General features: G+C 40.4%; 8 protein-coding genes across 15 annotated transcripts in view; 6 read left to right on the forward strand and 2 right to left on the reverse strand.

Moving 5' to 3' along the window:
- The first annotated feature begins 6,439 nt into the window (after window positions 1-6,439).
- LOC120554303 (cyclic nucleotide-gated channel cone photoreceptor subunit alpha-like) lies at window positions 6,440-19,268 on the forward strand. Of its 2 annotated transcripts, none has more exons than XM_039793119.1 (8): window positions 6,440-6,710; window positions 12,471-12,524; window positions 12,723-12,821; window positions 14,378-14,434; window positions 16,600-16,701; window positions 16,868-16,969; window positions 17,050-17,156; window positions 17,264-19,268. In XM_039793119.1, the coding sequence occupies exons 2-8, from the start codon at window positions 12,475-12,477 to the stop codon at window positions 18,619-18,621; spliced, it is 1,875 nt and encodes a 624-aa protein (XP_039649053.1). In that variant the 5' UTR covers window positions 6,440-6,710; window positions 12,471-12,474; the 3' UTR covers window positions 18,622-19,268. The 2 variants fall into 2 exon arrangements, with proteins under 2 accessions (XP_039649053.1, XP_039649052.1); XM_039793118.1 differs by lacking the exon at window positions 6,440-6,710 and adding an exon at window positions 7,426-7,907.
- A 1,121-nt stretch (window positions 19,269-20,389) lies between these two features.
- On the reverse strand, window positions 20,390-44,560 carry LOC120554302 (ubiquitin-protein ligase E3A-like). The gene is made up of 11 exons (XM_039793117.1): window positions 44,251-44,560; window positions 43,565-43,609; window positions 40,993-41,297; window positions 39,558-40,810; window positions 38,623-38,767; window positions 37,334-37,539; window positions 36,974-37,138; window positions 31,917-32,072; window positions 31,745-31,818; window positions 29,295-29,438; window positions 20,390-24,830 (listed from the first exon to the last, which is right to left on the reverse strand). The coding sequence occupies exons 1-11, from the start codon at window positions 44,325-44,327 to the stop codon at window positions 24,710-24,712; spliced, it is 2,691 nt and encodes an 896-aa protein (XP_039649051.1). The 5' UTR covers window positions 44,328-44,560; the 3' UTR covers window positions 20,390-24,709.
- Window positions 44,561-45,775: 1,215 nt separating this feature from the next.
- On the forward strand, window positions 45,776-61,393 carry ddx4 (DEAD (Asp-Glu-Ala-Asp) box polypeptide 4). Of its 2 annotated transcripts, XM_039793641.1 has the most exons (23): window positions 45,776-45,898; window positions 47,748-47,778; window positions 47,902-47,953; window positions 49,790-49,837; window positions 49,914-49,964; window positions 50,327-50,347; window positions 51,755-51,808; window positions 52,718-52,762; window positions 52,872-52,898; window positions 53,618-53,674; window positions 54,575-54,610; window positions 54,701-54,736; window positions 54,834-54,878; window positions 54,984-55,126; window positions 57,241-57,393; window positions 57,468-57,622; window positions 58,010-58,139; window positions 58,246-58,412; window positions 58,507-58,652; window positions 60,036-60,135; window positions 60,212-60,482; window positions 60,712-60,819; window positions 60,966-61,393. In XM_039793641.1, the coding sequence occupies exons 2-23, from the start codon at window positions 47,758-47,760 to the stop codon at window positions 61,041-61,043; spliced, it is 1,944 nt and encodes a 647-aa protein (XP_039649575.1). In that variant the 5' UTR covers window positions 45,776-45,898; window positions 47,748-47,757; the 3' UTR covers window positions 61,044-61,393. The 2 variants fall into 2 exon arrangements, with proteins under 2 accessions (XP_039649575.1, XP_039649576.1); XM_039793642.1 differs by lacking the exon at window positions 49,790-49,837.
- A 2,318-nt stretch (window positions 61,394-63,711) lies between these two features.
- Window positions 63,712-73,588, forward strand: ccdc14 (coiled-coil domain containing 14). Of its 2 annotated transcripts, none has more exons than XM_039793717.1 (11): window positions 63,712-63,893; window positions 65,524-65,579; window positions 66,486-66,561; window positions 67,332-67,404; window positions 68,233-68,313; window positions 69,872-70,420; window positions 71,156-71,288; window positions 71,785-71,870; window positions 71,973-72,116; window positions 72,648-72,750; window positions 72,878-73,588. In XM_039793717.1, exons 1-11 carry the CDS (start codon window positions 63,870-63,872, stop codon window positions 73,455-73,457), a joined length of 1,905 nt encoding a protein of 634 aa, XP_039649651.1. In that variant the 5' UTR covers window positions 63,712-63,869; the 3' UTR covers window positions 73,458-73,588. The 2 variants fall into 2 exon arrangements, with proteins under 2 accessions (XP_039649651.1, XP_039649650.1); XM_039793716.1 differs by having other exon boundaries at window positions 68,224-68,313; window positions 72,878-73,587.
- A 2,216-nt stretch (window positions 73,589-75,804) lies between these two features.
- On the reverse strand, window positions 75,805-89,549 carry LOC120554575 (ankyrin repeat domain-containing protein 10-like). Of its 4 annotated transcripts, none has more exons than XM_039793536.1 (6): window positions 89,324-89,549; window positions 87,930-88,082; window positions 85,352-85,443; window positions 78,946-79,178; window positions 76,724-76,804; window positions 75,805-76,583 (listed from the first exon to the last, which is right to left on the reverse strand). In XM_039793536.1, the coding sequence occupies exons 1-6, from the start codon at window positions 89,519-89,521 to the stop codon at window positions 76,186-76,188; spliced, it is 1,155 nt and encodes a 384-aa protein (XP_039649470.1). In that variant the 5' UTR covers window positions 89,522-89,549; the 3' UTR covers window positions 75,805-76,185. The 4 variants fall into 4 exon arrangements, with proteins under 4 accessions (XP_039649470.1, XP_039649468.1, XP_039649469.1 ...); XM_039793534.1 differs by having other exon boundaries at window positions 75,805-76,586; XM_039793535.1 differs by having other exon boundaries at window positions 76,724-76,807.
- A 157-nt stretch (window positions 89,550-89,706) lies between these two features.
- LOC120554576 (heat shock transcription factor 2 binding protein) lies at window positions 89,707-111,469 on the forward strand. 2 transcript variants are annotated; one of them, XM_039793537.1, is made up of 10 exons: window positions 89,707-89,796; window positions 90,016-90,141; window positions 100,783-100,918; window positions 102,332-102,435; window positions 102,719-102,868; window positions 103,055-103,199; window positions 104,710-104,821; window positions 106,797-106,900; window positions 109,807-110,006; window positions 111,121-111,469. In XM_039793537.1, exons 2-10 carry the CDS (start codon window positions 90,073-90,075, stop codon window positions 111,148-111,150), a joined length of 1,050 nt encoding a protein of 349 aa, XP_039649471.1. In that variant the 5' UTR covers window positions 89,707-89,796; window positions 90,016-90,072; the 3' UTR covers window positions 111,151-111,469. The 2 variants fall into 2 exon arrangements, with proteins under 2 accessions (XP_039649471.1, XP_039649472.1); XM_039793538.1 differs by having other exon boundaries at window positions 89,745-89,828.
- A 4,893-nt stretch (window positions 111,470-116,362) lies between these two features.
- On the forward strand, window positions 116,363-120,145 carry cryaa (crystallin, alpha A). Its single transcript, XM_039792595.1, has 3 exons — window positions 116,363-116,742; window positions 117,137-117,259; window positions 119,331-120,145. The coding sequence occupies exons 1-3, from the start codon at window positions 116,545-116,547 to the stop codon at window positions 119,538-119,540; spliced, it is 531 nt and encodes a 176-aa protein (XP_039648529.1). The 5' UTR covers window positions 116,363-116,544; the 3' UTR covers window positions 119,541-120,145.
- Window positions 120,146-125,791: 5,646 nt separating this feature from the next.
- LOC120554076 (diacylglycerol kinase zeta-like) overlaps window positions 125,792-143,700 on the forward strand; it is a 143,324-nt gene continuing 125,415 nt past the window's right edge. Inside the window, 2 exon segments of the mRNA XM_039792676.1 lie at window positions 125,792-126,221; window positions 126,625-126,737. Of these exon segments, the coding sequence (XP_039648610.1) occupies window positions 126,129-126,221; window positions 126,625-126,737 (206 nt within the window). The 5' untranslated portion in view covers window positions 125,792-126,128.

Here is a 143,700-nt window from a genome sequence, read left to right on the forward strand (position 1 = left end):
CGACCTCCATCTGTCATGAAATGAGCGGCATGGAGACCAGATTCAACAGATCTGATCCCTGCAGGCAAGACTCAGTGAGGCTGCAAACAGAGCAGTACACCATCATTCATTGCATATGTGACAAATGTCAAAGAGTTGATCTGTATTTTTTACATTTATTTCGGAAATAACATCACTTTATTACACTATTGATACTGGTCCCAATCACAACACACAAATTAACACAAGTTATTTTACTTTTCGCACAGAAAATCCACACAGTCTGTCCTCCTGACCCCTCAAAAATCTGTGACATATCTATGACATACCCTGGGACACTGCCAACAAATTAAAAAACTCACAATTAAAAGACAATTGTAAAGTACGACGTAGTGAAATTCAATCTCTGCATTTAACCCTAAGCCGCCAACCAAGCCACATATAGTGTCCGGGGAGCAACTTGGGGTTCAGTGTCTTGCTTAAAGTGATGGTTCGAAGTAATTTCACCCTAGGGTCCTTTGCACCATGACCTCGAGCCAAACACCCCCCCAGAAGCTTTTTTCACCTGGGTCGAACATTGGGAGAGTTAGCGTAGAGTAGCGTTAGCCGCTGAATAGCTTAATGCTTGTCGTGCCTTCATCTATAGGTCTATTAAAAAAAAAATCAACAAAAAATATTTTTAATTTAACTTATTTTTTAAAGTAAGTGCTGTAGTATAACTAGCAGGAGACAAGTAATAATTGAGGTAAGTTTGGAGACATTACCTTATTTAATCATTAAATTAATAAATATTTTTGTTGCATCTCTTTGTATTAGATTGTTTAAGTACTCTTACTACTCGCTAGTAACAGCAGCAGCAGCAGAAAGCAGAAGCCAGCAAACAAGTGTTATTTACAGTAAACTCGTGTACTTACAAATTTTACAATCCATCGTTTTATGAGAGCATAACCTATTTGTACTACTGTAGACGTTTGGTATCATTTCCGGCATTATTAGTGGGGTAATGTTCAGAGACACTTCGGATCCATTAGCCTCTGCGCTAAGCTATTCAGCTGATAACACTACGCTACGCTAACGCTCCCAATGTTCGACCCAGGTGAAAAAAGCTTCTGGGGGGGTGTTTGGCTCGAGATCATGGTGCAAAGGACCCTAGGGTGAAATTACTCCGAACCATCACTTTAAGGACACTTTGACATGTGGATGGAGGAGCCAGGGATCAAACCACTTGTGGTTGTGGGCCAACCAACTCTTCCTCTGAGTCACAGCTACAACGTGTCCAGTCCGGACCTCTTGGCATAATTATCCAACATGCTGGGTCAGGACCCCTTTGCATCACTTTTTAACACTCTGGGTATCCCTGTAGCGGCATTTTTCAACATGCTTAGTCAGGAGCCCTTTGCGTCATTACATATTGCGCGTGGCAGAGGACAGAAAAAACTGTGACGCAGTCGGAACGCAGCACAGACGCTCCCAGTGGAAAATAGGGGCCAGGGGGCACTGACCAAGCATCAGTTTGTGATGAGCTTGGAGTGAAAACAGCTTGGTGCCAGGGTTCCAATGCATTTTTTTATTTGTCAAGGGTGCGTGTTCAAGCTAAAGTGTTAAGTTGCTCTTTAAATACCACTGAAAACAGCATGATTGAAATTAAATGTAATTTGCATTGGCAGACCTATTTCCACAGTGTTATTGAGTAAGGTCTGGATACACCACACATACATTCTGGGATAGGAGAAAAAAACACTCTGGGTTGTTTGCATTTCTTCAAACCAATCACAATTGTGTAGGGAGGAGCTAAATTCCGGGCGCTGTGGCGGTGGCTCTGCAAAATGGTCTCTGGAAAGAACTTGTTTTGGTGGAACATTTGCACCCTGCCGCAAAAGAAAACACCCCATACAATATTAAATTAACTGTTAACTGTTTACACAATACAGTAATGTGAGCTATTTAAATTAGCTGGATACATGGTTAAACATAATTTGCTGTTATCAGTGTATCGTTGTGTGTACTTCGTCCATAGCAGTCCTCTCATATCGGTCCCAAAACGTCCCAGATGGATAGTAAATGCTGTAAACATGTAAATCGAAAGAACCAAGCAGGCCTGTCTTTTTGCACGATCCAAATTTACTTAAAAACTTGCCATTTTCAGCGTGTAGCGTGTAGTTCGAAGTTTGTTGTTTCCCAAACCGAACAGAGATTGAGAACGGCAACACACAGAGAGCGAAATGTGAGGGACATGTCAGGCAATTATCTTGGAAATCTACTTCCGTTGATCTAGAATAAATATATCTAACACTACAGATTTAAGATAAATTATATACATAACAACAGAAAATAACAGAAAAAAATTAAACAGAAAAAACCTAAAGAACATTCCAAAATTATTAACCATAGTTTACAATAACTGTAACACAATAATGTAGTTGTTCCCTGACTGGGCTGTAACACATTTCCGTTCGCCAGGGGCGCTGGCGTCCGCACCAGCCACTTCAACAGGTGTTTATCAGAGTGAATTGTGATCCATCGCTTCTTCTCTATCCCCTCAACAAGACGCATCAACAGATTAACTCTAATCTCATTTACAGCAGCTAATCTGACTCTACTGTATGGCTGCAGTCCAACCTCAGAAAACAGTGTACATACTGTATACAATGTATATGATTTGATAGAATAGGAGAGCGGTATGTATTTTATTGAAAATGTTTGCTAATGTGGCCGGGTTAGCTCAGTTGGTAGAGCAGGCACACATATATAGAGGTTCACTCCTCGACGCAGTGGCCGAGAGGTCGACTCCAACCTGTGGCCCTTTGCTGCATGTCGTTCCCCTTTCATGTCTTCATCTGTCCTGTGGAATTAAAGGCCTAAAATGCCCAAAAAAACAATCTTTAAAAAAAGAAAATATTTGATAACTTTATACTGTAGGTTGGACCAAAAGGTAGCATTCATGTTGCACTCATGGTACAACAATATTAATTTTCTGAAAGATGTTTAGGGAAAAACAATGCAATTTAACAATTTTACTTACTTATTCAATTGAATAAATTTAAATGAATTGGTTGACAAAAGAGTTTAAATCCGAGCACAGCAGCAAAAATGTAAAATGTCCACCGGAAACCAAAGAATTTAACATAATATATAAATGTATATCATATCAAAGAGGTTATAATAAGATAATAATCATTCTTTTCGCGCAACAGCCTCTAACAGCGTGGGTGCCATTTTGGACTGAATGCTGCCCTGATTAATATCAAAGTACTGTTAAAAGCATAAAGCATCAATTTACCTCTCAGTCATAACCAACCACAAGCAGCGTTCTTCTGCTCAAATTATCCAAGTAAGAATCCAGAGCTAGCATTTGGGTTTCCAAGCAATCCCGACAGGTAATTATGAACAAAAGATGAAATTGAAGACAGACTGAACTTGTCAAATTGGCTTGGCAGAAATTCTTACATGCTAGCTAATGACGAAGTATAAGAGCGCCAAATTTTGGGTAAGGAGATAGGGTAGGTTGGGGTGGTGGATGGATTAAACAAACAGAGGACTTTCACCTAGGAGACCGGGGTTCGTGTCCGTTTGACAATAAAACTATACGGTGAGGGGTTTTTAAACTTTACAGAACAGACAGACCTACGTCATGGTCTAGTAGACTAGACCTAGTCCTGGGTCTTCACCGAGGCCTCATCCCAGCTCGATGTGCCTGGAACACCTCCCTAGGGAGGCGCCCAGAGGGCTTCCTTACCAATGCCAAAATCCCCACAACTGGCTCCTTTCGATGCAAAGGAGCAGCGGCTCTACTCTGAGTTCCTTACAGATGAATGAGCTTCTCACCCTATCTCTAAGGGAGACACCAGCCACGCTCCTGAGAAAACCCATTTTGGCTGCTTTTCCTTCCAATTAAGCTCTCTTTTCGTCACAACGGTGTAGTAAAGTGAATGCAATACAGCCCCTGCATGACCATCTAGGGAAAAGGACACCTCACACGCCGGGAGACGGCCGCAGGGAACGCGCGACAATAACGGGACGGTTAATGGGGAAACAAAACCCCACACACGGGACGCGATCACCGGCCTCCGGTGTGAAAGTCCGGAATTGTTTGACCCACCCACCACCCCAACCAGCCTCCTTACGCGGATTTTCAGCATTTCATACTACTCACTACCGTAGTCGTGCTGTGACCACGACATGTGCTTCCCATTTAAATACATTAGTTTACATTTTCGTGCTGGCCACCACGAAAAAAACGACAAAAACGTTCCCGTTAAAACGAATTAATAGATTAAATAACGTGAGCATTTCACGAACTGCCGTGAGACTGGGTTGTATCAGGACCACATCAGCTACAAAAAGCAGCGGTGAGATCCCCAGCCCACCGAATTGCAATCCCTCTCTACCACAACTAAGCCTCGATATCCATGAATATCACAAACAGGATTGGTGACAAATTGCAGCCCTGGTGGAGGCCAACCCCCACATTACTGTTGAGAACCCTATATATATATATATATATATATAGGCTATACAGTATATATATATATATATATATATATATATATATATATATATATATATATATATATATATATATATATATATATATAATAAATCTGGACGTGTGTGTTTGTGTGTGTGTGTATGTATGTGGTCTGTCTTTGAAATATCTCATGAACCGTATATCCAATCTACTTCAATCTTAATCTTTTTTCCCGGGTACCCAATGAAGTTGGGGTTTGGATGTTGGAGCATTTGGAGCAATTTGGGCAGCATTGGATATTAAAAACTGTCGATAAAACTAAACGGCGGAACAATAAAGGTTGAGGAAAAAATGTACGTTAAAAAAAAAAAAAAAAAACTGCTAACTGTGGTTCACTTTTTGCTGCTTCCAACATTGCATGATTGCTGGATTTAGGCTACCAAGCAAACTTTTCTTCACTTTCCTGGAGCACAAGAAGATTGCTAACAGGAACATTGCAACTGTTGAAAAAGCTTTGAAAAAAAGCCGCTACCGTAAGCGATATTACGAATTCCACTATGGCCACGCCAAGACCCGCCTTTCAATAGCATTTATTGGCCATACACACACACATGCCGGCTTCGCGATTGACCCTCCGGAAACCACACTAGGGGGTGCCCTAGTGTTCTGGCGGTGAAATGCACCACGCTACAACGAAACAAGTTCAACCCCGACGCAGAACTCCGAAAGGGTCACGTAGGACGACGGTGTAGCTACGGCGTGGAGCTTACGCACAACCATAAAACAGCCTTTACAGTTGTCCAGCTAAATTTGAGATTGTCTCGGTCTGGTCCGGTTCTGGTTGTTGATTAACCCATGAGTCCATGAGATGAATGTCTGATTACTCTATTACATTTTAGATATTTTGTGATTAAATTCTGAATCTGCAACGTTCTCCTTCAGGTAAATGTAGTAGTACAATGTCTTCCTCTGATGTAGAATTACACTGTAAGTCAGTAATAGGCTATACAGTGGAGTTGCACATTAAGTGGTCCTTCTGGAAGAAATTTTGGGGTACAATTTGGTTCTGGAGAATTCTACAAGCAGCAATACCACAGGCCAAGCAATCAGCTCATTCCAAACAGGCACTGTACTAGTTGAGAAGAAAAATGAGAAGAAGTGATCTTGAAGAAGACCACTGCACCGACTGATGAACCATGTGATGTATTCTCTGCCTGTGGCCTGTCACACTGTGTTTGCACCTCTAACTGATCAGCTGCTCTCCCTTTCACAGCAGTTCCCAGCTGTTACACACAGAGCTCAGAGTCCAGGTGGCTGAGGGAAGCAGTAGCAGAGGCGAGATTAGCTAGGGCTGCAGGGGTTGTCCTGCTCCTCTCTGAGAGCTGGAGGTGGAGTCTGATGTCTCACTTTAGCTGTACACACACTAAGAGGATTTACTTAGACTGGAAGGGATATAAATAAGTAAGGTAGCTTCAACTCCAAATAGTCCCATTTATGTATCCAGTTATACTTGTAAAAACCAAACAAAAAAACATGCCCGTAAAATTATTCTTCTTCTAAGATAATGATATCATACAAAGAGGTCTCAAGAGGTATTAATACATGAGTGTCAAAAAAAAATGTCTGTCTTGAGTACTTTTGAATATTAAGGTAGGAGCAGTGAAATAAGCTCAGAAATCATATAGCAACATTTAAATTCCAACAAAGGAAAACTGTATTATTATTTACTATAATCCAAATCCAAAATCCAGGACAATCATTTTTGTATGATATTGATATAGTCTACCATATCACTAAACTCTATTTCTTTTTTCCTTTTTTTTTTTATAAAAGCTCTATTTCCAAGCCAAGTCACACTGGCTGATTCTCATGAACTGTAGTTTAAAGGCATAGAAAATGATTCCCTCCTCCTCCTCCTCCTCCTCCTCCTCCCCTCCTCCTCCTCCTCCTCCTCCTCCTCCTCCTCCTCCCTTCATTCTCTGAGGTGGTGCAGATTGGATAAACAGAAGGAACTCCTCAACAGCAGGGGGACAAGATCTTGTCCACAGAAAAGCACAAGTGTTGTTTGCTCCTTTGACTTGAGTTAGAAGACAGATATTAACTCCAGGATCTATATATATCTGAACTGAACTGAGCTCGCCTGTCAGTCTAATGTTCGATGTGAAAATGGAAGAACAAATAAGGAGCAATTTGGGATTCATGCAGAGCTCACCCCGACTTCTCCTCGCTGTCTGAACTGCTCATCATCATCACTCACATTCAGGTAAACTACATTTAAAAGTAAACAGTGATTGTTTTTATTGTTACAGTGTGATAACAAGAAAAAGTCCTGAGCTTAACAAGTTACATCGGGTTGAAAATCTAATTTTAGCTGATGTAATCTGGGAGAGAAGGATTTGAGTTAGCAGTGCTAAGAAACATGCTCAGCTAATGGGACTAAACACATACAGAAGCTGTTTTACTGTCTGTCACAAAATCAAAACCAGCATTTTCAGTACACTGGAGTAGTTACCTCTGAACCTCTGGTTACAAGCTGCAGGTCTTTATGTACATACATAGCCTACATACACTTAAATCACAAGCCATGTAGCTTCCTTAGACTTTACTGCAACTATAGTTATGTATCATCTTCCTACAGCAACTATTTCTTGTGTTCTTTAAGCTAATGTATACACACTGTGTCAACTTTATAAAGACATTTCTATGAACGTTTGACCAACAGGTTATGACTAATGTAAAGATACTGACACTAAGATAAAGAGCAAAAGGTGTTTTAATATACTTTACTAATTGAGTGGCTGTTGGGTAACGATGGCCACATTTAATAGGCCTACATCTACACTGTAACCTAGCATACAGGATCCTCTTTTTTCTTATATTTTCTTACTTTTTTGTGTAGCTTATAAATTAAATATTTGGATTACAGTTTTATAAAAATAATAATAATAATAATATTAAAATATTATAAAATATTTTCATCAAGATAAAATTACCTCCTTTTGTTCCCTCTGCTCCACTGCCGCCTTTTTGGGGGAACACATAAGAGGACATTCTATCTTAAACACCATCCATCAAACTTTGGAAACCAACAATCACAATAACGTGTCACACACACTGTATATACATAATAGTTATGTGGTATTGTCGTAAAAGTTGTAAGATGGATAGACATATGCTAGATTGGGAACAATTTAATTTCCTCCCAATTTAGAGCAACTAAATGTGATGTGTTGCCCACCCACATTTTTTTATGGAGTTTCTCCCACCATACTCCCCATTCCTAAATCCCATTGATTATTGATCCCATTGACTCTTTTCTGCATGGAGATGGAGGGTATATGATTACCGTCCTCACAACCAGTTGTTACGGTGACCGAGACGGTTCAACACAAATTCAAAAGCGACAACAGAAGTGAGCGTGTTGTTGACAAAAAGAGGAAAGTTCTTGTATGTTTGAGAAGTAAGTGAAACCTGGTTCCTTGCTTATTATGATAACTGTTGCTATGTGATTGTCACAAATAATCAATGCTGTTCAATATCTTTGTATTTTTATATGTATGTACTCTGCCATTTAGGCTACGAAGGACACGTGTGTGTGTGTGTGTGTGTGTGTGTGTGTGTGTGTGTGTGCCTATTCGTAGGGTAAGACTGAGGACATGCAACAAAACCATAAACTGTACAAATGGTAATATACGGTCTATGAACAAACCCTTTTGCATGGATTTACAGTTTTTGCCTATTGCTTACACACTTTTTGCAGTTGGTGGTTCGATCCCTGGCCCTGCAGTTCCATGCCGAAGTGTCCTTGGGCAAGACACTGAACCCCGAGTTGCCCCCGATGCTGCGCCATCGGAGTGTAAATGTGTGTGAATGTTTATCTGATGAGCAGGCCTCGGCCACAGTGTATGAATGTGTGTGAATGGTGAATGGTTCCTGTACTATGTTAAAGCGCTTTGAGTAGTCGTTAAGACTAGAAAAGCGCTATATAAAAACAGTCCATTTACATTTACACAAGCACCATTTGAATTACTCTTTCGTATCACCAGCAACACACACCATAAAACACTGCAGTCTTTATGTTTCTTTTTTTATTGTCATTTTCTCAGACTCAGTCTTCTGTAAAACTCAAAAGTAGAATTTCTGCAGTAATCAAACAAGACAAACATTCTTACAGAAATAAAGAAAAATAGAATCACAAATTATCACATTTAGCAACAAAACAAAAGTAAATTGCTATTGCTTTTGGGAGAAAAAAAACAGACTTGTTTTGTGTGTGTGTGTATGTGTGTGTGTGTGTGTGTGTGTGTGTGTGTGGGGGGCTGGGGGAGGGCGGCCTGGATCCCGCCTTCTGTTCGGATCTGGCCACAAGACCTTGTCAACATCACAGGAAATGTCTCTTCCACGTCCGACTCCTCTCTCTCTCTTTGTCCTCCTCTTACTCTGACTCTCACTGCCTCCATGCTTGTAGAGTTCTCTAAATGGCTTACCTGAAGCCTATTTGTAGTGCTAGGGCTCAGACCAATTGGTGTTCTGTGTTCTATGCAAGTGTTTTCAGGTGTGTATGTAAGTGCCTACAATTGCCAGATGAGTATTTTCCCAATGACAACAGGAGATTTCGTTTTTGAACAAAGTGTCTAATGTAAGAAAACGTGTGTAATGTTTTGCAATAAGTGTGTTAAAGAATCGCAAAGAAAGTGCAAAGTTGACAATGTGTTTAAGTTATGGTTACACTGTGTTTAAGGTATTCTACAAGAAGTTTAGGTTTTGAGGCTTTGGTCTAAGCATTCGTTTTCAGTGTGTAAGCAATGGGCAAAAACTGTAAATACAGTGTAGCCTAAACGCAAGAGTCCACAGTCTGAATTGTATTTATTTACTTATTTTATTTTCCAGTAGTAAGCACGAAGCAAGGTCATGGTTAAAATTCTGGGTTTATTTCATTCAGACCAACCGTGTATGACCGTGAACATAGACCGGGTATGTGTGTATGTATAAAATATTTTACGCCCCTAACACTGTAACAGGCACAAGTTACAAGCATGTGGGATATAATATTTGTGTGATTTAAACAGCTTTACTAAACATGACAAACTATAGACTTTAAGCGTAGCACTGGGCGCCGTTTAGATAACGTTAAAGCTGTAGCTTCGTAGCCTAAATGACAGAGTACATACAGTACATATGAAAATAAAAAAAATATTGAACATCATTGCTTATTTGTGACAATCACGTAGCGACAGTAATCAAAATTAGCCAGGAACCATGTTTCACTTCTCAATCATACAAGAACTTTCCTCCTCAACAACACACTCATTTCTGTTGTCGCTTATGTATTTGTGTTGTAGCTTTTGCGTTAGTGTTGTGGCTTTTGTGTTTGTGTTGTGGCTTTTGTGTTAGTGTTGTGGATTTTGTGTTTGTGTTGTGGCTTTTGTGTTTGTGTTGTAGCTTTTGCGTTAGTTTTTTAGCTTTTCTGTTTGTGTTGTAGCTTTTCTGTTTGTATTGTAGCTTTTCTGTTTGTGTTGAACTGTCTCGGCCACCGTAAGTTGTCCATACTGGGTGCAATGAATGCAACGCAGCCAGTGTTGGGGAGTAACGGAATACATGTAACGGCGTTACGTATTCAGAATACAAATTATGAGTAACTGTATTCCGTTACAGTTACAATTTAAATAGTTGGTATTTAGAATACAGTTACATTGTTGAAATCAATGGATTACATGACGATACTTCTCTGTTTCACGAGTTTATTCACTCTGAATAAATTAAGGCAACTTAATGCATTTTCCAGAAGCCCCGATATGAAATAGAAAAAAATAGCTATTTGCGTGATCAGTCACAATGGAGTCGGAACCGGCACGACAGAGCCAGGGCAGGAATAAGTTTCTATCTTGGAAATTCAAACAGCATTTCACATTAAAGAACGAACAGGGAGAATGAAATATAACTGTGCAGTGCAGCCTCTGCTTGCCAGCAACCAACCTCCTTTCAGCGTCCAAATTACTCCACCTCCAACCTGAAGAAGCATCTTAAAGTAAGCTATTTTTTAATAGCCCCAAGAGTAGTCGCGCCTCGTATGTTTTACTGGTCACCTTGCTATTTTAACATTGACGTGCGACTTTACATTCTCCTACGTGCTGATTTACTAGCTCCAGAGCCGTTTAAAGACTGACTAGCCCCGTTTGACATGCTAACTAACGTTAGCTAAAATTAGCTTGTGGTAGCTTAGACCGCAGTTAGATTTTTGTAGTATGCAGTTCGGGACTACCAATACAATAATCTATCTGCTTGTTCAGGTACACATTCAGCTAGTTGGAATAAAAAGAACACACCATTATAGGCCTGTTTAGTAAGATGGATGTGATAGCCGCATTCCTACATTTATAAAACGCAATTCAATGTGGAAGTAATCCTGAAGTAATCCAAGTATTCAGAATACGTTACTCAGATTGAGTAACGTAACGGAATACGTTACAAATTACATTTGTGGGCATGTATTCTGTATTCTGTAACGAAATACGTTTTGAAAGTATCCTTCCCAACACTGAACGCAGCACACACGCGCCCGGTTAGTGTCTTTTCCCAGTCATAGTACGTGTCCATATAGCTACGCGTTGTTTTCACGGATAGGATTGCCTCGCTTCCCAGCATTGCACGCTTAGTGGGCTTGCCACCAGTTTCTCATCGATGACCACTGACAAGCAAAGAAATCAGTCTACACCCTCCTACAACCGCAATGGCTGCAGCTGATTGGACGAACGCGTGACGTGGGGCTGGCTGCTCCCAGATTTCAAAACCGACCATAATGTCGGCTTGTTCGCAATACGATCTCTTATTTTACGAAAATAGTTCACCAAAACGCGTTTCTAAAAACATTTGAAGCGAGAAATGGGCTATGCAGTTGCTGAATCTGTCTAGACAAAGGTCAGTTTAAAAGATTTAATCTGCTTTTGAGCCGGCCGCTCCTCCTTGCATAAAGTTGGCATTCAACTTTATGCAAATGAGGAGCTGGTGACTCTACGCTACGCTTCTCCAAAGTCACAGCGACGCTACCAGAATGCATTGCATGGCTGCTCCCATAGAAATAATTAGGAAGCGCTGAAATGACGCTGACAATGGACACACACCATTGGTCAACCCAAAAAACCCAAAGGAACGCTGTCCAGTGCACCTCAACTTATTTGTCTCAGGGAGAGGGTATTAGTGGCTCAACATTAAAGTTCGTCTTAACCGCTGAAGTTTTCTCTGTCATTAAAGCCACCTATACATGTTTAGCAGTAAACACGCAACATATGGCACAGAGCATAGTGCAGAGACTTCAGAGGCAAAACACAGCCCAGATATACATCGATTTTGGCTACCTCCTTATCTCACTGGTTGCGCTTTGAAAGATCCGCACCAACAAGCGCAGCGCTTGGTGTCAATTTCGAGTGGTGCGCCACCTTCCGTTGTCTCCACAGCTCTCCCCACAGAATAACAATGGCACAGCCAGCCAAAACTATGTTCCTGCGGTTTTACCACTGATCATCTCTATGTGGCTTTAGAGCAGTGGTTTCCAGACTAGAGGGTGGCATCCCCAACACTCCTCTGCTGGAATAATATGTATATTGTTTTAGTAATTTGCTTAAACACAACTTAATCTGTGCAATACATGATGTGGGAATAACGCTACCTAAAACAGAAAGCTCTGCAACTATCTTTTGTCTCTAAGTCTCTATCGATCTAGGACTCATTTCGAGCCCTCTGAAAAAGGGCAACACTCTATTAAGCACCTTCATGTCTCACTATGTGCCTTTCAGGAAAAGTGCAAATGACTAGTAAAGCCTTCCAAAAAATGTTGACGTCTGTAGCATTTTAATAGACATTCAGTAGACAAAGACATTTTTCCTTCTAAATAATTAAACCATGGACCCAAACCTTCTGACTGGCACAGGTCAAACACACATTCCCATGCTAAACACCTGTGTTTTTTGTTGTGTTTGACCTTGTGACTGTGAGCTCATCAAACATTTCTGCTCCATGTCTCCAGGCTGATGGACACCCAGGATCAGACATCTTTAGTGGGGGCAGGACTGCTGTCCAGGTGAGTCTCTCTAATGAAGAGATAAAGTACATAGTGAACTAATATTAAATTGATACAACCTACCAACTCACATGTCCTTTATTTAAACAAATCCCTGATGCATGCTTTACAGATGTTATTATGCCCACCTTTTCCTACGATGTGTTTGTGTTTATGTGCTGATAAAAGAATGTAGGTGATTTATATCTCTTTCCCAAGGCTGACGCACATGATGCACTTTGGGAGGAGTAGAGTTGGGCCTGCAGAGTCCAGCCTCAGCAGCCAGAGGACAGAGAACAACATGAGGAGCAGGAGCAGGTGAGCTGTACCCTCAAGCACATCTCAGCCCAGGACCACACTGCTGGAGGATCTGACAAAGACTTTAGTGCCATCTTTCATTCCATACTCACACACAAAAGTCAGTCAGTATACAAAACACATTTATTTAAAAAAAATGTCCTGTCACAACTACAACCACTCCTGAACACTATTGACATCCTTGACCCCCTTTTCAATCAGGTTTTATACCCTCCACAACACTGAAACAGCTCTGTTAAAAGGGACAAATCTTTTACTCTCTGCTGACATTCTGGTTTTATTAGATCTTAGTGCAGCCTTAAATACTGTGGACCATGACATCCTTATGACATATCTTCAACAGTGGGTTGGCATTAAGGTTTAAATCATATCTTAGTTTTAAGACATTCTCATTTTCCTCCTAAACTGTCCATGACACATATGGTGTCCCTAAGGGTTCCATCCTGGGTCCACTTGTATTCCTGCCTGTACATGCTACCTCTTGGAAATCTTATTAGAAAATACATCTCCTGTCACTTCTATGCTGAGAATTCACACAGCTCTATCTCCCACTAAAAACTAGGGACTACCTACAGCCTGTCCTGGACTGTCTCAAAGATATTAAAGGTTGGATGGCAAATAACTCCCGTCAGCTAAACTATAAAAGAACTGAAGTAATAATCTTTGGTCCCGCTAAGTCCAGAAGTTATCTCACCAGTAAGCTAGGACACCTCACCCCATATGTAAAGTCTAAAGTCACATGCAAAAACCTTATTTGATTCTGAGCTCTGTCTTGTCAAATAAATCAGTTTGCTGATTGCATTCAAGTCTCCTAATGGTCAGGCACCATCTTATATTACAGATCTTATTCACCGGCACTCAGACCCGAGGTCTCTTAGATCTGACGACATATCTCTCCTGTATGTCCCAAGATCATGACTAAAACTAAAAGGTGACCAAGCCTTTCAGCTGCTGCTCCACAACTGTGGAACCAGCTGCCGTTCAATACCAGATGTGCTCCCTCCATTTTTGCTTTCAAATCTAGGCTAAAGACACATTTTTATTCATCAGCCTTTTTAGCACACCATTCCCTCAATCTGTTATCGTGTCTATAATTCAGTTTTTGTTGTGAATTGCTGATTGTTGTTTCTGTTGGTATGTTCTCTTTCTGTTTTCTTTTAATGTTTTTTTTTATACAGCACATTAGTGCTTTTTTCTGCAGCACTTTGTCAGCTTAAGCTTTGTTTAAATGCGCTTTGGAATTAAACCTTATTTTACTTTTTAGTGTGATGTGATTTTTCATAGCTTATTTAATTTGTTGAAAAAATATCAGGACATAATTTATGACTAGCAAGCAAAACATCAGAATATTGCCTGCCTGTGGGGCTCCATATGAGTGCAGTGGTAGTTTTATGTCAGTTTAGGTTCTCCAGCCCACTCTGGTGTGTTGCTTGTGTATTACCTTCATGATTGCTAGCAGATACTTTAGACTGATGTAAACCTTTTTTACATTCTTCTGAGTTGAGTTACTATATGTCTTGGTCGCAAATATATGCAATCATTTGTTTCTCTTCCAGTGATGGTCAGCTAGCCCTGGCTGCACAAAACATGAACAACTGCAACAACAATGATGGGTAAGATGATATATGAATCCTCTTACATGCCCTTAATCACACTAATTGATTGCATTTAAATTGAGATAGTGTACCATCTGCTGTAGTATATGTGTACACTATGTAAAGAGATTAGAGTCAATTCACTTATTTCAGATTAGAGCCAATTCAATTCCATGAAATGTGACTGTCACATCAAAGTGTTCTTTGATTGGAAAAATAAACAACAAAAGGAAAATAGTCCAGCCATGAGATTTTTAAACTTTGTTATGGACCAAAAAGGTAAAAGTTGGTAAAATGAAAATTGTAAAATTCAGTTAAATTTTAGTGTCAAATCATAACAGAAGTTATTTCAGGACTCTTTACAGATAGACTAGGTCTAGTCCACAATCTATAATTTACAGAAACCCAGCAACTCCACCCAAGAGCAAGCATTTAGTGCAACAGTAGTGAGGAAAAACTTCCTTTTAAGAGGCAGAAACCTCAGATAGAACCAGGCTCTTGGTAGGCTACCATCTGCCGCTGCCGGTTGGGACACAGAGACACTCATACAGATATATAGAAATATGATTCATAATCATTATAGCAGTTGGTACAATGAACAGTGGCAATTATAGTAACAATAAAGAAATAGAACCATGACTAGAAATAATAGTAGTAGCAGTGCAGGGCGTAGGATGGCGTCGAGCAGGACCACGGCAGCAGCTGCAAAAACTATTCAGGTGCAACCCCAAAGGGAATCTGTGAGGTGAGAAAGCATAAGGACTCTGGGCAAGAAGCTCCCTGGAGCTAAGTTAGTAATGGGACATGAATGCACACAAATGAGAAAAGGGAGGAGGAGAGAGGAGTTCAGTGTGTCATAAGAAGTCCTCCTGCAGTCTAAAACTATAGCAGTATAACTAAGAGCTGGTCCGAGGCAAACCTGGGCCTGCCCTAACTATAAGCTTTATCAAAGAGGAGCTTCATGTGGTTCATAGTGGTAACAGAATCAAGGTCAAAGGGTCCCAAAACAGTTAGGGTTCATGGTCAACAGAAAATGTCATGGCAATCTGTTTGGTAGTTGATTATTTCTCATTCTTGACCAAAGTGTCGGTCAGACTGACCTTGCCATCAGTGGGCCTGCAACTGTAATTTAAGGCAAGATTCAATCTTAAAAACTAACTTTAAAACCAGTGCATTTATATTCAAATGAAGTTACATTCTTATTCAGTTGTATCAATATGTCCATGACAATTTAAACTAAAGGAACACTCCACTAATTTTGAGCTCAGTTTACTAATAATTAAACAGTTGTATGTCTTCTGTGGCTCTGGAGAAAGCCCTTGGGGGAGGGGGTAGCTATGGCTCAGATGGTAAAGCGGTCATCTACCATTTGGAAGGTTGGTGGTTCAATCCCTGGCCCCTGCAGTCTACATGTCAAAGTGTCCTTTGGCAGTACACTCTGATGCTCTTGTTAAGTCCATAAGGGATTTTTCTGATTCACAGTGTTCTGTAAAAAAAAAAGGGATGACGGGGAACTGGCAAAACCATTACATGTACATAGTAGCGAGTACTGTCTTGTTCTTTTTTCTGATTGTATTCATTTAATTTCATTTGTTTTAAATTATATATTGCCTGTCATTTGAAAAAAAATAATTAGCAAACAACACTTTTATTAAACTGTATAAACTATGAGCCACTGGCTACTGATATAACTATTTCTAGGTAATGTTTCTTCACCAAAAGCTGTCCCTTTCCCCACACAACAAGCCCCTGCTGATCACACAGGTTATCTCAGTTAAAGTCAGACCAAAAAAATCCATTCGGCTACTTAATATGCACCTTTCCGTAATCAAAGACTTTCTCCATCACTCTTCAGTGAACTGCCTCCTACTCTGGGATCATTTTCTAGTTAAGTAGCCTAGTTATCATTGTGGATTTTTCCATGTTTTTAGGAGTCTGTTCACACTAATACATGTAAAAAAAATATAGCATTAATTTAGTAAGAAAGTGACAGGCATATTAGGTATAAATCAATTTTACTTTCTTTATTTGAAATTCTGGCCCTTGGAAAAATGTAGTTGATGACCCCTGGTCTACATTTCCATGACTGTACTGTGTCACAGCGCCCCCCTCAGGCTCTCTCACACTACTGAATGACAAGTTTCAAAATATTTACCTCACCTGCCTGTTTCTGACATTTACAGTAAAAAAGATGCCAAGAAAGAGGAACCTAAAAAGGATGATAAGAAAGATGACAAGAAAGATGACAAGAAAGATGACAAGAAAGATGCTAAAAAGGAAGAACCGTGAGTACCACATACAATTTTCTATGGCTGCAACTTTCTACTTGATTTATCATTTTTAAATAGATAGTATTAAGATACAATGTACCAACAACCTTTGTTAGTACCTTATTTTGCTGAGTATAAACTTGCTTTTTAACAAAACAAAAAAATCCCTTTTCTCATTCAGAAAGCAGGTGTGGATCATGGACCCTGCCACAGATACATACTATTACTGGCTGTGCACAATATCCATCCCAGTGTTCTACAACCTTATGTTCCTAGTGGCCAGGTCTGAATTCATGGCATTTAGGATTTCCTCTTTACCTTACTGTTTTTAGAGGTCTTTATCATGGTTTTGCTTCCCTTTAGGGCTTGTTTTAATGACCTGCAGTATACAAATACAACGCTGTGGATGGTTTTGGATTACTCTTCCGATGTCCTCTACTACATTGACACCTTTGTGAGAGCCAGGACAGGTCAGTGCCAGGAACTTGGCTGAATGTGTGAAGATTAAAGGAGCGTTGAGTATATGATCATTCTAATAATCTTACTAATTCTAATGTGTGTCTAAATGTGTCAACAGGTTATCTGGAGCAAGGTCTTCTTGTAAAGGATGAGAAGGTCCTGAAAGAAAAGTACATGAAGACACACCAGTTCAAATTTGACATTATATCAATTATTCCCACAGATTTTATATTTCTCATAATTGGAATTGACAACCCAGAGTGGCGATTCAACCGTCTCTTTAGGTTAGCCCGTCTTTTTGAGTTCTTTGACCGGACTGAAACTCGAACAAATTATCCCAACATCTTTCGAATTGCTAATCTTGTACTTTACATTATCATCATTATCCACTGGAATGGTTGCCTTTTCTTTGCCATCTCCAAGACGCTTGGCTTTGGCTCAGACACCTGGGTATATCCAGACCTAAAGACGCCTCAGTATTCTCGCCTGTCCAGGCAGTACATCTACTGCTTTTACTGGTCCACTCTTACTCTGACAACTATCGGTGAGACACCGCCCCCAGTCCGAGACATTGAATACTTTTTTGTGGTAGCTGACTTCCTCACTGGGGTTCTGATCTTTGCTACGATTGTAGGCAATGTTGGGGCCATGATTTCCAACATGAGTGTTGCACGTGTAGAGTTCCAGGCTAAGATTGACTCTATAAAGCAATACATGCAGTTTCGGAAGGTCACCAAAGACCTGGAGGTTAGGGTGGTAAAGTGGTTTGACTACCTGTGGACAGAGGAGAAAACCTGTGATGAGAAGCTGGTGCTGAAGAACCTGCCAGACAAGCTAAAGGCTGAGATAGCCATCAATGTACATCTGGAGACTCTAAGTAAAGTGCGCATCTTTCAAGACTGTGAAGCAGGTTTGCTTGTTGAGTTGGTCCTTAAACTTCAGCCTCAAGTTTTCAGTCCTGGTGACTACATCTGTAAGAAGGGGGACATTGGCAGGGAAATGTATATCATCAAAGGAGGTAAGCTGGCTGTGGTAGCAGATGATGGGGTTACCCAGTTTGTGGTCCTAAGTGATGGGGCATACTTTGGAGAAATTAGTATCCTCGGTATCAAGGGCAGTAAGGCAGGAAACCGAAGAACAGCCAACATCCGAAGTGTGGGCTACTCTGATCTGTTTGCACTGTCCAAAGATGATCTAATGGAGGCACTCACTGAGTATCCTGATGCTAAAAATATGCTGGAGGAGAAGGGAAGGGCCATCCTGATGAAAGATAATCTCATTGATGAGTCACTGGTCAATGCTACTGACGCCAAAGACTTGGAGGAAAAAGTCAACAAGATTGAAGCCAGTTTGGATGTCATGATGGTTAAATTTCAAAGGCTGACAAACCAGTATGAATCTTCCCAGCGTAAAATCAAGCAACGGCTCATTAATGTGTCGAACCAGGTCCGAACACTCAGAGTAGACAATGAGTAGATCTTGGCTTTGCACTACTACTGCCAGTCTTATGGAATGTTCAGGACATATGTTAAAGGTCATCTGTTCTGTAGGACTTTTTGTATACACCAAATGGCATATGATCAGCAGCTAAACAGTCAACATTCATTTTCCCCATATATGGTCAAATAGAAAGGTTGCCTTGAAAGTTTACCATCCTCATAAACACAGATATTCAGAGCTGGCTGGGTACCTCAATACTTAATAAGTATTAACTGAATTGTGTCCCTACTGAGTGTCAAAAAACTGAGTCCTGTTTACAACCTTTAAACAGGTTTTCTCTGATAATTTACTTGCTCTACTGGCTTGATTGGTTAAATTACAAAAAAGTTTTTTCAATGAGTAACAAAAGGCAACAAATAAGGTACCAATTTGGTCTCAGAACTAAAATTTGTCTTACTATTGCACCTGTCATTTCAATAATCCAATACATATTCGTAATACAACTGTCAATTTGCCTAGATCTTCAGTAAAATGCAGTTTCTCCCACACTGACCAAAATTTAACAGGTACGTGATTGAACAAAATACTATGCTTTTTCATTATCATTTGTGATATTTGCAGCATGATTTAGTGTCCTGGGTCTGTTTTTCAAAAACTGTTTCAAATAAACCGCTTTGAAGTCAGTCTGTGTCTATTTTCATCTGAAGCAGCAACAGACCAACAATGAGTCCATTTAGAAAGTAAATTTTTTTAACATTATGGGACTTTTACTATAGGAGAAGAGAAGTCTAATGTTATACAGTATGTGGCTGGTAAGTATGTCCATTTGTCTGAAACTCTGTTGGTCTAAACAATGCATCATTAAATCTTTGGAAGATTGCTAAATTCAAGGTTAATTCCTTTGTATGCTGCTTTTGTCTTAGAGTATACCTGTACTTAGAGGGTTTAATGGGCACACTCCCCACCTTCTTTGCTTTTTTATTTGTGTCGATAACAGCAGCCACCCTGGTCAGGAACCAAACTTTATTCACATCCAGTGGCATTTGAAAATGAAATGTAATGACTTTAGTAATCCCCTGACTTTTTATCTAGAGCCAGAAGCAGGTCACAAATTTTCACTTATCCAATGTTAATATCGCAAAATTTTTTGGATGGATTGGCACACAACTTCATACAGACTGTAATGAACTTGTGGTTCACAGAGCATAAATCCTACTGACTACAGTGATCCTTTACTTTTTTCTTACATTTCTCTAGCACCACCAGAAGGTCGACACTTTTGGTTCAGATTGAAATGTCTCAACTGGATGGACTGATATGAAATATGGTACACATATCCCCCCTCAGGATGAATTGTAATAAGTCAAGTGATCCCCTGACTTGTCATCTAGCACCATCACTAATTCAAAATTTGTTTATGTCCGAATACCTGCAAAAATAATAACATTCCCATTAGCTGCACTTTGTGTTTATTGCTAATTAGCAATATATGTTAACATTGCCTGCTACATATCAACATGTTGTTGTTAGCACATTGCTGGTCTCATGCTAGCATTTAGCCCAAAGCACCAATGTACAGCAGCTGGCTTGGCTTCAGACTCTAAAGGTTAGCTCCTTAGCAAGACATACATTTCATGTTTGTGATGTAAATATTTGAGTGTATTCAGTAGACAAGGTTTAATGACAGAAGTTATTCCGTACCTAAGCGACATTGACTGGGATTAACAATAAACAGCTAAACATGGCTAAGATTCATTGTCATGATACCAAAGGACTTGTGGACTCAAATCAGGATAAGGCAATACAAGTTGGAAAAAAGCTGTCATCTTTATTTAGCATGTTTTCACAGCACTGAATACTTGTTGCCTTTCATCAGTTTGTATCTTTTAGAATGGAACTGTTAAGTCAAACCAATGAATGAAAACTGCTTCCCTTTCCAAAATCAGGTTGACCTTTCACCTTTTACCTTTACAAGCCTTTAGAGCCCTTTCACATGTCCATGTAAGCATCTTCAGCATTACAAAACGGAGGTACAAAGTAACGTTAAACAGCTAAAACCAGACCTGGGCTCAAAACAGTTGTAAGTAATCCTTAACCTTTGTTTTAACATACACAGTTTCACATGATCGAGGTTACTGCAGTATAACAATGCCAGCTAAGTCGTTAATCGCACAAACATACAGTATACTGTTGTGACTTTCCAACCCAGTTCACGGTTTGTCCACATTTCCAGAGACTCCATGTACTGTCCAAAGTAACTTCAATAAAGGCTAAAAACAAGCAATGAAAAGTATTCTCCAACAACATTTTGCCCAGGTCCAATGAGAAAGTAAGAGCAATGGAACAGACGGAATGGCTCAGGGTTGTTGTGTACTGCTGTGGTCTCAGCACTGTGGTTTAGTGGTATGTTGTGGGCACCATCGCGCTCACAAATTGTGCAGTGTTTAAAGAAAAAAAAAGAAAAAAAGAAGACGGTCCTTTTAAAGACACATCACCAGCACAGCAGGAACCTCATAGTTAGACAGCGTGAGAAGTCACAGATTCAATCTCCAAAGACAATACATACCAACAACCACTACTGAATAGCCCAGGACAACACACAGAACACCACTCTGCTCTGAACAACTTGTCAATGACCATCAGCAACAAAGTTGTAGTCCTTTGAATATACCAAAACTGTTTTTTAAATGAAAGACATAATAATAATCTGGCTCAACAAAAAAATCTTTACTCTCCAATCAATAGTTTCCAGGAGCTTTCAACCACATCTCTTGGTTTTCATCAATGGATGTAGTTTGCTCAGTTGTTATCAAGCTGGCTAAGGTGTAGTGATGTGACCAGAGAAAATAACTTTGGTTGCATGATAACAGGTGGTCTTATATGGGCAGAGATGGTAAGCTCTGTCTCTGTTCAAATATGGTCTGTGGTGTCAGATGTGAATGTCTTTCTCCAGCTGTCCAGTGACTCCTGGTCCAAGACCTTGGACCTCTTCCCAGTGGATGCTGTGAATGGTTTTGGTCTGTTCGCAGACAGTTGATGTTGCCCGTTTCTGGTGTTCATTCAGTCTCTTAAAGGTCCTTGACATTAAAACCGAAATAGTTAGATAAAGATCATGGAGGACATTCACATTCTACACCAAAAACCATCTTGGAACAGAGACAGGGGTTACCATCTCCCTCCCATGTAAGACAACTTGGTATCCCGTAATTGAAGATCCATATGTAGGTCAAGTGATGTCCACCTGAGCCAGCTTCATTTACTGATGAGGACTATGAGATGTGGTTGAAAGGTTAGTAAGTGGACTTTAATATAAATGCTATACGATTTAATAGCAAATCTAAAGCTGGGGGGACACTGTTAAGACAGCTTTACAGCAGTCTGCAGGGCATATTTTTCCCAAATCATCTCAACCACTTATTTGGAAGTAAAACAAAAAGGTACATTTATTTTATAAAATTTTTAGTCATGTTTTAGTGTATACTTTACATTTTTGATTCCCATGTTCAAATGTATGCTATAGTTTGAGTTTTTAGGATGTATTTTTCACTCCATTACTTACATTCATTTCCACCCAATATGAAACTCTATAAGCAGACTCTTGAAATGTGCACGAGTTGTGTACTCTATCAAAATGAACATGAAATCTGTGTTGTCAGTCTTAATTAAAGTCTGGCTTGTGAATGATAAACTGCACTGCCCTAGAATGATTAACTTGAACAAAAAGTATTGCAGACTCGATGTTTACTCTTCTCAAAACTCTAATTGATCTTCATATTTTACTGGATGCACGGAATGGTAGAAATAATTTAAATGTCAAAGGTTTGCAAAAGGATTGGCTGTAATGTATGTGGGTATACATGTATAAACACCTTTAAAAAGGACATGCACAGTGACCTACCATACTTACCATAGTTACTGGGTGAGCAAAACGCAACAAACTGCTAAAATTTATATTTCAGGGGAGTCCATTTTATTTTCAAATAAGTGGTTTGATTTGGTTAAACTGTACCGTTTAAACCCGTTCGGGTGGCTGACGATGCTTTTCCCTTATGTACTCTATCGACAGTGTCAGTATAGTCTGTGTGCAAGAACACCATGCAGACATTACTCAAGTTCTTTACAGGTATTCAACTGGACAAAAACAGAACTATCAAACAATTGGCCTGATCTGTGGGAGGATGATTTCACAGTTGATATTCCAATTAATGTTGAACAGAAAAAAAGACCGTGGTTACAGCTGTTTTCACTCTCATTGAATGTGACAAATCCAAATATACGTAAATCTGATCACAGTGATGTGTCCACACAGTACAGTCTCCCCCAGAGTCAGAGAATATCAATGTCATCTCTGTGCATTCAGTACAGCAGTACATAGGTCCAGGACATGTTTATCCTAGCTTTGAACAAAGACTGGGAGCAGGGGATCACAGTTAGCCTAGCCTTGCTACATAATGTTATACTAAAAGATACAATGTGACAGCTATAGAATGTGGATTTTTGTTCTACAGAACTAGGTTAACTGTTTTTTGCCTGCTTACAATCTTTAAGATACGTTCAACTGGATGCAAACGAGATGACATTTAAATTCATCCCCTACTTAATGGTGGATAACATGCCGAACAAGCACATTTCACAAAATTTAATATTTTCTTTAAATGTTTTCCCATCTCTCATAAGCATATATCAGTGAGAGATCAGATCAAACCATACACTTACACTGATATTATTTTCCATTGTGGGTCTAACAGCAAAGGAAGGACTGATAGGAACATATCAGGGGCTTATCTGAGACTCAGTGGCTACAGGATTGACTGACCCTGGATTGCAGCTTTACACAACAATTAGTTTGTTCAGATTGTGCTTAGACTACTGACCTCACTTGCCCAGTGTCCGATCACAGTGCCATCCATCTGGCATGGCAATGTGAATACAAACACGTCGGCCTGTCAGGTCATTTGTCGTGTTGTCAGAAGATTCATGATGCATTAAAATGACAGTTGTAACCACAACCTTGAGACTAAGGCCAAATGGACTTAAGATCACAAGCTACCAAAGCTTTGCCAGTACACACTGTTTTCTTGACTCTACATGTGGAGTTCCAGATAAATTGAAGTTATATTGAACAGAGACTCTGCAGTGTGAGACTAGGTTGGCACAAGAAGAGTTCTATGCCTGGATCTGAGAACATCATCAGTGACCGGTCTACATGTGTACATCCTCCAAAACGTGCAGAATACGGTATCGTAGTTCCAACCGCACTGATGTATAAATACTGTTTTTATTTAGAATTGTCAACACAGGAAGACATGGAAATAAAATGCTTCAAACAATCATGGCAACCTGTAGCCAAAAAAACAAACATTCTGAAAATGTCTAAGTGCACTTACACAGCTCTGACAAGATTTTAGTCTAACCTGCGGTGTGTTCCCCCCCCCCAGGAAAAAAGGCCAAAAAATAAAAACAGCTATTTCATAATGTGCCATTTTGGACTAGATAGAATCAATAGCCGATGGCTGTGAGTGGAATGGTCAGCGAGAGCTCTTTCTTCTGTTGGGAATACAATATTTTGTAGTAAAGACTAGTCTAAAACTAGATTATCTCTGTCAATTGTCTATGAACAAGGTCAGGTCTACTTTAACACATTTTTTTTTTTTTCTTCAATGGGGTTGATATTGACTTGTTAATGCATCGTCCCAAATTTACAGTTTAATAATAACCCTTCCCCTTTCCCAAGTAAGGAAGCTATCACAACAGGCAGGCATGAAAAATAACCCATTTTAACCTTAAAATAAATAATAAGGAAATGATTCTCTCTGTACAAAGAAAAAAAAAAAAAAAAAAAAAGGGAGGCTGCTGCACATTCACATAATGTGGATGTGGGGGTGGGTATTTTGATCAGGAGGTCTCTGTGCTTACACTGACTGATGTGGGATGATGCAGGCACAGTAGAAGAACTACTGGAGCGCTCTATTGGAACCATTTCTCCTCTTTCATTATTGACTTGCTTTTCCTCAAAACATACTCTGGTCTGTCTTTTGTCACCTTTTGATAAAGGAAGGGCAGAGCAGGGTTTGATGGGCTTTCTGAGAAGGAGTCCGTTTTGCTGTGTGTTTGGAGCAGGGGCTCAGAGCATGCCAAACCCTTTGGCATAGGTGATGGCTTTCAGCAGTCTCTCCCTCAGCTTCTCCTTGCTACTGTACTCTGGCAGCAGCAGCACATTAAAGCAAGTGTGAGACGTCGGTAACCTGCCAAGACAAAACAACATTGTACAACATTTATAAAGCCGCGCGTATGCCTGGTTCCGTTTTATAAATCGTAATCATTGTGGAGCTAGGCGCACACACAAGCCTCATTTCCACTCCCGCAGTTCGCCATGAATGGATCGGTGAGGTTCTCCAACCGTGCCAGAGCTGCGGTCATTGCGCGTGACTATTGCGCATAGCCGTAGCTATTTATAGCAACCATACCACTAATTCATCATGTTTCTGCAAACCACCATCGCGGTAAGATCTTAACAATCATTATTATTAAAACGTCAGAAGGATGATCAATGATTCATTCATAGTAAATTGACAGTGATTTAATATATTTTGAAACTGACTTTACAAAGTGCTTCACAATTCAGGATCAAATTAAATGATCATTAACAGGGAGATAATGCTCAAATGTCAATAAAAAGAATTATGAAATTCATCACTCATAAATAATTTAAAATAATGTTTATAAATTTAGTGACAGAGTGACATTACACAGAACACTGTAGCTATAAATATCAATACAGTACATTATTTTGTTATTGATAGTTTTATCAGATGATAGTTATACTACATATTAAAACATAAAATCATCCTTAATACACCCATAAGTTAAAATTAATTATTTCTGTGGACCTAAAATCATTGTTTTATTTGTTGGCCTTTGTACCCTCAAACAATTGACAACACCCAAGGCCAAGTGGCCTTGCCCCTGAAATTGTGAAATTTGTCTGTACAGCAGGGCTACCAGATGATTTTCACCCAACTGGTTGTACACTTTGGTCTCATTTATACTTTATCAAAAAGTGTTGTACAGATGTTAGTAGCACCACTCTGTATGTGTGCCACAGCTCAGACTCAGACTGATTTCAAGACTTAGGCGTTAAAGCTAGAGTGCGTAGTTTCTGTCGCCCCATGAGGAATTCTAAGTAATGACAACAAAACTGTCGGCGCGTCCACATGATACAAGCCTTACGTAATCACGCACGTGCCCCCATCCCTCCTCCGCGCAGTTGCTAGTAGCCAAGGAGGAAAAAATAATAATAACAATGGACTAATTAATTAGCTTTGTAGCAACTCATTTGGCAATGGCTTGAATGTAACGGACATTTATTAATATCAAAAAGTTAAGCACTAAATAGGCCTGTCGCGATAGTCAATAAATCGAGTTATCGCATGATAAGAAAAAATGAGCTCGATAATTTTTCCGGCCGCGATAATTTCCGTTTGCATGCTTGTTTATTTTCCTCGTTTCTCCCTCTCTCTCTCTACCAAAGAGACTGGAGGACCACTCTCGGTTCCTTAGCGTAACGAGGAGTGAACCCTCTTGTCAGGCGCATGGTCTTTGTGTGGGCGGTAGGCTACTCCAGGCGGAGAGAGCGAGAGAGTTGGAGCAGGGTTTCCTGCAGCACTTTGCAGTTAAGGCGCCGTCAAAAAGAAAGTATATGAGCGATATCCACCGTGTTACTCGCGTCCCGTTTTCTCCGTTTCATTCCAAACCACACAGCTGACAACCTGCAGGTGGAGACTGTGGAGACGCGCTCGGACATACACCCGCTGTGGACTCTTCAGTCTCGCAAGCGGTTTCAGGAAAGTGGCTCCATGTGTCCGACAATGCACCGAACATTAACGGTACAAGCCTACAGCTGTCCGCGGACCGCGAGTTTGGAAAGTGTGTGTGTGTGTGTGTGGTGTGTGTGTGTGTGTGTGTGTGTGTGTGTCTGTGTGTGGCGGCCCCACGAAGCTCCGACCTGCAGAGGAGTAGAAGCCGCACCGTCGCCAAAATGAAGGCTGAAAAACAGAACTATTTTGGTACATTTACGCCGCGTGGCAGCTAGCCATACATTTAGATTTTATTTTTTTATTATATATTATTTAAATGTAATATTTAGTGTTAAATAATTGTAAAATGTAGTACAGAGTCTCTAGTCTGAGAACTTACGTGTCACAAACGGCAATTCCACAACTGTAGCCTACATCAGCGTGAAAGACGACATACCAAAGGAGATCAAAGACATATTGTGGATATTTAAAATGTCTTCCAGTTCCAGTGTTAAATATTCTTTAGAAATAAAAGTGTATTGATCTTTGAAAAGGTGTACCTGTAGTAGTAGTAGTAGTAGTAGTAGTAGTAGTAGTAGTAGTAGTAGTATTATTAGTATTAGGCCTATTATTTGGACATTATCATTATATTAGATGCAAATGGTCTCTCGATGACAATATTATCGTTTATCGCAATAATTTCTGGGACAATTTATCGTCCAGCAAAATTTGTTATCGTGACAGGCCTAGCACTAAAGCTAAAAGCCAGCACAGCATCCTCATTCAATTCAAAGTCAACACTGTGTTGGCACAGTGGAGTGATTCCACAGAGGTCCAGGAAAAAAGAAAAGCAGGATCATTTTCACAGCTTGCTGAGTACTATTTACCCGTTTCTTAAAAGGGATACTTCACCGATTTAGCATTCAGCTTTGTATCAGTAGAAACCCGATAGTATTTCTGAATGACCGTGCTTCCCTCCCTCATGTCCCCCTGAGACGAGAGATCTCTGCATTTGGGGCCTGGAAAAAATCTTCCGATGACGTAAAATGACGATTTTTGCGTCATCGGAAGATTTTTGGGCCAGAGGCAAAGGACTACAGCCAGTAGTAGGATCTACTTCCGTATGTTTTCAACACGCCGAAAGGGTTGGACTGCCGAGTCTGGCCGCGAGGTATTCGAATGAAACGACTGTCGACCATCTTGAATCTTCGCTAAACAGGCTTTCGGTTTTCAGCAGAAAACATTTACAACAATTATCTGCATTCAAATTACCGGACGTGTGTACCACCGGGATACATCGGTACAGATCGGAGAATATGGAAGGAACGTTATTACAGACGCAATACCGGCACACTACACTACACACTACTGAGACCTGCACGGAGACCAGCGGTGTTGCTCAATGCCGCTAGCCGGCTAGGGGACATCCTCATCGGCTAGGTGGAAAGCTAACGCTAGCTGTCCACCTGTCCCAGCCATCCTGCTTGCAAGTGTCTGCTCATTAAACAACAAGCTGGACTACATCCTCCTTCAACGAAAATCCCAACGTGAGTTCAGTGACTGCTGTGTTTTTGTTGTTGTGGAAACATGCCTGAACAACAGTGTACCGGAACCGGGACTATCCAGCTACCAGGCTGCTCTCGCCGGCCCGTGGAGGTGGGCTGTGTTAAACGGACTGGTGTAGAAATAAAATCCAACTAGCTACTGCTAACTGCTAACTGCTGGTGGAGCTTGTGACTGTTAAATGCCGACCATTCGACATTCCACGCTAATTCACGGCTGCGTTTATACTCTGTGTTTAGCTACACAAATGATAGTATGCGTTAGCTGAACTTTACGGATCCTGCTTGCAAGTGTCCGCTCATTTAGACCACAAACTGGACTACATCCAACTTCAACGACACTCCCAACGTGAGTTCAGAGACTGCCGTGTTTTTGTTGTGGTGGAAACCTGCCTGAATAGTGTACCGGACTGTCCAGCTACCAGGCCTGCTAGCCCTCCGAGCTAGAGATGCTCTGTCGCCAGGTAAAAGAGGTGGGCTGTGTTAACACCGAGTGGCGCAGAAATGTGGTGATTTGTATCCATTTAACTGCTAACTGCTGGTGGAGTTTGTGACTGTTAAATGCCGACCATTCTACATTACACACTAATTCACGGCTGTGTTTATGCTCAGTGTTTACAGCCCACCAAGCGCTAATGCTAGTATGCGTTAGCTGAACTTTACGGAGTCTATAAAGTGTGTGTACTAAATGTAGCCTGTTTCGTATGTCGTTTTTATATAATGTCGTTTTTATATATGTTAAATGTGTAACACCACTTGAGTCACGATGAAACGTTGTTTCGTGTATATGGTTGAAATGACATTAAAACACGCTTGAGTTGAGTTGAATGCCTCTGTCGGTTTGTCAAGCAGTAGGCGTGGCTTGGGAGTGGACTCAAAGCAACGAAGCAGGTGCATTCTGGGATTTGGTGTTTTTCATCCATATAAGACCAAAACACATTTTCTGGCTTTTCTCGGCCTAGAAGGCACCAATTTCAATTTTTTTTTCACATTTCTACTACATAAGTGACCCAATTTAAAGATATATTCAGCTTTCCAGCGGTGAAATATTCCTTTAAGTAAAGCATAGTGTAGCAAGCAGGTCAACCAGGTTTACTTGCTCACTCAAGCCTAATGAAGTGATTGACACATTCAAAGGGACATTACTATTTTAAAATCCCTGGAAGAGAGTGACGAGAAAATGACGCTGTTAGTTCAAAATTCAAATCAATCACTTTAAGGAGCAGAAAGTCATAAATCTTCAAGTAACAAAATGACTGTCTGCACAAACACTTTATAAAAACTGTGTGACATGACATGAGTACATCACAGGAAGAGCCAAAGAGCAGCATAATGGATAGAGGTGGTTCACCTGTCAGTGTCAGGGCCATTCTTGGCAATGATCATCTTCAGCTTGCCCAGCCCACCCACAGGTGCTCTGTCAGTGCCGGTGGTGAACTGCAGGAAGAAACGCTTCTGCTCCTCACCAAACGAATGCAACGTTTCCCAAAACTCCCTACAATGCAAACGAGCATCCCCGACAGTCAAAAAGAGTGCAGTGAAAACATTTAAAAATATAAGGATCCAATGGAATTAATAACAATCCTCATATCAAACAACAAAGACATGATGTTATGTGTTGTACATTTTAACTCCTATTAAAAGTTGACTTTTAAGTTTACTTAACTGTTGTCCAAACATCAACTAATAGAAAGGGTGATACCTCAAATTTGACAAATAAAAGCTGTAAACAAATGTCATTATTTCCACAATTATCCTGCACATCTCTGCAAGAAGCAGGGAACCTGTTTCCAGGTCAATAAGGTCTTGCACATTGGGTATGCATTTAAACCAGGGGTTGATGCATAGACTGTGTAAGTGAAGCCAAAATATCTCGAAGACCCCTAGTGGCTGGCTGCAGTATAGGTCATAAATCCCACCCCCCTCCATGTTAGTAGATGTGACATGGGCCAAACTTTCAAAAGATGGTTTCTGTTGTTTTAGGTAGTTCTTATCTCGCTGATGTATTTCCAAGTGTTCATTTCCCTGATAAGTTTGGGTTTTATTACTTACTTAATGCCATAATAGGGTGAAAAGTCTATCGGTCAAGTCGAACAGTTTACAGCCGTTTCCATCAGCCTTCAGGCTGAACAGGAAGTCACAGAAACACTCACATCCTGTTGGGTCCGATTCCGATTTAAAATTTTTTTTATCAGACCCATATATCAGCCTGTACACAGTCTCCAGTTGTTTTTATTATGACAGAGTAGCTGTCAAAATGCTCTACATGCGATCTGTTGCTGATGTTAATAACCGACAGACTGTAGATGATCTGTAATCTGAACTGAAAATGTAGTCTCTCTGACTTCTAAACATAAATATCAGCCACACAATATGTGTTCTGTACAGAATAAGCCTTTAAATTAGACAAATAGTAATTAAAATCCCTCCAATTCACATACCTGTCAAGTATCCCGTTTTGGCCGGGAAAGTCCCGTATTTTACCCTTCTTTCCCGCCGTCCTCCCGTAAAAAATAATAATAATACCCCGGGCCCGAGCGGAGTAAAAAAAAAAAGAAAAAAACATTCCCAATCTGAGCTCTGTCACTAGCCTTGCGATAACTGCCACCTGCAGTAGGCAGTAGCCTACTACAGGTACTGTAGGTGGCAGTTGTCGCGAGGTTAGTGTGTGAGGTCAGATGATGCGGGGGGGAAAAAAAAAAACAGAGACGGATGATGGCCGTTGCCGTAGACAGTCTATGTGCGCTGCCAAAACTTATGAAGGCTTTACTATGCATTTCCCATAGCAATGCAAGTTCAGAAAGGGTGTTTAGCATGGTACGAAAGATTGTTACAGAGAATAGGATGACGTTAGACAAGAGAACTGTCTACTCTCATGTAAAATTCACCACTCTGGCCCATCCCACAAATACACTCCTTCCAAAACAGTCTTAAAGAATGCAAAGTCAGCAACAAATTTGTACAATAACTCACTAAAAGAGTAAAGAAAAGTTATGTGAAATGAAAAGAAAAACTGTAAAAGAAAAGCAATATGAAATGAAAAGAATGTGTGGAATGAAAATAAAATGTAAATATAAAGACAAGCAATGTTATAAATTCTAAATGTTTTCAGCATTTTGCACCAAGTGGTGATTTTAGCTTTCTTGTACACCTGTCTTAAAATGTAAGGGATACTGGAGCTTGGTTGGGGTGGTGGGACTGCTCGCGGTGGGCGCCGGAAAATTTCCCTTATTTTCAAATCAAAAACTTGACAGGTATGAATTCAAAAACAATAAAAAGTTTTTATAAAACGTCATCATGTTGAGTCAATTCTGAACCAGTCAGCTGAGAGCCAGGGGTTTCCTATCATGGCCTGGGTCCGCCTGGGTCTTGCAGTTGGTTGAAAGGAGCTGCGCTGCCTACGTTTTAAACCTGTGGCCACCTTAATCTCGTTGCCCACGTGTGCATGACGTCAGAGCAAGTCGGAATCAAGTCGGATACAAATCTATCACACATGCATTAGGTGGCGATCGCCGGTGATCGACTGTCTACAGACCTGGCTCATCTCGATTGAGCCTATTGACCCACAATTGGTTGGGAGGTGTATGAGCAGGAATTCGCTCACGCAGCTACTCAGCAGATCACTGCTGCGCAAACTCCAAAATTACAAGATGGCAGCGCCTGTATCCAGGATATTTGGGCTTCACTTACAGTACAGTGGGAGGAAGTGGAGACACGTCGTCCATCTTTATCTTTACAGTCTATGATTTAAACCATATTCATAATTTTGGTGCACATGTACCAACAAACACATTTTCTTACTTGATGATTCGAGAATCTCTGTTGTAACCTCCATCATACTCTGTTGTTTCTTCAAGTGCTAGGAAGTCCAGGTTCTGCAGTATATGACAGAAATAGAAAAAATGGAAATTAAGCTTTTAAGCAAATTTAAATTACTTACTAAGCTACTCAAATGTCTGCTGACAAATCTCACCCTGCTTCCACAGATCAGGAGCTCGATTTCCTCTGGTCTGAACAGGTATTTGAGTGGAGACTCGTTGGTGACCATGTGGAAGCCTCTCCTGAAAGCTTTGAACTGCTTCTCCACACTTTTGTTCAGCATGTATTCTGCATACTGAGCCACAAACTCCTGCACAAACGCAAATCAACAGGAACAGTTACTTTTTGTCAAAAACCTGATGAGTACTTCTGGCTTTCAAGGGAACATTTTCCCACCTAGTTGTATCTAGCCTTCAGGGAAGTAACACCATGTTACCAGGCTCTACCAGTGTACTATAATGACCTCAAAAATGAGCCACGGACTTTCTAAAAGGTGCATCCACTACTAAAACATCTCTTGCCACACTCGTACAATGCAGGAGAATGGAATTAAATGTTTCTCAGCACTGAAACATCCAACAGCAAAACACCTTACCAGAAAAAAAATCCCTGTGACTGAGGGGAATATTATAACATGTCAAGTCTGTCAAGAAATAATTGATAATAAGCATTATTAGTCCTGACTGTATGTCATATGTCAGAAATAATGACAAGCAGCCAGAAACAGGAGGGAAATGTTGCATCTTGCATCGTAATACTACGAAGGACAGCTATTTTGTAGTAATTTTTGGCTGGGCCACAGAAAGAGCTCGGGGGCCAGCCCATATAAGGCTGCGTTCAGACCGGCAAACAGCGATTCAGTGATTTTCCGCGGGAGTGTTACTTAAATGACCCATTAGTCTGATGTCCTGTTGACTCAGTTTTCAACTGGCATTAACATCCGTACTGAGTGATTGGATCACAAGTGGACAGCTCTAAATACTGGTGAAAACTCTCAGGACGCAGTGAGGATGCATTGAGATCGGATAGCAAACACATTTGAAGGTGGTTTGAGCCGCACAATGTCCACAATCTAATAGCAGTGAGAACGGGAATGTGTCCTGTGTCCACATTAAAGACCACCTACTCAATTGTAAATGGAACTATGTGCTCATTCAAAGTAGCCTAAAGCTTCAGACACACTGACCAGACGGCCGACCCTCGGCAGAAAAGGCAGATGAACTGATCAGTCTCCCCAAGTTCAAAAAAAGAGCCTCGGAACACACCAAAGCGACGAGATGAAATACGTCTCCATAACAGCAGGCGGCGCAAATCTGTATCGTCGCCCCCAAAAATGAAAACCGGCAGATGATTGGACGAACGCGGGTCTAGTTTCTCCGGAAATTCAAAGACAGACTGTCATGGCAGCTTGTTCAGAATACAATCTCATATTGTACTAAAATAGTTCACCCAAACGTGTTTCTGAAAACATTTTAAGCGAGAAGGCCATGCAGTTGCTGAATCTGTCTTCATTTCAGATCAACAAAGGCCAGTTTAAAAGATTTGTCATATTTTGAGAGACTCTAGTCACGCTCATTCCGCTCCCCGTTTCCGGGTTAGCACTCTACCAATCAGATGGGTCATTTGAGTACGACTTCCGGCAGTGCCCTCCCCGCCGATTATACAGTACAGGCCAAAAGTTTGGACACACCTTCTCATTCAATGAGTTTCCTTTATTTTCATGACTATTTACGTTGTAGATTCTCACTGAAGGCATCAAAACTATGAATGAACACATGTGGAATTATGTACTTAACAAAAAAGTGTGAAATAACTGAAAACACGTCTTATATTTTAGATTCCTCAAAGTAGCCACCCTTTGCTTTTTTGATAGCACTGCAAACCCTTGGTATTCTCTCAATGAGCTTCATGAGGTAGTCACCGGAAATGGTTTTCTCTTCACAGGTGTGCCTTGTCAGGGTTAATTAGTGGAATTTGTACCCTTATTAATAGGGTTGGGACCATCAGTTGTGTTGTGCAGAAGTCAGGTTGATACACAGCCGACAGCCCTATTGGACAACGGTTAGAATTCATATTATGGCAAGAACCAATCAGTTAAGTAAAGAGAAACGAGAAGCCATCACTACTTTAACAAATGAAGGTCAGTCAGTCCGGAAAATTGCGAAAACTTTGAATGTGAAAGTGCGGTTGCAAAAACCATCAAGCGCTACAACGAAACTGGCTCACATGAGGACCGCCCCAGGAAAGGAAGACCAAGAGTCACCTCTGCTGCTGAGGATAAGTTCATCCGAGTCACCAGCCTCAGAAATCGCAAGTTAACAGCAGCTCAGATTAGAGACACATCAGCAGCATCAGACACATCTCTAGAACAACTGTTAAGAGGAGACTGCGCGAATCAGGCCTTCATGATCAAATAGATGCTAGGAAACCACTGCTAAGGGGAGGCAACAAGCAGAAGAGATTTGTTTGGGCCAAGAAACACAAGGAATGGACATTAGACCAGTGGAAATCTGTGCTTTGGTCTGATGAGTCCAAATTTGAGATCTTTGGTTCCAACCGCCATGTCTTTGTGCGTCACAGAAAAGGTGAATGGATGGATTCTACATGCCTGGTTCCCACCGTGAAGCATGGAGGAGGAGGTGTGATGGTGTGGGGGTGCTTTGCTGGTGACACTGTTGGGGGATTTATTCAAAATTGAAGACATACTGAACCAGCATGGCTACCACAGCATCCTGCAGCGACATGCCATCCCATCCGGTTTGCGTTTAGTTGGGCCATCATTTATTTTTCAACAGGACAATGACCCCAAACACACACTAGAATATAAGACATGTTTTCAGTTATTTCACACTTTTTTGTTAAGTACATAATTCCACAGGTGTTCATTCATAGTTTTGATGCCTTCAGTGAGAATCTACAATGTAAATAGTCATGAAAATAAAAGGAAACACATTGAATGAGAAGGTGTGTCCAAACTTTTGGCCTGTACTGTACATGTCAAATCGGCCAAAATGAAGGCAGACAGCCCCTCGGGCCGGACGACGGCACGGAACACACCGAACAGACTCGAGTCACTGACCTCGCCAGGCAGTCCAACAGCCGGTTATCGGCTCGGTGTGTCCGGGCCTTTATTCTCATGTCACATAAACCACTGAGAGTGAATTGTGTGTTTTGGATGTTATTATCATATACTGTTAGTGATGTGTCAGTGTTTTTGTTCCTGCATGCTGCCTGCTCCTATAACCCCGGCTGTCTTGAGCTCTCTGCAGCGCTGTTGCCTTGAAAATAACACTATTTTTAGTTTCATAAAACGTCCCCAAATTCACCAATATGTACGACATTACTACAAAACTTCCTGCTATTATGTTGTCTCCTTCGGTCATTTATTAGTCTCGCATTACCAGAGCTACACAGCGCTGTATGGAGTTGAGGGTGAAATGAGTGGTCAAAGCAGCGGCAGTGCATAACTCGTCGAGTTGGAGCATTCCCATTGGCTGTTGCTCTTTAAAAATTATTTGGCATGACAGTCAGCTGGTAACGTCTTTGGCTCCCCTACCGCTGTTCAAATCAGCTACTCCACCATGCTGCTGTTGTTGCTGCCACTGCCGTTTTAATGAAAAGGACTACCTGGGCTCAAATTTACAGGGAGAAAAAAAAAATAATGCTCGACTTTACTCCTGACTGGTGTGTGTATGTTGAGTTAAAACTTAGATGAGATCAACTCACTAAAATACCAGAAAGGAGAAGGCTATTTACTATGAAGAACGGAAAATCATCTTTAAAATAGAACCATCTGAAAGTAGTGTAAGGAAACGATGCCAGAGGGACTTCACTTTGAGTTTTAAACTTGGAGCACCACTTAAGAGAGTGGGCTGTCATCCGTTCTCTCGGCAAAGAAGTCTTCCTGTGGTGGGGAAGCGAAGGGCCCAAGCAAACGGCTGCTGCTGGCTGGCTAGTTAGCTAGCTGGCTGGCTGATTTCACCCACCATGCTTTCATGCTACACTGGTTACAGAAAATGAGCCAAACAAAGTTAACAGGGCTCCAGACTGCGACCAAATGGTCGCATTTTGCGACCAAAATTTTAGAATGTGCGACTAAATTTTACAGCCAGTCGCACATGTGCAACCAATAAATTTGCCCCCTTTTTTACACTTAAACGTGGAAATTTCGGTACCTGAGAGCGTGTAAGCACAAAGCTTATCTGTAATATCTGCATAGTGACAGAGAGCGGAGCTCCGTCGCTCAACACAACTACCGGCGTACAGAGGTGACGGACGCAGCGCTACGTCGGCTCTGCAGTTTTGTTGAAGTTACAGTTAGTCACGGAAATGCCGATGAAGTGGTTACAAGTGTGGTTATATTTTTTCATAACTTCACACAAACAGCATTTGCGCGATATTATTTTAATATCGAGTAGCGGTCGCGGGACTGTTGACGTTACACTTCCTGTGAGTCAAGCAGGCACAACGTTGGTTTATCTGCCCTGGGGACTGACTGACAGGCTGAAGGCAGCTTGAGTTCTACAGCACCTTTCGGCACAAGGCGAAGGCAATTTAAAGTGCTTTACCTGAAACATTAAAGAGCAATTAAAAGACGGTCATGATGAAAATAAAACAGGGGAAAAAAGAATAAAAATTTTTTTTTTTTTTTTTTTTTTTTTTTTTTTTTTTTTTTTTTTTTTTATATATTACAAAAAAAGTGTCATTAATTAATTGCACTCTTTCCATGCCTTCTTCCCGGTTTCCCTTCTTGTTAAAACTTTACAACTGCACAGCAGCCCCAAAATAAAATGTGAAACTAAATTTGAAACAGCACATTGTAATTTCTGCATCTATTATCAAAGTGTTTATTACTAATACAGTGGAAATTAGTATAAATGTGAATATTTGGTTAGCATGTTGATTTACGCTGTGTGCCCCTAAATTTTGTGGTTGCGCCCCTAAAATTTTCAGTTGGGGGCCACTGTGCTCCTAGTGAAAAAAGTTAGTCTGGAGCCCTGGTTAAAGTTAGAAGTTAGTAGTTCAGCTTTTGAATTCTTGCAGAACTCTCATATCTACTGTCATACAGTCCTGTGGTTGGTATGCTTTATTTTCACAACCCATACAAACCGCACCAGAGTTCATTTAGATGCAGACCAAGACCCTGCTTTAGCTCTCAAAAAAAGTTTTCAATACAGTTCGCAAATGCTTCATGTTTTCTGTTTGGCTCACCTTTCTGTTTTCATTTGTGACTGGAATCTTGTCCCCATTTTCCCTTAAATCATACATGAGTGGGTTCCCAAACAGGTCTGTCTGGGAAATCTGGAAAGTGATCATCATGTCCTCCTCCACGCTGCCCTCATACTCCAGCAGCTCCTTCAGACTCTGGTATAGAACCTTTACAACACAGTTCAGCACAGTCGGATATCATATAGCATTGCTTAACAAGTGACAAACATGGGTGTTCAAAAAAGTGAACTTCCAGCATGAAAACGGCATGGTGTTAAAAGTTTGTAGCTATGGATTTGCTCCATAGCTACATGAATTATACAGCTAAAGAGCAATAACAACATTTGGTGAGGTAGCTCTTACCGGGTTGGCATCAGCCAAGTCCCTGAAAGTTCCTTTCTTGCCCATCAGCTTCCTGTAGACCACCATAGGAAAGTGGACATCCAGAATACAGTTGTTATAGATGGCCAGACCAAGAACGATGCCAATCAGAGTGTACTGGCCCTCATTTTCGAGTGATGACGAGTTGAACCAAAACAGTTTGGTGCGCTCGTCGTATGTGAACATGCCTGCAGGAGGAAAAGATAACATGGAAAAAGTGTTAATACGTATATAAAAAATTAGGGCTGTCAATCGATTTAAATATTTTATTTTTTAAATGCAATTTAAGAAGGATTAACTATAGCCTACAATTATTTGCAATAGTAGCCTTATCTAGATGATGCCCTATTTAAAATCTTGTTTAAACCCAGGCCTATGGCATCTAAAAGTACAGTATCTATTTAATATTATATAGTAATATTTCACATCATTAATATAATTATATATATTAACCATACCATATATTTTTGAACACTAATATTTTATATATGACAAACAATAGTGCTGATGTAGATACACCAATATTCAATTATATCATTTTAATTACTTATTATCATTCAGGTCTATTTTTGTTCAATTGTATTTGTTTGTTTATCTATTTATCTTCATTATTATCATCGTCTCTGCCACAATTGTTATACCACTCTACTAAGGTTCACTAAACATGTACGCCTTGCTTTACACACTTTCCCTACACGGTGTCTGTCATGTCGACATTCAACATAACTGCTGTATATATTGTCTGTAATTATCTTTATGTCTATGTATGCTGATGATGATGATGCACAAGCTGATGTGTGGTGAGCGTCTGGCGTTGTAAGGCTGCCATGCATCACCCAGGTATGTGCTACACATTGGTGGTGGTAGAAAGTAGTCCCCCCCCCTCAAATGATCGGATTTGAAACCAAATCCTCTAAACGATTCCAATAAAAAAACGACTCTACTGGAATCGTAATTTTTGAAACGATTCCAAGTAGGAATCGGTTCTCGATGCCCAATCCTACCCCACCCGAAGCGCTTTGAGTGTCTATGATAAAGCACTATACTGTATAAATGTACTGAATTATTATTATTATTATTATTATTATTATTATTATTATTATGTGTATTGTTTACTCTATATGTCACCTTTTTATTGTACACTATCTTCACAAATAAAATAAAATAGAATAAAATACAGTACGTGCTGTTATTGTCTTTGAATTATCAAGTGTGTTTCCAACTCATACTATTAACTTTTCAACATATATAGTTGTTGTGCATTTTCTTACCAATATCTGGATTAAAGATCTCCTCCACCACCAGCTGGAAGAACTCTTTGGAAACGCCTCCTTCATCAACACCTTGCTCTCCTTCAAACTCCACATACAGCTGCTTCTTCAAGTCTGCAGGATTCTCCATTGCTATCATTTCAAGCTACAGAGACACAAGAGAAACAGATCAGTGCAATGTGTTTTGTACTAAACTAAATGTATTAGAAAGGGGCCTTGATTAGGGCTGGGTATCGTTCAGAATCTTTCGATCCGGTGCCAATTTCAATACCGCAGTTTCAATACCGATTCCTAACGATACTTTTTTCGATACCATGTTTTAAAATTCATTTCAACATCAACAAAAATACATTAAACACAAAGCTTTTATTTTCCAACTTAATTGTGAATGAAAACAGTTATCAAAATTAAAAAAATCTGGTAAAACTGCTCACTCAGAGTAACATTAATAAAGTGCCTTGCAAGCTCAGCCTGTCAGTCAGTCATCAGGGCAGAGAAACCACCGCTGTGGCTGCTTGTCTAAGAGGAAGTGTAACGGCAACAGCACCGCGACCGCTTTCGGCTCGCCATTAATATCAGATCGCAGCAAACGCTGTCTGCATGAAGTTTAAAAAAAAAAACTATAACCACACTTGAGACCAACCGTGACTCTCCGTGACTTCAACAAAACTGCAAACAGTTTACTCCGTCCGCACCTCTCCGTGTGTGCGTGTGTCGGTCGGAGCTCCGCTCTGTGTCAACATGCAGAGAGGAAAGATAAGCTTGCGCTTACGCGCTCAGATGCTTTTGGAACCGAAATTTGGCACCGAAAGATAAAGAATTTTTCGATACTCTTAGGATTGGAGTATTTTTTTCGATACCATAAAAGTATCGACGTTCGGTACCCAGCCCTAGCCTTGATATTAATTGGATGTATTGAACTGGCACACTCATACCCTGACCAGAGCGTCGTCAATGATGTGGTCTCGCCGCACTTTGAGCCTCAGGTAGGGATTGAGCTGCTGACCTTGCACCAAACTGTAGAGCACAGTTATACGCCGCTCACTGTACATGCGGATGCGGTTGTCGTAGTAAAGGCCCAGGTTCTTGGTGACGGGATTCAGGATGAAGGGGCAGGTCATAAAGGAGAACTTGTTTTCAGTTTCAACCTTAAAGAAAGTGTAGTCCTTGTCCATCTCCAGCACCTCGTTTAGAGGCTCATTGACAAACTCCTCAAAGACAATGAGTGGCCGTCTGCAATCGTTTGTGCGGATCCCTAACTCCGTCTCCACCGGGTCCACCCGAGGGCCCTTCTTGTTCCGCCGTTCCTCGCCCAGCAACTCCTGCAGGGTAAGTTCACTAGACTCTGGGATGGGCTCCTCGTCCTCATCCTCGTTGTGCTCTACATCTAGGTCGCCGCCCAGCACGTTTGCATAGTAGACGATCTTCAAGCACTTGGTGGCCGCCACTACTGCGTCATCATCGTTGACCAGGTTGCGGCTGTTGAACTCGTTACTGATCACCTTGTAGGTAATGAGCTGCTGGAAGGTCTCTACCATGCGCCGAATCTGCCCTGCGCTGTAGTGTGACCACAAGCTTGCCAACTTGGCCTGAGCTGCCAGTGGGAGTTTGCTCATGGCCTTGCAGAACTGCGGGAGGGCGATCTCCAGGTACTCTGGGCTGTGGAGGTTGCTGTTTTCCATCACTATAACAAACAGGTTCAGGTAGTTTGGGTCTCGTGAGTACACATTGTGGTATGTCAGATCACACTCTACGTTGGGTGAGAGGTAGACCAGCGCATTCAGGAAGGCGGCTTCTATCTTCTCATTGGAGAGCAGGCGCTCGTAGACCCGCCGCACTGCTTCAATGTCCACCGACACCTCATCAGGGGACAGCTTTTGGACATCATTTTCCCCTGAGGAGCCCTCTCCGAGCCTTGATGATGAAGAGGAGGCAGGGGAGTCCTCCTCCATAGCTGTAGCGGAACAGGCAGCAGCCTCCTTCTCATCCTCATCCTTGTCCTCATCCTTACCTTGGAGGGACTTGAGCTCCTCCTTAGTGTGAGATTTGGACCTCCGGAAGCTCTGCACCAGGCCCTCAGCACTGGAGAACACCCTACCTATTACCCTGATCAGAGGCGAGTAATCTTCTTTCTCTCCACAGATGTCCAAGATCTCATACACTTTCTCCTCTGTCAGGTAATTTACATCTATATACAGAATCAAACATCACATGGTTAAAAATTGTAGGAAAACAAAACTAACATTAAAAACTAACTACATTAACAGATTAAACTCTCCACTGTCATAAGCTGTATGAATGTAACAGCATATTCTGCTCTATTGTATTCAGCAACAGTGTGTAAATCCTGAATGTCTGGCATCAACTCACCTTTGAAATTGTCCCGTACAGAGTGGACATCTTTATGGTTCAACTTCCTGTTGCCGCAGTCTGAGTTGCTGTGAGCACTGCTCTCTAGGTAGTTTGAGGCAGTGCCTTTCTTTGAGGGGTGGGGGTCACATAGCTTAGCGTTGACCTTGTAGAGCTCCAAGGCTTTGACCGCCGCTGCGTTGTTATCCATGCGGTTGAAGCCGACTGATGAGGCACACCAGGAGTTGGAGCACGACTCATTCCCACAGCCCTCAGTTAACTGGTGGTAATAGCGCTCTATTAGATGTTTGGCAGCTGCTCGCTTCCTGCATTCAGAGGTAAGGCACAAAAGGTTATAAGTACTGGGTTGATCCACTTTTTTTAAATCATTAATAGCAGTTGGTACAATATGGGATGGATTGGTATAAAGAATTCTTCCCATGTTTAAACTTAGGAATCATTTGAGTTTTCATCTGACAACTCAAGACCGTTTTATGACTGCAGTTTTAGTTGTGAGAGTGCTAAAATACAGAGCCTTAATAAATATATCATTACATCCATTACATTTTGGTTACATTTTTTTTGAATGATGGACTTCCATACTTTCCCTTCTCTATTCTCTTCATATTATTAAAACGGCAAGTTCAATATGTTGAGCTTTTTTTTTTTTTCAACGCCGTTGACGCGAACATTATTTGAAAGTCAAAAACTCATAATTCCAGGTAATTTTAATTATTTTGTACTGTCGGGTAGCTTAAAAGTACCATAATAATTAGGGTTGGGCATCGAGAACCGATTCCTACTTGGAATCGTTTAAAAAATTAAGATTCCATCGGAATCGTTTCTTTATTGGAATCGTTTGGTTTCAAATCTGATCATGGGTTCCAAATTTAACATGCGCAAGTTTTGGTTTCTGTAGCGGCCAGGTGCTTGTTGTGTTGCAGCCATGGAGCACAGTAAGCGGCGCTCTAATGTGGCTTTATTTTACATTGAAAAACCACCATTGAGTCAAAATAAAACCTTCCTCTTATTTGTGAAATAAGCATGTGACCCGTTTCAACTCCACCCCTCAAAGAATTGGAATCGAGAACCGATAAGAACCAGAATCAAAAGGAAGAATTGGAATCAGAATTGTTAAAATCCAAACGATGCCCAACCCTAATAATAATAATAATAATAATAATAATAATAATAATAATAATAGATCATCATTTATTCAGTTTACATTATTTTAGTATTAATAATCTAATGGAAAGTAACTAGTAACTAATGTTGTCATATAATTGTAGTCGAGTAAAATGTACAATATTGGCTTCCAAAATTAGTTAAGTAGCATAAAAAAGTAAAGTACCTCAAAATTGTACTTAAGTACAGTAGTTTAGTAAATTTACTCAATAACTTTCCACCACTGTTGAAATGATATGGAAATGTGTGTTGTTGATTTTTTATTTGATAAACGTAGGGGTAGGCTTTAGGACACAATTTAGACATTATGAGGTTTAGAGTCTGGACCTTTGCTGGGAGGAAATTTTCAGCAACTGGACCTCTTAGACTATTAATTAAATACTCCTGTGATAGAGACTGGGAGCTTGATACCAGTGTCAATTTTGGAGTTAAATGAATCCAATATTGATATATCAGGTGGTATGAATTTATTAACATAAACACAAAGTTTCTCCAAACATTTTTGGTTTGGCGCTCTTAAATTTGAACATAAAAGTACATTCTTGACCTTGTCAGTAGTAGTTTGACAAAACAATTTCAACTCAAGGTCTACTTCAAGCACTAGCCTTGTACCGTTTTCTACCATATCTATCAGTCTTCTTCATTGCTGATGAAGACCATTTGTTTTTTAAACTGTACTGTGCACCTTAATAATAATTTAATTCAGACCATCTTCAAACTGTTTAACCCTTGTCGACCATGCATGGTTTTTTGGGTCAAAATTTAAAATTAATACTTTTTTCACTTTTCCTCAATGTTTTTGAAGTTTTGCCGGCTTTTTTTGGTACTTCTCGGTGTTTGTCACTTTTTCAGATGTCTGTCGATTCTTTCTGCGCTTTAAGTTTTTTTTTTTTTTTCAAATATTATAAAATTGAATAAAACACCCAAATTCAATTAAGTAGTCAACTGATCATATATTTTACTTGTAAAGACCGTTGTATGGAACCATCCACGTTATTTGTTTTGACAATTTGGTTGACAGAAACCCAAATTTCAGATATATAAACTTTTTGAAAATGGGTCAAATTTGACCTGAAGACAACAGGAGGTTTGAAATAAACAATGCTCAGTGCTACTTAATGCACACCACTGCAACAGGATCAACTTGTAATAATATATTATCAAAGACCTCTTTGATTTTAGCATGGTAGTGTCAGTTTGTTTCAAAGTTCTATCACTATGGTTCACGATGTACATATAAAATGGTTGTAACAAACAGTCAACAGGACTTTGACGGCAAGAAAAGAAAACAAGAAGTGAGAACAGACAAAAACAATAGTGGTCTGAGCTGCTGGTGTGGAGGGACGATCTTAAGTAAGCTCAAAGACACACGTATGTACTAGTGTAGTGTAAAATGAATTTCACTTACATTCGGCTTGCTTCTGGGTTTTCTATTTCAGGCTCCTCGTATTCTCTAATTAAACAACAGACAATAACGATCAGAACCACAGCAGAGGTCACGCTGCGTTGCATTTACATGAAAATTAAAACAATAATGTTGCCTCTCTGTTGGTTTCATTAGGGACTCCGGGGCAATTTTAGAACATTTTTCATTTAAAAATCGCGTGTGCCTTATTTACGATGAGAAATTACATTAGAGTCGGTGTCTTGTAGAACCAGGTTAGCCTAGGGCCACAGTCAGTGTATTTTGCTAAATGTGTAGCCATGGTTAAGAACCATACGCTGTTATTGATTGTCAAAATTAGCGTTTAACAAAATCATACATTGCAATCTTAGAGGAGCAATAGGGCTAACTTAAACAAGTAGGATAAATGACAGGGACCTGAACATCATAACGCTGCCTTAGCAAGCTAATCTAGCAAGAAATAGCTAGCCCGCCGGCCTTATTTCAACTATTATTCATGCAGATATAACATTTCCAAAGTAGTAACAAATTTCACTTTCTAATCAACCAATGTCTCCCATGAACTCTGCCTTATTATACTGATAAAACAGAGCTCTACAGAGCTAGTAGCAACATCTAGCTAGCTATCACTTCCAGTGCTTCTCTTAGCATCTCCAGCATCCCCGACTCTTTCCTGTTGGCGTCCCCACCTATATGGTCCTCCTGTGGGGCTAGTCTCGGCCTGTGGTGGCGCACACTCACAGTCCTCCTTCTCGTCGGAATTCATACGAGACTTTATCCTCAGTTGTTTGAGATTTTGTTGCTGTCTGTGAATGTATCAAGTCCTCCACAGGTTGACTACAACTTCAACAGCACGACGGTTTAAGTCTAAACAGGCAGCGACGAAGAATTTGTTATTCAAAACTTCATTCACGGCCTTTCTACAGCAGGCTCCTTCCTCTGCTTGAGGTTCACAGCCATCTTGACTTCACCATCAACCCACGTCCCACAATGCACTGCATTCAAGCTACAAGACCTACTGGAACGGATCATAATGCTAAATGGATCTGGACTCATCATATTCATTATGATACCGTGACTGAACTGAGCACTGGCTGATTTATGACAAATACATCTTTATATAGTATACAATGCTATACTATATACTTATAATATATAATATTTACTGTTTAACATAAGTGTATAATGCAGTGATGCAACAATACAATAAACTACATTTTCCATATTTCTTTTTCTTTTTTTTAAATTAACTGTCCATGAAAGCCTTTTGTTCTCTGTGAAGGTTAAATAGCCTACTCAAGGAGGTGTTGTGGCTTAGTTGGTTAAAGTGAATGTATAGCAAACAGGGATCCTGGGGTTCAAATCCCAGCAGCACATTGCTGTTGCAGAGATTACATCTGTTTGCATTTCATCCACGTACCCTGGTAGCAAATAAAAAAGGTAAAAAACATAAAAAAGGATAACTGTTTACCCTGGCATATGACATTTACACAAACACTACATTAACAACCAAGGCTTTAATAGTACATAAGCCCAGCATTGAAAATGTAACTTAAGTAAAATTATGATCAGGAAAATGTACAGTTAAAATACTCAATGCAGAAAAATCCCAACCCACTTGCAACCAAAATCCTCACATTTTAGAAACAGGAAACGATCAAAACAGTTCTTTCATCTCTTTCTCTTACCCATATGTTGTTGGGTAGTTTATAATAAAAGTATCCTATTTTATAAACTACATGGGTTTTGTGTGCAAAAATCTTAATTTGTAAAGTAAATAATAATGTAAGATGCCAGATTAATGTAGTGTAGTAAAAAGTACAATATTTCTCTTTGAAATGTAGTGGGGTAGAAAAAGTGGCATGAAAAGTAAAGACTCGAGTAAGTAGTCCTAGTGGTTTGGTTTTTCGGAGGAGAACGAGACTAAAGGAGGAAAACAAATTTTTCAAGGGAAATTAAAAACGGAAGACACTGTTAACAACTCAAAAGAGCGCAGTATGTTAAGGCAAAAACCCTTTCTCTATCCCATATGCAACAGATTAACCATTTTACCACCATAAAACGTATACCAAAAATGCAATCGTATTTTTTTAGCAGGCGCAAAGACATAGACACCTATCCATCTGACCACAGTTTATTATTATTATTAGTGATATCAAATAATCTTTAGTTGTATTTCAAATTAGTCGAGTTGGGCGGGAAAGCAGCGGAACTGGCAACCTTAGCTAGGTCGTTAGTGGAGACGTGTGCACACTCTGCGCACGACACACTTGACTGAGCGGAGCCACGCCACGAGGTTGACAATCATCATACTGCAATTAAGAAGCATTTGATAAAGTAAGTAATGGTTATTAAAGTAACGTTAACTATTGTGTATTGGCACCATCTGTTCGAAAACCATTTGAATGAACTGAACGGATATTCTATCAATTTAATTCTAATTTATTAATGCGGAGTTAGCTCTTTTTAGCTAACGTTAGCTAGTTTTAGCTAACGTTAGCGCGACACCCTGCTAACGTTATGCCAACAGGCATCAATTTTCTTACATGGCCGTCACCTATAAAATGTCACGTTAGTTCACATTTTCTTACCAACCACTTTTCTTTAAAAATATCGACTTTACTTGGGTGTGTTGATAACGAATGAGGCCATGTCGAAACATCCCGTAATAGCCGTCCCGCTATTAATCAGGATTAGCCAAAAGTAGCGCAAGATAATTTTGCACACTTCGCTGGCAAATGAATGGTTAACGTCAGCAATGATGTTAGTTAGTAAGTTGGGTTACCTTGATAAGGTTAACGTTAGTCGTAAATGGGTTTTTATGTAACTTGGCAAACTGAAGTTCAACCCAGTGTATTTGATATTTGTCCTTAATGGTTCGCCCACAATTTAGCTATATCTGGTGTTTTAGCTAAAGTTAACATTAGCTAGCCTTACGGTGTCGTTGCGAAAAGCACGAGGTCGGTGGTTAAGGTTTCATAAGACACTTGCTGTGCATGGTTCAGAATTGTCTTTGAATGTTCACATTTCACAGCCAGCTACTTTCATTTTATCAGCAATTGGCTGGTGGATTGTGCTAAACTGTAAACCCTGGGGCTGTGACATAACGTTAATCCTTTGAAAGGTTACTTTTGTGGGACGAAAGAAATTTTTAGCTTTAAAGGCAGGGTCGATAATGTTGAAAAGCTTGCTAGATAAATTTAAAAGTAGCATCTCCTCGGGGCTCCGTCTAACCCCTCCCCCAAACAAAAAGTCTTAGCAATAATTATATATATATATATATATATATATATATATATATATATATATATAATATGTGTGTGTGTGTGTGTGTGTGTATATATATATGTGTGTGTGTATATATATATATGTGTGTGTATATATATGTGTGTATATGTGTATATATATATATATGTGTGTGTATATGTATATATGTGTGTGTATATGTATATATGTGTGTGTATATATATGTATGTGTGTGTGTATATGTATATATGTGTGTATATGTATGTGTGTATATGTATGTGTGTATATATATATGTATATATATATATACATATATATATTTTGATAACTTGGTGTTCTTTCAATGAGCTTCCTGAGGTAGTCACCTGAAATGGTTTTCACTTCACAGGTGTGCTTTGTCAGGGTTAATTAGTGGAATTGTTTCCCTTGTTAATAAAAAAAGCAAAGGGTGGCTACTTTGAAGAATCTAAAATATAAGACATGTTTTCAGTTATTTCACACTTTTTTGTTAAGTACGTAATTCCATATGTGTTCATTCATAGTTTTGATGCCTTCAGTGAGAATCTACAATGTAAATAGTTATGAAAATAAAAAGGAAACGCATTGAATAAGAAGGTGTGTCCAAACTTTTGGCCTGTACTATAGAGACAGTCGGGGTGAAAAGACCATTTCAAACAATATATAGGTAGATATAAGTGTTGAAAATATTTACTGCCTTTAACAAAGACTCCTTTTTTAAGCATAATTAATGTTACATAAGAAACATTTGTATTAATCAGTTTGATTTTTTTTTTTTTTTCTCTTTCCAAACTGATTTGCTTTGCTGAGTCTCCAGTAGGAATCATGTAACAGTAACCAGGCTGTCTCACCATTATCACCAGTAACATTGCACAACTGTACTACAGTTCTAGCATCTGAATGTTTAATTTCTTTTTTTTAGGTGAACAAAAATGGACGAGTGGGATGAAGGGGTAAGCTAGCTTCCTGTCAAAGCAGCAACGAAAATGAACAGTTTTTCAATTATGTCCAGCTTTGTTGTTCTTGGCATGGAGCCAGACCGTCAACAACTGATATGAATTTACTCATCTTTACAGGAAACTTCTACTGCTAGTACTATTGCACTAACCAGCCACACCTCAAGTGAAGGTATGTTTACACCTCTGTATGCAAATTATTCAATTATTTGCCATGACATTTGAAGCTTTAATAGTGTTTGTACATTCACTTTTAACATGTAAAATGAAATGTCCTTCAGCATCTTCTGAATCATCTCTTGTAACTGAAAATAAAGGGTACAAGCAATTACTATTAGGCCTGGGTGAAAAATCGATTAAATGAATTAATTTGAATTTTTTGTTGCGGGCGATTTAAAAAAAAAAAAAAAAAAAAAAAAAAGTAAATCGAGTTTTTGTGTAATGGCGCATCCGTAGCGTTAGTTTCACATAGCAGTATGGCAAGCGACAACAACATCATAGCACACACGAAACAGCAACAGCAAGTGACAACATGGCTACCGGTGAGAGTGGGAAGTTTGTTCCCAAGAAAGGAATAAAATCATCTGTTGTTTGGAACTAGTATGGGTTTGCTGCAACAGAGCAAGAGACCCCACGCTGCAACATTTGCCTAAAGCCCATCGCAGTCAAAGGCAGCAGCACCACAAACCTATTCCAACACCTGAAACGGAGACATCCAGCCGAATATGAAAAATGCCAGTCTCTCCGAGACAAACAAAACCGCAGTGACCAACAAACCTTACCTAAGAAACAGCTAACTGTAGCCGAATCCTTTGCACAAGGCACCGCATATGACAGGAAAGGGGCACGGTGGAGAACAATCACCGAAGCGGTCGCTTTGCACGTAGCCAAAGACATGGTACCCATGTATACCGTGGAGAAGACGGGGTTTATTAATTAGATTAAAACCTTAGACCCCACATAAGAGCTACCCAGCCGCAAGTACTTAAGTGAAGTCGCCTTGCCCCAGCTGTACAACAGCACACGAGAGAAAGTCAGCAGAGAACTGGAGGAGCTGTCCTTTTATTCGGCAACAACCGACATGTGGTCCAGTCAGACTATGCAACCTTATATGAGTTTAACGGTGCATTTCATTAACAATGCGTGGGATTGCCTCAAGCCAGAGGCAGTGGACAGGCTGATTTTCCTTGCCAAAAATGTTTAAATGTTATTGCAACTTAAGCACATATCTCATGTTCTGCACCTCAACCAAAATGTGATTTTTCTTTCCTGTTCATACATTCAGGGACACAAATGGCACGGTTTATTTTTTTTTTAAAGCAAAGTTTGCACTTTATCAATTTCAGTTGGAGTTGATGTATTATTTATTTTGCACATTTTGTACTCTGCAAAATTTTTGTTTAAATTAGTATTTTACCCAAGACAGAGGTGTTGCCTCTTTATGATGTTATTTAAAATTCTATGCAAAGTGCAATTAAAGAGTATTTTTTCTGTTTTTGGTTTGAAAAATTTAATTCTGCTAAGAGTAAGATGCAGTGCATGTTCATGCCATGTATCCCGGTATGTTGTTGCATTTTTTGGGCTAGATAAAATGAAAAAGGTCAGTCTAGTTTTCCTCAGATTTGAATGTATTGTTAATGCTTTAGAAAATGGTGCTACTCTCAAGGTGAATGTTTGTCTCCTTTTAGTCTACTACAAAGTGTGACTTAAAACACAGCTAGGACTTTGATTCCAAGAGGGTGTTCATTTATTTATTATTCATCCCAGAAATGGGGGTTACATTTGTCTTGCTTTTGATTAAATAAAAGCAAAATTTGTTTTAAGTTGTCTGCCGTTTGTACTTATTGCTTTCCTTAGTAAGTAGGGGGGAAAATCGGAAAAAAATCGGAAATCGAATTAAAAAAAATAAAATCGGAGATTTTATTTTTAGGTCTTATCGCCCAGCCCTAATTACTATATCATTTAATAATTTAAGATGATGCATCATTGGACATGAACACCTTTTTAGGCACACAAGGAGACTCCTGGAACACTGGTGTTAGTGACTTTGGAAGGGGTAAGTGTAGAAAGGATTAACACTAACCACCTCTGCCCTAGAGGAAATTGATGAATGTTTTTCTGTTTCTCTCCAGGTCGTGGTGGCAGAGGCAGACAAGGAGGATTTAAAAGCTCATTCTCCTCAGGTTGCAACCCATCTCATATTTATTTAAAATTAGTAAAATGGCTGTTAGTTGAGTCACTGAACAGCATACTTTGACTTTAAATAGCTTAAGTATCTATGAACTGCAAAACATCAGTTTTGCTTCACACTTTAATGGTAAATGCAGTGTGTAAAAGTACTCTGTTTTCAGTTAAATTTCAGGACACTTTACAGATGGAGTAGGTCTGCGGTCATTTAGAGATTGTCATGCCTACACTTCTGAGGTTTTTTTTAAATTAGTTTTTTGATTGTTGAATTTTTTTATTTGCTTCGTATGTTAATGCTTGTATAAAGCACTTTGAATTGCCTTTTGAATTGTGCTCATACATTTGCCTTGTTTTGTAGGTGGTGATGAGAATGGGAATGGTAAGCATTGTTTATTTAGTATGCAGTATTTAACTGGTGTCAGCAGTTACTCAGCAGACATGAAAATCACTCACCTTTTGGCGAAATTCGAATCGTGTAGATTCGATGAGAAAATGTTGGAGGGGGGGGGGGTGTAAGTACTCAGGCCTGGTGCCCGATTTCTGGCGTATGACTATTTTAGAAAAATAAATAAATTGAAAAGTCCACATGGGATTTGTTTTGATGCGCTGGATTTAACCATACTGTCTATGGATTTAACCAATCATCGAACTTCCACCAACCCATGAAACGAGTTCCACCAAATAATGAAACGAGTTCTAGCCAATCAGATGCAAAGTAGGGCGGGTCTTTGCAGAAATGTCAGAGTGCAGTGCTGCTGTGGTAACGCGGCTAAAAAAAAAAAGGGAGGCAAAGTTTATCTAACTTGGAGCATGTAGATACAGGCAGCTTTAGTTGAGAAAGTAGTTAAAACAAATAGTGCTGGGCATGAATAGAGGAAAAGGGTGGAGACAGGAAGCAGTTTAGCACTCGGTGCCTCAAACTGAGGGAGCTGGGTGCTTGCTTCTGCAGCGCATGTTCAAGGAAGAGACTGGACGACAGCAGCGGTAAGACCGGGCTTGCTAGTCATTACATGCTAATCACAAAGCTTCGGTCCGTTAACTGTCATACGAGTATGTTACGGCAACGACCGCTACCGTTGCGACTGCGCCTTTACTGACCGACCGTGATACAAACAATATGTGTCTGCACGTTCATAGCGGAACATGATTTGTAAAAGCTATCTGAAGCCCAAACTACCTTGACAAAGCTGTCGGTTTGGAATCAGCATGGCAGGTATTTAAACATAACGGCATTGTCCCAGAGTTTAGACGTCTAGCTATATGAGAAGATAAAAAATGCGACGTTTTTAATAAATGTAAATAAAGCAGCTAATATCAACATGGACAAAATCATGAATGTACTAACTTGCTGTTTTGATGATGACCTGGCCAAAGTAGTACATTTTTGTTTTCACAATGATTCATTGTAGGATATTATTGCAATATGTAAATCCCCATTGACTCTTTATTTAACATATGGTTGGGAGATGTAAAAATTGATCCAAAACCTTTTAGTTTTTAAAAATTATGACTTATTGTTTAATGTCAGAAGGACTTTAACTGTTTTGCCAGTCAAACCTTAATGAGTGCATATTGAAATATTAAACTGTTGGTTGGCAAAAAATGCATCTCAAAATGCATCAGATTGATGCTTTAAAATATGGAATATTTAAAATTTTCTTCCGGGGGAGCATGCCCCCGGACCCACCTAGAGGGGTAATATCCTTCTCACCTTTTTCACCCCTGACCCGTTTTCATGCCTGCTCAGTCATTGGTGCTACTGATCCTCCAATTTGTTTTCTTTTAGATGGGGGTAACTGGAACAATACAGGAGGAGATAGAGGTGGTTTCAGAGGCAGAGGTGAGACATGAACTGTAATTAACCACAGACAGAAAATGTACTGTTCTACTTCAGATTTGACTGTAAATCCTGAGTCCTGAGTGAAATGTTAAATACAGTGAAACAAAAACTTGATAGTTGGTAGTAAATGTTCAAATGCTTATATTGTGTGGTAATGCTATAATTTTGTCCTGGCTGTACAGTAGGAATGCATGATATAGCGGTTGCTGATATATTATTGGTTGAGAAGTAAGATATTAAAATTACTATTGTTTCAGTAATGAAATTTCCAAATTGAGAGGCCAAAAACATGATTTATTTTTTTCCCGTTAGGATCTCATTTGTCCAATTATTGACGCCATATTAATGCAGCCAAAATGCTCTATCTCGCAACTTTAACAAAAGTGAAAAATAATTTGATTCGGATCACCTATAAGATTTAGAGGTCTTCGTTGGTCCGTGCTACACCCTTTTACCGTGTTTCATGAAAATCCAGCCAGCAGTTTTTTTAGTAATCCTCCTGACAGACCGACAAAACAAAGCCGAAAACATGACCACCTTGGCATCGGTGTTAATTATAGCTGTTATTGGACCGGAAATTCAAATACTCGGATACCTCTGAAGCCTTGTGTGAATAATAAACACTAGTCTCTCTGTTTGAAATATGGCTTTCTTGGAGGAAGTCAGCTTGCAGTTGCATGTATCAAAACATTCATAGTAACTTAACAAACCACAAGAAGCATCCTGAATGAGACTGGTTCCTGAGACAATTGTCATCAGGGAGTTGACTATTAAACTGTCTGAACAATATATAGAGAAAATACTGTGTATTAGCAGATAATTTTTTTTCAGTTGGTAGATTTCTTTTCTTGAATGCTTTGTACAGGATTTTTTAAAAGAATTGTCCTGATGGCATGTTTATTCAATCAGGGCGTGGCAGAGGATCTGGCAGGACGGATCGCAGTGAATTCAATGGTAATGTCTTTATATATTTGGTTCTGAGAATGCTGGAATCAGGTCTATTCTGACCGTGATTGATCTAAAGACATTTCAGCTGACTACATGAATTGCCTTGATTTTACAGGAGATGGTGCTGGAGAGTGTGAAAATGGTTGGTGCTTTTTTCTTTTCTTTTATCCCCCTCACACAGGTGTCTGTTGACTGTAGGGTTGGGTACCGAATTCTGTACTTTTTGGGGTACTGACCGAATTACGTCAGTACTACCGAGGACCAATTCACGTTAAATCAAACTGTGCCAAATTTCGGTACCTGAGAGTGAGTATGCGCAAGCTTATCTGTCCTCTCTGCATGTTGACAGAGAGCAGGGCTCCGACACGCAGAGGTGCATATGGAGCCTGACTGACAGATGGAGATTGTAGGCCTAACAGTGTTCTCCTGTCCGGTGACTGACTGACAGGCTGCAGGTTGTAGGGCAAGGCAACTTTATTTGTATAACACATTTTAGTAACAAGGCAATTCAAAGTGCTTTACTTAAAACAGCAATTAAAAAAATAAATAAAAATAGATTAAGATACAAGAATAATATACAGTGCAGTGTAAGAAGTGCATTTGATTTAATAGGTTGTGGGACGGGTTTGGGAGAGGGAGATTTTGTGTTTGAAAAATGTTCGAAGTAAATAGGTTAAATAGGTTCTGAATTATTTTTTACAAGAAATTAATTTGTTATTAGAGAGGGAAAGTACCGTTAAAAAGTATCCAACGGTATCCAACCCTAGTTGACTGTTTTAAACCTGAAGTTATTTTCCTCAAAGTAATACTTTTTATCTAATGTATGTGAATATTTATTTCAATACTGTGTGTTTTGACCAGGGATCAGAGGAGGAAGCAGGGGAGGAAGAGGCAGCAGAGGAGGTGGTTTCAGACAAGGTATTTCTTTAGGGCGGGCATCCTCAACAGGGGGTCCTCCAGAGTCAATGCAGAGGGGCCTCCAAATTAGTCTTAATTTTTTAATAAAAAAAGAAAATGTCTTAACATGAATCTAACATATTAACAAATATAAATCCCCATTGATGATAGGCGTACTGGCCTATAGGTAAGGTAGCCATCCAGAGTTAATCCTTTCCTTTCCATTTACTGTGCCACATGTATGATCTTATAAAATCATGCCAACAATTATTAGGATCTTTTATTTGCTTATTCTGTGCAAAAAAGATATGTATCAATGTTCTAGGCAGCCATACATATTATTGTAGGCCCAGTTTAATACGTAATTTCATTTAATACAATATAGTAGGAGGTCCCTGCTCTCTTTCAGTTAAGGGGTTCTTAGCTTAAAGAACGTTGAAGACTCCTGCTTTAGGGTACCTGCGGGGACTTAAAAGTATTAGTCTTAAATTTAATATTCAAAAAACAAGGCCATAGAAGTTTTTAAATTTCAGTGTTACATTTCGTTTACAAAGGTCTTGTCTTTTGTTCAGGCACCTAGATAAATATATATATTTTTCATAGTATAAACAACCTCACAAAGCTATTGTGAATTAAATATTATTGTATTATATACAATATTATATTTTACTTGTTAAATTTACTTAGTAAACAATTATTTCCTTGACCTAAAATCCACACTTATTTTTTTTAATATATGGCTGTGAAGTTGGCATTCAATTTTATCTTAGTTGGTCCTTTATTTAACTTGATTTAGTTATGTTGTAGGAAAGCAGGCCAGATATCTTCTTACAGATGGTTTTCTAAAAACCAGAAGTTTTGCTAATAAAGTCTTAATTTGAATGTAATGAGCAGATAAATAATGGTAATAATCTGTTAAAGGTAATGACCAGGGTGCCAAAGGAGGCTTTGGAGGAGGTAAGTAAGCATCACTTAATCTTTTGGAAGAGCATTTATTTCATGTCTGTTAATATTGGTCAGTGGTGAGTGTGTCATGTATCATTGCAGGCTACCGTGGGAAAGATGAGGAGATCTTCTCTCATGGTTGTAATAGTGTTTTGATGATTAACTAATTAATATTAGCTATTCAGTTGGAATTGTAACATTTTACTGATGCGACTGACATCTATATCTGACACAGGGCGTGATAATGATCCAGAAAGGAAGGATGCAGACGATGGTGACAGTAAGTTAACAAACTAATCAGTGTAAATATATTGAGCAGTCCCGCAGTATCACTAAGCAGGTTCTACTACTCCACCACATAAAATTTTTTCTTTGTGACCTGTAGGGCCGAAGGTCACATATGTTCCCCCAACCCTCCCTGACGATGAGGACTCCATTTTTTCCCACTACGAGTCAGGCATTAACTTTGACAAGTATGATGACATCATGGTGGATGTTAGTGGAACCAACCCACCGCAGGCTATCATGGTAAGAAGTGCTGAAATAAAATATTTCATAAATTCGTTGATAAATATTTCAAGTATTTATAGTAGTTGCTTTGTAAGACATTAAAAGCAATTTAGTGCTTTGGAAAGTGGTAATTGGGTGAACAATTCAATGCCAGATACAAAACACATTTTGCAGTGGGCATCTCAGAACACAATTTCACTCTCTACCCACTACTTACGGCTGCACAATTAATCTAATCACAATCACCTTGTCATTCTGTGCGATTACATAACCGCAAGAATTATGCGCTTTTAAGTAAACAAAAAGGTGTGCTTTGTGTGATACCATTCTGTCTGCACTGCAGTCTCCACGCAACACCCTTCACTTAACAGACAGTATTAGTAGATGAAGCCACCTTGTGAAGTCCGTGTACGTTATGTGCTGGTGCTACCCGAGCTGGCTATGTACTCCGGTAAGAGAGTCGCTGCAACCTTTGGTATAGTTCAACAGATTTATTGACATCCAATTCCAGCAGGTGAATACAGTGCTTGTTGCTTGTGATAGTATGTGTTTGTATGTGGGTGTGTGGTCTTCTGTAAAATAAAGAAATACAGAATATGTAAATATAACCTGTACATAACGATTACACATATATACAGATTACAGGTCAATAAGCAACAACTCACTGCAATATACACAATTATATTCAATATACATAATTACTATGCAATAAATAGTTGCTGTGCAAACAACCAAATAATACTGGATAGTACTGGAAATCAATAAATTCCAAAGCAGCAAAGAATACGCTGTAGGTTTCATTGTGCAGTTACATTCATTGGCCACTAGATGGCGCTCCAAGACCACAAATGAACATAACAGCTACATACAGGTGCAATAGTCATGTGATAGACCAGCAGCGCGACTGGCACGGTGAAATGCGCTTCAACAATTAAACCAGCAACAGCTGAACTAATCCTCAGCAGGATTGTAATAAACGAACGTACAACACTATGCTAACATGCATCCATGAATCAAGGTGTTAACTATGGTTTCTGAATAACATATTTGCAGTAAGCTCCTAGCATTACAGTAGACATAAGCATGCAATCCTGAACTATAGTAAAAAAAATACTGTTATGTTAGCTACACAAACAAAGATACATAAAACACCAGCATGGACATAAACTGTGCACTTACGTTCTCAATAACGTACACGGCAACACAACGGAATGCTATATAAGTAACGTGCAACTTTAGGAGCAGCTGTACTCGTGTCCGCAGCGAACTACAAAAGGGAAATGGCGAAGTTGCGTATGTGCGCAAATGCGTGAGTCCAGGGAGTGACGTCGGCTCATCAGTCCAGCAGGGAGTTTTCCACACACCTTGTCTTAAGAAGTTTGGTGTTTTTATTTTTCACTGTTGACTCACTTTATATTGTACCGCTCCAACACTGCCCACCGGTCCCTCTCCTTGCTTGCTTCACCACTCATACACTCCACTTATTAACGCAGCTGCGATTTTCGCTCTCACTAATGCCTGATTTATGGTTCTGCATTGAATCTGCTCTCTGAATTACCCTACCTCATGGATTTATTAAGTGCTACCCTGTAACCACGTCAACAAAAGAAATGACCAACCAGACAATTTAGGCAGTAGCACCTGTGTCGTGTATGGTTACATGAGTGTCAGAAGTGTGAACGGTTTCACAGCATCTAGACTATAAGAAGAGGTTGCACAAATAAATTTTTTTAACTTAATAGTTATATTACACCCATCTTAAATATCAGTTATAAGGGCGTACAAAATTATTTTAACAATTTATTTTTATTTTATTTGTACTGTTGAGCAAAGGAAAAAAGAGCGGATGACCGTTCGCTTGAGTTTGGTGAAACCGACAGCTCTGCAATAATACAGCAGCAGAGGTGTGCCACTGCTAAATGTATATAGTGGAAACACGGATATTTTAACTTGCCTGACGAGCTTCCAGCTCACTGGGATGTCTACCAATAAAATCAGTAGACCTTTAAGGGTGTACCTTAAAACATCCATATGGTAACAAATGAACTGTCCCTTAAAGCTGGTGTGTTTTATCTGTTGTATAAGTGGTGGATGGACTGCTCAGTCAACATTTCAAACCTTTTTTCGTTTAGACTTTTGATGAGGCAGCATTGTGCGAGTCCCTGAGAAAAAATGTCAACAAGTCTGGTTACGTGAAGCCAACCCCTGTGCAGAAGCACGGCATCCCAATCATCTCTGCTGGCAGAGATCTCATGGCCTGTGCCCAGACTGGATCTGGTAAAACGGTGAGATAAGAGAGAGCAAATGCTGGCCTGTTACTTTGCTTGTGGATTGAGTATAACTATTTTTCCTCCGACAGGCTGCATTCCTGCTCCCTATCCTGCAGCAGCTGATGACAGATGGTGTAGCAGCCAGCAGCTTTAGTGAGCTGCAGGAGCCTGAAACCATCATCGTGGCCCCAACCAGGGAGCTCATCAACCAGATTTATCTGGAGGCCAGGAAGTTTGCTCATGGGTACCGTATACTGTGGCTTTTAAGATTTGTTATTTTTTTTATTTTTATTTTTTTAAACCAAACCCCTTAATCACCTAGCAATATGTTTAAAACACCCCCAGGGCTTGAAGTTCTGTGCCACTGTGCCAGAATTCTGGCTCAGGCCATTTAAGAAAATAAAGCGCTTCGGTGCAGATAATATTTTACGCTCATTTGCATGTTGGTTACGTCATTGCACAATTATTTGTATAAATACTACTGGTTGTTTTTGCTGCAAGGAAGAGATCACTAAAGCAAAACTTGGAGAAGCGGCTTGTCAATTAAATGAGAATAGCTTGTCCCCCTCAAAGGTCTGCCCACTGAGTCTGTGCTGAAGGGCTTCTGATCTGAGTCATCTGACTGTTGTAGGACATGTGTGCGTCCAGTCGTGGTTTATGGTGGAGTCAGCACTGGACACCAAATAAGAGACATCTTAAGGGGGTGCAATGTGCTGTGTGGAACACCAGGGAGACTGTTGGATATGATTGGAAGAGGAAAGGTAAACAAATTAAGAGATTTTCAGTCATTTGATAACTTCAGAGTTAAACTTTTGAGGTCTTTATTTGAAGGTTTATACTGTAACTGAATGGTGTGAATGGCTCCAGGTTGGGTTGAGTAAGCTGCGGTACTTGGTGCTCGATGAGGCTGACCGGATGTTGGATATGGGTTTTGAGCCTGACATGCGCCGCTTGGTGGGCTTCCCTGAAATGCCATCCAAAGAGAACCGCCAGACTCTGATGTTCAGTGCCACTTACCCGGAAGACATCCAGAGGTCTATTTCTTGTTTAATCACTTCATTTTTATATATATTTTTTTTACATTAGAAGTGAGCTAAGCTTGTATGAATATGAAACTGTTTTTTGCAGAATGGCAGCTGACTTCCTCAAGACAGACTATTTGTTCTTGGCTGTGGGTGTGGTCGGCGGAGCCTGCAGTGATGTGGAGCAGACATTTATCCAAGTTACCAAGTTCTCCAAGAGGGAGCAGCTCCTCGACTTTCTCAAGACCACTGGTAAAGTTTTTCATAGCTATTTTATCAGCCTTTTGGTTTCCAAACTTCAGAAAACATCAAAATAAAAGCAAGGACAAGAATATATATATATATTTTTTTATGATTATTTGTGTACCGTATTTTCCGCACTATAAGGCGCACTTAAAAGCCTTTAATTTTCTCAAAAAACGACAGTGCGCCTTATAATCCGGAGCGCTTTATATATGGATCAACCTCTCGGATCACTGCCCCTTTGACGGGACACTGCGTCGCTGTAACCTCGATAAAACTTCCACTCATTCGAGTTTTTATAACTTTAAAGCATTAAATATTCAAAATATACAGCCATGCGACACACCAATTGAAAGCTTAGCCTCTAATAATTAATTTAAGCCCACATACAAAGCATACGATGATTTATAGCAGTTACACAACTGTTACAAAGTGAACAATTTACAATAAAACAATTCAGCCATAATTTGCGCAGGTGTCGAGAGTGCATCCATACCTGATTTCGTTGTCCTTTCAGCAACAAAGTGGTATTTTGGCCAAAACTTGATTTTCATAAATCCACAAGAGTCCAAGGAAATGTAATATCCAAGCTTTATATTCCAAAACGATCTGTTCGCCTCACAATGTTGAAGTTTCTGGCCGAATGACAACGGAAAAACGCGTTTTCCATTTCCGCACTTGTCATCGCCGCTAGCTTCTCTGCCCAGCTTGCTACATGATCGATGTGGGCGTCATCGTATTCCCTAGCTTCTAAGCTTTCGATTGGTAGCTCATATTAGCCAATCTGTTCAGGTTTGCCTCTGATATGGCCAATGGAAGGAGGGAGTGAACGGAGTTGTCAGAACGCTTCATGAAGTTTGACTTTATCTGACTGTTTTGTTGACATTCCCTTTAGCACAGCTCCATCTAGTGGATGCATAACGCAACCCCAGTCAAACGTTTGACTGCAGTATCTTCTATTCTATGCGCCTTATAATCCGGTGCGCCCTATATATGAAAAAAGTTCTAAAATAGGCCATTCATTGAAGGTGTGCCTTATAATCCGGTGCGCCTTTATAGTGCTGAAAATACGGTAAATGATTAGAATTCTGTCAGCTTAGGCTAGACACTAAAAAGGTTTTTGTGATGCTGAAAAGGCTTGCAGCTGACCATGTATTCAGATAAGTTTGGAAACTCAAAGGGGTTATTTGTACAGAATAATGCATGCACAACATATGCCTGTACATAATGCTACATTGCAATATATAACTTTAAAAGATGAAGCACTCTGCAGCTCTTGCAGGACTGAATAATGCATTACAGCTCAAAATATAAACACGTTTTATTCCACGATGGAACAGGAGCTTGTGTTTGTCTTACAGTCTTAATTTTGATGACTGGTGTTTGTTGCAGGAACGGAGCGCACCATGGTGTTTGTGGAGACCAAGAGACAAGCTGATTTCATTGCCACTTACCTGTGCCAGGAGAAGGTTTTGACTACCAGCATTCATGGGTAAGTGTTGTGTCCAGGAATCTATATTTGTACTTTGGTTTTAATGCAGATAGTAATGAGTTGCGTTGTCTGGCAGTGATCGTGAGCAGCGGGAGCGAGAGCAGGCTCTGGCAGACTTTCGCTCTGGCAAATGTCCAGTCCTAGTGGCAACCTCGGTAGCTGCCCGTGGTCTGGATATTCAAGATGTACAGCATGTGGTGAACTTTGATCTCCCTAATAACATTGATGAGTATGTCCACCGTATTGGGAGAACTGGCCGCTGTGGTAACATTGGGAAGGCGGTGTCTTTCTATGACCCCGAAGCTGATGGCCAATTGGCCAGCTCCCTCGTCACAATCCTGTCCAAGGTAAGAGAGCCATTCGCTCCAGAAAGACATCTGGAAGGCACCAACTTTTTTGTATAAAGCTTTTTGTATCACTAATAAGCAGTAATACGCTTTCTGTACAAGTTATTCTCCCTGGGAAAACACTATTGTTAGGTAATTTAAGGCAAAGGAATTGTGCATCATTAGGAAGGACTTAAGTCACAATCAGTGTTGGCCTTTAATGTTTCTTTATGTTGGCTGGGGTTGACAGGCCCAGCAGGAAGTGCCCTTATGGTTGGAGGAGTCAGCATTTAGCGGCCCTGGGGCCACAGGCTTCAACCCCTCCAGGAAGGGCTTTGCCTCAACAGACTCTAGGAAGGTAACTGGGTTGACTATTCTGTCTTATAGTTGCTTGTTTTTTTTTCCCCCCTCTGGACTAATTGTGATCTCAGTGTAGCCATCTGTCCTCTCACTGTTGGTCTGCTGTGTCCTCTGTCTTCTCACTGTCCTTGTATGTGTTCTCAGGGAGGAACTTTCCAAGACAACGATACGAGGAGCCAGCCTGCTGCTCAGACTGCAGATGATGATGAAGAATGGGAATAGAGGGAATATTAGAGCAACACACAGCATTGACCTGAGTTATTTTTCTTTATAGTTGTAAGTATTTTAGTTTGAAGGAAATAAAAAAAGTTTGTCTCAGGCCAATCAAAGTTTAAAAAGGTCAATCGAGATGAGTGGGAAACTAGGTGTTTTTGTATGACTGACGACTCTTATCAGTGTTCACTGGCATATTGTGGAAACTTTTTCTTCTAAATCATCACTTGCATTTAACATGGTTCATAAGGAAAACAATGTGTCTGACCAATAGTCAAAACTTGAGGATGTTATAGTCCACTGTATTTTGTTTTGTTACTTGGATAACTATCAATAAATAAATAATTGTTCAAACCACAGCTTAAACTTTATTTCAAATGTGTTGACTGTAGGGCAGTCCAGTACTTTGTTAATGTATTAACAAAAGCATTAACCCATTAAGGGAGTCCTCCCTGAAAAACCTGATTTTTGAATTTTGTGAATTGAGAAGAATAGCGGGCATGTAAATGGTTGAATGATAAGGGATAAATTGCCTGATTGGGTTGGTGTTGCAAGTAATGGGGCTGCTGAGGTTTGATCTCCCAGTAGAGTTTGTTCAAATCACTGCCATGTTTGATAAGAATAATGGATGAGTTCTTCTGTGGTCCTTAAACTTCATTAAAAAAAAGTCGTCCACAGGAATCGGCTGCTATGACTTAGTATTGGTGTGGTAACATAACCCTGCAATGATGTCCAGGTAAAGTACTTGATTGCAAATGGTGCAAGCAGTGATTCTGGTCAAGAGTTAAATCAGTATTCTATTAAATATAAAGCAATGATGTAATCCAGGGGGAATAGCTCATCTAAGTATAAAGGCTTGTGGCATAGGAATAACATTGCTCCTTCAGCCCATAATTTAAAAAGTATTTCAAGGTGATGTGTTACTTAACTACAGTATTAACATTCAACTGTTCTTCAGTGATTAACTGCTGAACATTGAATGCATGATCATTCCTCACTATACTATATGACAAGCTGGACTCGAGCACAAGGTACAAACCAAGCCCATTCTCTGTGTACAGGCTTTTAAGTTTAGGACAGAAAACTCAATTTGCTATCACTGCAACATTATTGGCAAATATACCATCCTTAGATGGTAACATTTTAAATATACGGTGGCCGTGTTAAGTGAGTGGTTAGAGCAGGCTCACATATACTGAGAGGCATATGCCTCGACTATTTCACCCTCTTTCCCCTTTCTCACCTAGCTGTCCTGTCAAATAAAGGCGGTAATGCCCAAAAAATAATTAAAAAAATCAAATTAATATACACTGACAATTTCCTAATGTTTAAGGCTGCTCCACTATTATATTTATTAATTAATGTATTGCTTTGTGCTGCTCTGCATGAGTATTTTCCTTTCTAATTCTAGTCCACTTCAAAGGCAAAGATTGCACTTTTTACTCGTATACATTCGTCTGACAACTTTTTAAAATACCCTTCCATGTTAAATCTTGTATCTCCAAATTTGGTGATTTTGACCGTTCCTTGAGCTCTGAAGACAACTGTACTTCTTAAGTTAAATAAACGATTTAAAACCATAATATTATACAGTCTGTCTTGGATCAGATGGAAAACAGGGCTATTTTCTGATTTCACAAAAAGTTGACTTTAACTCACTTGTTGTGGAGTGTTTTGACAGCGTGGTATGAGTACAGTCCATAGTACTGTTTAGGGGTCACCAACACGGTGCCCGCGGGCACCAGGTAGCCCCCAAGGACCACATGAGTAGCCCTCAGGCCTGTTCTAAAAATGAAAATTGAATATTGATATTATCTGTTTCCCACCTTGTTAAGTCATTGTTGATAATTATTGTGAGAAATCATTAACATGATCAGTGTCTTCACATAGATGAGTATCATTATAATGATACTCATCTATTATTAATGATTATAATCATTAATAATCATATATAACTATCATATATAACCAGGCTTCAAAATTAACATTTTCGTCTACCAGCCAAATGGCTAATGAATGTTCAAATATTACCAGCCATTCAATAGATTACCATTGGGTTTTTTGGCTGGTGAGTGAAGCAAATCTACCAGCCACTTGCATATTTCACCAGCATTTGGCTGGTAAACGGTGCTAATTTAGAACCCTGTATATAACTATTAATAATCATATATAACTATCATTACTCATTAATAATCATATATAACTAAAGGCAAACTGAGTACATTTGTTATTTCAGAAGAGTGTATCAAACTGGTAGCCCTTCATATGACCCATGAAGTAGCTCTCAATTTCAAAAAGGTTAGATAATGAATGGTGTATAGTTTTTCGCGCCTCAGAGGTGGCAGGCGTCGTCTCCATAGAAACGGTTGTGGACAAGGTAAGCTAACGGACAAAATGTAGCTAGTTGAACTAGTTCTAATCAATAGTCCTAACATAACTTCTAGATTGGTTCATTATCCAAACAGCCCGTGGTGTTAATGTGATTAGCCCATGTAGCATACGGTACACAGTTGTAGGCTACACCATAGACAGTATATAAGAAGGGCTAGCTACACTCATAGACCGTATGGCTACACTCAGCCTGCAGCTCCGCCCACTTTGAGTGTGTGCCTTTCCGTGTCACTTTGATTGGTCAGTTACATGTTTTCCGTTTTAAACTTGTGCTTTAACCGGAAGCTGTAGAAATAATAATAAAAAAAAAGCCGACAACACGCTTTAAACCCATCAGCTATCGTCAGTATATAGCTAGCTAAAATAGTCAAAACAGTCTCCTCTGTGTTTGGCAGCACATAAATCAGTAGTAGCGTTAGTTTACTGAAGCTGCTGTGTTTCACCATGAAAGGAACTGCTAAAAGCAAGGTAACGTTAACGTTAACCGACTACAGTAAATTTGACTTAATACACAACTGACGCATAACTGGCTGTTTATTGTCATTGGAGTGACGTTAGCTTCACAAAGACGGCAGCAGAGATTGGATCTGTAAGAGTAAGCTTCACAAAGGACACAGGAGAGATCTAATACGGGTTTAAGTGTGTTACTCTGCTGTATGCATGGATAGGCTACACGACACATTCGTAGGTCAACAGTATAACCAGTGGGTTAATCTAACGTTACTCCATGACATTGCTTTGGAGTTGAAGTTAGTCAGCTGTTGTAGTGAACATTTTTAGTTGTATTGTTTGTTGTTTATTAATTGTTAGAAGAAAACAAATCTATGGTGTTGCATAGTAAATTGCAGGGCTGTAGTTTTGTGCTTTAGCTAATATGTAGCTAGCTAGGGCTGGGCGATATGGAGAAAATCACAAATCACGATATTGTTGACCAAATACCTCAATATCGATATTGCGGCGATCTTCTAGGGTTGACAATTGGGCTTTAACAAAATATCTTCACACTTAGATTTTAGATAAATAATCATCAGTAATGTGGACATAATGTCTAAGTGGGTAAAAAAGGCAAATAATAGAACAGCTAGAACAGTCTGGTAAGTTCAGAAAAGTACATCACTTTACTGTAATGCAGCCTTTAAAACCAGTAAAAGACAACACTTATGTCATATCACGATATTACGATATCCAAAATCTAAGACGATATCTAGTCTCATATCACGATATCAATATATTGCCCAGCCCTACTAATATGTTGATTGTGTAATATAAGTGTTAACAATGCAAAATGCATACTAAAAAAAAGTATATCTGACAGACTTATATTCAACGTGACTTAATGAAGGTTCTATTTATTCAATTAAATCCAATAAGTCTTTATTGTCCCCAGGTGGGGGGTAATTCAGGTGCAGCATTAAAAACTAGGGCAACAACAAAGACACTAAAAAAGAAGTAATAGCAAACGTTAAGTTTGCAAAGTGCAATGGAAAAAAAAAAGTGCAAGTAGTATAAAGTCCAAAGTGCAACCTAGCATAACATAATGCATGTTATAAACATTAAATATGTTCCAATAATATAATGGCCTGGCTCCTTGGTAGTGCTTAACACTGGTGTAAATGTGAGCTCAGATTTGGGATGTAGGGTTGATGTAAAAGCTGGACCAGCTGTGACTCATCCCACACAGCCTGGTATGGAATAAAATAAGGATGTCTGTAAAATGTTTTACCCAGTTGCAGCGTGTAAACAGAAAATTATAATATGCCCATTGAGCATTTTTTTTTAGAAAAACGACAATATATCCATACCAGTAGTAGAATATGCAGTGTAGACACTGCACAAGTAGTTTATGATTTTATTTTACAGACATCTGGGGATGTAAGAACTTCATTCCAGGCTGCAAGCCAGGGTAGTTAATACCAAATGTATTTTTCTAAACTAGAAGTGTATTTATGCCACAGCTCCAGTGGTTCTTTCTGCCCCAGCATTGGCAGGTAGCTGTCACAGTGATGGGCATGTGGACAGAACTGTGTCACAGACAGGCTTTAAGAATGTTAGGATGCTTCAGTGCTACAACTGTTGGAAATTGGTTTGTGACTGGCAGGTGGTGACATCCGGGAGGCTGACAGGAGGAGTCAAAGGGCAGCTGGCCAGGAGACGGTGAGTACACTGGCCTTTTATTAGGGATCCAAGCAGCAAAGCTCGCTGCTGGAGCCCTATTGTTTTTTTTGTCTTCTATCTTCTTTCTAATTCTTTTTCTGTGTTTAAAAGTGTTTGTGCTGCAAAAACCGTTAAACTTATAAACACCAACATTGCTAGGTGGGTTGCAAATTCCACCTGCTGCTCAGGCACATCAAATGACACTCATTGACTTGAGGGTGACACTGCAATAATCAAAGTTGACATTTTTGCAATTATCTTGAAAAATGCCTTGGCCTGGAGTCCAACTAGTTTAATCATTTTTAATGTCTTAAGTCATCTGCATCTTTGGTCCACTGGTCTTCTGCTCTAAAAATGTCAAATTGTAGGATTTATTTTCTACACATATATTTCATACATATTGCATAAAGTGGTGACCACACGAATTATTTGAAAGAAAATTCAGTCCTTCCAGAAAAAATTCATTTTTTATTTGTTTTTTTTGTGATTGTTGCGGGCAAAAATCCTTGATAATGCGGCACGTTTTCTTAAAAAATGCGATGGAATATGCGGGATATATATGCAATTTTATGCGATGAAATTGCGGGAACTTGCAAAAATTGCGGGAACTTGCAAAAACTGTGGTTTGATGAAAAAGAGAGAAAAAAGTGATTCCCCTTTGGCTGATTATGCATTGAATTATGCGATCGTATAATCACGTTTTTCTGGAGGGACTGAAAATGATCCGTTTTGCTTTTTGTCAATGAAATATGAAACAACTATCCAAATGCTCGCAATGTGCAATCATTGCAGCTTGTGGCTATAGTTCAGTTTTTTTATACGTACATACTTCTTATTTAACAGTGTTCTGTTCCTGTTAGCACTCCCCCCATTCTTATGATGTGCTGTGCTCCCCTGTGTTGTTAGAGTGACTCCAAAACCAGGACCAGCAGCCTGCCCTGAGCCAGCCTACTCTCTGTACTCCACAGACTCTGAAGACCAGGTAGTGCAGTGAACAGATTTACAGTCAGTACAAAACACAAGAGGACATTTTGAGCAGGATAAGGATATTTTAAATCTTCATCTATATTTTTCATCTCCAGTAGCTGGCCCCTGTCAGATTTCAAGGTGAACAAATGTAATGTAGGCTATGAACTATTTACACAGTGAGGTTTTCACCACTTTATCATCCATTAAGGAAATGTTAGTCTGGTAAATGATGAATTAATGGACACCACTGCATAAAGCTTGTATGGGTTAACTTATTCACTCTATTCCCCCTAGTGACTTAGGATCTCTTATTTATTTATTTTTTAAAAGATAAATGTACAGTCAGCATATGTAAGATTTATTTCAATACATGCATTCTTATCGCTACGTCTACTGGATTAAAATGGAGGCTCTGCCTTTTTTTTTTTTAAATATATATTTTTTTAACCTGTTGGCATGTTGAATTGTGGTATCGGAGCTCCATTGATGACGGCTTTTATCATTCGCTACGCACAAGCTTTAACTCCGTATGAGCATACTCGGAGTCGATTGAACAAACTGATCAGCTGTTCTGGTAACGAAAACTCCGACTTTCCCATCTCCAGGAAGTTCAGGGTTAGGTTTGGAGTTTGTCAAAAACCCGCTTTCTGAAATTTTACCCGGATAATAGTGTCATATCAGTTTACACAAAAGCTATCAGCATCATGTTGACTACACATGGACATCCTGAAAGTGGAAGTGAAATGTGTTTGTGATACTCACAGCTGTGTTTTGCCCCCCCAGGTTACTTCTCTCCATAAGGGTCTAGACCGGTGTGCTGCCTTGCTCGGTGGCATCCTTCAGGCTGAGAAGACGGGTCAGTTGGGTTTCCTAACTTAATGGTCCTGAATAGAGCAGCCAATAGTTTGTTGTAGGTAATGCTGAAACAGTCAGTTGATCAATTGTTTAGTTGATTTAAGAGAAAAGAACAATTTCATAATCCTTTTAATCTAAGAGAAACAGAAATGCCAACTTCTCCACTTTGAAGATTTCTGTCATTTATATTTTTGGGGTTTAGCATGTTGGTTGGACAAGCCGACTCACATTGAATTAGTACTTAAATACATGAATTAACCAGAAGGGAACCCTGAGAGTGCAGACCTTTGCCAAGGCATGCCCTATTTCACAATGTTAATGCAGTGTCATGTTTTTGTTCTGACAGCACATTCATGCAGCACTATCTTGCAATGTTAACGAAATGTTATCTTGGCAAATGCTACACGCCTCCACCCAATTTCATGAAAATCAGGCCAGTAGTTTTTCCCGTAATCCTGTGTTTGAGAATCCCCAATTGGCGAAAGCAGATTTTGGGGTCAGTGGTTAAAAATTAGGGATAGGGAAGCAGTGGTTAGGTTAGGCGAAGTTTTTCTCCAGGAAATGAGACAGAAATGCAAATGTCATGTGTACAGAATGTACCCAGCATAGTAAAATGGCAGTATAGACAAAAATATCAACATATTGTAAACACAAGTACATTGAGCAGTGTCAGGTGTTAGAAAACTCTTAAGTGTGTGTGTGTGTGTGTGTGTGTGTGTGTGTGTGTGTGTGTGTGTGTGTGTGTGTGTGTGTGTGTGTGTGTGTGTGTGTGTGTGTGTGTGTGTGTGTGTGTGTGTGTGTGTGTGTGTGTGTGTGAAAGCTTTGCCAGGCCTTCCCAAAGCAGTGAAGTGTGGAGCAGCTAAATCAAGACCATCTACCTCACGAATAAAGAAAACCATCAAGAATACAGGTGAGTGTACGTGTTAGGTTTAGTTCAGTTTATGTGACATTGTGGGAAGGAGGATCACATGCAACTACAAAATGTCAAGGACGACACACTAAAGTCCAAGATGTATTTCCATTTTTGATGTACTAGTGAAGAAAACTCAAGCACTTAATGTTTAATGTTGTAATTAACAGGGCCGTTTCTAGACATTTTTGGTGTCAGACTCGCACTCGACTTTGGTTCATAATTAACATTGACAATCTCTCAGTCAGTACCTTTTACACTAGGCCCTGTCTGGCCACTACATGACTAATTTGGGTTGCAACTGCACTCTTAGCCAATATTTCTTATCCCAGTTATGAGTTTTAATCCTGCTGTTTGTATGGAACACGGGTTACTTGATCAGTCATACATAATTCTTACAAATACTATAGCAGCGTCAAAAATTAGCGACAAAATTAGCAACATCCAGCAGTTTCACTGAATGATATGTCAGCCTCCAGCAGAGTGTCCCCCAACAGATTCTTTTAACAGCATCAGGTGTTTGGTGTAGTCTGAGCAATGTGATTTTTATTTTTATTTTTTACAATGTAATGCAGCGTTGGACATCAGTGTGACAGACTTGAAAGTTGATTGGGTGCCTGAAATGAATTACAAAGAAAATGTCTTCTTTTTCTTTGGTGCCTTTCCAGATGGTAGTGCTCTAGGCAACTCTCTAGCTCACCTAGCTCACCTGATTCCCTAAAGTGGGATATCAAAAAATAGAGATTCACCGATTACAATTTTCTGGGCCGATTCCGATTTTTCATTGAGTTTGACCAGCCGATACCGATTTTAGCCGATTCCGATTTCCTTTTTTCTAACCACAGCACAGACAACTATTTATTTTCTATCTTTTCTTTAATAGAAAATTTAACATTTTGCGTAGAACATAGACTTCTTTTTTTTTTAACAGATAATCGATCACTATAAAATAGAACTATAAATTACTCTTGGTGTGGGAGTGCAATGTTATGGAAGAACCATTTCCTTCTTTTCACATCCAATATCCAACTAAAAAAGTTTGATATATTTAGCAAACTAAACTTCTGTATGTATGAAAACAGGGAAAACAAATTCTCTGGGCGGGCAAAGCAGAGAAAGGGGAGGTAACCTTGCTCCTTATCACCTCCATAAGGAGCAAAATTCCAGATCGGCCCATCTGAGCTTTCATTTTCTCAAAGGCAGAGCAGGATACCCAGGGCTCGGTTCACACCTATCGCCATTTCTCGCCACTGGGGGACCATAGGCAGGCTGGGGGAACTCATATTAATGTTAAAAAACCTCCAAGTGAAATCTTCATGCCATGGGACCTTTTTAATTTGGTATGTGTACTTCAGCTCCCAGTCATTGTTTATATGAGAATCTGAGGAAAGATTCAGTCAAGAATGAAGACAACCGATTTTGCAGGCAGTGGTTGTGGGACAAGGTGGGTGGGTGCAGCTGAAATATCAGTGAGGATGTCTCAGAAGCCAGGCTGGCACAGTCCTCTATTACACACCTGCCTAATTCTGCTACATATTCCCTTCATCCCCACCTCTAGACCAGAAGAGCTGTCAGTCAAGCAGCACAGCTCCAAGAACAACTCCTCCGTCTGCTGTCCCAGCTGCACACTCGCAAGGGAAGCTCCATCCAGCTCAGAAACACCCTCCCACCCTGCTGCAGTCTCACGTCCCTTCTTCACCCAGCCAAACACTGCAGCATCACCCTGCCACCAACCCTCCCCCCAAGCCCCAGACCTCCATCTCTCCACCCCAGCCCAACCCTCCCCCTCAGACTGACTGCCAGGCTGCTTCTGAAGCTCCACGCCCACGTTGCCAGGCCGAGCGCGATAGAGAAGAGGAGTTTGTTCCTGTGAGAGACATCAATGCCCAAAGCACTGCCGCGGACCCACACGCAGCCGTCGGACACACACCCTCGCACGTAAACACCTGTACCTTGAAGATGTCAAACATGCAGCTAGAGCTCGGAAAAGTTAATAACGTCCCTCAGGACCCACACAGCGGGGAGGACTGCAGCGCAGAGAAAGAAGGGAAATTGAAGACCGTTCAGTATCTGCTTGCAGAACTCAAGGCTCTGATCTCCGGACAAGGTAACACGGCCGTCTGTCAGTACAGAATCTATCGACACGGTAATATATCGCCCTATCTACTGTGATGTCTGAAATGTCCACTTCAGAGCTCAGTTCTTGCCACGAAGATGATCCGTTCAGAGATTTCAAACCTGTATTCCATACAAATATTTATTTATCTGAACGGGTCTAACTGGAACGTGCCTCAGCCATTTATGTACAGTAAGCCTCACTATGTAGGTAAATGTATACATAGAAGCACACTATTACATTATCACATTTCACTATTCGAGTAGTGAAGTTGGCACCTGGAGTGAAAGTCTGTCAACAAAGTGCTTGAGGGCCTTGACAACCTGGATCAAGTTTCTCAGTAGTAAACCAGGGAATTCATCAGCCTCTCTCGCCTGTGCGAGGTGTTTATTAATGCTGAAATGTTTATTATGTTCTGTCACAGCTGGTGTTTCGTCAATGCCAACTGATGGAAACCGTTTTTTGTTGTTGTTGTTGCAGTTTTCAGCATCTTTCCTGCCCTGTATGATACATAGTTTACAGTGCTGCATTCCCCCTCTGCTGTGACATGGAGACCATAAAAAAGTGTGTGTGTGTGTGTGTGTGTGTGTGTGTGTGTGTGTGTGTGTGTGTGTGTGTGTGTGTGTGTGTGTGTGTGTGTGTGTGTGTGTGTGTGTGTGTGTGTGTGTGTGTGTGTGTGTGTGTGTGTGTGTGTGTGTGTGTGTGTGTGCGTGCGTGTGCGCGCAGGCAGTGTAGCAGAGAGGCTGCTCAGTCATCTGGAGCAGACGGTGTCTTCACCACTGATGAATGCTGGTGGGTCGAGCATCCCGACTGCACCAGACCTATCATCACTACACAGCCAGAACACTCAGCTCCGCAGGTACCTTATCTCTCACTTCAAGCTCCAGCTGGCGGTAACTGATGTCTGTGTGTACCCACCTCGGTGATCACATTGTATGTCGAGACAGTGTCATTTATTATAGCCCAATATCACGAATCGCACCATTTGCCTCAACAGGCTTACAATCCGTACAGCATACGACCCATTCTGTCCTTTTTAACCCTCGGTTTAGATAAGAGGGGGAAAAAAAAAACCTCCCCAAAAAAAACATTTTTAAAAGGAAGAACAATGGAGGAAACCTTAGGAAGAGCAACTGAGGAGGGATCCCATGCCGTGTGTGTGTGTGTGTGTGTGTGTGTGTGTGTGTGTGTGTGTGTGTGTGTGTGTGTGTGTGTGTGTGTGTGTGTTTGTGTGTGTGTGTGTGTGTGTGTGTGTGTGTGTGTGTGTGTGTGTGTGTGTGTGTGTGTGTGTGTGTGTGTGTGTGTGTGTGTGTGTGTGTGTGTGTGTGTGTGTGTGTGACTCTGTCTGTGTCCAGACGTGTGAGGATTCTTAACCAGCAGTTAAAGGAGAAGGAGAAAGCTGAGAGGCAACAGAATATGGATACACTCTTTAACTCAGAAGGTAAAGCCTGTGTGTGTGTGTTTCTGTTGGTCTCTGTGTTCAAGTTCACTTTTAGGACTAAGGGGATGGATTTTGTAGTTTGAATCCTGTGTCTCTCCACAGAGTTGACTTTGCAGGAGGATCTCACGACCGCTCAGTCCCGAATGCAGGAGCTCCAGGATGACCTCGCGGAACTACGGAAAGCCCTTCAGGACACACAGAGCCAGCTGACAGACAGAGAAGCACATAATGCAGTCATCAAAACAGGTTCAGACTTAACTGAGATCGGTGATCTACTGTGTGATCATACCACATGCAGTCTTGCTGAGACCACTACTTGTGGTCTGATGCTCTAACTTCTCCTCACAGTGCTCTAAATCTTTTTTTATTTTTTTTAATTTTTGAGTGTGATGTACAAAACAATGCACAACGCAAATGTATAAACTATGACAATGGTACATTGTCAAAGTCTTTTTGAGCTGATGAATAAATGCAAATTGTAATGAAGAGCATTGATGGGGTTATTATGTAATATGGTTTGATAAAGTACTTATTGGACTTTAACTTATTGCACTTACAATAACGAGCGGAGCTGTCCTCAATTTAGGTCATCGTGTCGTCTCATCCACGGTTTTTCCTGCATTGTGTGTGTGTGTGTGTGTGTGTGTGTGTGTGTGTGTGTGTGTGTGTGTGTGTGTGTGTGTGTGTGTGTGTGTGTGTGTGTGTGTGTGTGTGTGTGTGTGTGTGTGTGTGTGTGTGTGTGTGTGTGTGTGTGTGTGTGTGTGTGTGTGTGTGTAGACTTGGAGGCCACTAGAAGCAGGTTGCTGGACAGTGAGCGAGAGAAGAGGGAGTTGGCTTCACTTGCCCAGCAAAGACTGGAAGAGATAGGAAACCTTAAAAGGTAGGTGTGTGTGTGTTACTGTGTAAATGTTTGTTTGTGTGTGTGTGTGTGTGAGCGTAGCACATCATTGTGAGAAATTCACCATGAAGCCCCCCTACGATTTCTCCTCTCCTCTGTCTGTTTTCAGGATTCTTCAGAATCAGGAGTCATTAAATTGTCCTACAGCTGTTGACAGCTCAGTCTTAGACACTGTGCCAACAAAACAACATTTCAACCCACACCAGAACAGACAGGATCCAGTAGAGCCCCCCACTGACCGCATCACCCAGTTCCTGATGTCTCTGGATCAGCTGGAGCCAACACACACTGAGCACGCGTGCGCGGCCGCAGAGAGCGAAGGAAACGCACTGGAGCAGAAGAAACTGAACTCAGTCCGGCTGAGAGACACTTTATCACATCCCGAGGTCCGATCTCAGCAAGGGGACAAACCCGAAGACTCGGCCCGTCACCAAAACTCTCATCTTGACCAATCCCGTTGTTTAGATGAAGGCCAGTCGTGCGGGTGGCGGCTGGAGAAGAAGCGCAGACGCGTGTTGAACGCCACGCTGTCCCAGTGCGATGTGGAATCCGTGTGGTCCGACTGGAGCACGAGGTCAGGGTCGACCTTTGACACCAGAGACGAGGCAGCGTTCAGGGACGGCCTGGCAGCTCTGGACGCCAGCATAGCCAGTCTGCAGAAGACTATTCAACTGGATCTGGGGAAGTGATTCACACTCAGCTTTGCTTATATTATATATTGTAATTCATACCCTCTTTTGTATTCTGCATTTTGCCTTTTTTTGTGATGATTTTAACAAGTGGTATTTCAGATAGGAAATAAAGCATTTAAAAAATAAATAAAAAATTCTTGGTTGTAATGGCTTTACTTGTGATGGAGAAAAGTTAAAGTTTAGTAGGAGTCTGGTTTGTCCCACTCCTCCTGAATGCTCTACAACTCTTTTAGATCTTACATCTTATTCAATGAAAAAACAGAAACCAACTCATAAAAATCCCTCACCACATACCAAAAAAATCAAAGACTCACACTTTTGTACCATTTTTATGAAACTGCAAAACATGTTTAATAGCAAAAGAGGCAAAACCAGAACAAGTATAAAAACCGTCAAAAGCAGCAGTGCACATTCCCGCACAGCTGACATAGTGTTTTCCAAAAAAAGGAGGCATTCCTTCAGTTACAATATCCAAAAGATTCCCAAAAAGCCTACAGTATGCTTTATAAAATTACAGTACATTATATAATCAAAAAGTGGTTCATCTGCTCTAAAACATAAATAATAAATGATTTTAAAAAAAATAACACAAACCATTAACATTCCCTTTGGTAGATCAAGGCTTGCAAGGATTGTCAGTGCAGTGGTTCGTCGCTGCTGAAGGTACGGCAGATCAGGCCACGTTCAGAGAGGACGGCCACCAACGCGCACAAAACGCCGCATAACCCAAAGCCCTTAATAGTGCAAACCAGCCAGCAGTAGCAGAGACCGAAAAGATCAATGTTGTACATACAGAAATACATTGGAGAAAATAATGTTTGTCTCTTTATGCTCAACTTCAGTGAGGATTAATGGAGAATTAGAAGGTGACGCAAGGACATTCATGAGAGTAATAATTAACACTGTCTGATGGTCACATAGGTGCTAGTCTATATCCGTGATGTCCCGACTAAAACAACTTTTGAACGTACACGCGTTCCACCAAAACAAGTTCCTTCCCGAAGGCTATTTTGCAAGCGGCACAGTGGCTCCGCCCGGCGCTTAGCAAACGCCCAAGACGACTGTGATTGGTTTAAAGAGAAGCTAATAAACCAGAGCGGCACCTAGCCGGAACCTCCTCCGCAGCGCTGTGGAGGAAGGTCTGGGCAATGCGAGACTACACAGGTGCGGACCCCTAACAATCCACACCTCCAGCTGTTCATTTCGAAGAACGGAACATTATATGTAAGCTGGAAACAGTCAAAATGGTGTTTTTTTTTTTTTACAAATGCAACATATGCAGTGGCGATGTTTAGGACCATTTTATATAAATCCAACATTCGACTTGCAAACACGAGCATTAAAGGAGCAGTCTAACATTTTGAGAAAAGCTGTTAAAACTCAGAGTCAGAGAAAATCAATATCTGTTTCATATCAATATACGAAAAAATAATAAAAAAAACAGATCACTTTAATTTCTCTACTTCCAGTACAGAGCTATGTTCAGCCTAGCTGAGCACAAAGACTACAAGCAGGGGCAAACTGCCTAGATCTATCAAAAGTAATACAAAATAATTGCACCTTTCAACAGCTGCAAAGCTGTCAAGATTAAGTGGTTGCAAGCTAGTCACTACTTTAACCAAGACACACCTGGGTTTATTTCAGTTCTGACAGTATATATATATATATATATATATATATATATACCTGTCAGGACTATTAGACACTAACGGTGTCCCAATTAGCAACTAATTCACAACAGTTTTTAAGCCTGAAATGGGTTCACATTGAAAAAACTAAATTAAAAAGACTAAAAAAAGACTAGATTTTTTGAGTGTGATGCACACTGTTGCACAAAGCAATGCACAACACAAATGTATAAACTATGACAATGGTACATAATGTAGATGGTACACACTAGGGCTGGGCAATATATCGATATCGTGATATGAGACTAGATATCGTCTTAGATTTCGGATATCGTAATATCGCGATATGACATAAGTGTTGTCTTTTACTGGTTTTAAAGGCTGCATTACAGTAAAGTGATGTACTTTTCTGAACTTACCAGACTGTTCTAGCTGCTCTATTATTTGCCTTTTTCCCCACTTAGATATTATGTCCACATTACTGATGATTATTTACCTAAAATCTTTTTGTGTCTATTTTGTTAAAGCACCACTTGTCAACCCTAGAATATCGCCGCAATATCGATATTGAGGTATTTGGTCAAGAATATTGTGATATCTGATTTTCTCCGTATCGCCCAGCCCTAGTATACACTGTACTATTTAGTTTGACTATATTGAAATACAATATGTTAATTAGACTGTACTAATTAGCGTCTGAGTTCTTTCTCTTTTGGTGAAGATAGGCTTTCCAATATGGGGTGGGGAGTGTGATCGTAAGCCCTGTCTCTGTTCAAAGATTATAGATGTGAATGCTGTCCTGATCTTCCTGATCTGATCTTCCTCCAGCAAGCTCCATCCACTGATGAAGACCATGAGATGCAGTTGAAAAGGCCAGCGAGTGAACTTTGAGTTCGGAATATTTTCATCAAACGAGGTTCAACATGTCCTGGATGGCTGTAGCAGTAGTGACTCTGCGTTTGGCAGCAAATTAATGATTCCCCAAAATGTGAGACTGTTCTTTAATGCAAATGTTAAGAGAAGGCATATAAAAGAGCAGTGCTTCCCTGTTTCCAGGAGGCTGGCTGTGAAAGGCAATCCTCTGCGACGCGTGTCCTTTAGGAGTCGTGGTAGAGGTGGATGGTGCTGGCCACGGCCTGCTTGTATCTGTGCTCGGCCCGGATGCTGCTGCTGTAGTCGAGGCAGCTGCTGTCGCTCAGCTCCTCCGCGGTGTCTCCGAAGCCGTGGTAGTGTCCGTAATGCAGGAAGTCCCCGCAGTCTGCTCCTATCAGCCCCCGCCGGGGCGGGCGATGGGACACACAGCTGCTGGGACTGCCGCTCAGATGCAGGGAGCCACACATGTCAGCGTGCTGAGCAGGCACTGCTGCCGCTGCGGGCCGCTGATTGGCTGGAGCGGAAGGCGGTGAGGAGATGCTTTTGGGGGGCTCGCGGCCATCCTGGTCGGCATAAGGCAGTGCGTGACAATGGCCATTGGTGGTGGCTTCGGTGTCGTCACCTGCTTTAACAACAAAACAAATTCTCTTTAAAAGCAGTCCGTGCACCGTTGTACTTTATTATTTTGTGATCTTTGTTTTATTCGAAAATACATCTGTTCTAATCACACACACACACACACACAAAAAGCTCCAGTCCCACCTGAGTTGAGCTCCTGTGCAGACTCCATGTTCATGCTCTCCAGCTCCTCACCTCCACTGCCCTGCATCTGTACCAAAACATCTGCAGCAGGAGACAGTGAGAATGGTAAAGAAATCTGCATGGAAATGACATCATATAGCTGTTCATAGTCTATGTCTCGAATCAGAGTTGTTTCTAGTTTAGCTACCAATACCAATTAACTTGTATTTGAGTATATATACTTTTATATATATTTTTTTAAATGAGACGAGAAAAACAGCTTGGGAAATTTGGATGGGAATGTGTCACTGTCTAAGATTGGGTGCGCTCGGCTATTTCATAACAGAGTCTTGTTAGTACAGGGGTTCCACAGGAATATGTATTATCGCCAGTTTGACTGTACTTATTTTCCCCAACAGTTTCTTACTGTGAGTGATGGGGAGGGGGTCCTACAGAAGCACATTTTATACCAAAGTTACAACGCTTTGGGTTATTTCATAGGAGACATTTCTGTTTGTGCTCTTCTCCTTGCTTTGAAATGGGCAGGGCTGGGTTGGAAAGGATAATGCCATGTACTCCTGTGCACCAAACAGTAAGGATAACCATTTTCTGACAATACTAGTTGAAAGTGTCATAAAATATATAATGTATGCAGCCCTTTTGCCTAGATATGAAGTTGAATGGCGTTGGTGTTTGCCAAAGTATTCTGGTAGAAAGTGTGCTTGGGATGGTTGGGATCTGTCTCTTTGTACACCATCCAACCTGAACATAAAGCCTAAAACAATCTATTTAAAAAGGCATAAAAGAACATCTACATCTACATCAACATCTACATCTGTCTTTTATTACAAATCTGAAGCAAGAAATTCTTTATCTTTTCGTTATTGCATGCTCATGCTTATATGGTCATTGATACAGAGTGAGGAGCACGCCATGGCTTATATCATTTATTGTATATTGTCTTCTTTAATGCACAATCTCTTAAAGGAACACGCCGACTTATTGGGAATTTAGCTTATTCACCGTAACCCCCAGAGTAAGACAAGTCGATACATACCCTTCTCATCTCAGTGCGTGCTGTAACGCTGTCTGACGGCTCCAGCATTAGCTTAGCCTAGCACAGATCCTGCAGGTAACTGGTTCCAACTAGCCTACTGCTCGAATTTCAGATAGATGACAAAAGCGTTAACATGTTCCTATTTACATGTTGTGATTTGTAGAGTCACCGTCAGTAAAATAATTAACATGAGACACAGCCATCTTCTATCCGTAAACAAACCGGGAACTATATTTTCAGACAGGCTTGCTGCGAGCATATCACTCTGCCCAAGTACTATATTCTTCCGCCTGAGAATATAGTTCCCGGTTTGTTTACGGTTAGAAGATGTCTGTGTCTCATGTTACGTTGTTTTTTGTACACGCTGTGACTCTACAAATCACAACATGTAAATAGGAACATGTTGGTGTTATTTTGTCACTTATTGGGAGCAGTAGGATTACTGGAACCAGTCACCTGCCTGTTCTGTGATGGGCTGATGCCGCTGGAGACGTCAGACAGCTTTACAGCACGCACTTGTCTAACTCTGGGGGTTACGTTGAATAAGCTAAATTCCCAATAAGTCGGCGTGTTCCTTTAAAGGTCCAATGTGTAGGAATTTCTCCCCATCTAGCGTTGAGATCATATATCGCAATCAACTCTCTCGCGTCACGCAGTTCAAAATACGTATTGCAGCTACGGTAGCCTTCACGCTTCAAAAATTTAGGATTTTGAATATGTGTGGTCCTCCACGTTTACTTCTTCAAACTCGCCGGGGGCCGGGAAGCTACGATACCCATTAGCAGCATTAGCAGCACCTGCGAGTTTATCATCCATACAGGAGCAGTATGTCCTGTATGTCCCTTACCGGCTAACGTATTTCAAGATGGCGCATGAATATGGAGCGTCTGCCCCAGTTCATGCGACTGCAAATGTAAAATTTCAAGCCAAAAGGAATACTTGGAATTGATGTTGGTGGTAAATATTCACGAAAAAGGACAAGTTTGTGAACGGGCAACACTAATTTTGATAATGAACAACTAAACACACCGGACCTTTAATGTTTTATTCCGTGAAGGTTTATTCAAAGACACATTTCCACTAGTAAATAAAAGTATTTTTTGTTTGTGTTGGTAAATTGCAGCGCTGTATCGGTTAAGCTCACAGTCTGTGAAGTGCAAACACAAAAAGCCAACAAATGTCTTACTATCAGCTCCCCTGGCTTTCTTCATGTGACCAGTGTCCGCCGCGGTCAGCAGCCTCTTTCTGCTGAGCAGGCCCTGACCACATGGGGCGCTGTCTCCATTCTGTACTCCATTCCCATGGAGTCCACTGAGCTGCAGCAGGTGCTTCTTGGTTTTGGAGATGAGGCAGAAACAGTCGAGGAAGCCGTGAGCGTGGGCCAGGTCCGCTGCTGTCTGCCCACTGGCATTCCTTAAACTGAACGAGAACAGGGGGAAAAGGTGAGACAAGCTGCTCCCTCTCAGACATCACAGTGTTTCATCTCTAACGGCATCCTGCACTCATCACTGACTGGCTTAGGTTTACACTGACCAAATGAAAGCCCGTAAGAAGTAAGAGGGCTTTACTATTGCAGGGAGAGAGATTATCGTGGCCCAAATGTGTTCTGGTCTTAATAATCTCCCCTGCAACACATTCATTTAGCTAAATTAATCAAATCTTACTGGTGGGCTGGTAAAATGATATCTCACTTCTTATAGAATGTGGCTATATTTGTGCTATTTTTTTTTTTTGGGGGCATTTTGACTTTTATAAAAGATAAAACAATTGATTCAATATCAAAGCTAACGACAAAATAGCTATCCTCTGTAGTACAAAACATTAACAGTGAAGTACACTTTAGATAAAGAACAGGGTCCTGTTATGAAATGTTAGTAAAGTAATCCTAGCTCTACCCCATTTACATAAAATGAAATCTCTTCTAACTAGGCTCTGAAATAACCAAATTTAGATATTATGTATCTTCCTCAATACCAGACAAAATATAAAAAAGGTCCAACAAAAGGAAGTTTTATTTGCTTGCAGGCTAACACCGAGTATTCAAGCTTCAAGACGATTTTTAAGGGGCCAATACTAATATTGATCATCAAGGGATCAAAAAAATCGGATATCGATATGTCATCTTATATTAGTTCATTGTATACTATCTCGTCATATACAGTATACATCGAGTTTCATTTTAATGTTGTTTTAATCTGCGTAAACTTCTGTGGAATTCTGCGTCCGCAGATTCGGTGTGGCCCTGGTCAACTTTAACTCTCATAAAACAATATTGGAGTTTCTGATTTATTGGGCTCTAGTTCATAACTTCTGAATGCTCACAGTACATGGCGCTTTGGTTCTAACCCTGATTGACGATAATTATCATATAAACATATAAATTAAGTTAATTGTCTGTTTTTTAATAGAAAAAAATGTACCCAGCTCTAAAGTGGGGTTAAGTTATTGCTAAAACCAGAGCTCAAGTAAAAGCTCAAGTTGTGACCTATTTCTAGGTTCTTCTGTTCCATAAACCTTCAGTTCTTTATGTATTTTACCATAGAATGTTAAAAAAATTAAATAAAAAAAACTTTCTGAAAAACTGTATTTTCTGTCCACTATGCAAGCTTATCAGCTGACACACAGCACATGCTGCTGTGACATCTGTTAATAATAATTTTTTATTTGACCATGTTCTCCAGTAAGTCGGAGTCTTGTCTGGTGTTGAGAGAAGCTTTACTTGTCAGAGTTCCTACAGTTCACATAGGAACTCATACAGATTTTGAGCATCAGCATGAGTGACAAAAGAAATCTCAATTCAAGGGTGCACTTAGTGGCTTTTCTTTAAACCGCATCTCGTGGTTTTCAACACTGGGTGGAGTTTGTTTAGTTGTCATGGCTATCATGTCGTCGTGGGATACGCATATATGACCATCTGTTATTATGTGACCACATGAGACAAGATAACGCCTGAGCCAGCTTCTCTCGCTGATGAAGACGGTGTGATGCGGACGAAAGCTCAGAACAAATCTAGCAAGTGGACCTTTTGAGTTGAAACTATTTTGTCACACCTTTCCAAACAATATGTTTGAATGTTTTAATGGATGGTGTTACAAACGGTGCCATTACTCATCAGCACATGGACGACAACAACAACACTTTCCAGATTGTGCAGGGGTCCGTTTCAGGAAGGAGGTTTAACAAACTGGGAGTCTAACCCTGAACTCTGAGTTGATTTACCCTGAGATGGGAAACTCTGAGTTGTCGGTTTCAGAACAGCTGATATGAGTTGGTTCATTCAACTCAGAGTAGGTTCACGCGCGTGCACCAACACTATAAAAAGGCAGCATGAATGGAGCCACGATACTACGATTCACCATGGTAACAACCACAAACAAACTGGTCGGCGGAAATACTCATGCGCACATACGGCGAGTTAAAAAAACAGCACAGCGGCTGCTGTAAAAGAGAGAGAATTTGCGTGGGAGAAAATTGCTGCTAGAGTAAATGCGTATATTCCAATATAGTGTATTAATATCATATTTAATCATAAGCATAGCCTTATATTACTGGTGAAATGGTATTGAACCTATAATCTATTTCATTCAGTGCAATACTGCGGACGAAAAAGTAGGCCTACTAATCCCATTCTGAGGCTGCAGCACCACCATTAACAGAATTATAATTCATAATATTTTATGTCAAAGGGTTTACATCACTCCTTTTTAATGGCTCTTACTGGTTTGTGTCCAGGGAACACTACAAAAATGTTTAAAACACGTTTCAGAGCGAGTCACATTCTTCTGACGGCGCTTTGCTATACAGTGGCTTTAGGATAGGAGGACGGATAAGGTTATGTAGCCTAGACTGCATAACAGACTGGGAAGAAAAACGATACCGCTCAAATAGGAAGTTATCTGAAAATTAAAATGTCTGGGCTTCAATATCATCTCCCGACATATAACAGCCTGCGAAGTAAAGCGGCTTCTTCATCAACGGGATCGTCGACAAAAGGAAATGCCACGTTTTTAGAAAAAAATCGTTTTATAGTCTGCCTAACATGGTTAATAAACCAACACCATTTTTTTTTATTCATGCCGCTAAAATGCGCCTGAAACAGACTTAATGAACGAATGAGGAAATGAAAGAGCGCTGTGTCAGAGGTCTTTCTGAAACGGGCTGGAGTTACCCCTCTCTCTCAGGTTTGATTAACCTCTCTTTCTGAAACAGAAAACCCAGAGTTTCCCTCATCTCAGGGTTAACAAACTCAGAGTCTTCACTAAACCTGCTCTCTGAAACGGGCCCCTGGTCTGTGTAGAAACTCTGGGAGCATAAAGGCCAGTCAAATTGTGATATTTAGCCAAGAACCTGTTAAAAGAAGCATTTCATTTTATTTGTCTCCTAACATGCTTTGATGCTTCACATCAGCTCCTTTCCCTCCGCTACGGCAAATACAATCCTCCAGCTGAGACTGAGCTTCCTGTGATTTCTATAGTAACTCCTGAAGTGTGACCAGGGAGCTCACACTTTGTTAGCACAGTAAGCATGCAAGTCAAAACATGACTATCATCATCAGTGCTTTCTGAAACTTGAAACCAACCGCTGCAGGAAATACCTCGCCAGTTTGCCAGCTGCAGAAAGTGTGGGAAGCGAACAACTGTAAGATGCTCGCTGATGCACATGTGGCAGATTCTGCAGTGCCTATTTGGATTGCTCCCTCTTGGGATTACTCAAGAAAATCGTGTTCAAATTGAAAAGCTGTAAAACATCAGAACGTGCAGGGGTGTTTGCAGTTTGAAAATCAAGCTCATGGTTATTCTTTCTTTACTTAATATAGCATATGATCCAAAAGCAAATTCTAAATATTCAGGTCAATATTTTAACATGTTAGGACAAATTACAACAGTTTCAAATCAAAAATAAAAGTAACAGGTACTACAAGTTTCTAAACACCCTTCACTATTGCTGACTGTGAAGTTCCCCGAGGCTGAAAAGCTCATGATGCTTCTTTACTGACACTGATTCCATGTCTAAATCAACCACAACTCGTTTTGATTTCTCTCGAAGTTGGAGCCAACACAAATTGTACTGAAGGTTTAGAGTCTGTGCTAAAAAGAGAGCAAATATTAGAGCTACATTAATGGATTACTTGGTGTTACTTGGCGGGGGGGGGGTAGCAGAAAAACCTGAGATCTCAACACTGGCATATTACCAACTTATAAATGTCATATGTTGAACCTGTTAATTGTATATTTACACACCCAGTAAAGACAGAGCATCACTCATTTGGGAGTCATGTTTGTATCCACTGGATGAATTGATGAATGAGCTTTTTTTTTTTTTTTCTCATGATCACTGACTACTACAATCATCTATCACCACTGTCAGCTCCTGTTGATACGGCTAAAAGTAGTTGTTAATTGGCTGAGCTAAAGAGAAACTCCTAAAAAAAAATTATGTTTGTGTCAGTCCTACCTTCAGGACTCCTAAGTTTTGGGCCCAATAGTAATACACTATACATTTAATACTTTTTTATTGTTTAAAGTAGCTCCTCAGTCTGAGACAGGTTAAGAGGTCCAGAGGACGTCAGAGTTACTAAGACCCTCACCAACAAAATTGTAACCATTTAATAACACCGGAGATGACATGTATACTTTAGAGCCACATTAGTTTGACAGTGCTTCACCAAATGAAATACTGCAGATACATATATAAAGCTGATTTCATGCACTAAATGCAAAATTAGACCATCACTTTGATGGATCCATTCGATCCAACAACCTTCTTTCTTGCTGTGAGGCCACAATGGATATAGGCAGAACCCGCCGATACTGAAGGCTGGGTAACGTTTGAAATGTTTCCAAATCAGTGTCCACTGTCCACCTGAGTGATCGTACAATACCAAATGATGTTGTCTTGTATGCCCTACTTTGTATAATTAAAGAAACTGCCAAATATGTTAAATGCAACAGTATTAAAGCTATAGTGCGTAGTTTCTGCCACCCCCATGAGGAATTCTAAGTAATTCCAACCTGATATATTTATACAATCATAGATGTCTTATATAAATGCAATGCATTTCTGTTGTCTCCAAGTTAAAAGAATGCCTCTTTGTCAGTGCACCATACGTTAACAAAAACACATGAGCTTTTCTGCTTTAGCATACTGTCAACATTCTTATTGACTATCTCTATTAATTTGGCATACTGTATGAGAACATTTTACCTGGAAGAAAAAACACAACAAACACAAATAACTAAAAATCCTTTACATCCACTTTAAATGAGCTGGTTTAGAGGGAAAGGGCCAATCTGGAATATTTTTACACTTCAATCCTGGTTTGGGTGGAGATTATTAATTGCATGTTTGTCTGTTTTTCAGTGGGGTGAGATAAATCCACCTGTTATACGTGCAGTTTCCCTTGTTCAAGAAACTTTCTAAAAATGAGTGTCAATATCTTGAAGCAAGACAGAATAAAGGCCTATTTACACATACAAGACCATGTCACGTCACACTGTTTGAGATGGTCTAATAAAATCTTGGTGTTCAAATTTAGACAGCTTAATGTCAAAGCGTGGTCTCTGTCATGGTCCATTTTGGATTGAAAACCAAAAATGTCACCTCTTTTCTCTCATGGTTGTCAACTTTTGTCTGCCTTAAAGCAGATCACATCACTGTACTTCAATTCAAGGGAATACCACTTGATTGCATAAGTTGATTAATTTAGGAAACATGTGACCTGAGCCTACACCTACTTGTTGAGTTGTTTTAAGAAAACAAGATGTTAGTACACAATTACAGATTTTTTTTTTTTATTTCTATAAAATATACAATCATTGAAAGTTATAATACTCACATAGAGTGGCTAAGGGTCATTTCCAAATTATTGGAGGAGACAATTTTCAATATGTTCAATGTTTGAAGTGTCCATTACTGCTCCCAAATCTGAACTGGGACGACATATGGGGAATTGGGGCAATGACGGACCCAAACTAAATCTGGACGTAAATCATATTTGGTTAAAGCTACATTGGTAAATTGACCTACATGAAGAATGCTTAAAATGTTGTTGATGATTATAAGAGAGATGAAAGTAAACCAGTGTGGCCAGTTCCCTCTCTAACAGCTGATGTGATGTTAGCAATACGCTGATATTCTATGACAACAGAAAATACACTAACACCACAGCACCAGAATTTCTACAACGTTAAGAAATATGTCAGAATTTAAAGGAAGTGGATAAAATGCATTGGGCTGTTGGCCAAATCCATGCTGTTGTTTATTCAGGATATAAATGTCACCTTTAGTTTTCTGATCAAACTATGCACAACATGTAGAAATTGCAAATGGTTGGGCAGAAATGATGTTGCAAATTACAAAATCCTTTGGATTTACATTTGAATGTTTTCACTGTAGACCGCCTCTTGCTGGTAAATGGCTGTTTGACATTTGAAGGGTGACACTGAGCTAGGAGGATTTCTCACCAAAACCAGTGAGTGTGTCTATAAACAGCAGAGGTGGGATGTGAGATGTGTAGCTGCTGCCATGCTTCAAACTCAGCATGACAGCGCTGCTGTGTTGCTGCACAGAGATCAAACCTGCAGAATACTTACTGTGGCTTAGCACCTGCTATCAACAGGACCTGGATACACTCCAAGCTACCTGAACGAGCCGCCTTGTGGATGGGAGCCTCACCTACAAAATCCTGAAGACACAATGTTTAACTCGGGGGATATTAGGGATGGAACGGTTCAAGTAAAAGAAATCTGAACCGACTGTTCCACTAGTCACGGTTCGGGGCGTGTTTCTTTTGTCTGTTTCATTTTAACCTCAATGTGACGGAAAAAAGTGGAGGATAATAGTGTGTTCCATTTGTACTCGCTGGCTAGATCTACCCCACAATGAAAAATCGGACTGTAAATGGAGTGCATTCAACTCGGGCGTGACGTCATTCCCAGCTCCGGCTTCTGAGGTAAATGGAGCAATTGTGCAGCACGTGTGGCTAATGCTAGCGGCAATATGATGGCGCATTTACGGAGACACCACGCCAGTGTGACCGTTGACAGCGCAAGGAGGAGAGTGACGGGTAGGACAGAGCCACTCCTTCTCTCCGCAGCATCTAAACAGCCTCTCCACGCAGATTCCGACAGACAAGCCAATTTATAACTAATGCATTGGGAGGGTTCATAGCAAAAGTAAGCAGTCGTGATGGATGCTGAGTTTCAGCATACGATTAATGTAACATTACTTGAGCTGCGCTATAATATCCCCTCTCGCCAGCATTTCAGCAACACGGTAAATCCCAAATTTTTTAATAACACAGTGGCGCTTTTTTCTTTTGATAAAAGATATTTCCATTCAGAACTGGCATCGATTGGCTGCTGTTGTTTTAAAAAAAAATGTTGATTGCCTATAATGTGGCCATTTTTATATAAAAATGACATAGCTGCATTTTTTCTTTGCACTAACTATAAAACATATTCTTTTAACAAAGATTTGACAATGAAGAAGTGTTTATGCTCCTTATGGTCCAGAATTTTGTTAAGGCAAACAGTTAACTTGTTTTGCCAAATAAATATTTGAAAAGCATGTTGAAATCGGCAATCTGTATCAAAAATATAGCAAACTGAACCGAAAAACACTGACCCCCAAAAACCGGGATATGAACCGAACTGTAAATTTTGTGAACCGTTCCACCCTAGGGGATATCCATTTATAAAAGGTTATAATAAAGGCTATTACAAACACAACATTGCATTCTTGAATATGTTTAGTACGCACCACATGGGAGCACCAGCCAAATAGCTAGTGAATGTTCAAATTTAACCAGCCACTCAATAGATTACCATTGTTTTTTTGGCTGGTGAGTGAAGAAAATCTACCAGCCATTTGCATATTTTACCAGCATTTGGCTGGTAAATGATGCTAATTTTGAACTCTGATTCTATGTGACATTGAATGTAATCCAGTGGTATTATTTATGTTTATTCATTACATGTCACTCACTACATCATCACTGCCAGAGGTGGAAAGTAACAAGGCACATTGTACTCTTAAGTACATCTTAAGTACAATGTTTAGGTACTTTACTTTATTTCTATTTCACTACATTTAAGGGGAAATATAGACATTTTTACTTTACTCTGACAGCTATAGTTGCTGGTTACTTTGCAGATTTGTGTTTCAAATTATTCAAATTAGCTCCACCTTGTCAAGATAAAATAAGCATAACAACATTGGCGGTATTAGTACTTTACTAAAGATGAGGATTTGAGAGACACTCGTCATGGTGAAGATCAGAACCTGGAAGCTGATATACTGTACCGATGCAAACATTAAGCATGTGTAGGATTGTGTTGCAGCTTTGATTAAGTTTCTTAGATAACTGTCCACACTGACTGTACACACTGAAATAAAGGGAACAGGAGGAATGTGTCTATTGTGAAACGCTGCCAAAGACCAACTCTAAAATGAAAGAGAAGAAAGCTGCTCAAAATCAACTTAGCAATAAGACAATAGAACCTAAAAAAATATCTCAGGCTCACAGTGTCCTGATTTTAGCCTACCTATTGAGGAAAATTAGCATTTTAACATGATGGAGTTTCGTATGGGAGCACAGCAGTCCAGCCGCTCAGATGGTACTAATGTAGTAAATAGTAATGTTGCGCCCTCTGGTTGCAAATATGAGTCATTGAAATATGCTTTGAAATTACACCATTCTACTGATAGAATAGAATGTAAGAGGAGACTACATGTTGTTAATATTTCCGATCTTTAATTGATAGTAGATCAATTAAAATTCACGTTCTTTAATATTTTCTCAATGACCAGTTAATTGGTCGTAGATTCATTGTTATCATTCCTAGCCTAAAACAATGTTAGAGCTGTAATCCTAGGTTAGGCATTTCTGATAAACATCCACATCCAGATTTATGGAATTCTGACAAAAAGACAACAGGCATGCTTTTTGTGATGGTAAAATTGCGGTCCTATTTTCATATACTAGACTAGTGTTGATCCATTCACGTGATCCGTACACATGTGTGTTATATATTAGATCTTCAATAACCCTGTATCTAGATTCAAAACAATAGATTAAGATATGACACACATTCACATTTCACATTTTCAATGTAATTGCACATGATTACATGTGGTTACACTGCTGCTGGATGGTGTTGGAAGACTGACCTGCATGTTGACGTCGGCTCCAGCCTGAGTCAGCCAGACCACACAGTGAGGATGTCCTCCAAACGCTGCAGTGTGTGTGGGTGTCTGGTTGAAGCGGCTGGTCACTGTGTTCACCTCACAACCCATCTGCACCAGGCGCACCACACACTCCAACTGTGTGCACGGAAACGCAGAATACAGGCCAATAATGAGACAATTGAAATCATCTGGTGGTAAACAGAGAACCAAATCAATCATCACACACCAGGAGGCTCATGTTAATGAACTGTTGAAGAATACTGATAGGAGCCTCCTGGTGTGCACGGAGTCCCTTTTATTGTAACAAATCTCCTACAACCCTGTTTGAATATCAGTTGACCCAGTATAGGGTCAACCCCGTGGTTGAGAGATGCTGGTGTAAATAAAGGAAGACAGGAAGGCTTTGCCTTTGCTGAAATTACAAGTTTTGCTGAGTTTTAATGCTAAAATACCAGGTTTCCATGACACTGGATGGCATTGCATCAAGACTATAACAGCAGTGGAAACCACAGATTGTCCCAATCACTCTGACCAGCCAGCCATGTTATAGCCATTATACTATATTATGCTATTCTATGCTGCTACTGTACATTATGTTTCATACTATCATTACATTTCACCTTAAATTACACTTCATATCCCATACTATACTGTACTCTATTAACATTATGTTTTTATAATAATCTGTATGTATGTATGTATGTATGTATGTATGTATGTATGTATGTATGTATGTATGTATGTATGTATGTATGTATATATATATATATCCTGTTACAGATCACATCTATAGACATTTTCCTGTTTTCCTAGAGCCATTTTGGCGCCTGTGTAGTCATTGGCTCCACTGGAACCAATGACAATCCTGCAACCAGTTACGTTAATAATTTATTAATTTTTTTCCGCCCAAGACAACATTATTGCACAGTTACAATCAGACACAACTGTATGGCATAATACGTCCATGGGCCGTTTAGTCAGAATAAAAACAACGGCGGGCAACAGCCATATGGCAACAGCAGACTTCACTAATAGCACATTATTTCCATAAAATATCAACCTTTAGAAATGGTTAACGCTAGCTACTGTCCTGACCCATTTTACGGTTGAAAAGTACCATGAGGACAATTCAAGTTAGCTAGCGAAGCCGTGATTCAAGTTCACTGCAGTTAACGTTAACTAACTAACTTCATGGTAACGTTATAACGTTAGTATTAAGTTATGCAGGATCTGAATGTCTTCACACAATCTGAAACATCCCCGACGGAGTTTTACCCATAGATATAAAACAATATATGTTTAATGAAAAACTACGTTTCGCTAGGTAACGTTAGCTAAATCTGTTAATCTGGCTAGTAATTAGCGTTAATTCCTACCTGCCCATAGTGAGCAGCCCAGTGTATAGGGGTCCATCCGTAGCACGAGTCCTCAGCAGTCAGATGAGCCTGGTTTGAGAGCTGCTGTAACAGTGAGACCAAAGCTCCAACATCTCCATCCCGACAGGCGCGGTGGATGGGAAACCGGCTGTTAAACACCTCATCACTGGAGAAGTCGGGTTCTAGTCCCTCAGACATTAGTGGATTACGAAAGTGGCAGAGAGAAACGTTTTTCTCGAATGTTCCCGCCGGTGGTCCCACGGAGCAGACTTAAAAAGGTTCAAACCTTTCAAACACAAAGGAAGAGATAAGCCTCAGTCTCTTTGCGGCTGGAAAATCACAAAACCCGGACTGGAGTCTCGCACTCGGCAGTGTGACTTTGACCAGATTGCATTTTAGTTATTTGTTTTAGGCGGCTTTCGTTCAACGCCGGTCAGGAGGAGGAACACCATCCGCCGTTGTGCCGCCTAGAGGTCGGAGGGAAACTTTGAAATTATACTCACAAGTGAACAACATTATTTTATATATAATATTTATTTTATTATTTTTGAAAATATTCTTTATGCTGAACAACTCCAGCCTGCATTATACATGTTTTAGCTAATTGTGTTATGATGCTAGGTTTGACGAACACGGAGGTAACTTTACTAAACGATGTATTAATGCTACCAAAAATGCTAACACTCATACAGGGAAAGTAGAATCAACAGCAGAAGTAGAAGAAGACCATAAACTCCGACCGTAACAAGATGTCAGGATCATTAGGCGGGAAATCGCTAGCTCTGACTCATGGCGCAAAGATGAAGGCAAGGAAACAGGTAATAAATCCTCAACACAATCTAGAACACACACTTAATCTATGATTGACCTATTCATACCAGACTGCTGTCAAGGTGTAATCCAAAGCACCTCGACATTTTCTATTGTTTGGCTCTACTGCAGCCACAGACACATTTTTACAGTCTATATGACCCCAGCCAGGGCCGGCCCTAGACTTTTGGGGGCCCTAAGCAGGATTTGGTTTGGGGGACCACATTGTAGCATGTTGCCACCGCACTTGGCACTAAACCAACTTGTGTATTGTAAATATTAGTTTAAGCACTCATAATTTACAAATACGCATTTAAAGACTTATGTGAGACCTATTAGCAGCAACACTATCTTTAAATAGACTGGCTCTGTTATGAGCTCTATTATGGGACATTTCAAGCGCTCTTGGGGGCCCTCTGGTTGCCACAGGGCCCTAAGCAGCCACTTAGGTTGCTTATGGGTCGGGCCGGCTCTGACCCCAGCACAAAACAACACCTATTAGTTTGAAATCCTGTCTCTCAAGTGTTTAGGATGCTATCTTCCATACTAGGTGGTGGCTTTAAAAAAAAATAAAAAATTCTTTAATCTTATACAGCCCCCATTTTTCTAGGTGAGCAAGGAGTGTTTTATGGCCAAACGGTGAAATATTCTACCGTGGTGAAGTTAGTTTGATGTTGGATATTCAACAGTTATTCGGATATTCATTTTGGGTTCATCAGCAGTTCCTGCTGTGCTTTCGCTCAGTCTTGGCAGAAACATATAGGACACCCATTTTCTCCTAACTGTTTGCTCCTGACTGCTTGGTTTTTACCTAGGGACTGTCAATAAATTACGTTCTGAACTTCATTTATTTCCGATAGCTTGTATATCAGATGTTCTAAACACCTCAGACAAATGCAGAACTGTTCTTCAATGTGGTACAAATGAGACACACTAGACTTTAAATTAATATTTTGCTTTACATTATCCTTTTTTATGAATTTTTTTAAGAACCACATTCATTTCCTACGGAAAACGGCTTTTTGCTCAATAGCTTCCATGTTATTGGACCCAAACACCACAGACAAATGCAGAACTGTTCTTCAATGTGGTACAAATGAGACACACTCTATAAATTTATATTTTGCATCTCCTTTTTTTATGAATTTTTTTAAAGGGGTGATAGAATGATTATATAGGGTATTCTACACTGTTCCTTAAGGTCTACTAATAGGGTATGTAACATTGGTTGGGCTGAAAATTGCCTGAATGCTATTTATTAGGCCCTTAACTACCCTGTGAATATGGCTCTATTTGGAAAAAGAGCTTTTCTTCCAAATATGGTATGCTCATGAATATTCAGATGTTAGATTAAACAGTTTTCAAGATTACCAAATCCGGATTACCAGTGCTCTAAATGGGACAACATATCACAATGTGGGCTACCAGCTATGTAAAGAACAGGTAGGAGAGCCAACATGGGGTCACTGTAAGTGTTTCTTATTTTGAGACAAAACACAAAAATAACAACCATCCACTTCCATTCATAATTTATTTTATGACCCCTCATCTGAGTTACAACAAATAAAAACAAATATACATTAACAAATATATTGTGGATATTTTGAAAATGTCTTAAAAACAAAACAAAAGGCTAAATGTCCAACAGTTTACAAAATAAAGAATGTTCAGGGTTCTTCTTCATCTGAGGAGGAGAGACCAGCATTTCCAAGCCCTGCTCTTAGGAGGCAGATCTGAAGTCTGGCTTTGGTTTGCTGCAGTTTGGTTTAGACATGGGGACAAGATCATTTCTATTTTTATTTTTACTTTACTATACTGAATAGCTTAATTGGAAGCCTATGTCTACTTCATCTACTTTATCACTGTTACAACGGTTACACAAGTCAAGTGCAAAATATAAATAAAAGTATATACACTACATGATACAAATGTATTATTTGACCAATTTTAAAGTTTTAATACATTTTCTAACTGGAATCCACCTTGAAATCCTACCCCCTGTTGGGATCAGGATAATCCTGTTTTTTTGGATCAAAGAGATCCAAATCCTACTGTCAAGTTTTGAACAACACAAACTGAAGGTTTGATCCAGATTAAAACTAGGGTTGGATTCCGTAATCTAATCGGATTTCAGAATCCTTCTTTCCCTTTTGAACAACCCATTTTCAAGATTTGATCCAATCCGATCAGATTACCTTTGAACAACTGGCCCCAGAAGACTACCTGATCTCAGGTCAGTTGTGTAGCCTATGTAAATGTTGGGGCGTGACAAAGAGAGAGACTAGAGCCAAATGAGGAGGAGCCGCCGAGTTGACGTCAACTAGGCGTCTCGTTGAGATTCGCCCGTTTTCAGAGGCAGTTTCAAATTGTGAGATTTGCAGAGGAAAGAGGGGTCAATGGGATTTAGAGGTTCTATGTATGTCCTGGTTACCCACTAAACTGTCATAATTCAACTATGACAAGGTAAAATCGGTTTTGCATTCTATCACCCCTTTAAGAACCCCATTTATTTCCTATGGAAAACACCTTTTTGCTATATAGCTTCCATGTTATTGGACCCAAACACCCCTGACCAATGCAGAGCTATTCTGCTATGTGGTACTAATGAGACACACCTCACTATTAATTAATATTCTGCTTGGAGTGTCGCGTAACTGCAGTTAAAAAAACCACATTCCCGTATTTTTGGTTTTGGCGCACAATAAGGTGGGCCAAAATCTATTGTGAATTTAAATTGATATATGGGCCGGATCATAATCTGCAAGGGGCTGGATTTGACCCGCGGGCCTTGAGTTTGACACGTGTCGTAAAGGAAGCGAAATATGAAGCTATCCCAGCCCAGTCTCACGGCAGTTCGTGAAATGGTCACGTTATTGAATCTATTGATTCATGAACAGGACATGATTATGTCATTTTGGTGTGGTGATTACGAATTTTAATTTAATGTATTTTAATGGGAAGCATATTTCGTGATCACAGAACATAGTTGAGCATTCGGCAGCTAAAAAGCAAGATATTGCTCTCACGAGTAGGCCTGTAGCGATAGTCAATACATGGACTAAGCGCACGACATATGGAAATGAGCTCGGTAGCTTTTGGTGACGCAATATATTGCAATCGATAATTTGTATAATTGAAAATATATAGATTTATTCATTTTGACATACAAATGAATGTTACCGCCATTTTAGTCGATCACTTCTGTCATCTCGTCTGCTATCTGTGTCGGAGGAAGAGGCCAGCCTCAGGCATATCATTAAACCAAAACTACATGATTTATTGATTATTCCTAAAACAAAAAGTAAACTGATAATTGATCTTTACCAAATAATTCAAGTTTGTAGCTGATTTGACAATAACCAGTGTATATTCAGCCCAGTCTTACGGCAGTTCGTGAAATGGTCACATTATTGAATCTATTGATCTGTGAACAGGACACGATTATGTCGTTTTTTGTGGTGAGCAGAAATTTTAATTTAATGTATTTAAATGGGAAGCATATTTCGTGATCCTTTCCCAGTTCTTCTTTTCCTAACCTCAACTGTCCCGTTGTTGTGGCCGGCGTGTGGCGTTTCATGTCCCTGTTGTTGCGTGCCACAGAGACCGCGTGTGGCGGTCCGTCCTGTTGTTGTCGCCGGCGTGTGGCGTTTAATTTCCCTGTTGTGGCGTTTATTTTCCCCCGTTGTTGCGTCCCCCAGAGCAGCCCAGTGTCATGGCAGTTCGTGAAATGGTAACGTTCGAAAAATCGTGACCTGTACACGAAATAAACGAGAAAATCGTGACCTGTACACGAATCAGTAAATCAAAATAACGTGACCATTTCACAAACTGGCGTTAGACCGGGTTGATATATTCTAAAGCATTTCTTCTTCATAAAACTCTGCGTTTGAAAGGCTCTGTGACACTAAATAAACCTGTTTTGTCTTAAAGTCTAAAGCTACACGAGACTCATAGTAAACCTGCAAAATGTCCCTGAAAGAAATGCTCCCGTGTTGTTAATGTAATCATTTTTTCTTTGGATGACCAACATGTACCTCCAGACAAAAAACTATATTTAGTATATTATATTTAACATATAAAATAATTCGAGCCAACTTATATTTTGGGGGATTGGCATGCAAATGAGTGTTTGTCCCCTGATTTATACATCAAACTATATTACACATGACTGTAGTGCAAATCAACAGTTAAACAACAATAGACCAACAAACATGACATCATTTTTATGCATTTATTTTAAAGATTATTTGTGTAGCTACTGTTTGTGTGTATGCAGTAGTTATTATATAGTTGTGAGGACTAGTTTCAGTTTTCTCACATCGCCACAGGACTTTTTTTGGGGGGTGTGTGCAGACCTCCCCCATCTTCTCTCCTACCAGATGAACCTCCAGTGGCATGAGGGAACCCATGATGACCTTCGTCTGGCAGGAGTTGGAGGGGGCTGCCGATGGTCAGGGCAGTTGGACTCCACCTGTGCCTGTCCCCAGGTGCAGGTTTGTCTTCGGGGTTTGCCCCCCTAGCCACTGTAACCTCCCGAGTTAACCCACGTGGCTGTGTGGGGTTGCCTTCTTCCGCCATTCATAGCTATTGTGGTGGTTCTCACACCACCATATTCCACCTGAGCTGCCGTCGGGGGCTTCACTATTTACCCATAGCTGGGGCTATTTACCCATAACTGGGGATATTTACCCATAGCTGGAGCTATTTACCCATAACTGGGGATATTTACCCATAGCTGGGGCAATTTACCCATAGCTGGGGCTATTTACCCATATAGCTGGGGCTATTTACCCATAACTGGGACAGTGGTTGACGGGCATCAGGGTGTTTCCACTCACCGATGGGCCTGAATGCCACGTCTCTGGGGCCCACTGCTGCTCCGAGATCCCGTACAACTTAGCCTGGAGCCACAAGGGACCAGTTACCGTATGTGCCACGGGGAGGCGTGTACGAGATCTTGGCAGTGGAGAGGCTATGTACCGGCTGAGGAGGCTCACACACTCGGGCTCCTCTTTTCACCCCTGAAAACAAAGGGCTATCCGGTGGCAGTAGCTGAAAGCAGAGAGTGGCAAGCAGAAACAGTATGCAGCATGCAACTACAAGCACTACTACTCCAACACTACTGCACTGACGCATCACATGCCCTGCGTGCAAACGTACGCACACACACACACACACACACACACACATACAGACACACACACATACCCATACACACACACACACACACACACAGACACAGACCCCCCCATGCACACACACACACACACACATACACGTACACACAGACCCACACACACACACACAGACCCACAAACACACACAGACACACACACAGACCCCCCACACACACACACACACACACACAGACCCACACACACACAGACGCACACACAAACACACACACACACACACACACACACACACACACACACACACACACACACACACACACACACACACTATACAAGTACAAATGCATGTTCTTTTCCTCAGCCAGGGAACAGCTTTCTATACCACTTCTTCTACTTCTTCTTCTTCTGCTTTTCCATTATCTGGCTCTGAAGATCTACCAGCTGGGACCTCATGGTGCTCTCCGTCCTTTCCCACTCCTGCTCCTTTTCTTGCTGAGTCAGCTTCAGGCTTTCTGTGGCCTGAAGGAGGGATGACTTGTCCTCCTTCCACTCCTGGAGGTGACTCTCCAGCTGCTGCTCAGCCTCCTTCAGAGCAGCCAGGAGGCTCTCCAGCTGGGCTCTATGGGAAGCCTGGGATATTTCCAGTATTGTCTTTTCCTCTTCCTGTTTTAGAAGAGCTTCCTCCGTCTTGCTCAGTTTATCCTTTAGCTCGTGAGCTTGAGCCCTCTCCATCTCCAGATAGCTCTCCAACTCTAACTCCACATTGGTCTTTGGTCTTGGTCAGTCCAGCGTCTGTCTTTCCTTACGAAAGTCCATCTTCTGAGTCTCCACTTTATTTTTAAGGGCCTCTTTCTCACTCTTCATCTACTCCAATTCGACTTTCAGGTCTTCAGTAATGAAGTACTGCAGGTCGAGATCTTTTTGGGCTTTTCGCAGCCTGTTGGAGATTTTTCCCAGCTGGGATTTCAGATACTGTTTCCCTGGGTGGGGAGTGGACACGTTCAGCCAGAGCCTCATCCAGCTGGGCTCTATGGGAAGCCTGGGATCTTTCCAGTACCTCCTTTGCCTCCTCATCTAGATTTCGGAGAGTTTCCTCCATCTTGCTCAGTTTATCCTTCAGCTCTTGAGCTTGAGCCCTCTCAATTTCCAGATAGCTGTCCAACCTCACATTGGTTGTCTTACCTACCGCGAGCATCTGTCTCTCTTTACGAAAGTCCATCTTCTGAGTCTCCACTTTATTTTTAAGGGCCTCTTTCTCACTCTTCATCTGCTCCAATTCAACTTTCCGGTCTTCAGTAATGAAGTACTGCAGGTCGAGATCTTTTTGGGCATTTCGCAGCCTGTTGCTGATTTTTCCCATCTGGGATTTCACATAATCTGTTTCCCTGGGTGGGGAGTGGACACGTTCAGCCAGCTGAACTTTCAAGTCACACATCTCCCTCTGCATCAGCTTTTTGTCATGGCTCAAAGCGCTGCCCTCTCTCTGTTGTTGGAGCTGATCGAGGAGATTGGCCAGCAAGTCCTCTCGGATTATCAGGTGAACTCGTCCCTCAGATTCACATTGGGTGAGCCTCGCCTCGCTGTCCTTCAGCTCACACCGTACTTGTTCTTCAAGTGAACTGAGACAGAAATTAATTTGCGGTTCAATTTCTCTGGAGTTGAATTCCATGTTTTCCAACTTTGTATTCTGCTGGACCAGTGTCTTTTTCTCTTGTTGCAATGTGCACCTTTGGATTGTCACAGTCAAATGACTCTCTGATACAAACTGCAGCTGTCTGGGTGAATTTGTGTCAGAACTGGGTCCCAGCATCCAATACAACATGTATTCTTATGTTTTCAATCCAAATGGTTATCGATTCTATTCCATTCTATCTTTGATTCTATTGTTGCAATGGGATACCAGTTTGTTTATGTTTGAACATACAGTATGAATGTAATGATTTCTGATGATTCCTTAAATATGGCAAAGAAAGAACACTTTTACGAAATATGGAAAGGAAAAAGATGGATGTCTTTGCACAAGAGCAGTACACACAAGTATGCGCCATTTGGGATGCCATTAACCATGTGCGCTCAGCAACTACCTGTTATTTAAGATGTGCATTTACAACTTAGCCTGGAGCCACAAGGGACCAGTTACCGTATGTGCCACGGGGAGGCGTGTACGAGATCTTGGCAGTGGAGAGGCTATGTACCGGCTGAGGAGGCTCACACACTCGGCTCCTCTTTTCACCCCTGAAAACAAAGGGCTATCCGGTGGCAGTAGCAGAAAGCAGAGAGTGGCAAGCAGAAACATGCAACTACAAGCACTACTACTCCAACACTACTGCATTGACGCATCACATGCCCTGCGTGCAAACGCACGCACACACACACACACACACACACACACACATACCCATACACATACACACACACACAGACCCCCCCATGCACACACACTTCTTATGGCTTTCTCAGATTTAAATTGTCGCCTTTTTTTACATTTTTGTCACATTTTCCGACATTTTTTTAATGCTTTGAGCCGCATGCGCAAAAGAACAATAACAATGACATCAGACGCAGCACGCTGTTGCACTAGGTTAGGGAGGTTATGGAGGAAGTAAACATTTTCGCTTTTATTTCAAAATGTAGAAAGAGAGACAAATTGGCTATTTTGGCCTTTTGCGGGGTTATGGTTGCAAATTCACTACAGAGGTCTGTGTGACCGGACGACCGATTTGCACGTCAGGACCGATACGGGCCTCCACCACTCTGGCTTCGCCCTCGCACACGCTCACACTCCACCTTCCCGGCGGTGCGGGCGAGACGAAGGTGGTGCGCCCGACCCCGAGGGACCGGGATCCCACCTTAGCCAGCCCGCACCAGCCCTCACTTTCATTGCGCCACGGTGCAACCCTCTGACTTGCAAGCCCATTAAACTCCTTGGTCCGTGTTTATAGACGGGTCGTGGGGGTTGCCGACATCACCTTTTTACGTGAGCCGATCCCCGCCCTGGCGACACGGTTGGGGTGCACTGAAGACAGTCCGCCCAGGTTAACAGCCGCACCTGGAGCAGGGGGCCCCGCCCCTCCCCGTGGAGAGAGAGGGCGCAGCGAGGGTTATTGAGTTAAAAGTCGCATCAAATCCGCCTTGGTTGTTCACACTGCGGCCGCATTGAAAAAAATCTGATCTGGGTCGGATTCAGGACCACATATGGAAGTGGCCGGAATCTGATTTGAAAAAATCAGATCTGGGCTAGATTTGAGTGTTCACACTACTTCTGAAGAAGTCTGATCTGGTCACTTGACCCCCAAAAAAATGATGAGGGCCACTTTTGCCTGCAGTCTGAACGTAGCCTAGGTGGGCCAAAATCTATTGTGAACCTAAATTGATATGCGGGCCGGATCACAATCTGCAAGGGGCGGGATTTGGCCCACGGGCCTTGAGTTTGACACGTGTGATCTACATGGAAATGGGATAAACTGGGATTTCTGTGGCTTGCACAGTAGTAACGTTACTGAAGGCTAGCTTTAGCTTGCACTTGGAGCAGCAAGTTCATCTGCCTGTTGCCCCTCTCTGTCCGTCTCGTTCTATCCAACTCTTGTGAGGCTAGTTCTTCGTCTGTATACTTGGGTTCGAATAAATAAGGACGACCATCAAACTCAAAAGGCTCTTCAGTGTGTTGTATATCTGCTATATTCTCCATAGTTCCGTTACTCCAAGCTTCTTCCCTTGTGAACAACTCCGCTCTTCACTCTTCACATACTACGCTCCCATCTGCACACTACTGTTTACCTTTTCCTGCTACAACTGAATTCCCAGGAGACAGCGCGAAGCTACAGCTAGGCTTCAGTAACGCTATTACTGCTATTGAGCAAAAAGCCATTTTCCATAGGAACTGGATGGGATTCTTAAAAATTTTTTAATAAAATAGTAGGTGCAAAATATTAATTCATAGTGAGGTGTGTCTCATTTGTACCACATAGCGGAACAGAACTTGGGGTTCTTAAAAAAATTCATTAAAAAAAAGGAGATGCAAAAAATTAATTTATAGTGTAGTGTGTCTCATTTGTACCACACTGAAGAACAGTTCTGCATTTGTCTGGGGTGTTTGGGTTCCATAACTTGGACACTATTGAGCAAAACGCCATTTTCCATAGGAAATGAATGTGATTTAAAAAAATGTTTTTAATAAAATAGTAGGTGCAAAATATTAATTTATAGTGAGGTGTGTCTCATTTGTACCATATAGCAGAACAGTTCTGCATTGGTCTGGGGTGTTTAGAACATCTGATATACAAGCTATCGGAAATAAATGAAGTTCAGAACGTAATTTATTGACGGTCCCTAGGTAAAAACCAAGCAGTTAGGAGCAAACAGTTAGGAGCAAATGGGTGTCCTATTGTTTTCTGCCAAGACAGAAGCACAGCAGGAACTGATGACGAACCTGAAATGAATATCCGAATATCCAACATCAAACTAACTTCACTATGGTAAAGGTTCTTGACTTGTTAAGTCAGTCACCTGACCTCAGTCCAACTGATTATGATGAAGAAGACCACACACACAAAGTCAAAAAGCCTACACAACAAGAATAATGGATTGCTTCATAGGCCAGGCGGATCATTAATTGATATGAGTAGTCTAATTAAGTTTTTGTTTAAATTCCACCTTGGTCCCCTCCTTTGCTGGAGAACAAAAGCCATCACACAAAAGTGCATCACTGTCCTAATATTGCCGGACTGTACTGTGCATTTGCAGGTGTTTTGGACTTTGAGATTATTAAGGGGATTACTCAACCAGGTGAACATGTAAAATGTGAGTTTAACTAATTGTTAATTCCTAACTCATAATTTGACCAAACAAATTCCATAAAATTTCATAAAATTAAAACACCTCATTTAGTGTAAACATTGCAGCGTCACTGACTACTTTAAAGAACTGAAACTTTGACGTCCTGTTTAGCACCTACATTAATAAGTCTGGTATTATTATGTGTTGAACAGTGTGCGTATATGTAGAGCTTTGTTGTGTGAATACTGACAACCAGGGTTTTAACTGCAGACTGCTGACTAGGTCAAACACAGGTACAACCTGTGTCCATCTGCCTGCATCAAAGAGTGTTTGTGTGTGTAAGCAGTACACGTTTAAATATTGAGAGGCAAATAGTTGATGGTAAGTCTGCATTTTATATTGTATTGGACTGCTTTATATTCAGAAGTGTTTCTAAGATTTTTCCATAATTCGTAAAATGACGGCTAAAAAGTTTTAACCACATATTTAAATATGAATAATTGAGAATGAACTACAACTAGAAACTGTGGTTCAGACAATTTAATTTAGTTCCATGCCTGCCTGTGTATGGATTACTGAAAATTTGAAAAACCAGATGATATGATGTGTCACTTTATGTTCACCCTTTGTTGTGTGCAGATTAGTTATTTGGTGGGTGGACAGATATCATACCTTTTTAAAATACTATCTTAACATCTTTTTAGATCAATGCATTGAAGTTTATGTTTTTTCTTTTAGGGTGGTTTTGTCAGAGTGAGGAGAAGTGATTTAGAGAAGTTAACCACAGAAGTCATGCAGCTGAGGGAGTTCCTGCCCAGAGTTCTGAATGGGGACCTGATAGAAATGCTGCATAAAGCTCGAGCAGCTCAGACAAGTACGCTTACATACAATTTTACCTTGAAAAGACTTGGCCCATATGAGAGTTGCTGCTGATTTATTTCATGAACAGTGGAACTGGATTTTTGTTACCTAGGATTCATCAGTTCACTCCGTCTCACCTTACTCCTGTGTGTTTCGAATGTGGTGAGGTTACCAGCTCCAGAACTGAAGAAGACGCTTGGATGAGAGACAAAAGGTCTTCGGGAATACCTTTAAGCAAGTCCAGTTGCCCTTGATTTTAACCCTTCCTTGGATAACTATGACCTGGATGACTGAAAACCTTCACAGATATCTACCAGCTCTGTGGGCACTAGCCAGTAAGAAAGCTAGATGTGCAGTTCCAAATCCTAGGGCACATTTCCATCTGTACTTTCCATTTTACTTTAAGATGCACAAAAGATGTATGTTGTGTAATGACAACATTGTTTCCGCACTACCATGTAGAACATTACATGTCTATACTTAAACAGTTAGCTATAGCTTTAGTTATTACTGCATTGTAAATGCAAAAAAACATACTTCTAAAAATCAGAATTAAAAGGTAAAGTCGTAGGACAAGGAGGGCTTTTGAAAAAAGAGCTGATAGAAGTTTTCTGCTAAAACTATAGGCTGTAGCTTTTCAATGCTAGTAGATTCTGTGATTGAAGTTGCAATTCTTTTTTTTGTGCAAGTTTTGTTCTGTTTATAATGAATATAAAGTCAAGTTAATTTTATTTATATAGCCCAATATCACAAATTTGCCTCAAGGGGCTTAACAATCTGTATATCTTACGACACCCTCTGTCCTTTGACCCTCGCACTGGATAAGGAAAAACTCCCCCCAAGTGTAAAAAAAAACTTCAGGAACCACCATGGAACCTGGAAAGAGACCAGGCTACACAAACACAAAAAGCAAAACTGAAGGACATCATTCACACAGATAGAGAAAAGCAACAAACTAACACAAGAGGGAAAGAGAGAGAGAGAGAGACAAGAGGAGATGCTAAATCTCCTGCAGGACGGAGATCCAGATCCAACATCTGGAATGAGCAGCGACAGCCAGCAGAGAGAGTCGGGGTCCCACGAGGACCACGGATTGTCCAGCACAGAGAAGTCTGAGTTTAGACAGAAAGAGAGAGGCACACAGCCCCTCCTGTGGGGCACAAACAGACAGAGAGTTATTGAGCAGCAGTGGCTTTCAGAAAGTTAATATTATTCTCTACCTGGCTTAAATTATACATATCGACCCGCCAGCTGGATAATCAAAGAATAAGCAATTTAAAAAATGATGTTTAACTCATGTGGTATTTCTAAATACTAGTTGGTTGTTGCTATTGTTTTTACGAAAAGTGTGTGTCTGTGTGTGTGTGTGTGTGTGTGTGTGTGTGTGTGTGTGTGTGTGTGTGTGTGTGTGTGTGTGTGTGTATAGTGAAGGAGCACCTTGCGCAGGAACAGAAGCAGCTGCGACAGGAGTGTCTACACCTTCAGTCCCGATTGGATGCGGTGCAGACTGAATGTCAGAAAGAGAGGGAGGTGAGAGAGTGCAGGCAACATGTTGTCTGTATACTGTATGACTGTAAAATGGACTCATTACTTGACACAACAATGAGATCAATGATCTGGCTTTAAAGGGGTTGAAAAAAACATTGAAAAATGTTCCGACATAGAAAATAGTTCCTTGGCGGAGGAAACTACACTCTATGGCTTTACCTCGGCCATTATTTTGTTATATCGGGAAACCTTGCTGTGCGTTTCCACTTGTGTGTGTGTGTGTGTGTGTGTGTGTGTGTGTGTGTGTGTGTGTGTGTGTGTGTAGGAGAAGCTGCTGTTACGTGAACAGCTGTGGCAGAGCGGAGCAGAGCTGCAGCAGCAGGCAGACTTCTGCTCTGGTCTGGGATCTGCAACCTGCAGTCTGCTGTGGAGTTGCTCTTCCAGTGAGGACACGGTCACACGCTGGCTTGCTGATGTGAGTTGTCTCCACTGTCTGTGTGTGTGTGTGTGTGTGTGTGTGTGTGTGTTATACTCTTCCCAATGACAACCAGACTAAACTCTAAGCTCTCAGGGTTTCACATTAAACAGTGAGATAATTTGATATCCGTGTGTGTGTGTGTGTGTGTGTGTGTGTGTGTGTGTGTGTGCTTTTATGGTGTAGGGGAAGCTGCAATCCTTCCTGGCTGTAGCTGCCCAGACTCTGGAGAGTTTCGTCAGGTCTCTGGACGAGGAGGCAAAAACTCAAACTGAGGACCACAACTCCCAGGAGCACCAGTTTGTGCTTGCTCTGGCTGGAACCATTACAAGTGAGTTCCCGCTTCTGTTCCATCTTTGTTGGGAGTCGCACATGCGCAGTACCTAGGTCAGCACTACAAGCCAGTCAGGAGCAGAGGGCTCTTTCACTTTGTAAACCTATAAATGCACAAAAAAGATATATAACACAATAAAGGAAAGGGGAAAAGCATAATATGAGCACTTTAAATAAAGTAGGTCAGTTAAAATGTACTCTGAGTAAACGTTACTGCCTTACATTTTTAAAAGTGGGGGGGCAGGTACACTAGGTACACTTGGTACTATGCCAAGGTACAATAATGCTAACTATAACCCTTAAGGATGTGATCCCTAATTTGACTGCATTTGTACTGTTCACTAAATACTAGGGGGGAGCAGTACAGTATGCAAAGTTTATCTTAACCCCAAGCCAAGGTGACCAAAAACCTGTAAATGTCCAGTAGTATGCATAAAAATAATTCAATTCAATTTTATTTATAGTATCAAATCATAACAAAAGTTATCTCGAGACACTTTACAGATAGAGTAGGTCTAGACCACACTCTGTAATTTCCAAAACCCCAACAATTACAGTAATTCCCTCAAGAGCAAGCATTAAAAAAAATAAAAAATAAAAAAATAAAGACCAGCCAAAACAAAATCGATGCATACATACATGCATAAATATAAGTGTAATCAAAATTGGGTCCAGCTATTGCAAAAAGCAGTTTCTCCAGGTGGATCACCGAAACAAGTTCATGTAGCCAGTTTCTGAAACAAAGTGGATTTGATGTTATCCAGTCCTTAAGAATTTGTTTTTTTTTTGCCAGAACCATGCCCATCATTATCTCCTTTCTTCTGTTCCATTCTCATAAGTGAATGTGACTTTTGTTTTTACTGTATAACGGATGCCACTTGAAATGTAGCAAAGTACGATACTTTCGATAAAAAGTACTGACGTTAATATGAAAATATTGATTTTTAACAATACTCAAAAAAGTAACAGTACACGAAAAAAAGACTTTGTTACAGCAACAAGAGTACATGTAATCTGTTACTTCCACCCGTGCCACTGAGCCTTGCCTGGATCCACTGAGTCACAGCAGCTGGGGGGGGTCGGGGGAGGGGGGGATCTCATTTCTGGCCCTCAGTTTATATGTATGCAGGTAATTAGTCACTGTACCAGCCTCTCAGCAACTAAGGTGGATGTACTGTCAGAATGTAATATCAGGCTGATGGAGAAGAACAGAAAACTGCAGTCATGACATTGTGACCATGTCAAACAAAATGTGTCAATAAGCTAAATACAGTACAGTGATTCCTCTATGTTGATTTGACCGTGGCGGCCCCCCACAGCAACATTTCTGCCCCCCACGGTATCAGAAATAGGGCTGCATTCTTAGAGTGCATGTCGGAGAACATTTGTGCAAATCCTCCTGCAGGACCTGAATGCAACATATACTAAAAATGTGTCATTTGCTTACTGCTACTACAGACCAGGAATCCCCACAATCACCTGCTTTGTCTTTATTTCTCATCAATCAGACATAGCAGCCGTAACACGTGGCCGGGACTTCCTGTCAAGCTCTGTCCTACTGGACACTCTGATGAAGCTTTTGGAGCTGATGAAGCCCGGTGTCTTCCCAAAACTGAAAGTGTACGTGGAGCTGTGGTAGAATACATAAAACAACCACATTGGTAGTTTAATTGTTGGTAACTTTTTTCAGCGTATAATGCCTTGTTTGCCTTAATAAACAACTTTTTCATTAGTATAAACATGAACGAGAAAATTAGACTTAACCAATATGGAACATAAAGTTGCATGTGATCTCATCCATAAATCATCATAAATTTGACAGGGCTAGATCCAATGTACTTTGCTTGTTTCTGAATAAGTCATTTGCAAAATCCTATCGTTTTCATATAACATTGTTGCTTAGCCAGGGTTAGTTAGTACCCTAAAAATGAAATGTGTAGATTTTGCAAACATAAACAGACCCATGAATAGACATTTTTTACTTGAAAGAACTGAAGTTTTACATTTCTCGAAACACACTGTGTGATCACGGATTATGGCTCTGCCCCAGTGTTTGGGCATTATTATGAAACTATATGGATTGATAGCTTGTGAATGAATTATAACCATAACAACAACAACAAAAAAATCATGTCCAATAGATACTACAGAAAGGATCAGGAGAAAAATAGTGTGACTTCATAAAGATTCAGATTTTTGCAAGTCTGTCTTAATGCAACACTCATATGCCACATACATATGGCATATGAAAGATGAAAGAAAAACGGGTTTCTATGGGCACTCTTCCTGTCCATACTGGCCGCCAAGAGATCCCTTCATAGAGCGACAATGTACGAAATGGGGGACAAAATCCACAGTCCTCGTTCTGTATAAAAATAACTTCCAAAGTTGCTGAAGTTAATATGTGGCTTCAACAGTCAGAATAAGACAAATTAAGTGGTTGTCCAAAGTTACAGTCTTTTCAGTAAAACATCCGAAAACATAGCAATAAACCACACACAAATACCAGGACATAGAATTCCACATAATTAGTTTCACACTGCTGAATCATTCAGCTTCTGCTGAACTTCAGATTCCATATATATATTTCTTTTTTAAGATTATCTTTTGGTCATTTTTAGGCCTTTATTATGACAGGACAGCTTAGACTTGAAGGGGAACGAGAAGGGAATGACATGCAGCAAAGGGCCTCTGCGTCGAGGACTGAGCCTCTGTATGTGGACGCACGCTGTACCAGGTGTGCTAGCCAGGTGCCCCAGATTCCATTTTTACAGAGAATGGTCAGTATTAGAGGTGTAAATCCCAAATAACTTTGTAGGTTAAATTTGTTTTCGCTCAGTTCAAAGACTCACTGAATATGAAGTATACTTTTTCCCCAACCGCATCACCATTTAGCTACACTTCAGTATGTACAGCAGTAAATGAACGCATTACTTCAGTCTGCGGCTGTTTCAAGCTGTTAAATTCAGCTCAGTACAAAACTAGCCTATACCAGCACTGGTTGTAATAGCTCAGCATTTTTGTTATTTGCGACAGCGTTATCACATAGGATTGTTTCTGTGGCTTTTAATACAATTTTTAACAAGAAAATAACCTCCACTGCTGAAAGCTGCTGATTCGGCCAGTGGCAATGTTGATTCATTATAGTCGGCTCAGTTTGATTTAGCCGACTATCTTTTTAGTGATTTAGTGTTTGAGATTTATTTGTACATGTACTGAACACCTCTGGTCAGTATGTATAGGAGGAATAATCGCAATGACCAATACCTCTCTAAGTGTTCATATGACATGTGAGTGTTGACAGATTTGAAAAAATCTGAACCTGTACTTCAATGAATGGCCTGAGCTCTTTAAGTTAGAACCTTATAGCTATAATTTCCAACATCGTTCTAAGCAATATATATGATGCACATATATGAAGAAAAGAGGAGCATGATCACTAATTAATTATATAGTGTAGACCAGCCACTATTTGTGGGCACATTTACCACTTACTGGTTATTATAAGCTTAAATGAATGTAGATTCAGACAGGCATGTTAGTGTCTAGATGTGGGCAGCAGGTGGCAGTACTCAGTAGTTTTGTTTTGCTGCAGGTTGATGCTGATGGCTCTGTATAATGTCAGCATCAGTGTTAAAGGACTGAAGTGCATCAGTGAGAACCCAGGACTCCTGCCTCTCATCTGGACCCTGCTGGACGGTAAGGAGACTTTTTTTGGAAACGCACCAGTCTCATTCAGAACAACTCAACTGTGGTACAAACTGCAAGACACATTCTTATAATAAGACACATGTATGCTACTATGTAACAAAAATATGTGTGTTAACACAAAGACAGCTTCTTTCCCCAAGTAGTCACTCAGAAATAGCTCCCACCCTTACACTGAACAAAGTAAATCAACACTGTTCTGCTCATCTACCGCATGTATATTTCAATCTTACAATTACAATATTGTTATTAATATATTACCATTGCACTGAATTGCCTTGCACTATATTGATATTTAAATCTTAAATCTTTGCACTGTTCCTTCCCATTCTTCAATTGTTATTGTATATCGTTTGTAAATTATATTGCATTGTTATACTGTATACTTAACAGTATTTTTTTTATATTTCCTATTGTCCTTTCTGTTTTTATTCTTTATATGTTAAGCGAGTGTTGTACTTTGAGAGCAAAGATTAACCAGAGTCAAATTTGTTTACGTAAACCTGGCCAATAAAGCTGATTCTGTATACTTGTAAATAGATTTGGGTAGGATTACTTTGAACTGTACATTACTGAGTACAAATTACATGGCGATTTTTAAAAAAATTTTTTTTATCTAATCTGAATACTTTTGGATTACTTCAAAATCAAACAGTGAACATATTGCACTTTATACTAAAGAAATGGACGCTGCCACAAAAATTACAGAAATATTCATTTTGCTCTTTAAACAATGAAAACAAATATTAGATATGTCACCGTTAACAAAGCGGGTAACCTGAGAGAAGTAACTTACTTAAAATATATTCGGCATTTAGAATTGGTATCATGAAGATGTTTCATAACTTGCCATATTTTAAAGACGTAATCAATAATGTAATCAAGTCATTCTTGACAAAGTAATTATAAATAGAGGCGTGGGAAGTCATTTTCGGAGGGTGGGGGCACAGTCCACGTAGAGTCTAGATACTATGTTACACAGGCTCTGTATTCTACAGACCACTCACTGACCCCTCCCCTCCAGGAAGTACAGCTGAGCTGACAGTGTACAAACTATATCCCAACATAGAGCCTACTGCACAGCTCCAAAAACCAGAGAAGAAAAAAGTAGGCCTATCTAAATCTGTGTGAATGTGTTTGTTGTCGTTATGACGTGAGGCGCGTGCACACACACACACACACACTTACACACACACACACAGCCGCCCTTGCTGAGAGTCCCTGTTAATTTACCTACTCCTTACCACGTCGTCAACTACGCTCTCTTCCATCTTTTCCTCACTCGCTCCCATGGCCCTGTCATGGTCACTCTCCTCCTCCTCAGCTTCTTCCCTGTCATGATGTTGTTTCTGCTTCTCTGTATAGCCAGCCACCTCTCCTCCTTCCTCTACTTCAGGTAATGCTGATGTTGAAGCAGCTACTACAACCCCAAACATGTCAGAAATGTTGGCACATTTTGAGGCATCCGCCTGTAGATTCTTAATCTTTTTCTCCCATTATTTTTTCTTCTCTATTGCGTTCCAAGACAGCCGTGCCGCGATTGGATTTCATAAGGGTGAATTGTTAAATTGTTACAATGTAGTTTAAAATCTGCTTTAAAAATAAACATATATGTTTTGGAATATAATGTTCAGCTTCGGCAGCTTTACCTGTGTGCTAAAATATACAGTGACTGAGGAAGCCTAGTGACAAGTCCATAGCAACCAGTGTTGAATTTGTTATTTCCCAGTGTCCTTTGCTGTATGGTCTCAATGTTTTATTGTTTTATTTCATGTGAATACTAGTTTACTAGAGGAGTAACTTAGTATTTGAAGTAATGCAGTAATGCAGGAAGTGTGCATTTAGTTTCCATGCTCATTGTTCATTGTTCATTGTTTCCACAACAATGTTAGTGAGTAAATCTACTGAAATGGCCACCACACCATAACAGAGGAGTGTGATGTGTAAGATGAGAAAGCAGAGGTTAACTCACGTATGTCATGGCTATAAAAATCAAAGGGCATGTGTACATTTTTGCCAAGCGCAAACTAGCACATAAGACATCAATAAATGGCTCGGGAGGGTCATGCCTCTTTTATATATCCTTTGGGAGGGTCATAGAAAAATTATTACTGGCGAGGGGAGGATCAAGTCTATTTAGACTAAAGATCCCAATACTCCTCCGGTGGCCCATTAAATAAATAATAAACAGTCCCTTATCACCTTTGTAGAACAGAAAAAAGTGATTTATTAGAAGGGGGTACCGTCCTTTTATTCATTCATAACGCACACTAATCATCATTTCTGTGCAAGAGGTTTTAAACGAATATGGAGGTGTTTATTCCACACCAGAGGGTCAGTGGCGTGGTGTGACTTTTCCACTAGGTGGGGTCACAGCTCTATAGATAGCTCTGTGGCAGTTTTTGTATTTTTTAAGCGTTAATATTTTTGAAAGAATTCCTCATGTCACAGGAACCACTGAGAGTGAATTCTTGTGTTCAGGATGTTATTATCACGCTGTCGGTGATGTGTCGTTTTTGTTCAGGTCTGACACCCCCTGCCTAGTCGCCCTCTTTACAGGCTCTCTAGAGCTCTGTGTGCGTGGCGGTGGCGGCAGCACAGAGTTGTTGTTTTTTTAGGTTCATAAAGTATACTATATGGTCAGCCGATGGAGATGGTGTCTGAATTTGAGTAGGCCTATGTGGGTCATACTTGCTAGCCTCACTGCCTTCCTCCCTCCGCATGCCAATAAGCCAAGTACTTTAATCTCTCCCAAGCTAGTTACCCTGCAGTAGGACAGGTGTGCCAGCTATATACTGTACCACAATCGACATTGTTATTACGAATGGAAACCCCACAGACTTACGCCTCAGTAAAAAAAAGAAAATCGGTGCCTCTGATCTCGGTTTGTTTGACAGATGGAGACTGGGAGGTGTGTCTTCACTCTCTGCGTCTCCTGCAGTCGGTGTTGTTGGAGGAGGAGGTGCTGCTCCTGCTGGGCTCTGCTCTGCTGGATCCAGACCTCCATGCTCGTGTCAGCCGGCTCACCTCCAGTGTGCAACCCAGCCTGAGACTGGCTGCCCAGCAGACCATGGAGGACCTGCAGGCCCTCCAACAGGTGCCACTGTCGCAACATTTGTTCAACCCCCTGAGCCCCAAACCAAAGCTAAAAACACGCATTTTTTTTAGATTAGTGTCTACATAAGTACATTTGGAAATTAAGGTTATTATGCAACCTTTTTCTTGATATACAGAACTGCAGACGAACAACAGGTTCACACCTGCATTGATGTTGCAAACAAGAGATCCACCAAGTAAAAAAAAATAATTTGTGCATGTGATGATACATTTAACACAGGTCCAGGCACAAGCTGACAGAGTCCTCACTTGGCAGGATAGCTCACAGAGGCGAAGACAGACATTTAATGTTTCACAGTAGAAAAAGCATAGGTGTAAAGAATCAAATGAATGGTGGCTGAATTCCATCAAGCTGCTTCGGTTTCTGAGTCCTGATCCTCTCCAGACATGTTTTATGTCCATATAGATTTTCTCTGCTTTGAATAACGTTGTGTCTGATGTGGTTTTTCCTAAAAATACTTCAAATTACTTCCTAAGAATTAGTAAAGAACATATCCTCCTTTTTCTACACTGAAAAAAATCCAGGATATCTGACTATGTAAATATTGTTAATTTCAAAAGTTTAACCACTGACCACGAGCTGTATCCCACTTACCATTCTCAGTGTATGTAAGGTGGGGGCTTCAAGTTTACACATTGCTATTGTCTAAGTCGTATACAGGACCACAATTGGCCAAAACTAGTGTCGCTTTGCCAGACCTCCACAGCGCTGTGTCAACGCTGAAGTATGGTCTGGCTGCACGAATTAACATTCTGGTATAGGGGGGAAAAAACTAGGAAGGTGGAGAATGCCTGACATCAGGCTTTAAATCGCACTGACCATCAGGTAAGCCAGACTAGCTTCAAACTAGTTGTGATGTCACAACTCTTGCAGGTAATGTGATTTAATGCGAGAAACTCTTCACCTTTATCAGATACGTGTAAAAACACACTGTGCACAGAGATCATTCTGCACAGTGAAGCTCAAACGTCACAGTCAAAGAACAATAAACTACACATTTGTGAGTGGAGGGGGACTTTATTAGTTTATTGTGAACGTTGTAAACAGTGAAGTGTCGGAGCGATGAAAATAAAGAGTGTTTGTGTGTTTCCAGGGTCGGGGATGTAAGCAGAGCGGCCTCTGATGGGGATTCAGTATCTTCAGTCCAGCCTTCCTTCTGTGTTAACTTTCCTTTCACGTCACATTACATCTGTCTGTGATTGTACACTACGTTCAAACTGAGGAGAAAAGGAGAGAGAGGTAGAAATGAAAGATTTCATCAAAGTTAAACCTATTTATCAAGGTAAAAGCAACAGCCTTTTATATCTAAATTTTAATAGCTTTCTTTTTTTACTTGCACTGTTCATTGTTGAGCCTTCAGGTTTGTTCCCATGATTGTGTCTTAATGGTTGTGATTACAGGTTTGTACAAGACACATTAAAGATGATGTTTGCACACTTTCAGAGCACTGTCTCTGTTTTCATAGAAATGTCCTATGATATTCTGAGATTGATAAAATATTTGTTTGATATATATTTCATCATGTATCTGAAATCCATCACTTTATAATGTATTTGCTCTTGAAAACAGCACATCAGCTAATTCATTCTGGTTTATACATAACCTAAAATTACAAATCTTCATACATTTCTTATCAACCCTGACAGCCATATTTCTTGTAAATAACAATGCTATCCATATTTGAGCTTTATATAGTTGATTTCTCGCATAAAAACATCTCAGAAGTGAATTTAATAACGAAATAGTAGACAAACAATGTATAACTTTGCAGTGTCTGAAATATGAGACCTGCTGTCTAGTCTCCAATGTGTTTCTTGTTAGGCTGGGCTGTCCGGATTCAGGAGCAGACACAGAGAAAAAGGTTGGAACAGGTATGGAGGTTTATTGAACACAATGAGTAATGAAGGTGCTTGAAATCCTCTGGGGCTGAGAGCAGGCAGACAGGTGAGAGGCAGGTTCAACAACAAAAAAAACTAATTGGCTCAGGCAGGCAGACTGGGCTTCCAGGGCTGAAGCAGGAATCTGGACACAAAAAAATTGTTACAAATAGGGCTATATTCACAGGGTAGTTAAGGACCCATAAAATAGCATTCGAGCAATATTCAGCCAAACCAATGTTACATACCCTATTAGGAGACCTTAAGGAACAGTGTGAAATACCCCATATAATCATTCTATCACCCCTTTAACCCCTAGGTTCATTTTGCACCGGAATTGTCCTTTAATGAAGACAAACCTAATCAATACAGTAAGTTGATTAACATCTCTCATTTCTCCGGCACAGGTTCAGGTGTGAACCAACACTAGATCCTCTCTCCCAACTGATACAGTCACCACCACATATCTCACAGAAAAAGAATGCAAGAAATAGCAGGGTTACATTTTTACTTCAACTCTGAGGTGTGGTACCACACAGTTCTTACATTTTTTGAATCACTGTGTGTGTGTTTGTGTGTGTGTGTCAAAATAACACAATATTTAAAGGACAATTCCGGCGCAAAACGAACCTAGGGGCTTTTAACTTTAAAGCCAGGTAAATGATCCAACAGGAAGGATGAACAAGTTACATCTGATGGAGCAGCAAAACACCAGCAGGGTGCAGTGTGGAGTTATGCACAGATCACACACACACACATTTTATTAAACTACAAATGGAGCACAGATCCATTCAAATTAAGACAGATGTTGTCTCTATATTTGTCCTACACAACATTTGGCCAGTTTTCAAAATCCCATTGTGTCATTTAAATGGTCTTGCATATTAGAACTGATAGGCACTAGCAGTGTAGTCCCACTTTTATGTTGTATTTTTCCATCTGGGTCAGGAAGGTTTTAGAGTTTATATGGTGAGGAAGGTGATATGATGTCAGTCCAGCAGGGGGCAGCAGAACTTGGCCTCTCAGCTCTCAAAGAGCAGGGTTATCTAGGTTTCAAATACATAGTTGAAAATACATGTATCTACTATTTTAAACCATTTAAATCATGCTACATAAATAAACAAATGATCAAGAGAATCTAGAGACCATCTTGCAATGGGCTCACACCAACTGCAACACCAAATTGGGCCAGTGGCGTAACGTGTGTGTGTTGGAAGTCACTGCACACCCCTTCTTTCTGCGCCCTTGCTCGGACAACACCCACCTTCGAGCCTTCATTTTGATCTCAACTACACACCTGTAAAATTGTTGTACATTGTAAGGTAAGGCCAATCTGCTCGTCAGGATCTAATCTTATCATTCACACACCGATGGCACAGCTTTGGGAGCTATTTGGGGTTCAGGATCTTGCCCAAGGACACTGACATGTGGACTGTAGGGCTGGGGAAAAACCAACGATTTCCAGGAGAAAGGGTTGTGTAAGGAATGGATCTTAGTATAAACAGGAGGAGTAATTACAGCAACCAAAAGCTGTTGCAATGAAAATGTACGTCAGTGTGTAGATTTCTAGATGGACTCGAAAGAAATGTGAAACTATTATTACAAACCTATACTGGAAGATGCCAAAGTTTACAGAAGGTGTGGTGAAGTCTAAGATGACAGTGAGTTTAATGTCAGATATATTCCAATAACATGATGTTTGTTTTTAAATATCTTTCCTTCCTACATCTTTGTCCTTTTGAACTTTCTTAGCTCTTTATAAAAGAGCAAAAATCTATGAATGAATATGAGGATGTCCATCCCATCAGGTTGTCTGCCAAAAAGGCTTTTCAGAGCTATGGAAACACAGGGCACACAGGCATTGTCTGTCCCATTGATACAAACCCAGAATGCTGACTTTGCTGAACTGCAGCCAGTCTAACGGCATCTAAGTCCAGTCTGCAGCAGCTAGTAACCCCAAACCCCAACAACCTCCCCAAACTGCCCCCTAAAACAGCCCCAACCCCTGGCTGGCTGGCCTAGTTGCTCTTGGCCTGGGGATGCACGGAGCGGCTAAGCCTCTGTGCTGGCTGGCCAAAGCCCTGTGGGATTAGACTAATGCAGGTGGCGGGAAGTCACTGGTGGTGAAACAACAGGCATGGGAAGTGACCCTTATCTTTACAATAGAACTTACTCTACAAATGATGGCCTGTTGTCTTTAATTGCACCAAATTGTACAAGTATTCATGCTGTCGCATTTTTGTGATGTATATATCTGTGTTGTAAAAGGCTTCCTTAGGTTGAGCATCTCTCAGCATATATTCATTAGTAGAACACTTAGACAATAAGTTGTGTTATTTTATTAATTAATATTGATTTTTGTTTTTATTTATTGCAGTAATTGGGTAAAACGTATACAAATTGCACTGACTCTGGAACCAAACTCCTTGATAGTGGCTGGACTCTCCAGTGGTGAAAGTTAAAGTACTAATACCAAACTGTAAAAATTCTCTGTAAAGGTTCTGCATTGAAAATGAGTATATATATTAAGCTCAGCGTAAATTCTTTCAGGAAGACTTCTAAGCTTCATTTGACCTCTCTTTCCTAAACTGATCAGCTGATTCGGGGCGTTCACTTTTCAGTTAAACCAACCAGAATTGGCCATGAATTCCAAGAGCCAATCACAGCATTGCATCCCTGCTTTAAATATGTTCTCCTCTCTGCTCTCAGTTGTCATTCCAGGCAAAGCGTGCAATCCTCCTCCACCCCTTTCGCCTCCGGTCATCGTCATCCACGGCACCTCGGGTCCTCTTCTGGCGGACCACTCCTATTGGCCGCTTCCTTCCGGTCTTCACACTCCTTCACCACCACCAGTGTCTAGACCCCATCGGGGGATGTGCCTACTCAAGTCTTCTCTACCCCTTCTGAAATGATTTACATAGCGATGGAGTCTAATCGCCAAAGGCTGTACATTTCAGTTGTGCACACGTAACAAATAAACCTTTTACATATTTGCAACAGTTTCTCCTGATTGAAATGGTATAAGGAAGATGTACTTAAAGAATTGCAACAAATGTCCCCTGTGAGTGTTATCATTAAATACTGTCTCAATTACCCAGAGCCCAAAGTGACATCTTCACAATACTTCCGTCCAGCCAATCATTCAGAATTGTTACAAATAAATTGAAATGATTAAAATAATTAGGTCAGTGACGCTGGAACTTTGGAATGTTTTTGCATAAACAATTACTTAAACATTTACCAAATTAGTTGCCAGTTAATATTCTTAATATTGTTTTAGCTGTACTTGTATAAACTGTTGTGTAGTTTAATTTATATATGTATATATATATTTAATTTGATAAACTCTTCAAATGTTTTATATGCAGAAATCTTAATTTATAAATTAACTAGTGACTCAAGCTGTCAAATAAATGTAGTAATGTGAAAAGTACAATATTTCCCCCTGAAATGTAGCGGAGTAGAGGTAGAAAGTAATGAAAAGAAAAGAATAGGATTTCAGTACAAGTACCTCAAACAACAACTTAGGCATTCAAGGTGAGCACTGACTTTTACTCACTCTTCTTTGGCACCAAAAACAATGATCTCAAATCTATCTTTGTGTAACTGGAGGAAATGTTGGGCCATCCATTCACGGATTTCTTCAGTGCACTTCTTGTATGGAACTGAAGTCACTCAGTGAATGTTATTTAATACAATCCATGGTAAGATATTTTGCTGCTTTCAATATTTTCAATAGCAGTCTCATTGCTGTTGTATGGTCAACATCCAGACTGGAAAACATCTTAACAGTTGTTTTAGAGCCAACACCGCGGTTGTAAAACAGCCTTTTCTGGGGTTTTTCTGTTATTGTCCCCCCTTTAATTGGGACAATTAAAAGTTAATTTCAATTTTTGACATTTAAAATAGTAATCATGACTATTTTATGAAAACCTTTTGAAATGCTGCTATTCTTTCAACTTGAGTAATCTACGTTAGTAATATGTCAGTAACATGTTTGCACCAAAAACTGTTCTCCTCTCTCTGTGACAGTTGTTGTTGCTCCATTGACCCTGGGCAGCATTGTTTTTTAAATCTGCCCTCCGTCCAACCACGCAGGCAGAACAATACTGCAGTATTATGTCACCGACTGACTGACAGAATAGATATGTGTGTATCTGTTTGATGCATTATCACTCAGGTAAAATCTTTTGTGCCTTTAGTTTGCTTCCTGACCTCATTGTCTCTGTCATGCCCTCTTCCTCCCTCCTCTCCGTCCAGCAGGGTTTGTTTTGGCAGCCCTGGGTGTCTGATGTGTGGGTGGCACTGGGTCGCACCAGGGTCTGGACCCAACAGTGCCCCCCCATCCTCAACCCTGATTTTGCTGACAGGGCCCAACACACCATGAGATAATGCCATTCCAGAGGGATCGTGGCTAAAGCCTCTCTTTCTGGCTCTCAGGTATATAAAGAGGAGGCAGCTGCAGAGCAGAGGAGAAAGCACTCTGGAAACATTCTTCACTCATTGCTTTTCATCAAAATTCTGTTCTCGTCATCTTGCCGCACCTCCCTTCCTTTACCTGCAGGACTCTGAGCTGAGCAGGTACATCTGCCAACCTGAGCCACGCCAAGCCGAGCTAGACAACACTGTCTACAGTCACTATGGATATTGCCATCCAGCACCCTTGGTTCAGACGTGCCCTGGGCTCTGCCTACCCTGCCCGACTCTTTGACCAGTTTTTTGGAGAGGGCATGTTTGACCACGACTTCTTCCCCTACACCACCTCCACCATCAGCCCCTATTACAGACAGTCGCTGTTCCGCAACTTTTTGGATTCTTCCAACTCCGGCTTCTCTGAGGTAACAAGACCAGACTCAGGCTCCTCCATGCCAGGAATCACATAATTACACCTCTGATACTTTGGAGAAATATGTAGACAAAGTTTGTTTAACCCATATGGTCATAGGAGAACAGATATAAAAAAAGAGAGAAGGATTGTTTTCATCTGCCTCCAAACAAGAATGGTTTTAGTGAAGTTAAGATCATGTCTAAGATCTTTGTTTATTCATTGTTCCAGTGACAGTTAGTTGCTCTACATCTTAACTTCTACTGTGCTCATCGCAATTCAAAGTCAAGAAATGGCATTTATAAAAGTTTAAGAACCTAAACTTTGGTTCAAGCTCTTAAAGAAATCTATATTTTGACAGTGTTATGATACAATGGACCCTCTCTATGCTTGCGTGTGTCCCACAGGTGAGGTCTGACAGGGATAAGTACACAGTCTACCTGGACGTCAAGCACTTCTCTCCCGATGAGCTCAGTGTGAAAGTCACTGATGAGTATGTGGAGATCCAGGGCAAGCATGGAGAAAGACAGGTAATGCTTCTATTGTCTCTTATACACATGTCACTTGTAATATTAGTTAGTGAGACTGTTAAATAAGACATGGGATCAATGTTTGCAGACAGGGCTGTCTAATATTTTGGTTCATTTCCCTCCATAGAGCAATGATACCTTGATCCAACAGTACTATATTTTGTAAAACATATATTGAAAAAGTTGCTTAAAGGTAATGATTGGAGGCATGGTTTGATGTTCAACAGAATACATTACGGTTGGGACACAGAGACACAGATGCAGATATACAGAAATATGATTCATAATGATTATAGCAGTTGGCATGATGCGCAGTGGCAATTATAGTAACAATAAAGATAATAGAACTATGACTAGAAATAATAGTAGTAGCAGTGCAGGACGTAGGAGGGCGCCGTGCAGGACCACGGTACCAGCTGCAAAAAACTATCCAGGTGCCACCCCAATCCAAGGAAATCTGAGAGGCGAGAAGCATGAGGACTCCGGGGAAGAAGCTCCCCGGAGCTAAGTTAGTAACGTGCATTAAAGGGACATGAATGCACACAGATGGAGAGAGAGGAGCTCAAAGGAAGCCCCCTGGCAGTCTAAAACTATAGCAACATAACTAAGATCTGGACCAAGGCAAACCTGGGCCAGCCTTAACTATAAGCTTTATCAAAGAGGAGAGTTTTAAGCTTAATCTTAAATATGGGGATGGTGTCTGCTTCCCGAAACGCAGACTGGGAGCTAGTTCCACAAGTAACTCTGCATTCTGGGAGCGCAGTGCTCTAGTCGGGCAATGGGCTACTTTGAGCTCTTTAAGGTATGATGGTGCCTGACCATTTAGAGCTTTGTAGGTCAGGAGAAGGAGTTTTAATTCAATCCTGGATGTTACAGGAAGCCAATGCAGAGAAGATAATACGGGAGAAATATGATCTCCTTTCCTAGTTCTTGTCAGTACACGGGCTGCAGCATTCTGGATTAGCTGGAATCTAAACTAAACTAACTAGTAGGACTGTGCCCTCTGCTGGAGGGTCCCCATTGCATAGCTGCACACTGTATATATATATATATATATATCATATACCATCTTTGACCCATTTGGATTACACTGCTATGCTTACTTTGAGCATTTTATTTTGTATTTTGAGTAGAAACACAAAGTTGGAAAACTGGTGATCAAACGTTTTATTTCCAGGATTGTTCAGGTGCAGCCGGAAATTCCACCGGATGTCCCTAATTTTCGGCCGGATGTCTGTCACCATCCGCTTTCTTTGTGTTGGCATTCTAAACTTTGGTCGATTTCTGAGGACTGTGGTTAACTGCTCCTCAGATCTCTGCAGGGTAAATCCAGACAGCTAGCTAGACTATCTGTCCTATCTGAGTTTTCTGTTGCACGACTAAAACAACTTTTGAACGTACACATGTTCCACCAAAACAAGTTCCTTCCAGGGGCTATTTTGCAGAGGCACCGTGGCTCTGTCCGGTGCTTAGCGCCGCCCATGGTGGATTGTGATTGGTTTAAAGAAATGCCAATAAACCACAGTACGTTTTTCTCCTATCCTGGAATGCTGTGTGGACTAACCAGACCCTCCTTCGCAGCACTGTGGAGGAAGGTCTGGCAAAGTGAGACTAGTAGCCAAATGATTGTGCTCCCGCGTCTTACTTAGCACAATGAATTACATCTGGTCAACAGGTTACTTTAACTTAACTTCCTGTCAGCAGGCAAGACCACCCGGTTTTAAGAGCCCACTTGGAATACATAACATCATGAGGCAAATCCATCACTTTCATACACATTCTGTGTAGCTACAATACATTTGAAATATGCTAAATAGTTTGGTGTGTTGGTTTGTTGTACTTCCTGATAGTACCTCCAAATCTCAAAACCTCCAAAATAAAACTTTTATCCGAGCTCACTGTTGCTATTTTGTTGTGAGATTCTTTGATTCTTTTCCGTATCCTTGCACAGAATATATGGCCATTTATATAAAGACAGAATTGAATTCTTGGAGTGAACAGCTCCTTTTGACCATTTAGTCTTTCCGTGGACTGACCCCGCCACTGTGGTGTTAACCTTGCTGTTTTTCAGGACGACCATGGTTACATCTCTCGTGAGTTTCACCGCCGCTACCGCCTCCCCTCCAGTGTTGACCAATCAGCAATCACCTGCACCCTGTCAACTGATGGTCTGCTGACTCTGACTGGGCCAAAGATCAGCGGGGGGAGTGAATCCGGCCGCAGCGAGCGCAGCATCCCTGTCACCCGTGACGACAAGACCAACGCTGCTGCGTCCTCCTAAAGGCCAAGTAGTTGGGGTTGATCAGGGGTGTGCTGGAGGGGCTCGGCCCCCCCGTACACCCTGCATCGACTGGGATGGACGACCACAGAATCTCTATCCTCCACCCGTTGGCTTCTTCTTCTCCCTTTCCCTTAGAGGATATCTTTGTCCTCTTCGCTTCACTTTCTTCTTTGTTGATTTTTCTTGGCACACTCTTACAGTTTTATTAGTAGGCCTATCATTGTTTTGAGCTTAACAAAAATCTCTCCATGAGGATTGTTAAGTGAGGGGCAGCTGGAGTTTCTAAGGAGAAAACTCATCTAAGGATGAGATAGTCATATGACCTGGCTTCATTCTGCTGATTGTTGTTGATCTGTGTCAGAGTGAGAACTCTAACAATACAGATGGTTGGGGTTAAGCTTGGAGGTAAATGTCACACGTGCTGTCCCACATTTTCCAGCAGTGAAGTTCTCTGAGGTCCTGGCTGCTTCCATTCTTGACTCTTTGAACCCTCTTGTCTTAAATATATCCTGTACTGTAGTCTAGGCCTTGTTCAATGGATACCTGCTCATTACTGAGAAGTCCATACTAAAGAAACATATAATAAAGCTGTGTAATTAACAAAAGGCAACTTCTATGTGGATTTATTCTTTACTATTTTTATCATGTTTCCGTTCAATCAATGTTGTGCTATTTGCTAACTATGACATTACTGTAAACAAAAAGACCAGGCCATGGGCCTTATTAACAAAGTATTTATAGCTTACATGTGACTTTTCACTTACTTCTTAAGTTTAAAGTTTACATGGTCCTACTGAGACACATTTATGAAGAAACATGTCATTGTACCTAAACAACAAAAAGGTAATTTGTGTGCACCATCCTAAAAATATCTCACCCCAGTGTTTTGCTGATATGGCACCCCATCAACAGCACAGAGACACATAAGAGGTACTCGTTTATAGTTATAAGGGCACTCCAATGATTCGAACAAAAAAAGAAAAGGTCACAGTCAAAGAAGTAGAGACCCAGGTAATCTGACTATTAGTGTCTTGTATGGGTCAAGCTCCAAAAACATACAGCATATGCTACATTTCCTATTATGTAACTCAACCTTACACCTCCATGTCTTATAATGCCTTACAGTGTGTCTGCTTCAGCTTGTAATGCAGTCTTTTTGTTACAAATGTTTAGTCTCCAACTCCACACTAACATACTGTAATGCTGCTCCTCTAGAGCTACAACTTCTTCACAGTTTTTGATAGTGCAGTTAGCAGTTATCTATACTTTGACAACACAAATTGGGACACCTTCTTTGAATCCTGCCAGGATGGGAATGAACTTACGGACACTATAACGTCATATATTACATTCTGTGAAGACTGTGTGTCTGAAACAAAGACTATTAAAATATTCCCAAATAATAAACCCTGGGTTTCCCAAAAATTGAAAACCTGTCTTAATGAAAGAAAATTTGCCTTTTGTTTAGGCAATATGGAATTAGTGCAGGAAAAAAGGAAACAATTAAGGGGGGGTATCCTAAAGGCAAAAATTGAATATAAAAATAAGATCGAGAGTAAATTTTTCAGCGGTAACATAAAACAGGCCTGGGAGGGTTTAAACACTTTAATGGGGAAAAGCTGCAAAAAAGGTGACAGTCTTGTAGCTTGCAGTCAAAGTCTTGTAGAGGAAATGAATATGTTCTTCTGCAGGTTCGATGCTGTGGATGATAAGGGTGAGTGTGATGACATCTGTAAAAATCTCCCTATAGGTTCACCATTATTTATTACAGAAGATGCTGTTGCCAAAAGCCTCACCAAATTAAAGCCGAATAAGGCCACTGGCCCAGATGGCCTGAAAGCCCGCTTACTTAAAGCCTGTGCCCCACAATTAAAAGGTGTTTTCTCAAGGCTTTTTAACTCCCTTCTAGTTGCTGGTGTACCCACATCTTGGAAATTTTCTTTATAGTGATGGTTCGGAGTAATTCACCCTAGGGTCCTTTGCACCATGACCTCGAGCCAAACACCCCCCCAGAAGCTTTTTTCACCTGGGTCTAACATTGGGCGAGTTAGCGTAGAGTAGCGTTAGCCGCTGAGTAGCTTAGCGCAGAGGCTAATGGACCCACGTTTGTATCTCTTAAATGACCCCCCTAATAATGCCCGAAGATACCGACGTACACTAGTATATATAGGTTATGCTCTCATAAAACGATGGATTGGAAAGTTTGTAAGTACACCAGAAGTTTATGTAAATAACACTTGCCTGCTGGCTTCTGCTCTCTGCTGTTGTTGTTGCTGCTGTGAGACGAGTGCTTAGGGACATCTACAAATTACAACACCGAAAAGAGATGCAACAAAAATATTTTTTAATTTAACTTATTTTTTAAAGTAAGTGCTGTAATATAACTAGCAGGAGACAAGTAATAATTGAGGTAAGTTTGGAGACATTACCTTATTTAATCATTAAATTAATACATATTTTTGTTGTATCTCTTTTCGGTGTAGTAATTTATAGACGGCCCTAAGCACACGTCTAACTGCAGGTAGCAGCAGCAGCAACAGCAACAGAGAGCAGAAGAGAGCAGGCAAGTGTTCATAAACTTCTGGTGTACTTACAAACTTTCCAATCCATCGTTTTATGAGAGCATAACCTATATATACTAGTGTAGACCTTTGGTATCATTTCGGGCATTATTAGTGGGGTCATTTAAGAGATACAAACGTGGGTCCATTAGCCCCGCGCTAAGCTACTCAGCGGCTAACGCTACTCTACGCTAACTCGCCCAGTGTTAGACCCAGGTGAAAAAAGCTTCTGGGGGGGTGTTTGGCTCGAGGTCATGGTGCAAAGGACCCTAGGGTAAATTACTCCGAACCATCACTTTAATAAGGCCCATACCTAAGAAGCCTGGTGCAAGTAAGCCTGAAGATTTCCGACCTATAGCCATCACCTCCATACTGTGTAAAACAATGGAGAGAGTTCTCGTAGACCTCCTGACCTCTCAAGTGACCAGTGTATTAGATCCGCTGCAGTTCGCTTACAGAAGTGATAGAGGGACTGATGAAGCTTTGCTGGTCCTTCTAGACTCTATTTCAAAACAGCTTGCACTTCCTAAAGGCCATGCTAGAGTCCTATTTGTAGATTTTAGTGCAGCTTTTAATTCTATGAAGCTACATATTCTCCTGCAAAGACTAGCCAATATTAACATAGATAGGGGTCTGATTCTCTGGATCAGAGACTTTCTCTCATGTCGCCCTCAGAGAGTATGTGTAAGCGGCATTTTGTCAGGAGTGCATACTATCAGCACAGGCTGCCCACAAGGCAGCGTTCTTTCCCCTTTGCTTTTCTCTCTATTTACAAATGAGTTTTCTATAAATAATAGTACCTTTAAACTGATAAAATATGCTGATGATATGGCATTACTTGGCCTCTTACAAAAAACTGATCCCCATGGTTAGGCCTCCTATCTAGCACACATAAAGGCCCTTGAAGCATGGTGCAATGATAGTGAGCTAGAGATCAATGTGGCAAAGACAAATGAGTTAGTCTTTTGCAAAAAACAAGATGTAACAACAGAGCCAGTTTTATTGAATGGCCTAGTAGTTGAAACTGTGGGAACTTTTAAGTACCTAGGTACGGTTCTTGATAACTTTCTGAGTTTCTCAGATAACACAGACTAAATCTTTAAGAAATGCTCACAACGACTCAGTCTCCTTAGAAGACTGAGCTGTCTGGGCGTCAGTGCTCAGATTACTGAGCTAGTTTACACCACACACATTGAAAGTGTTTTAACTTTTCATCTCTCTGCTTGGTTTGGCCATTTAAGCTGCAAACTTAAGAACAAGCTTAATAGGATAGTGTCAATGGCTAGCAAAATAGTGGGAAAACCCCAAAAACATCTGACCCAAATATACACTGACAGAATGAGGAAGAAAGCTAGGAAGATCACTGCAGATAGTACACACCCTCTTTCGAGCCAGTTTGAGCTCCTGAAGTCTGGGAGGCGCTTCAGAGTGCCTCTGGCAAAAAGTGTTTTTAAAAAATCCTTTATTCCAAATGCCATCAGTATCCTCAACCAAACCAAGTGATAACATCAATATGAGCTGCTATCCTAATGATTTTAAGCATATTTATGTATTTTTCTTTTTTTCTTCTTTTTTATATTCAATTTACTATGTCTGACATGTTATTTGTATTTTTATTTTTTGAATGTCTGGTGAGCCAAAGAAAAATTTCCACCCCGGTGGACAATAAAGATTTATTCTATTCTATTACTGAAGCTTAATGGCAACTGCACATGCTTGCATTAATCGATTTATTGGGGGTGTTTGTCTAGAGCATTGTATATGTTATTATTTACTAACTAGATCGGTTATAATCCATTAATAAGAACGACAACCAAGTTGGGAAAATCTCTCTGACAAGTGAGTCATAAAGTTTCAAGTTGTTCAAACTTACAACTCAGGCTTCCATTAACAATGCTTATACATGTATAAAAAGGAAATCACGCCAGTAAAAATGAAATTCTACATAGTGTTAAAATATAAGAAAAAAACACATACAGTATATATATAAAATAAAATATTTGTGGAAGACAGGTGTACAGTAATTACAAAATTAATAAATGTTAATGGAATGGAATGTAGTAATTGTATATGCATACAGTAAAGAGTGTATACAAAAACATAAATAGGTGGTCGCCTGGATAGCTCAGTTGGTAGAGCGGGCGCCCATGTATAGAGGTTTACTCCTCGATGCCGCGGGTTCGACTCCGACCAGTGGCCTTTTGCTGCATGTCATTCCCCCCTCTCTCTCCCCCTTTCGTTTTTTCAGCTGTCTTGTCAATAAAGGCCTAAAAATGCGCAAAAATAATCTTAGAAAGAAAAAAAAATGATGTAAATACTTAGTAAAAGAATACTGGGTGGAGCTTGATAGTGACAGGGGGAGGGACTCACGCCGAATGTCAGGCTTTATCCCAGCATTTTTACATCTGTTGAGCTGGACTAGGTCCTCACTGATCTCTTCCTGTAGTCAACAATCAGCTCCTTTGTTTAGCCTACTTGTGACTCACCTGTTTGTTACTTTTGTCCTAGTCTCGCATTGCCAGACCTATCTCCACTGGCTGTGACAGCGATGGAGTATAGTCTGGCTACATCACTTATCTATTTTGGGATAGGGGAAAACCCCTATGCCATGTTTGTATTTCTTTAAATCAAGCGATCAACTACATTTTTCCAAGGGCCACAGTTTGTCTAAGCAGACACGTACTCCAGGGGCCAGATACTTACATAGTAAGCCTATATCCTTGTTGCAGTGTTGCAATGTAACCAAGTACAAATACTTCGCTACTGTATTTAAGTAGAATTTTCACATATCCGGGAACTTTTACTTTTACTCTACTATATTTCCCCTAAGCATCTTAGTTACTCGTTACTACAAAATAAAATCACTGGAAAAAGGCAGGTTTGGGGAATAATAATAATAATAATAATAATAATAATAATAATAATAATAATAATAATAAAAACATAGGCCAAAACTAAAGAAGAAGAGGAGGAAGCATAATGACTGATAGTGTCATGGAACCACCTGGTGCAGTGGTGATGAAGATAACGTTACACACCTTTCGCCATAAAGTTCATAATCAAAGTTTTTTTTTTTACTTTTGCTTTTACTTCTAATACGTAAGTACATGTAATATCAGAAAATTACTTTTCTGATATTACTTTTACAAATGCAAGAAATGAATTAGAACAAAGCAAACAAACGGGTCTGAAAACGCCCCCAAGTCAATATCCATTTGTAAATGTTAATTGCAATGAATGAGCTCTTTTTCAGGCGATATAAAGCCTTATTATTATTATTATTATTATTATTATTATTATTATTATTATTATTATTGTCTTAAACATGAATAAACCATTAGCTTAATACTATTATTATAATAACGATTATGCAGGGTGACGTGGACGGCAATCTGTGAAACTGTATATGCATATTGTTTAATCAGAGGGGGGCGTGGTAAGGATGACGGGCACCTTGCAATATAATGCAAGATCCAATAGGAAACAAAGATCTGAATGCATCATTTGGTAATTTAATTCGTCCCCGTTTTTAGTAGGCCTAGTTGTATTATTTAATAGCCTAGATAGAGAGGAAAAAAAAAAAAAGAGAAAAAAAAAAAAAAAAAAAAAGAGAGAGAGAGATAGAGAGAGAGAGAGAGAAAAAAAAAAAAAAAAAAAAAAAAAAAAAAAAAAAAAAAAAAAAAACGCTCACAGTTGATTTCCTGCAACATCTAAATGGACGTCGGACCAGAACACCGCTCACCTTCGGTCGGCAACTTTTCATTGCGTTCAGAGCTCACGGACGTCTAGTCCATTTTACTCTCAGTGAGCCGGAGTCCTGACTGACCGCAGACCGATACAACTCCGCGGTTATTAGGCTACTGGTGAGCGCGGTACACAGATATATACATACGCACCAAAATAGTAACTTCTTTAAATACAGGAACACAACAGGAAGCAGCTGAGTCGGCAGAGTGCGGATTATACTTCACCACATTAGAACCCTATTAATCGTTAAACAAAGGGGACAGACAGAGAGACCGCAGGGATGATGAGAGAGCGCCCCGGGCTGGAGGACGTGGCCGAGGAGGAGGACTTATTCGCCGCGGAGGGGAGCACGCTGGAGCGCCGCAGATTTCAGGTGTGTGTCTGTGTGTGTGTGTGTGTGTGTGTGTGTGTGGGTGTTCACTGTCCTGTAAAACTGGGTGCTTCCTTCTACTGTTCCTACTATACAGCCAGCATAGTCAAAATTCACATTACATTGTTTGTACATGGTTATAGAAAACAAAAAAGAAAAAAAAACCAATACAAAAAAATACAATCGTCTGACTATCATCTGTTAAACAAGAGCTGTATCCTTTGTCTGTTGCCTGGTGCAGTATGTTGTGTTTAAGCACAAGCTGCCATTAAAAGAACTGTGTAAAGCTCCACTGACAGGTGGTTATATTGGCGTACAAGATGTGTCCCTCTGTGACTGGAGCCAGATTAGCTCAGTCAACCTGCTTTTGAAGGCTACAGATACAAAAATGAGAATGTGTTTGTAGGTTCCTGGAGAGATGGAGGTGGAGAGGACAGTGGAGGTGGAGGGCCAGCTGTCGGTGTCCCAGATGGAAGCAGAGTTTGCCCAGCTGACCTTCAGGAAGCAGGTGTCATATAGGTAGGATACAATAAACAGAAAAAGTGGAATGAGGCCCACTTCCTGTTAACCTGTTTTACCTGAATGTTGTCACGTGTGTTTGTGTGTGTGTGTTTGTAAGATAAGTAACAGTTAAAAGTGCTGTCTCACAGGTTTTTGTGTAAATCCAAAGTGAAAAGATTAAGATCAGGTCCCTCCCTGAGACAAGGAGTTTTTGGAGTTTTTTTAAGCACAATAACATCCTAACATCCTCATTTTAACAAGAACAAGGTGTTTCTTGTTAACAAGATATAACTGATGTTAAAAAATGATCTGAACTCAAGGGTCCACCACCAACTATGGGTTTCACAGTCTAAGCCCGTGTGTTCACCAAAGTGTTTTTTTTTTTTTCCTATCTGAAAATGCCAGGCTTCCTCTGAAAAAGCCCAGCTGGGAACACTTAATAGCAGTTTGGAGGTGCAGCGTTTTTTCACATGAGACACTTTGGTTGCATCCAGGGGTTGATGCATTGACTGTATAAGTGAAGTCAAAACAACTCAATCGCTCACTGTTGGCTGCCTGCAGTATAGTTCATAAAGCCTGCCCCTCCACGTTAGCGGATGGGACATAAGTACACGTTTGTAGTAAATACCTTTTTCCCAAAGATGGTTTCTGTCATTTTAGGTAGTTTGGATCACGCTGATGTTTGTCCAAGTGTTAATTGTTCTCATATGTTTGGTTTTTATTACTTTTTATATTTTGATGCTATGAAAACGGGGTGAAAAGTCATAATATGAGAGCTGTGATTGACTTTCAATTGGTCGGGCGGGTGTATGACTGTGATGCCGCGGCGCCACTGCCCGCCCCGTCCACTGACAAATTTCTTTAAACAAGGTTGATATCATACAGACCTGGGGCTTCTACAGGAGTATATACCATCATTTCACAATCTCATAGCTCGTGGTAAGTCTGCCTTGGATGGTAAGACATTATGGCTAATAATCAAAATCTGGATTCACAAAATGATAGAGATTTATACTTCCGGAACCACACTGTAGAGCTCTATTTAGTATTCATTATGTAACCTACATATCTTTAGTCACATGATCACAAATGGTGGTATATGGGGAAAGACAGTAACCCCTGTCTCTGTTCAAAGATGGTTTCTTGGATGTCAGTGGTCATATATACATATATATATATATATATATATATACATACATATATATATATATATATATATATATATATACATATATATATATATATATATATATATATATATATATATACATACATATATATATATATATATATATATATATATATATATATATCCACCGTACATATGGAATAAGGCATGGATACATATATATATTGTGTATATATATATATATACCCATATTTCAACATCTGCTGACTGACTCCTGGGACTAGGTGTAAGTGAGAGAACTTTGCGCCTCACGCAGACTTCAGTCCAGCGTATAGAAGGTACACTAACATAAGGTGAGAGACAGAATCTAAAATCGAAAACAATCGTAAACCTTAATTTCATTTCATCTTTATTTGAATAGGGACAGATGCTACGACATAGACATTTGTGCAACAAATCTCCAATGTACACCATCGCAGCATTTATTGCTATTGCTAGTTTGCAATTTCCCGTCCCTAGAAGGGCGTTTTTAAAAGCAAACATTAAACATCTGAAAATACAATAAGCACATAAACATACAAGGCACATCCATCTGCACCCCCACCCCCACCCGCCCACACACCACCCCCACCTCATCATCATCATGTAATAGAGTGTGTGTTTTTTTTAAGTCTACTCAGTGATCTTTAAAATGGCAATCAAAAGCGCAATCACAAAATTGTCATTGTTTTATATTTCCGTTGGAGACAGTTATTAAGTAATTTATGTAGAATGTTTCCATTTAATTCTCTGTTTTGATATGAGAGCTATTAACTAAAAAATTACATACTTTTCTGATGTTTAACGATGGTGATGAAGATATCACTATTACAGGTGCATGTAATAATGGATTGACACAGCCAGAGCTGTGTGTATTGTTTTGTTGGAGAGCCTTGCCAATGCGACACAAATTGGAGAAACTGTGCCGCTTCTTTACTGTTCTTTTTATTCAAAAGCTTTGTCTTCTAATGCTGAGTCAGGTGGCAGATAAGCATATTGACCAAGATAACAAACTGTTTCCATAAATGCTGCTCAAAGGTTTGACATCAGACAGCAGTATTCCTTGGTTTTATCTCCTTCTTTGGTGCTTGGTACTAGTTGACGTGGTGATGTGCTTTGCATTGTGACATCTTTGTCCTTGGATTGGAAACAGAAGACCTACAGTCGCTCACTTTAAAAAAAGATGCAATTATATTTCACAAGCAACCTAACCAGTGGCCCACTGGAAATGTGACTTTGCAGAAATATTGACTAAATATATAACAAACGAGTTCTGAGAGAAGAATGTTTTGGTTTAGATGCAGATTTATTTAGTGACTTTTTTCAAAATTCACTAATTTGCAAATCATATTGTATAAATATTATCAAAGAGTGCCTAGTCACATCTGTTGCAGAGTAAAAAAAATAAAAGTCATGATTAACTGAGAAGAAGCTGACACTCTTCCAGATGTTCTACATGTGTACGTTCACTGTACAAAAACTCACTATTCAAAGGAAAATGGCAACAGCCACTGCTTTGCCACTATAGAAAAGGAATGTATTTCTGGTTTGAACATACTGTAAGGGCTTTGTGGTGCGGTTCATTTTACTCAGAGTACATTTTAACTGACCAACTTTTTACTTTTATACAATGTTACTTTTACTAAGCAGCATTGCTTTTACTGCACTGCTGAGAGTGTCAACATAGCTAACCATAATGTGATCTGTTGCCAGGTCATTGTAAATGACATAAAATGTCCCACATGAAGACCTCTGAAAGGATTCAGGGAGTTTGTTGTGTTGTTTTCACAAAGGGTTTCCCCATCCATTACCACCAGGTAATGTACACATTTCCAAACTGAATGAGAACTGAAGTGGAATCTTCTCATAACTCCATCTTCTAACCTCAACAATTCATTTAGTCAGTTCGCTTGGCAGCCGGTTGAAGGATTTAATCTAACGTAGATTTAACCAACTGTTCCTGCTGTATTTTGTCCTTCACATTACAGCCCCCTGTATGCCAATATTAACACTGTTGCAGTTGCTTTCTCTATGGATGAAAAATTGTCCTGTCTGTTGCCTTAGAAACAGTTGGCATGTGATGGTCTCTAATCTGATTGTTGTTCCTCTTCCTCCATAAACAGGCCTCTGCCTTAACAGCTGTCCTCACTGCTCCAGGAAAACCTTCTGCACCTGGATGTTGTCTATGTTTTCTTGTTGTCATAGACAGCTGATCTGATAAACAGATGATGATAAATATACAGACTGAAAGAGAATTTAAAGAGTAACTTAAAGGAATATTTCACCGCTGGAAAGCTGAATATATCTTTAAATTGGGTCACTTATGTAGTAGAAATGTGAAAAGAAAATTGAAATTGGTGCCTTCTAGGCCGAGAAAAGCCAGAAAATGTGTTTTTGGCTTATATGGATGAAAGACACCAAATCCCAGAATGCACCTGCTTCGCTGCTTTATGAGTCCACTCCCAAGCCACGCCTACCGCTTGACAAGACCGACAGAGGCATTCAACTCAACTCAAGCGTGTTTTATTGTCATTTCAACCATATACACGAAACAACGTTTCATCGTGACTGAAGTGGTGTTACACATTTAAAATATATAAAAACTACATTATATAAAAACGACATACGAAACAAGCTACATTTAGTGCACACGCATTATATGCTCCGTGAAGTTCAGCTAACGCACACTAGCATTAGCGCTTGGTGGGCTGTAAACACCGAGAATAACACAGCCGTGAATTAGCATGGAATGTAGAATGGTCGGCATTTAACAGTCACAAACTCCACCAGCAGTTAGCAGTTAAATGGATACAAATCACCACATTTCTGCACCACTCCGTGTTAACACAGCCCACCTCTTTTACCTGGCGACATAGCATCTCTAGCTCGGAGGGCTAGCAGGCCTGGTAGCTGGACAGTCCGGTACACTATTCAGGCATGTTTCCACAACAACAAAAACACAGCAGTCTCTGAACTCACGTTGGGAGTTTCGTTGAAGTTGGATGTAGTCCAGTTTGTTGTCTAATGAGCGGACACTTGCAAGCAGGATCCTTAAAGTTCAGCTAACGCATACTAGCATTGGTGTAGCTAAACACGGAGTATAAACACAGCCGTGAATTAGCGTGGAATGTTGAATGGTTGGCATTTTACAGTCACAAGCTCCACCAGCAGTTAGCAGTAGCGAGTTGGATTTCATTTCTGCACCAGTCCGTGTTAATACAGCCCACCTCCACGGGCCGGCGAGAGCAGCCTGGTAGCTGGATAGTCCCGGTGCCGGTACACTGTTGTTCAGCCCAACTCGCGTCGGGAGTTTTGTTGAAGTTGGATATAGTCCAGTTTGTTGTTTAATGAGCGGACACTTGCAAGTAGGATTGATGGGAGAGGTGGCCGGCTAGCGTTAGCTTTCCACCTAGCCGATGAGGATGTCCCTTAGCCGGCTAGCGGCAGCGAGCGACACCGCTGGTCTCCGTGCAGGCGAAGCTCAGAGTGTGCCGATTATTGAGTCTGTAATAACGTTTCCTGCATATTCTCCGATCTGTACCAATGTATCCCGGTGGTACACACGTGTGGTAGTTTGAATGCACATAATTGTTGTAAATGTTTGCTGCTGAAAACAGAGAGCCTGTTTAGCGAAGCTTCAAGATGGCTGACAGTCATTTCATTCGGAATACCTCGGCCAGACTCGGCAGTCCAAACCCCTGTGGGCGGGTTTAAAACATGCGGAAGTAGCTCCTACTATTGGCTGTAGTCCTAGTAGTCCTTTGCCTCTGGCCAAAAAATCTTCCAATGATGCAAAAATCGTCATTTTACGTCATCGGAAGATTTTTTCCAGACCCCCAATGCAGAGATCTCTCGTGTTAGGGGGACATGAGGGAGGGAAGCACGGTCATTCAGAAATACTACCGGGTTTCTACTGATACAAAGCTGAATGCTAAATCGGTGAAGTATCCCTTTAACAAACAAGGCTGGTACCAAGCATTGTTTTACTGATTTCTTTGGTTGAAATATTTAAGCTTGTTGCCCCTTATCCAAACTTTGTGTGGTGTTTTGTGCAACCGGCCCCAGGTCTCATACACTGAGAATGGACTTTTCAGTCCATCTCTGAGTACACTTCTACATCACTGCAGCAGGGTGAGAAATTGAACCACTGGAATACTTCCAACTGTTGCAGGGCTGGACTGGGGTAAAAAAAAATCAGCCCTGGACTTTTGAGACCCAGACCAGCCCACCACAATCGGATGGACACCAACCGTCCTTGCAGTCACCTTCAACACATGAACATACGAGCAGGGTTAAAAATAAGCACCATCTACTAGCCAAATGCTGGTAAAATATGTAAGTGGCTAGTAGATTTGCTTGACTCACCAGCCCCCCCCCCCCCCAAAAAAAAGTAACATTTTAACATTCACTAACCATTTAGCTGGTGGACAAAAAGTTGACGTTGAACCCTGCATACCAGCCCCTAATACTCCCACTAACTGAGTGGTAAGCTAAGTAAGAGAGTATGATGGCAAGATGGTTAAGGCCTGCGTGGCGTGAGCCTGGCGTTTCTGTTGTGTGTCAGCTGCGTGGATTTTTCTGTCTTTACACACCAGAAACGTGTCTGACGCGGTGCTGCTGCTGCTGCTAGCCTTGTCTGGACACATGGATGTTTCCCATTGATAAAATGAAATACCATGTTAAACATAAATATATACTAATTTGATTACAGCAAACGTTGGCAGTATTGACGACAAAATAGGCTATGGAATATTTTGTTCTGTATTGACAGGTGCAATATTAAAAAATATATTTCTTTTTTTAAAGTCTGCTCCCGCAGTGATATCTTGTATAATGTTAGTTTTCAAGTGATAAGTCTGTAAGTTAAGCTAAAGCTGCATTTTGTACACAGTATGTAACACTTGTGTTATTGTGAAATGTTGATAAATCAGAAAGCTATAGTACTATGTTGCAAGTGCCTTAGGGCCTAGTTTTTAGCTAGCTACCGGCACTTTGTGGAGTTATTTTCGCTGCCATTGTGTGCGGGACCTAAATGCGCTCTCTCTATGGTAGGATGGAAGTGGGCCATAGAGGGATGTGATTGGCCAGTTTTCAGATGAGAGACAAACCAGTGGGCCAATCAAGTGATCTCTGTCCTCTCTGTGGGCCAGTCAGTCAAAGGACAAGGATGTGAATGGCCAGTGTTCACATGAAAGAAACACAAGTGGGCCAATCATGTGACCTCTCGCACGACTATTTTACAGCGGATCCGTGCGGAGCTTAGCGCTGCCCATGACGATTGTGATTGGTTTAAAGAAATGCCAATGAACCAGAGCAGCGTGTGGATGGTCTGGCAAAGCGAGACTATTGCCAGATAAGTGACAACTTTGTCTTGTTAATTTTCTGTAACATCTGTGGGATGAAGGCGTTTTAGGTGGGTGAAATTAGCAAGATAATGTTAGCTAACTAGCCAGCGGCGGGCCGTTCGGGTTTGGTCCCTCCGCTCCGCTCCCACCGCAGGGAGACCTCTTTGCCGAGAGAAAGGATGACAGCCTGGGAGATGGACAGTCTGGTTAGCCATCTTCCATGACTGTGTCGGAGGCCAGATAGTTAGACACAGTGAAGCTGTTCATCAGTCAGCTTCTTATGTCACCGCCAGCATGAGGCATAGTCGCAACATCATTTATCAGTAATCCAGATGGGATTATGGGATTGTGTGTTAGTGTTGTTTGTGTGTTAGTTGTGGGGGTAGGGCAGGCTGGTACAGCTCTCAATTCTCCTGACTCACCACAGGAGTTATGTAAGGCTCAGTGTCTGTATCTGTGGCACTGCAATACTGTGTGTGTGTGTGTGTGTGTACTTCATCTTGTGAGAACTGCCTTTTCTCAGACGAGGTAATATACACTCATCTGCCACTTTAGGATTTTATTAGGATCTCTATCAGCTGATGCAGAACATCAGCAACTCTTCTCTCTAGTCTTTATTAGGTAGACCTTGCCAGTACCAGGCTGGACACCCCTTTGCCTTCAGAACTGCCTTAATTCTTCGTGGCCTAGATTCAACAAGTTGCTTGTAACATTCCTAATAAGATTTTGGTCTATACTGACAAGACAGCATCACGCAGTTGCTGCAGATTTGTCGGCAGCACATCGGTTTCTCCTTCCACCACATCCCAAAGGTGCTCTATTGGATTGAGATCTGGTGACTGTGGAGGCCATATGAGTACAGTGGTGATTTGAGCTTTGTGACATAGTTATCTTGCGGGAAGTAGCCATTAAAAGATGAGTAAAATGTGGTCAGCAACAACACTCAGGCGGTTGCGTTTAAACTACGCCCAATTGGTACTAATGTTCCCAAAAGTGTGCCAAGAAATGATCCCCCACACCATTACACCACCCCCACCACCAGCCTGGACTGTTAATACAAGGCAGGATGGATCCATGCTTTCATGTTGTTTACGCCAAATTATGACCCTACCATTCCGATTTGAAGATCCTGTGCAAATTGTAGCCTCAGTTTCCTGTTCTTATCTGACAGGAGTGGCACTCGGTGTGGTAATGGGCGCTTATTTGAGTTACTGTTGCCTTTCTATTAACTCAAACCAGTCTTGCCATTCTCCTCTGACCTCTGCCATCAACAAGGCATTTTTGACCAGCGAATTGCCACTCACTAGATATTTTCTCTTTTTCGGACCATTATCAGTAAACCCACAGGATGGTTGTGCGTCTGAACGGCACCAACAACCATGCAGCATACAAAGCCACCTTTCTTCCCCATTCTAATGCTTGGTTTGAACATCAGCAGATGGTCTTGACCATGACTACATGCCTAAATGCATTGAGTTGCTGCCAAAGATAGAGCCATTCAGAGAACCCTGATTACATACAGAAACATTAGTATCAAAAATATCATGTAGTCTGATCCTGGCATTAAATGTCACCGTCTTTTTCTTTCCCTGTCATTTTTACTGCATAAACTGTGAGGCTGTATAGAATACAAACATAAAAAATGTAATCAAGGTTACCACTGCATCTGGTATTTGTAATCACACATTCGCAATGGTTATCACTGACAATAGAGCCTGCAGATGGAACACAGGCCTGCTGCCTTCAGACAGCTGTAAAGTCAGTTAATTAGCTGAAAGGGAAATACTTCATACATGTTGTGTTGCAGCTGACAGATGATGATAAGACGCACATCAAGCACTGTCTTCCTGGCAATAATAATACTAATTGGAATGCAATTGCGTTTATTCTGTATAATTAGATATGTCTGTTGTTTGAAGGATGCAAAATGGAAATAAAACAGACTGGACAAGCATGATTGGAAAGGGTTTGTGTCAGGTTTGTGATGAATGCAGTCAGTCTTGACGTCACACTTGCATATGTTTCTTATTTGTCTGGACAAAATGTTCACCTCTACACAAAAACTAAAATCTTAATGTCAGAATTTTATCAGGACATGCTCCAAAAAGATGAACTTTTTATAGTTTGGACAGTTTTTTATCTTGCACCATCATTATAATAAAATACATAAGGTTGTCATGGATCCACCTTTTTTTTTTTTTGTCTTGCAATTATTGATGATATAAATTGATGACGTTGAATTGTAAACCTCAGTGCAGTGTTTTATTGTATAAGAAGCCCTTTGCGGATCTGTAAGTCAAACTGGACTTCTTTGACTGTTTTTCATTGTCTCACTGGTACTGATTTCGGTCTGATAGTTGGTTGAGCACAATCATGATAAACAAAGAGTTAACCTTAGTGCCACCCTCACTATAAACTTTATATTTTATCTGCTGGCATGGCTCTCAGAATAGTAAAATTATGTTTTTGTTGTACTGTGAGTCATAATTATCTTTTTAGTCTCTAACAGCAGTAGCAGGCCTTTCGTCTTTTAATCTTCTTTCTTGTCTGTGTTTGCTAACCAATGCTGTCTGTGGTAGTTTTACCTCAGCCTCAGTCAAGACACTGATGATCATATTGGTGATCACGATTGACAAGGGTTGATGCATTAACTTGACCGGCTGAGGGAGTGGGAGGGGAAGAACAATGCACCGCTTTTCCCAAGCCAAAAAAGTTGCATAATGTAACACAACAGTACACCAGATGGAAGCAAACACAGATGGCGTAGATAAAAAGCAAAGGACAGACAGGAACTTAGAGGGTTTAGCCCACCTATCCAAAACTGCTTTAACTCCTTCTGTTCATAGGACTTGGTGTAGTTTTCAGTATGAATGCCTTTACTTGTGAATAAAGCCCAGTCAGGTCTACCACTTGATGAAAGTGGCCGCTGCTTGTGAAAACTCAGACTGTCTAGTCTTATGCCTCAAAGACCACATCTCTCTGTATGCCATAAATCCCGTAGAACCAAAAAGACACTTGTTAGATGCTAAAACATAAATCATAAGCTATAACACCATGTAAGAGCAGTATAGTGTAATACCATGGTTCTCAACCTTTTGGAGTTGCGACCCCCCAGATTAATGAGGTTGGTGTTCGCGACACCCCCTCGACTAGGGTTGGGCATCGAGAACTGATTCCTACTTGGAATCGTTTCAAAAATTACGATTCCATCTGAATCGTTTCTTTATTGGAATCGTTTGGAGGATTTGATTTCAAATCTGATAATGGGTTCCAAATTTAGCGGCCAGGCGCTTGTTGTGTTGCAGCCATGGAGCAGCAGTGCTCTAGTGTGGCTTTATTTTACATTGAAGAAGCCCAATCAAACTGCAACCCACCTTTGAATCAAAATAAAACTTTCCTCTTATTTGTGAAATAAGCATGTGACCCGTTTCAACTCCACCCTTCAAAGAATCGGAATCGAGAATCGATACGAACCGGAATCAAAAGGAAGAATCGGAATTGGAATCAGAATCGTTAATATCCAAACGATGCTCAACCCTCCCCTCGACAACAAGAAAGAGAGCTGCAAACCGGTGTAAACTGCTGTTTCTACGCACCTCCCCCTGCTGATTTTGAGTGATTATGTTGAATGCTGTGATTAATATATGGAAACAAATAATGCTTTGCTTTGATGACAGTTTAGTTTAGTTTTATTCTCGCACATGTGGGGAACCTCGCGAATAAACCTGCAACATGTCAGCTGTTTAGAAATTCTTCAGCGTGTGTGCAGAAGATAACACGTTTGCAATATGCAACACCTGCAAGGAAAAAGTAGGGCGTGGAGGGACGACACCAAAAACCCAAATCACATTTTTTTTAGTTGGATATTGGATGTGAAAAGAAGGAAATGGTTCTAACATTGCACTTTAGATGTGTGTGAATTTCCCACACCAGGAATAATTTATATAGTTCTATTTTATAGTGATCCATTATCTGTTCAAAAATTGTCTATGTTCTGTGCAAAATGTTCTATTAAAGAAAAGATAGAAAATAAATATTTGCTGTAAAGTGGTTAGAAAATATGCACACACACACACACACACACACACACACGCACACGCACACGCACACGCACACGCACACGCACACGCACACACACTGGCTTTCTAATTTTAAATGATGAAAATTATGTGAAATTTCATGTGTGGATTCACTGTGAAAGGTGGGGTCGAACATCCTTTGTGCTCACGGTGGTCATTAATTAAGGCTAACAGTAAAAAATTATTTAAAAAATCCATCAGTCTGAACAGAAAACACTCCTCTTCCTCATGATCAAATCATTTTAACTCATAGCTGGCTTGAGTCGTTTGAATGTAGTGATTTTGAATTGCAAATTTACAGAATTGCAAATTCACTAATTCCAAAACACAACTCTAAACAAATTTTTGCCAAAAGGACTGCCTACAGAACTACTTACACAAGACTCTCTCAGACTAGATGCTGGCTCTTTGATGGAAGTAGTAGAGGTGAAGGAGGGGAGATTTGCTGTCAGACGGAGTTTAATAGGACTGATTTCATCAATCGGTCCAATCCAGAGGCAGCAATCCCTTCGAATGGACCAATCATCATGGGCGTAAATCTCATCTAACAGTTGGGGAGGGACAATAAACATACAATTTCTGAAGAGCAATTTTGAAGGGGACACAAATAATACAGCCACAATTATACTTGTAGAGGATATGTGTACACAGAGGAAAGCCTTAACATTATCATTAGTGTAGCATGGAGACTGTACCATTATCCTTTTCAGTGTTTCTCTTGATTCAATGAAAAAGCTGACTAAATTGACCAAAATATTCTTCTTTAAAACCATTTATTTATTTTTAAATTTACAATCAAGCCACAAAAATACCTTAAAACATAATGACTTATTTTGAAAAGGTGTCCCCATATAAAAGAAATGCAGTGCTTTTGTACAATTTTCTTAAATTAGCTGATCATAATGTAAATTTGTGAGCCATTGATAAAGCTCATCTGCTAACCCTGAAAGCCACACACCTCCAAAAATATTAACTAAGCTCAACACACTTGAGACTCCCTGTTCCTCAGTTCTTTTTGTCTCCTTTGCCTGAGACATAGTGACGTTAGTATTTCCATAAGCAGCCATTCTTATAAAGATGTTACCAAATTGTCTTGATATGAGGACTTACTGTACTTACTTGGAGTTTGGGTGTAGGCCTACTGAAAAAGGATCTTATGTCTGTTTTTCTTTTCTCTGTCATTTTATCTGGGCAACAACAACACAAATCTTTAACGTCAGATGTCTATGAGTTAGATTCATAAGTTCACCATGCGGTCATATTTTAATTATAAAATGATCTTGTGTCCTCCACATAAATATTAGGTCTCGTCTGGGACAGAGGATATATACTTAACTGCAGCAAACCTACTGATCTGCCACTTAACATCATATTGAGCAAAACACAACAGTAGATCTCCAATATTAACCTTAATATCAGTTCACACTCATAACGTTAGGCTTATCGCCTTGTTAACGTTAGTTGTAGTGGGGGCATTTCTTTCCGACAAGCTGTTAAACAAGCTAGGTAACACCCTGAGACCGACGATGATGTATACGACAGCCAACTACACGTTTTACGTCATATTTAATATCACCAGATCAATACAGTGTAGATACTTTTTGTTTGTTTGTTTAAAGGCAGAGAGATTTGCTGTTTCAACAAGGTCTTCCGTGCATTCGTAGGACCTCCAGGCGCTTTGTAATCCAGCCTGGAACTACAGTGTCTTTGTACAGTAAATCCATAATTATGAATACATAAACCAAGTTACGTAATGTTAGATATCTCCGCATCGCTTCTAGTGAGTGTTCTGATTGTCTGTGAAAGTTCTCAGTCATCTAGGTCATAGTTATCCAAGGGTTTAAAAATCATGGACCTGGTTAAAGGTACTCCGAACTCCGTTGTTCTGATTGTTTAGCACGAAGGCCATCGTAGGCCTTCCAGGACCTTCTAATCCAGCCTGGGACCGCAGTGTCTTGTCGGAAACAATAATTCCAGAACGATATCCACAACTGAACGGTTATTTATTCATCTTTTAATATAAAAGGGATTGTTTTACTGTTGGTCCTGGCCATCTTGACTCCCAGAATGCACCAGAATGGGGTGAGGGTGTGGACCAATCAGAGGCCGTCTTTCCAAATGTGTCAGAGATCGATCTACAAATGCACTGCGCAGTGATGTCTATGTGGATGCAACCTTATATCCTATTGGATCTATAGCCTACTATTATATACAGTTGTACCCAAAATGTACTTCACTAATACATGTACTAAACATGGAAGAACAAGCTGAACTAATGACATAGCAGCCTAAATGTAATAAATAACGAAAAGATTTATTTGGATAAATTTGGATTGTGCAACAAGGCAGGCCTGCTTGGTTATTTTAGGGGAATGATTGTAAAGATTTACAAAATATGTTTACGACATTTACTCTCCAACAGGGATGGAAACAGGTATACACGGTGATGCACTTCTACAAGCAAATTACGCATGTATTCAGCTAATTCAAAGCTCATGTTACTGTAATGTTATTGTGTGAGCAGTTAACGTCATTCAATATTGTATATGTTGTTTTGTTTTCCAAGGTGCAAATGTTCCACCAAAACAAGTTCCTTCCCGAGACTATTTTGCAGAGCCACCGTCGCTGCATCCGGAGCTTACCTCGCCCAAGACGATTGTGATTGGATAAAAGAAATGCAAACAACCCACAGCGTTTTTTTTCACCTATCCTAGAATGTATGTGTGGTGTAGCCAGACCTTACTCCATAGCGCTGTGGGGATACAGTAGGTCTGGACTAAATTTTATGTGACTTATTGACAGGAAAATGGACAGGAAGTGATGTCAGGAGAAAGGCAGCTCGCTCAGTAAATAGATAACCCTAACCTGATACAAGCAGCAGTGTGTGTGTGTGTGTGTGTGTGTGAATGTAGGCAGACGCAGGCAGGCCATTCAGAAAGCCCCGAATGTGTGAATGAGTGTGATTTGACCTTCTGATGTCTAATAGCAGACAGGAAATGCATTGGAGATGGCACAACTAACATTTGGATAAAAGCGTACAAACTTTTCAAATAGTCTAAATAGTTTTTTATTTGTGATAGTTACAGTGTATATCTTTGTTTCCCCTGATTGCCAAGACTTGGGAGAACAATTTTCAAAAGCCAAAAGTCGTGTTTATTATTGTTTTCTTTTGGCCAGTTGTTCAAAACTTAATCTGGATCAAAATTATCCGGATTTGGAAATCCCATTTTTTGCTATCCAGGATCAGGTAATCCGTTTTACTTTTATGCCGGTTTTTCAAAGCAACATTGGATTGGCTCACCCTTATCCAGATAGACAGTTTTCAAGATTATCAAATCCGGATCACGAGTGCTCTAAATGGGACAACATATCACAATGTGGGCTACCAGCTGTGTAAAGAACAGGTAGGAGAGCCAACATGGGGTCACTGTAAGTGTTTCTTATTTTGAGACAAAACACAAAAATAACATAACCATCCACTTCCATTCATAATTTCTTTTATGACCCCTCATCTGAGTTACAACAAATAAAAACAAATATACATTAACAAATATATTGTGGATATTTTGAAAATGTCTTAAAAACAAAACAAAAGGCTAAATGTCCAATAGTTAACAAAATAAAGAATGTTCAGGGTTCTTCTTCATCTGAGGAGGAGAGACCAGCATTTCCAAGCCCTGCTTTTAGGAGGCGGATCTGAAGTCTGGTTTTGGTTTGCTGCAGTTTGGTCAGCTTGATTTGTTCCTCTGCCAGGAGTATCTGTGCTTCTGCTCTTTCATTTTCTCGTTTAGACATGGGGACAAGATCATTTCTATTTTTATTTTATTTTTACTTTATTTTTACTTTACTATACTGAATAGGGTTAGTTAGTTAATTGGTAGCCTATGTTTACTTCATCTACTTTATCACTGTTACAACGGTTACACAAGTCAAGTGCAAAATATAAATAAAAGTATATACACTACATGATACAAATGTATTATTTGACCAATTTTAAAGTTTTACTACATTTTCTTCCTGGAATCCACCTTGAAATCCTACCCCCTGTTGGGATCAGGATAATCCTGTTTTTTTGGATCAAAGATATCCAAATCCTACTGACAACTGACCTTTTGAACAACACAAACTGAAGGTTTGATCCAGATTAAAACTAGGATTGGATTCCGTAATCTAATCGGATTTCAGAATCCTTCTTTCCCTTTTGAACAACTCAGTTTCAAGATTTGATCCAATCTGATAACCAAACTCCGATCAGATTACCTTTGAACAACTGGCCCCTTGAGATTTAATGGTTCTGTTTAGTATTTCTGTCTTGTTAGTCATATAACAGTGTATAAATTGACGTGACATCCCCGCAGCATACATATCCTGATAGCCCAGGTTGGCTTAAAACTAAAAGATGTCTACTGTCTACTGGTTATACAAGCATTATCACACAAGGAAACCAGGTGAACCAAATATTCGAAAATAATGGCTTAGGCCCCAAAGGGTTAAAGCATTGTTCTTTTCCATCCCTGCCACAGTACAGGTTCTACTATCAGTAGTCAACCTAAACAATACTAATGGTTAGAATGAACTGCTAGTCTGTATGGTCAGATACAGTAAGTAGGTTAATCAATGTCACTGTTCACTGCCATCCCCCCACAATGGAGAGGAGATGGAGTCACTTTCAAGTACACCATATTATGCATCACTGTATCTCACTACTTTGCTGTTTTTGTAATATTTTCACAAAACAATTAATAAATTGTAATGCCACAATTAATGTTATGATATGATACACCCCCAACCGGCACCGTCAGACACCGCCTACCAAGAGCCTGGGTCTGTCGTACTAAATGCTTGCTCTTGGGGGACTTAATAGAATTGTTGGGTCTTTGTATATTATAGAGTGTGGTCTAGACCTACTCTATCTGTAAAGTGTCTTGAGATAACTCTTGTTATGATTTGATACTATAAATAAAATTGAATTGAATTGAATTGAATATAATGTTATATGTTTAATCAGCAACAGAATGGACAAGGCTCGATAATAACTGATTTACTGGATTGATGTCTGCAGCATTGTTATAGTCTAGTACTAAATCATTATACCATCAGGAATAACTTCATCCTGACTTACAAGTGTAGTTGCTGCTACCACTGGTACATGAAGCCTTCCACAGATGGAGCTGACAGAGTCCGTAAACAGATGGTGCAGATATGCACTGGTGATTCATCAACCTCTCTCTTCGTCTTTTACATGCACATCTCTGTGAACATTCAGTCTGCTGGATTCTCAAAGTTACATTAACAAGGCAGTTTTAAGCAAGGATTGCTCGGAGTATAGTAAAATGGCAAATTATTGCACTTATATTACGCTTTTATCCAAAGTGCACAACTATTTGCCTCACATTCACCCATTCACACACCAATTGCAGTGAGCTACCATCCAAGTTGCTGGCCTGATCATCGGGAGCATGTTGGCTACTGACGTACAACCACATCACGCACTGTAAAGTTATTTTTTGAATAAAATATACATATTACGTACCTGAGGGCCAATTCGGGGACGTTTTTGAATCATTAACAATCCCGTAATTGTCTCCATCAGTTGAAAGCCCGACCGAGTGTGTGTGACTCAGGGTTATCCATGTCTTTCACTTTCCTTTTTCCTTTTATCTTTTATCTTTATCGTTTCATTTCCTTCTTTCCTGTGATGGTCCTTCCCCAGTGTCAGCCATAACTACAACAGATAACTTCTAAAATAACATTAAAATACAATTAGGCCTATATAAAGACATCTGCTGCTTCCTTTTACCTGGCTCCGCTGGCATACGCTAACACAGGCTTTCCCGGTGTTACAAAGAAATCGGTGACTTCGTGGGGAAAAATTGGACCCGGGCAGATGCCTTACTAAAAACTATATAAAAATAGCGTTCTTTTCACTGTTAGTCTTGTTTGCTGTTACAGGTCATTTAAGGCTATTGTATGAAAAATTACAGAGCTTTAGAAACATTAAAAATAGAAACAGTGAAAATAGGTCAGCAGTGGGTGTTGGGAAATGAAAAAGATCTCTCTAAATTGTGTGTCATGCTGTTGAGTGGCATTTTATTTGTCATGGAAATACTGAGTGGGTGCCAGATAAGAGGGAACAGTGATGACAGAAAGGAGAGGAGCAGGTGTGTGTGTGTGTGAATATTCATTAGTGCTAAGATGTGTTCTGTGTCTGTCAGAAGGACTGAAACCTTAATCACATGCTTTTATCCCCTCTCCTACATACAGTATATATATATATATATATATCTCCACCGTACATATGGAATAAGGCATGGATACCCGACCCGAGTCCGACGGGCTGGGCCGGGTTCGGACAGATATTTACAAATTATGGTCGGGTTCGGGTCAGG

This window comes from Perca fluviatilis, chromosome 24 (genome assembly GCF_010015445.1).
Source record: "Perca fluviatilis chromosome 24, GENO_Pfluv_1.0, whole genome shotgun sequence".
NCBI lineage: Eukaryota > Metazoa > Chordata > Actinopteri > Perciformes > Percidae > Perca > Perca fluviatilis.

Bases quoted from the DNA above. Each gene is read 5' to 3' on its own strand.
- LOC120554303 (XM_039793118.1), top strand. The intron at 12,822-14,377 runs GTGAGCTGTACC...TTTCTCTTCCAG, and splicing joins AACATGAGGAGCAGGAGCAG to TGATGGTCAGCTAGCCCTGG. The intron at 17,157-17,263 runs GTCAGTGCCAGG...ATGTGTCAACAG, and splicing joins CTTTGTGAGAGCCAGGACAG to GTTATCTGGAGCAAGGTCTT.
- LOC120554302 (XM_039793117.1), bottom strand. From the start codon at position 44,327: ATGAATTCCGACGAGAAGGAGGACTGTGAGTGTGCGCCACCACAGGCC. The intron at 40,811-40,992 runs GTGAGTTGATGC...TTCTGTATATAG, and splicing joins TGTACGGGACAATTTCAAAG to ATGTAAATTACCTGACAGAG. The intron at 37,540-38,622 runs GTAAGAAAATGC...TTCCTCCTGCAG, and splicing joins GATCTTTAATCCAGATATTG to GCATGTTCACATACGACGAG.
- ddx4 (XM_039793641.1), top strand. From the start codon at position 47,758: ATGGACGAGTGGGATGAAGGG. The intron at 49,965-50,326 runs GTTGCAACCCAT...CTTGTTTTGTAG, and splicing joins TAAAAGCTCATTCTCCTCAG to GTGGTGATGAGAATGGGAAT. The intron at 60,820-60,965 runs GTAACTGGGTTG...ATGTGTTCTCAG, and splicing joins CCTCAACAGACTCTAGGAAG to GGAGGAACTTTCCAAGACAA.
- ccdc14 (XM_039793716.1), top strand. From the start codon at position 63,870: ATGAAAGGAACTGCTAAAAGCAAG. The intron at 68,314-69,871 runs GTGAGTGTACGT...CCCCACCTCTAG, and splicing joins GAAAACCATCAAGAATACAG to ACCAGAAGAGCTGTCAGTCA. The intron at 72,117-72,647 runs GTTCAGACTTAA...GTGTGTGTGTAG, and splicing joins TAATGCAGTCATCAAAACAG to ACTTGGAGGCCACTAGAAGC.
- LOC120554575 (XM_039793533.1), bottom strand. From the start codon at position 89,521: ATGTCTGAGGGACTAGAACCCGACTTCTCCAGTGATGAGGTGTTTAAC. The intron at 88,083-89,323 runs GTAGGAATTAAC...CCGTGCACACAG, and splicing joins GGGCTGCTCACTATGGGCAG to TTGGAGTGTGTGGTGCGCCT. The intron at 76,808-78,945 runs GTAAGACATTTG...TGTCTCCTGCTG, and splicing joins GAAAGCCAGGGGAGCTGATA to CAGATGTTTTGGTACAGATG.
- LOC120554576 (XM_039793537.1), top strand. From the start codon at position 90,073: ATGTCAGGATCATTAGGCGGGAAATCGCTAGCTCTGACTCATGGCGCA. The intron at 90,142-100,782 runs GTAATAAATCCT...TTTTTCTTTTAG, and splicing joins AGATGAAGGCAAGGAAACAG to GGTGGTTTTGTCAGAGTGAG. The intron at 102,869-103,054 runs GTGAGTTGTCTC...TTTATGGTGTAG, and splicing joins TCACACGCTGGCTTGCTGAT to GGGAAGCTGCAATCCTTCCT.
- cryaa (XM_039792595.1), top strand. From the start codon at position 116,545: ATGGATATTGCCATCCAGCACCCTTGGTTCAGACGTGCCCTGGGCTCT. The intron at 116,743-117,136 runs GTAACAAGACCA...TGTGTCCCACAG, and splicing joins CCAACTCCGGCTTCTCTGAG to GTGAGGTCTGACAGGGATAA. The intron at 117,260-119,330 runs GTAATGCTTCTA...GCTGTTTTTCAG, and splicing joins GCAAGCATGGAGAAAGACAG to GACGACCATGGTTACATCTC.